We start from the raw sequence: 138,091 nt of genomic DNA on the forward strand, positions 1-138,091 counted from the left end.
GCAGGCAGCTCTTTGCCCTGAGGCCATTCCTACCCATGCCAGCTTGCTCACGGTTTTTTTTTTTTTTTGTTTCCCCAGACAGGAGGGAGAAGCTCAAAAATTGCAATAGAAATCCTGGCAAGGTTACATGGGAGAGGCAAGTTAATGTCAGCCAGTCATGGACTGCTGGGCCAGAAAGGGATGGGGCACACTGATGGTCAGCTCCTAGCACAACTCTATGCAAAGTGGGTATGAAGATCCTTGAGTGCTGGGATCCTTATGGAGGCAATTCTTCCCAGTGCCCAGACCCCTTCCCAGGCTGCAGGAAGCCTGGCAGTTCAGTACATCTTGGTATGGGGAACTGGAGCAAGAAGCTCAGGGCATCCCACTGCTGAGCAGCCTGGGGCGCCCAGGGCAGTCCAGTCCCGCAGATCCAGCCAGCACAAGCTCCTCTATGGGGAATTTCCTCTTCTTAGGGAGGAAACAGTTCCTATTTTGAGTCTTGCTGGAGCAAAGGACTTTGATTTTTTTTTCCCTCTTTTTTTCTTTTTTTTCTCCCAGATGAGTCAAAGTTGACTGTTCCTCTCCAGGGGAGATGTTGAGTGCAATCTGGGAGAGAGGAGGTGACAACCTCAGAGCTGCTGGGAGACTCCCCAAGGAAACAGCATTGCCACAAGCCAGAACCTTCCATTTGGGGGCTGTTTGCTCTCAGCGTTACCTCCACACAGGGAAAACACAGGCACTCTTCATCACCAGTACAGCATCCCCAGGCCATTCCTTCTGGCATCCCCAGGACTCTCCTCCAGCCACCACCTCACACTGCAACCTGTGTCCTCCCACCTGCATCCTGCTCTCTGTGCTTAAGCCAGACATGCCCACAACTTACAGCCTGTAAGCACTGTGCCTGGCAAGCCAGAAATGATGCTTACTGGGCACTCCCCCAGAATGGCAGCCTGGGCTTTGCCCCATTACTGTGGCAGAGCTGGGTTTCTCCTGGAGAACTGATCTTGCCTGGACTGATTTCAGGGTTCTTCCATGAGCAAGCACCTTGTCTGTCAATGCAGGAAGAAGGAGGAACATGTTATTTTTCTCATGTTAAATATAAACTGCTTTTCAAGAGCTCTCTCTGAAAGGGCTGTGGAAGGGAAGCAGGACTCCAGAGGAGTTTGCTTTTTCTTTGGCTGCTGGTCCCAGTTCGCACCAAGCGAGGCAGGCAGATATTGATTTGAACTGAACTGCAGTTTCTAGGGGAAAATGGGGAGAAAGGTCTGTGAGCAGAGCTCACTGAGGCACAGTGCACGTGGGCAGGCCATGCGAGGGGTGGGAAAGCTCAGGGCACCCATCCCAATTAGGTCCCCACCAGTCGTAGGAGGGCCATGGAGGGGCTGGAGCTGGCAGCCAAGGTATACCAGTGTGGGAGGACTCCTCCCTTGCATGAGCAATTCAGGCAACACAGCCAATCAAGGCATTTAGTAGAAGGCTTCAAGAGCTCTCTCAGCTCCTCTGGGCTTGGCAGAGTCAGAGGTGACTGGTGCTTCTGCAAGTCCCAGCCCTGCAGAAAGATGAGGGTTCCAGGCAGGATGTGCACTGGGAAGGTGCAGGGGGACCCAGTGATGCCGAAGGGGGATGCTGCTGGCCACTGTGAGCTGGTCTCCTCATGATCCCATAATGTAGGATATTGGTAGTGATGTGCCTGTTCAGGCTCTTTAGGACCTGTTCATGACTGTGAATTTCTCTCCTCCCATTCTAGTTGATCCTATCCACCTCCTCATCCTACTGTGGCAGGAAGCACTGTGGTTGGGGACAGAAATGCCTGCTGGAATCTGCTGTCTCCACTAAGCCTCAGCAAGTGCTCCCAATGCTGGTGTTGCAGGCTGTGGCAAGTAACAACTCCGTGTCCACCTCACCACCAGCTCTGTGAGTGTGTAGCCCTCCATCAACCCCCTCTCCCACCCTTTCCTCCCCTCCCAGAGCTCCTATTGGGTGCTCCTGCCCTTCAGGCAGCTGCTCCATCTCCTCCATTGTTGCAGATGCTCCTCACCCCAGCTCCAGTAAGTCCCTCTGAAGCTACGGGGGACCAGACATGCCCCTGACAACTGGGATGTGGTTTCTTGTGGCTGCAGAGCTCTACCCTGGTGGTGTATAAGCACGACTGTGCAGCGGGAAGGGAAATGAGTGCCATTTCCCACAGCCAGCCAAGAGACAGAGACTCAAGGGTAAGCCTTAGGGATGAGGCATGCAAGAAGCATCTGCCTCGTCCCCTTTCCCATGAAATGTTTCTCTCAGTCCTTCCTCTGATGTGTGCTGAAATATTGATTTTCCCTTGGAGTGGATGAGTCATGGAGAAGCTGGGAGGGAGAGGGGGCTGCTAAGACACTCCAGGTGCCCATATCTGGTAGAGAGGCTGCACAGGAGGGAGTAGGCACTGCCCACGGGTGCAGGCAGAGAGCAGGAAGGATGCATGTGTCCCAGGGGTCTGGGCTAGCTCTCTCCCTGACGACAATACACTGGGGTCCCTGGACCTGGAATAGGAAGGGGGGGTCACTTCTCTGGTCCCCCTCCTCCTTCCCTGGGGAGGAGGTTACAGTGTGTAAGGGCTGGGTGAGCTCTCTGCTGTGCCTCTGCTGAATCAGCAGCTGTGTATCTTTTGGCTCCAGAGCAAATGCTCTCACTTCCCCTTTTCTTGTGTTCATCATTCAGCTCTTTTATTGCTGATATCCAGCTTGGGAATGGGCCAGGCCATCACACAGTGATTCCACCAGATGGATGATGTGGACGGGGCTGGGGTCACCTACGCACTCAGCTCTATGTGCAGGGGTCTGGGCTCTGCAGTGGCAGGAGCTGTGTGATATGGTGTGAGGAGCCACAGACAGGAGTCTGTCCTGTCCCAGATGAGGTAGACACAGTGGTCTCCTGGTTTCAGCATATCTCCCTGCTGAACTGCAGCAATCCATGCTGCCCCATCTTCCTTTTATCCATAGGAGGGATGCAGGTGAGCTCCAGAAATTGGAGCATTCTTGCCACTCTTCCAGTCACCCCTGTATACTTCCTTCTTCCCTCTGCAGCCCCTCACTAATGCATCCACCATATCTGGCTGCCACACTCTCATTCTCCAATCACCCCAACCTGGCCTAGCTCATCCCACGCCTACATGGGCGGGTAACGTGCTCCCCACTCGGCCAAGTTCTTGTGCTTGCCAACTTTCCTTGTTGGGGGAATATCTGGATTTCCAATTATTCCCACTCCCTGCCTGAGCTCCTTGGGTCCTTCCCAACCGCCCACCTTCATGGCTATGCATGCTGCACCTCCGGAAAGGAGGGATGCCTTTTGTGGCCTCAGATGTTGTCACATCCTCCTTTGCCAGATCTTTGCTGGAGACAATGAATGGTGCTGCCCTTTGCAGTGAACATCCCTCCTGGACCATTTCCTACACTACTCTCCTGGTGGATCCGGGGCATGAGCAGACACGGACTTCTTAGCCAAAGCAACAGATGTGGTAGAGAGATAAAAAACTGACTGGTGTCAGTGGTCCTGAGTGCTCACACACAGGGGCTGCAGCTGTGAGAAGGTGGCTTTAACATGGACAAATGGCACATCAAAGCAGGAAGGCCAGTTATGGCTACCACTTGGGGATTGCCTGCTGGTGTTTTTCTCCTCCCTCTGCTTGCTGCAGCCTTTGTTTCTCTACAGGGACACTTGTCAAATATTATCCTTTGCCTCTTGTCCCTTATTGCTGTCCTGGCCCCAATCCTATGGCTTCCATTGCTCCTCAGCTTTCTCACTAAGTCTCCTGTGGAAAAGCATGGTGGCAGCAGGACTAAGGCCATTCCTGCCCATATCCTAGCTGCAAGTCACAGGAGCATCCCAAGGCAACTGTGCACAAGCAGTGGTGGTGGTGACAGTTCAGTGTCCTCTGGCACCCCTGCCACTCCTGCAGCACACAGTTTGCAGCTCCTCAGGCTTCCTGGCAGCCTGCAGAGAGCACAGGGGCAGACACCATGCCAAAGCTGCTTCAGGAGGATGATGTAGATGAAGGCCATACATGCCAGCCCTGAAACCACTGCCAGGGTCATGCCTGGGCCATGATGGCCAGGGTTTCCAACCCCTCCTCTCTGCCCAAAAGAGGGAAAAACAGGCCAGTCGTCCCACAGGGTTGCCAGGGTGACATGTTTTTGGCCGCCGTGCTGTCCCAGCCACTGAGCTGGCAAGGGCCGTGTGAAGCTGGGGAGCTGGGGCAGTCCTTCTGTCTCCACAATAGGGTGCCCCTGCCCAGGGCCACCCAGCAGCATGGGACCACCAGCTGCGGGATACAGCTGGAAGAGAGCGGGTGGAAGCCAGGCACTGGGGTGGGGAGACAGTGGGACCCTGGAGGAGCCATGCAGAGACGAAAAACATTAAGGCTTTGCTGGAGCTTGAAGCCTACGGGGCAGGAGGGCCTTTCCGGCCAGGGTTTGGGAAGCTGCGGTTGTGAGCTACAGAGCACTGCTGGTTTCCATTTGGTTGACTTTCGAAAGAGCTGCCTCCCAACAGCAGGCCGTTTGTTTCCTTGGGAAAAGATGAGCTTCATTATGTGTCCTTCGTGGCTCTTGAACTTTAAAGCACAGTGGGAGGAAGTTTTATGATGGGAAACTGCCCTGGTGTCAGCCAGGCACTTTACATAGAGGTCTGCTGGGGGGAGACAGCCCCACGGCAGTCGGGCCGGTACTGGGGCAGAGACCCACTTGCAGGGAAAGCAGGAGAACTGGAAAAAAGGTGATGCACTTGAACTTTCCCTGTGTACCTCCCTAGCAAACAAGCACAGCAGGAGCTGGAAGAGCATAGCCAGGCCAGGCAGAGCCCAAAGGTGCAGCAAGGAGGAAGTCTGGGCTGTAAAGCAGCTCCACATTCACCTGCACCTCGTACTTGCACTGCCCAGTGATAACATCTCTGCTTTTGGTGGAGCACCAGCTGAGTCAGTGTGTGGGAAGGTCCAGGCAGGTGGTCAGGATAGCCCCAGCCAGATTTGCACCTCCTAGCCCCTGCTGATAATGGTGGGAAGGGTCACTGCCATGTTTTCCTGCTGAGCTAGAGCAATGCCCAGAGCAGGGCCCTGGAGCTGCCCATGGCCTCTCCACAGGAGTGTTTACCACCCACTCCCATCAAACCTATTAAAAGCCAGCTTGCTTTGAAGAGACCAACACTATCAAGGTGCATGATTTGTGGTTTTCAAGGAGATTTTTTCAAACACAGTTCTTGCCCTGGGACTATCCTCCCACTTGCTCCACACTCTCCAGGCCCAGCACCATCGTGGCTCCTCCTGCAGCCCATCCATCCCTCCAAAAACGCTGCATGAAATGGCAGCTCAGGTACCTGGGCAAGGCACATCAGCGTCTACCTGAAGGAAAGGAATCCAGCTGCGGGAGAAGAAAAGGGCAGTAAATCACTCAGCATCCAGCCAGCAGAGCATAAATTTAACAGTCCTGACCGTGTGAAATCATTCTGCACCCAAACAAAAGGCAGCTTCGGTGTCTATTCATCTCCCCTAGACTGGGGTCGTGCTGAGGGGCTGCCTGCCTTTGGCTCTTGTGGTGACAGTACATTCAAAAGATTTATTGCTAAAAGAAGGATAGCGATGGCATGCACCTCTGCGAGCATGGAGCCAAGCAGCTGGATGTCATGGTTTATACTGCTGGATCCAAACCCTGGATCAGACTAAACACCGCCTCTGCCATCATCAATGAATCACTTCTAGATCCTCAGGAAGTTTGCAGGGCTTGAATTTCAGAAGCTTGCTGCCGCGGGGCACTAAAATGCTGTGGAAGACAAAGCAAGGTGTGGCAGGTTTCGTGGGGATTATCCTGCCCTCCGCTGGGCTGGGTCTGGAGGAAGATGAAAGCTGGGGTAAGGGGAGGGGGTGAAAGTGGGCAGCAGCACCAGTTTTAACTCCTGTCCCTGCATGGGAAAGGTAAGGTGAGGTATGTGTCTGGCACCCCAGCCCTCTGGTATGGGCTGTCTTGGGGACACCCAGGACCCCAATCCTGCCAGGCTGGGCTAGGTTAGAATCACAGAATTGTAGAATGGTTTGGGTTGGAATGGGATTAAAGATCATCTAGTTCAAACCTCTCTGCCATAGGCAGGGACACCTTCCACTACAGCAGGTTACTCAAAGCCCTGTCCAACTCATCCTTGCACACTTCCAGGGACCTCCACACCCGGGGAGGGGGCATGTCGTTCATTGCAGGGACAGAGCAGCAGCAGAAGCTTATGGGGTTTTCAAGCCCCACATGCAGGAGTGAGGGGTCGCTGGGGTACAGAAAAGCCGGGAGATGATGGCATGGGGTGCCCGGATGGGAGCTCCCTTTCCTGCTGGGCGCCCCCTTTCTTGCTGGCTGAGACGGGGAAGAGGGAACGACCTCAACTCGCCGATTCACCCGTTCCTAGCCTGCGAGCTCACGGGCCTGGTAGAGCAGGCGATGCCGGGGCAGGTCCAGGCTTACAGTGCCCTTTCGGGGCGCGGGTGTTTCCCGACGCCCCGGGGAGAGGCAGGATGCTCCTCGGAGAGGGCAGTTGGTCCACGTCCCCTGCACACTGGCTGCACTGGGGCTGACGGAGAGCCTGGACGCCCCGAGGGGTGTCCCCGACTCCCCCGCTGTTGCCCAGTGTCAGATGAAGCCCCGGTGACCGGGAGTTGGGAGGGGGCTGAGGCCCGGCCCCGGCTCGCTCGCTTCGCAGCCGGCCCGGGGCGGGCCGCCCCTCCCTCCCCTGCCTCCTTCCCCTCCCCGCCCCCCGGGCCGAGCCGAGCCGAGCAGTGCCGAATCGAGCCGAGCACCGCCGAGCCGCGCCGATCCGATCCGAGCCGCCGGCACCGAGCGGGCACCATGCGCTCAGGGTGAGGGACCGGGCGGGGGTCTGTCGGGCGCACCGGGACCCCGGAGCCGCCGGAGCTGGGGGCACCGGTATGCCTTGAGAAGGACACCAGTACCATGGGGACCCCAGAGCCACCGGCGCTGGGGTTCACCGAGGCTCCGGTGTACTAGTATGCCGTGGGAGGCACCCTGGGGGCGCCGGTACTGCGAGGACCCTCGGAGCCACCTCGGCTGGGGTTCACCGAAGGCTCTAGTGTCACTAAGGCTGGGGTCACTGGTATGCCGTGAGAGGGACCCCGGGGACCCCGGCACCGGTAGCGTGGGGCCCCAGAGCTCCCTGGGCTGGGGTTCAACGAGGCACCGGTGTGCTGGTATCACCGGGGCTGGGGGGCACCGGTAGCGTGGGAACGTCCCGGGGACCACCGGTTCTGGCGGGGCTGCTTGGCGGGGGGCTGTCAGGAGCCGACGGGACGTGGGTAACCTCTTGCTCTCTTCTTCCCTTCCCGCAGGTGCCCCCCGCGGTGGCTGCTTCTCGGGCTCTTTGTCCTGCTGGTCCCCGCCGCTTCCCAGGAGCCCGGTAACGTGCGCGGGATGCTCGGGAGAGGGAGCGTATCCCTGCCGCTGTGCCCGAGGTCTTGCACCCACTCCCTGTCCTGAAGCCTCTGTCCCCCGGGATGTGGTGTGAACAAACCCTGCTCCCCTGTGTGCACAGAGCTTTCAGTCTTTCCTTGGCCAAATGCTGCGCCCAGTCTGTGGTCCCCAAAGAGAAGGGTGATGAGGGGCATTTCGCTCCACACACCCCTTCAACTGCTGCATCCCTTGCTGCCGCTGAGATTGGCAGGGTTGGGGTTCTGTGTGCCCCATATCAACAGGGCACCGGGGAAGGATGCTGGGGGAATGCTGTGCTGGGCAGCTCCTGGGAGAGATGCCTGGCTGCAGCATGCTCGAAGGCTTTACTGGGGTGAGAGTGGTTTGTCTGGTCTGTTCTGGTTGTGGGACAAATGGGATGGCGTTGCCTTAAGTGGTCATGCTCCATGTATTAGGGGTTTCTATTGCGCCTGCAGAAGTCCTCCCTGTGACTGCAAGCCTGTGGGAGCAGCATGAGCGGTAGGAAGCCTCGAGTGTGGGCCCTGGGGATGCAACACCTCCCATGCCGCTCGCTGGCTTTCTCTTGCCTTCGGGGCTCTGCGAAACAGCCCTCTCATCTGCTCATCTTGCTGTGCCCCAGGAGAGGGGAATTCAGCACTGACTCAGCTTTCCAGCCTGTCTTTACCCACGGGGCGCACGAGCCGGTTCTCCCACTGCCAGAGCGTATGAGTTGCCTCTTCCTGGTGAACTTTACCTCCACGCCGGGGAAGCTTCCGCCTGGCTGCCAGACCGGTTGAAAACCCTCCTCCACTTGCAGCCAGCTCTGGATGTGTGCCCAACGTGAGGCAGCTGAGAAAGCCATGGCTAACACAGGATACCCCCAGCCCAACTTGCAGCCCAGCAGCCCCCTTTACAAAAGCAGCTGAACTTCAAGCTGTAAACCAAAACTAGACAAGGCTGGCTTTTCTATGGGGATGCTGTTCTGCTTGTCCTATGCTTGTGCTGAGTGTTGTCAGCTTGCCAGCACATTACGAGGCATGGCTCATGCCCCCCTCTGTCTGGGTGAGATGTGTTGTTAAGTGGCTGCCCCAGGTACAGGCGAGCTGGAAATCGGACAGGCACCGAGCCATGGAATCGATGGATTATTTACTGGAGCGAGGCTTTGTGTCATCTAGGAACAGCTCGGGCATGGATGTGTGGAAGCTGGCTCTGCTGGTCGTTGGGTTATGTCACAGAGGGCAAGAGAGTGGCCTGGGCAGCTGGGATGCATGGCATGACTAGAGTGTCTGGGAACAATTGGAGAAGTTCTTGAAGTGCCCCAGACTGAGTTTGTGACACTGCTTTCTGTGGCGTGGGTGCCTCCCCAGGCACCGTGGGAACAAAGCTCCCCTTGGAAGTCTCCAGAGATGGGTGCATCATTCCCATGTGAAATCCTGAATTCACTATTTTAGGTCCCTGGAGACCATCCAGCATGGCTGAACTGAGCTGGAGGGCCAGGAGCTGGTTTAATAGTGATTACTCAGAAGTACTTGTGCCTTTCCCACCCTCTCTCCGCTGGCATCTTGGCTCCTGTCATGGCATTGGACACTCAGGGCTGGTTGAGACCCTTTGCTGAGCTGAAGCTGCATCCCCTGTGGCTTTGAGCAGCCATGCTGGGGGACCCTAAAGGGCTTTCACGTGGTGTACAGAGGGGTTAAATGCCAGGGGAGCACCACTGGCACAGTCACCAGTGGCAGGGCAGGGAGGTGCCCGTTTCACCCAGCTGACTTGGCTGTCTCCCAAAGGCAGGCTGTGAAGCGGGTTTCAAAAGAATCTGCAAGAGGGTTGGGTGGTTTTTTTTAGCCTTTCTTTTTCTTTTCTCTCTTTTTTTTTTTTTTTTTCTTCCTTTGGTTCAACGTTCAAGGACTGCAGGGCCTGTTCTGCCAGCCTTCCTTTGTGATGGCTCCTGGGGAATGTTTGCTCTGAAGGCCGTCGTGGCATGGAGATAACCTTTCTGTTTATCTGCCTGCCTTGCAGATTTGGGGGCTTAGCTGCTCAGAGCTGGTCTTACCTGTAATCACTGGATCTCTGGGATTTCTCAGTAGGGGATGGGGATGCTGTAGTAATGCTGCCATGGGCCCAGTCCTGAAAGCATGGGGTGGAAACATAGCACACTGCAGGGCTGTTGGTGTCCCCCATGCAAGGAGCTGGGTTGGATGCTGGGAAAATCCACATTCTCAGGAAAGAGGACAGCTGTGGAACAGGTTCCTGGAGATGGGGCATCCTCACACTTAGTGGTTTACAAAGCTGACTGGGGTTCCCCAGTCTTGTGGTGGGTATGGCTACATGAGAGAGCCTGACTTCATTCATTTTGTCCTGGAGGGAGTTTGTAAGCATTGATTTGGGACTGGGATAGACATTGAAGTCTTGGCTGGTGATGAGGAGGATGCAGGCAGCAGCTGGGAAGCTGAGCTGCCTCCTCCCACTGGTAAGTATAGCAGGTGCAGGAGCCAGGAGCTTGATTTTTATTCCCATCCTCAATAATTAGTTGGTCTCAGTGTCTGGTGGGTCTCAATGGCTAGGATGCCTTGCAAACGTGTACCTTCACAAATGAAACAGGTCCTGTGCAAAATGTTTTACAGGTTGTGACATAACTGCTTTGGCATCAACGCCTGGGAATTTCTGACAGGTGGATCAGAGCTTTTGCAAACAGTATTTTAAGAATTTATTCTAAAGGCTAGGAGAAGGGCTGTGGGAAATTGGCCAAGGGATGGACCCATCAGCATGGGTTCACCTTGGGGAGAGTTGGTGTCTGTCAGCTCCTGCAGCATCATTTGGCTCTTGAGGCTCCTGGGCTGGAGCAACAGGGAGAGTACGCTGTGCTTGAGAGGCTCTGCAGGCGCTTCATTTCCTTATCAAGTGGCAGGACTTCTGTTTGCAAAACCTTATCTGGGCTGCTGCTCTCTGCTGTGGGAGCTGGTGGGGAGGGGAGCCACCTCAAGCTGCCAGCAGCTGGAAGGAGCCAAGCCTGCAGATATCTCTCTGTGGCACTGCTGGATGCTCCTAGGGCTCCTGGTCCATCCCCTGGGTGATGCATCCCACCCCTCCTGCCCATCCCGAGGAGGAGGCAGCAGAGATGAAGTGGCCTTGTTCATATGGCACTTTGGGGCTGAAAACTTATTTTGAAAAGTGACTGAGTAGTCCTGTAGAGTGGCTGAGCTCCCAGGCAGGATTGTTTTTTTACTTCCACTGATGCAAGTGACCTTTTCAAGCCCCAACCTAATTTTCTTGGTGGTTCTGCAGATCTCATACTTGGATTTGGTCCATCCTCAGCATCCGTCTCCCAGAGCTCTGACTTGATTTTAGGTTTTCATGAGAGGATAGGGAACAGCCCAGATCTCTCCTGGCCCTGTGTGTCCATCGATGCCTGGGAGCTCCCTCTCCACTGGATATGTCCCTAGGAGAATGGAGAGCTGAACTGCTTCTCCCTGTGGCTGCTGAAAGATCCTGCGTGCACACTACGAGGTCCCGAAGAAGCAGGGTCTCTACTCTGAATAGCAGCTTCATTGTGACATTGCCTCTTATTTCTTTTTAACCTGCAGCTGGAATTAACCTCTTCTTACAAAGGTTATGTTGGTATAATTTGGGTGCTGTTACACAGAAGGCCTTGAGCACTTGGAGAAGCCAGAGGATCACGTTTTGCAATCCTGTTTCAAGCATTACCGCATGGCTTAAAAAAAACCCCAGGCGGATAACTATGCTGCTGGGAAAGAGCCTCTTCTGTAGTGGGGGGATGTCAGCACTTCTTTTGAAGGAGGCAGGAATGTGTGGAGCAGGGAGTGGGCACAGGGGGCGAGGACTGATCCAAAGCTGCATCCACCACAAGGACCTGGGTGCTCAGATGCTGTGGCCACCACTGTTTGCAAACTATCCACCTTGACAGTGCAGGGATATCTGGTAGAACTGAGGTGTGTCCTTGGTCCTTTGACATAGTGAGGGAGAGCTCAAACCAGCTTGTACCGTAGGATGCCACTGTTGTGTCCTCCAGCACATCTGACTCTTGTCGCAGTGGCTTTGGGAGGAGACTCCCAGGCACATGGGACAACCTGGTCTTCTACGCAAGGCCACAGTATCTCACCCTCATGCATCTGCAGTCTTACTAATTCACCTGCTCCTGCTTTATCATATAATAACAGAAAGTTTTGAGTTGGAAGAGTCCTTTGAAGATCACCTACTCCAACCCACCTCCCCACCCCCCAAACCCGCAGTGAGCAGGGGCATCTTCCACTAAGTCAGGTTATTCAGAGTTCTAGCCAACCTAGTGATGGGGCATCCACAAACTCTTTGGGCAACTTGTTCCTGTGTTTCACCACCCTATTCTTAAAAGAAAAAAAAAGTTCTTTTTTATGTCCAATGTCAACAGACCATCTTTATTTAAAAATATTGCCCCTAGTCCTGTCATTGCAGGCCCTGGTAAAAAGCCCCTCTCCAGCTTTTTTCTGAGTCCCCTTTATATATTGGAAGGCCACAGTGAGGCCTCTCCAGAGCCTTGTCTTCTCCAGGCTGAACAACCCCAACTCTCTCAGCCTGCCCTCACAGCAGAAGTGCTCCAGCCCTCTGATGGTTTTTGTGGCCTTCTCTGGACCTGCTCCAACAAGTCTATGTCTTTCTTTTACTAAGGACCACAGAGCTGGATGCAGTACTCTCTGTAGTGTCTCAGGAGAGCAAAGAGGAGGGGCAGAATCCTCTCCCTTAACAGGCTGGTCATACTTTCTACCTGCCACCACTCTGGTTTGTGGTTTAGGTTATCACACCATGGACATACCCACTTCACTCCAGGCACTACCTACAGGATAGGGATCAGGATGGGGATCACATTGCTCAGCCATGTGGGAAGCCCCATGGTCCATGCTTGTGTGTCTCCTTCCTGCACTGGAGTCCTCATGTTTCTCACATGGGCTCCTTCCTGCTGCCTGGGGGCTCCCTGGTGTTCCGTGGTGGTAATAGGCAAACATCCATTATAACCAGCTTGATGGTCCAAGCAGCTCTCCTGTTCAGTAAGGTAGGCACAGCCAGGAGAGATATACCAGGGATGTGGGGTCAAGGAGGGGTACTTGAACTGTGCCTGGAGAGCAGAGGGAGAAGATCCTCCATCTGCAGGCAACCTCCTCATGTTATTCCAGGTAATGCTTCTCTGCCTTAAGTGATGCTCTGAGCTTGGCACTGCTTTGCAGAGGGTGACATTCCTGAGAGAACGCAGAGGGAAGGAGAGCTGGAAGGGCTGCTGCAGGGATGGAGCAATGCATCTGCTCATAGGCTGGGGGGGCATGCTGCTGCACTGCTTTACCAATGAGGGCTTGCCTACACCTTGGTGCTCCTATTGCTATTGGATGTGTGCAGTACTGGCTTTCTCTGCTGCACCAGTCTGGTCTGTGGCCATTGTTAGGATGATGCTGTAAGCCCTGGAATGACAATCTCAGTATGCTGTGCCTCTTCCAAACTCTGATAATTTAGCAAGAACAGAATTAATTCTGGCAGCTCAGCAGAGTTCAAAGTGCTAAAGGAGACATCTGGGATTAAGTGTCAGATGTATATCAGCAGCCTAGAGGTATGGGATTAATAAAACCTTTTAGCAATCTTCTAGTGTAGCTGATGACATCTGAGGAAGCGTTGGAGATGAATCCTTTCCAGGAGCATCCTGCACATCTCTCAGGCTCTGTGTGCAGCCTGGAGGCAGCATCTTCTGCAATGGATGGCAGAGACTAGTGCTGGCCTCCACCTCACCCCACAACTCCCATCTCTGCTCTGCCATCTGTAGTGTGCTCTCACCAGCTCTCTTGTCCTCCAGCCCTGTTCTTCATCCCTTGGGTACCAATGTGTGTGAAGCAGTGGTGCTGCTGCCTTCTGGACAGATGTGTCAGTGCTCAGAGGAGCACTGATAGGTGGAATGTGGTGGAGATAAACCTGCAACAGAGTTGGCTGGTACAAAATCCCCTTGAATATTGGGGAGTGGGAGAAAGTCCGTGATTTTGTGGATGGAGGGAGGTATGTTGTGGCAGCACATGTGTGGTTTTTGGCTTTTAATGTGGGACTTGATTACCCTAGAGAGCTTGCTGCCAAAGATTAATTGAAGCAAGGATTGTAAAATGGTTTGGACATTTGTACAGCCAACAGGGACTTGCAACATTGCCTTCATGTGGCTTTGGAGGCACTGGAAGAAATGTGAGACTAGAGGCTGCAGGCATGGGGAGCGCTGGGGTGGGCCTGAGGGCAAAAATGGGTTGTGTTGGGTGGGAGTGACCAAAGACCCTCTGGGGTATGTACCAACTCGGTGGCACAGCTGGTGGGTTACCTGCGTGGTGCCAGGCACAGTTGGCAGATCTGCCCACATAATTGGATGTCTTAGAGTCATTTTCTGTTTCTTGTCTTGATTTCTTTCCCCATCCAATGTGTGCAAGAGCAGACCAGAGACCCCCTCAATGGCCTTGGGGCATGAGTGCAGTTAATAAACCCTTTGGGGGTGAAGGAATGGTTCCTACAAGCCAAAGGTGGGATGGCTTTTGACTCCTAGCAAGTGTTGGGGGATGGAGGGGAAGCAGGACCTCTCCCCCATTTTATCCTGGGGTTGCTGCAGGGGGTGCCCTAGGGACAAGACTCTGGAGACTTGCTAAGCTCCTGGCTCTGACCATTTGGCAGGAGCATCCCCGGTGTTGAGGACTTTCTCATCAAGAAACATCTGGACCGGAACGTTCTGTGCCTGTTGGTTTTCAGTTGAAAAGGTTACTTTTGTGGAATTTTTATTGCTTTTTTTGGCATCGCCTCCCAGCTGTTTTCTAAGATGGAAATTGGTCATTAGTGGATTTTATTGCATTTTTATTTTATTCCCAAGCTCAATTTGCTGACTTCCTCCTCCCACGGGACTGAAAGATATGGCTCTGACCCTGTCCCCAGGTTGTGGGAGGCTGCTTGATCAGCCTAGGGTGGGAATAGCAGCTGGGGCACCTCAAGCCTGCAGCTCACCAGCCCAGCATCACCATCCCCATGCTCTTCCCACAATCTTTACTGGCATAAATCTCTGTCAGTTTGATGGTCCCTGAAGTTATCTCTGATTTTAGAGTTCATAATCATTCACCTGCCTTCTCCGCAGTAAACATTTCAGTCAAACACATTCAGTCTTTTCCACCCTCCTTGTTAGTCTGTAACTTAAAATTGAGTTGGAGATTGTTGACTTTTGGATAAACAACACATTTTTGATAACCCCAGATAAACTGACACCGTTTACTGGCTGCACTCATGCAGTGGGTGGTGGCCCAGGTCCCGTCCAGTTCCCTTCCAGCTCAGCAGTGTTCCCAGCTGAGGCAGTGCAGTGCTGGGGAGTGTCTCCAAGGGAGACCGGTCAAGCAGGTGCCCGAGGCTTCAGCCCTTGCTCCTGCTGGCAGGTCCCAGGCCACCACTGCAGCTGCTGGTGCCAGGTCAGGGGTTCCATGTTTGTTCTGGTTTATTGTAATTTATTAAATGGATGGCAGTGCAGCACGGGGAAGGCAAGGGGATGCTGAAAGCCAGAGGATTCTTCTCTCAATGCTGATGTGGGATCTGTGCCTCTGGTGAGATGAGTGGTGCATGTTCTCTTGTCCTGCTGTGCCTGCCAGCAGCAGGATTAACAGGGTCCCCAAGGAAGGGGTGATGTGAATCCCTCCTCTAAGCACCTGTGGGCCAAGTTGGAGGAGTGATGCGCTTAAGTCAGAGTAGCAAGACATTCTTCAGTGAGTGAAAGGACATCTTGTCTTCCTCTTAACCAGCTCCCCAGGGTGGGAGGGCATCTTTTTTGGCTTGGCCCTTCCCTTCTGTCCTTAAAATGCTCTCCAGTGGGGCTGGGACCTTCATCTTCAGGAAACCTTATCCCCTGTCAGGTGTGGATGGAGATCAGCCGTGGTGGTGAGCACTGCTGTGGCTAGCTTAGTTTTGGGAGTGTCATGCAGTCATCTCCTCACTCCTTCCTGGGGAGACTGCCTTGGATCTTTGCCCTACTCCCAACATTGTTCCCAGGGAAGGAATGACCACAGCCATTGTCCCTCCCTCCTTGCTTTTGGACAGGGGGCTGTGCTGCAGCAAGGAGATGGGCTGGCCCTGACCCAGGACATACATGAGGGTGTGGAGCCTCGGGACACCTCATGTTACCCTTTTGCTGATTCCAGCATCTCCCCAGCCAGGCTCTGAAGCAGGAGAAGGGCTTATAGCCTCCATGTGCCAGGACTGTAAACCTTCCCCCAGTGCTGGTTATCACGTGCCCATCATTAATAACCACTTGTCTTGCTCATGAGGTGAATTTGCGCTCCTCTGCTGAGCACCAGGGCGTTCTCCCTGGGGGGGATGCATGCTGGAGCCAGGAGCTCCTGTGCTTTGTAAGGAGATTACATCCTGCTGTGTCATGAATGGGGGTTCCCTCCCTAGAGCCCTAATATGCAGTGCATGGTATGGCATTGCTTTCCTGGTAGATGCCAGTAGCAGTGAGGCTGCTGGAGGGGACTTAATCTGGTGCAGGCACAGTCCTGAGGGCTCAGCTCTCTGCAGCCTTACCATGGGAGATAGGACCCTTTGCAAGGATGTCCTGCACATCTCTCCATACACAGCCTGGAGGCAGCATCTTCTGCAATGAAGATGGGAGGTCAGTGCTGGACTCTGCTTCACCCCATTGCTCCATCTGTACTCTGCACCTTCATTAGCTGCTCTCACTGCCTTTCCTGACCTCCAGCCGGACTGGAGGTACCAACGTCCCCCAGAGTCTGTGTAGCAATGATGCAGCTGCCTTCTAGGCAGGTGTGCCTCATCTTGCTGAGAACTGGTGCTTGGAGGAAGCACTGATGGGTGGGAGGGGACATGGAAGAGAAGTGCAGTGATTTTGGCTGTTACTGAATCCCTCTGAATATCAGAGACGGGAGAAAGTCCCTGGCTTTGCAGATGGAGGAAGGTGTGTTGCAATAGCACATGTGTGTTCTTTGACTTTTAATGGAGGACTTGATTAAGCAGTTGTTATTTCTGGAGCTGCACCGGGGACCCCTGCACCTGGGGCTTGCTGTTAAATCTCCTTGTGGGGACAAGACCAATGCTTCAGCCAGCAAGGGTGTCCTTAGGGTGCCGTGAAGCCAGGCCTGGCTCCTCAGGAGCAAGTGCTACAGCCCTGCTTCACCTGTAAGCCTGGGAAGCAGTGTTCATGGGGCAGATGGGTGAGCTGTCCCCATCCTGTCACTACAGTCAGGCTGGCATCTTGCTTGCCAAAGCTGCTGCAGGCCAGGCTGAGGATTTGCTCTCTGACTGGCTTTTTGCAGGAATGGCTTGCATCAGGTGGTGCCCCTGGGGTAGGGGACAATGGCACCGTCAGGGCCATCAGCTGTTCTCCTCTAGGTGACCAATCTCAGGTTTCCTCAGGATGGGTGGCAAAAGGGAAAGCTGGGGTAGAGTTGGCAGCAGGAGGAGAAATATTGCCCAGAGGGAGGTTTCTAACCTCCTTCTACCAGGTAACCAGGGCACTACCTGATAAAAATATGTGCTGTTCTATTTTAACAAGCTATCACATCTTTTTGCTGGGGAGATGGAGGCATCAGGTCATGAAGATGTGGAGGATATGGGACAGTTCTGCCACCCACTACAGCATGTGGTACCTGCTGGGCTGGACTGGGCTGGGCTCTCCTCTCCATTGCATTACTCAGTAGGGCAGGAGGCAGAAGATGTTTGGTGCTGGCTTATGCTGTGGCTACTTGATGGCTTGAGTGAGGATGTCATTTACCAAGGTCAGTGTTTGATTTCACAAGGACTTCCCCAGAATTCAGTGGAAGATTATGGTAGCTGTGGTGTGGTCCCCTCTCAGCTAGAATGTAGGCAGGTGATGGTCCTGATTCTCTCTGTGTCTGATTCAGCATTGGACTTCAGGGGTAGAGACATTGCTCACTGCCAAGTCGCTCCACAGTGCCCAAGGAGACTCCTAATGGCATCCTGTTAAGGCTTAGATGCAACCCTGGGTCCAGCTGGCCACCAACTGTTGCTGACATTGGTTGCTCCTTCCCCACATTCTGCTTCTTGGGTTCATCCGAAAGAGTTAACAAAGCCATTTGAGAGGGGCCCCCAGAGGCAACTGCTGAAGGTAATAATCTTCTTTCGGCTCTTTTTTCTTTTCCCTTGCTAATTGCAGGGTTGACATCGTCCCCTCTCATGAAAGGCTCTTTTGTCAGCTGCATTACTGGGCAAAGCCCAGGCTTGGCAGCAGGTTGCAGGACCTGGGTCCATCTCCTGCACATCCCTCTTCAGCAGCAGGTAGTGAAATAGCTCTTTCAGCGACAGTGATGTCCCTCCTTCCCTGGCTCCCACCTGCAAAAAAACCCTACAGAAACTTCAGCTTTCATCCCAGGGCGCCTGGTTCCACCTCGGGAGCGGAGGGAAAGGTCAGGCCGTCTAGACGCTAATCCGCCGGGTGTTGTGTTTCTGCACCCCCGGGTGTCTTAGCAACAGGATTAATGCAGCGGTGTAAAACGGACATTGGCTGCGGCCTGCTCCGGCCCGGGCTGCCTCTCCTCATGGCTGGGCAGGGCTCTAGGGGCAGCCCTGGCCCTACTCCCTGCGCCTGCCTCCGGCTCCGCCCGCAGCTCCTGATGGTTAGCTTTGGTCCAGCAGTGGGGAAATTTTGGAGATGGGTGATTAAAGAGGCTTAGGGATGTTTCTTCTGGCCTGCATTCAACCAGGAATGGGTGGATTGATGGTGAAGCATAGAATCATTTAGGTTGGAAAAGATGTTTAAGATGATCGAGTCCAACTGTTAATGCAGCACTGCCAAGTCCACCAATAAACAATGTCCCTCAGCACCACATCTACATGTCTTTTACATCCCTATGGGGATGGTGACCCCACCACTTCCCTGGACAACATATTCCAGGGCTTGACAACCATTTCAGGGAACAAATTTTGCCTAATGTCCATCCTAAATCTCCCTTGGCTCAGTTTGATGCTGTTTCCTCTTGTCCTATTGCTTGTTACTTGGGAGAGAAGGTCAATGTCCACCTCAATCCTACCTCCTTTTGGGTAGTTGTAGAGAGCAAGAAGGTCTCCTCTGAGCCTCATTTTGTCCAGCCTAAACAACCTCAGTTCCCTCAGCTGCTCCTAATAAGACCTGTACTCTAGAACCTTCACCAGCTGTGTTGCCTTTCTTTGGACTCAGTCCAGCACCTCAATGTCCTTCTTGTAGAGGAAGCCTGAAAACTACCCACTGTTCACGGTGCGACCTCACTAGTACCTAGACCAACACCAAGCCTGGCTTAGGAGGCTCACTGAGGTGGGAGGCTCCATGGCCAGGTGTAGCCTGCCTGGTGGCACCAGCCCCACTGCAGCTGTACAAGGTCCTTGCAACAGCCTGTTTCACCCTAAATCTGACTCTCATGGTGGCAGTGGGTCTCCCAGTACATCTTTTGTATGCTAGCACTTGGGTCTTCCAGTACACCCCCAAAGCTCTGGCTGTGTGAACAGTTGCTGTGCAGGGATTGCTGTTAAGCTGCTGGCTGTTCCTCTCTGGCCTCAGGCTGCTGCTGCTGCTGCTGTGGTTTGAACTGCTGCACCACAGTTGCACAAACACCAGTAAAAAACCGTTTGCTTGGGTGGGGAGCAGAAACGTTTCCCATTTCATTTTGCTGTTTAATCTTTCTATCATGCTGTTGCTGTTCAATCTCTTGATGACCCTGCTTTGCTTCCAAGTGTTGCTGGTGACACTTCACTGCCCCTGTGAGGGTTTCAGGGGTGAAGCCAGTGGCAGCATTGGCACCCAAACATCCATCCAATGGTAGGGTGGTGGGTACCGCAGGATGTTGGTGTGAGTACCATGCTGACAGAGCCAGCAATCAGAGCCCCTTGCGTGTGTGGCACAGAGGCACAGGGCAGCTGCCTGCTGATAACATTGTCCCTTTTCAATCTTTTAAGCCCATCCTCTGCTTTCCCTGAAGCCCTTTCTGGACTTTGTCCTGCCCTCCTCCTCTTGCCAAGGGGTGGCTGAGCATTTCCCCCATGAGCCATGCAAGCCTTTGTCTCCTCCTTGCTATTCTCCCCATCCTGCTGTGCTCCAGTATCCCCCAAAAGGGGGTGCAGCACAATCCTCTCTCACCAAATTGATTTAATTACAAAATCTGGGTTTAACTTTTGCACTACAGCCGTGTCACCACTGGCCAGTCAAGCAATGCAGCCAAGGTCAGTTGGGTACTGGCACAACCCTGGGAGCTCCTCCAGGCTCCAGCATCCTTACAAGTGGGGTGCTGGTTTGGTGGTGAGGCTCATCCCTGAAGGTGCTGGAGCCTCCATGCTCCAGCTGCTGGCTTTCTGCCTTGCAAGTGGCTACATGCTTTAATTAGGCAAGGAGCTGGCAGGGCTCCAGGGCTGGGGGAAGCGGGGTGTTCGTGCTCCTCAGAGCCTGACTGGGTGCTGTGGGGACACGCTGAAGCCTGTCTGGAGTCCTGTAGTGTAGCTCCTCCTGCCTATGTGTTTTGGTTGTTTTTTTTCTTCTGTGACTGGGCCGGGTTAAGTGGAGTTCTATCTCTTGGGTGCTTGAGGCAGCAAGAAATAAAAACCCACCCTAGCAAAACAGACCAGTGACACTGCAAGGAAGGAAAGATGTTACTCTGCCGATTTATAGGGCTTGCTTTATCATTACAGGTCACTGCTAGAATTTGTGGAATTGGCCTTGCTGCAGGAAAAACTGGTTTCCAGCTTTCCTATTAGGAAGAAACTTCTGTGACCATGTAATTAAAACGCAGAAGACAAGAAACCTAAAAAACAATCCCAGTGCAGCCGGATCCTTTGGTGATGGCATGGGTCCTCTGTCTCATTCTGTTCTTGGCTGTGCTGCCTGCAGTCTGTAGAAAGCTTCTATTCCTCTTTTTCTGGTATTTCTGGCCAGGAAAAAAAAAAAAAATCTACCTTTTGACCATGGGAATGTTTTATTCCATTTTGAGGCATTTTCCAGTATTTTTTATCACCTTATCTGAGCTAGTGCTGATTCATGGTGGTCTGGGGACCTTTGGGACCATGACCCCCTCAACCTGTAAAGAACTTATGGGTCCAACTCATCCCCATCACAAGCCGTGGGCAATGGCGCATCCGCTGCTGCAAGGGGCTCATCTCTGGGGATGTATGGATGCTTTTGAGGAGAGAAGGAAAACCGTGCCTCCATGGGGTTAATTTCCTACCTCTCCCCCCCCGCCCAGTTTCCCCTTTGCTGCCAGGCTGAGAAAGGATACACCACATGGACTGAGGCATTTGGGAGCTGAATAATTTTTCTCCTAGGATGACAATGGATACCCCTCACTTAGGTATCCGCTTTTTCTGCTCAAAATCGGCAGCTAACTTTTAAAGGCATAGCCTAAAACTGCCACAGGGGTTAAAGACCTGCTGCTGTTTGGGACACCTTGAACCCCAGGCATGGTCATTGGGAGCAAAACCATCCAAATGGCTTCTTTTTTTCATAGGGGTGACTAAAAGGAAGTCCCCAAATGACGTACCCAGTATGGCTCGGACCCAGTATGGCTCGCCCAGCCTTTCCAGCCCGCCCCCCCTTTGAACCCTCTGGTATGTGAATTTTTGCTGGTGTCAGAGGGTCGGCGGCAGCAAAATCCCTCCCGGTTAAAGGGTGGGAATACCAGTGTATGCAGCTTGGGACAATTACCAGTTGTCAGCAAAACAATAGTGGCATTGTAGGGCAGAAGCAAAGGGAAAGGGCCCCCTTCTTGATCGTAATGTTACTTTTCTATTTACGTTGCCATAGTCTTTGCTGTGAAACGGCCCTATTCTCTCTAATCCTCCTCTTCAGGCATGCCTGCTGGGTTTTTTGTGTGGTTTGGGGTTGGGTTTTTTAACCCTTATTGTCCCGGAAAACGGCTTGCAGGGACCCATCTCCATGGCGTTGTGCTGCATAATTGTCTTCAGCCAGTGGCACCGTGCCCTTGGGCTAGCCGGCTTTGCTTTGAGATGCCAATGCCAAGGATGGTACCGTGGCGTCGTGGTTCAGGAGGTGCCAAGTCTGCTCCTCAGTCTCCTTTTGTATGCAAGCAGGAACCCAGTCTGCACCCATCCTTGTTCTTGCCATCATCACATTATAGATAGTAAACTCCAGTGCATGAAGTTATTTATTGAAGTCCTATTTTGCTTTGAAACCAAAGCAAACCTACTTTGCTTTGATTTGTTGAAAAGGGGAATAACTGGCTTTTGATCCCCAGCTTGCTTGTGCTGAGAATAAGATCTCTTGTCTGGCACGTTCAGTTGCTGGTTGGAGAGGGATGATGTGTTTTCTGGCCTCCTCCAGATCCTGTTGGGTTTCCCCAGCACTGAAGGAAGCTAAGATACCTTTTTCCCACTTGCACGAAGTGGCAAAGTAGCCACTGACAGCATCGACCTGTTTGACTCCGGTTTGGGTCAAGTGGTGCTTAGACTTTCTCAAAAGATCTAAAATTTTCTGCTTAAATACTTTCTGTGACAGTGGAGGCCTGGACTGTTATCCTGGTAGGGAGTAGGGGAATTCAGCCTTGGCTGACATCAAGTCGTCATTGCTCAACTTAATTTCAAAGCGTACAACGGATTTGTTTTTTCTTTAGCACTGGGATGCGTGCAGCTCAGTAAGTTCAAGGGCCGGGCGACTTTCCCTGTTTAAGTGGCCCCTAGTCCAGGCTGCTTACAAAGTCATTAAATATCTTTGACCTCAGCATCTACCCACAAAAGGCCTGCTGGACGTCTCACCAGCTTGTATCTCCTCACCTCAGGGGACTGAAAGCTGTGTCGAGGTCTTGTCGTGCAGTGAGATGCCAAAGCAGGATGGCCAGGCTCAGCTGCCCGGTGCAGGGTGAACTTTGGAAAGAGCAGGGAAACGATGCCAAAGTCAGCAGCACAGGAAAACTATTGTCTGAGGAGTGCAGAGAGGTGGAAGGACCACGGAGCGGACAAGGAGTCTTATTACGAGCACAGCTGGAGGCTTCGAGAGGCTCCAAGCTAAACACAGTCCCCTGCACGGCAGGAGGGCAGCGCTGACAAGATCGAGGCTGGCTGGATGAGCAGGAGGTTGCAGCTGAATTCCAAAACAAAAGCCCCTCCCCAGTCCCTCTTTTCCTTTCCATTCCCGAGCAAAATAGCGTTTCTTGTCACCTGGCCCTGTGGCAACCGCACAAGCTTGCATTTTGTTTGCTGTGAGCTGTGCTGAGGATGAGGTTAATGAACTGCTGGGTGGTTTCTCCTGCTGTAAAGCTGCGGAGAGGCTCTATAAATCATCCACAAGCTATGGCCATTGCCTCTTGCAGCAGCATGAAGCAGCTAGCACCCAGCAGCCCCGGCCCGTGGTGAATGCAGGACAGAAGCTGTAGCGTGGGATGAATGCTGTTCTGCTCCATCATAGCTTCAGGTACTGCTTCATTTGGCAACTCTTCCGCTTTTTGTATGGTGAATCGTTTGGGTTTTTAAAAAACTCTGTGCTGGCATTTTTCTTTGCACTGAAGTCCTGAAAAACAGCTGGTAATGGGTGACTCCCAGCTTTTGCCCTGCAGCCTGTGCTGCTGGTGCAGGGTTACCCTCCAGCAGTGTTGCTTGACGCTGGCAGTTTAACATCCTAGCATGGTGCAGTGCACAAACATGGTCAAGGGGTGAGCAGGGTGTTCCATGGACCCTTTCCTCACTCCCCTTGGTGCCCAGCCCTCTCCATGGCTGGGAATATGCTCGTGCGAGTCATGTCCTAATGTCTTGGGCTTCTTTGGCTTCTCTGTTGCATCATGGTGAAAAACTTCATTCAAGCTTTGGGGGAGTGTACTCCACCTGGGTAGCTCGTCCTCCACGTTGCTTTGTGCAAATGAGCAGGCTGTGGTGGCATCAAGTCAGCTTGTAAACTCCTCATCCCAGTGCTGACCTCATCCTGCCACCACATCAGTCCCAGAGCACAGCAGCCCCTGTCTGTGATACCAGATCCATTGGTCTCTCTGTATTTCTAGATAAATAAGTGCCTGGGAATAGGGATGTGCTCCCCAGCCACAAACCTGTTCAGTCCCTCGCAGAGCAGGGAACCGACCTCCCTCTCTGATAACCAGGGTAGCTCCCATGCCTGCCCAGACTGTGATTGTGGATGCTGCTAGAGTCCCCTCAGCTGCGTGCTGGGGTAGGAATGCCAGGAACGTGATTGAAATTCGGGGCTTCCCAGGAGTGTGGCTCCCAGGCTGAGTGAAGACCTTGATGGGGGGTGAGAGGGAGGGGTGAGCCTTCCCCCTCCAAGGAGCAATTAGTCTACAAGGTAATTTAGTAAAGTGGCAGAGGGTGAGTGAGGGGGTCACATTCCTTCCCTTGCCTCCCTTCGCCTTATCTCCAGGCTGTCGGCTAGCTCCAGAGGGAGGCAAGTGATGGGAAGCAGAGCTGGTGGCCACTGTGGAGGCAGGAGGAGGCTGAGGGGCACCAGTGATGGTCTACAGGTCACACCAGCTCACCTTGCATTTTGAAGACTTCCTTGTGCTTTTAAAGACCTCCCTAGGGTTTGTGACCAGAGGCTGGTGACCCCTTTCCACCTGCGGTGGCCAGGGCACCTTGCAGGGTGGCCAAAGTCACCCCAGCCCCAATTCCCTGCTCCAGCTGCCAGATAAAGCAGGCACTGCTTTGTCCTGCCTATGTGGATGGGAAAAAGGGGGAAGAGCAGCATCTCTTAGCTGTTTCTTCTCCAGCTAGGGTTTCACAGTCTTTGCTGGGGGATAATGAGTTACAAGGCAAACTTTAGATACCTTTGGTGAGACCTGTCCCTTGACATGCCATTTCCCAAAGGCTCGACCCCCATGGGTATTTTTAGCTACTCTTGGAAGGAAGGCTGTTTGCTTTGTGCTTTGCTTGCCCTGCCTGCTGCTGTTGCCTGCATAATTTCCCACGAGAGCTGACAAAAATGCTCTTTCCATGAGCAGGATGGGTGCCCTGGTGTAGTGGGTACCTCTTGTCTCTGCTCAGTTTGGCAGCAGGAGGAGGATGCAGGTAGTATCGAGGGTCTGGTCACGGCCACTCTTCTTGCCCCATGGTTTATTTGGTGGCTTCTCAAGGCAGTCGTGACATTTTCACAGTTTATCTTATCGAGGAATTTGCTGGGAGGATGTTTCTGGCTCTCCATGAGTAAATGTTTAGGAATGCCGCAGTCCTGGGGGCTTGGTGGTGTTGTGCAGCCCAGGGGTGAGGGAAATGCTGGCCTGGAGGCAGGTCCCAGCAAACTGACACCTGCACATTTTGGGGGCTGTGATAGCTGCCATCACTCGTGCTGGCTCAGCCTCTGTACATCTTTGTCCGCAGCCCTTGCCTTCCCTTCTCTCTGGCTGAGTGCCCATCTGTGAGCTGGGTCCCACTGTCTCTCCCCAGGGGCTGTCTCCACAAGGGAGGTCAGCAGCTTGGGATGTGGCAATACCCTCAGCATGCATCTTGACAAGGGCCTTTTAGCTGTTGTTTGGGCTTTTAGATGAAGAACAGATTAAAATCCCAAACATTGATAGGATTTATAGACATCATCTGCTGCTCATGGTTACTGAATTTTTCTGCTCGGTCCAAGAATGCTCCTGCCCCCAGCAGTTGGTGTTAAGGTTTCCTCCTTTCTTCCCCAGCAGCATCCATGGAAGAGGGGGCATACAGATGGGGCATCAGCAGCAGTCCCAAGCACTTGCTCTGCTGTCATTTTGTGCCCTTTGGAGGTGGATGCTTTATTGGGCACCCTATGAGAGACCAGAGCACTTGCCCAGTGAGAACACAATGAAGGAACTGGGCTTGTTCAGCCTGAAAGAGAAACAGCTTCAGAGGTGGGGAGAAACCAACAGCCTCCCAGTACCTATGGGAGTTTAGCAAGAAGATGGAGTCAGGCCCTTCACAGCAGAGAATATGAGGCAACAGGCATGAGTGGAAATGAGTGGCTCAGACTGGATGTAAGGAAAAACTTAATTCCCCATGAGGACAGTTGAGGACTGCACAAAGCACAATCTCCAGTCTTCAAGATTTTCAAGACTCAACTGAATAAAGCCCTCAGCAAGCTGGTCTGAGCTCAGGAGTCACCCTGCTTTGAGCAAGAGGTTGAACTAGAGGCCTCCTGAGGTCCCTTCCAGCCTGAATGATCCTATGAGCCTGTTTGGTTATTCAGGAATGAGGTTCCTTACAACGGATCCATACAAACTACGCTGCAACATCAAACCAATTTCAACTAATGCTGTGATTAGGAATTTTCCATGTAATAGGCTTCGAAACATATATTAGGCTTGAGAGAGAGCTGCCTGAGCTGAGAGAATGGTGGTGAAGAATGAATACCTCTAGATGTGGGATAATGGGGCTGGGGACATTTTTAGTGGGCCAAAAGCAGGAGGCCGATTTGCAGCTGTCCTGCCTTCTTTGCAGGCTGGTCTCAGCAAACAAAATGGATTAAAATATCCTGATAATGAGCACATATGTTAATTAAAGTCCTTAACTGCTAAGGGAGGCTTCCTGGGAGTAGTACCATGGGGATACTATGACCTCCATCCCTGCCTGGCTCCAAGGGTGCATGGCTGAGCAGGAGTACTCTGGGGGTGTCTTTCTCTCTTTGGCTCTGGCAGTGGGATCTGCTGTCAGCATGAAAGCCCTATCTGCAGCTGTGCTTGATCTTGTTGGGCTTAAGGCTTCTCACTCAGAACATCTCAGATGCAGAATCTCCCACCAGTTTGCAGAGACCTTCCCTGAGAGATGAGCAGAAGGAGGAAGGAAGCCACGGGTGACAAAGCCCTGCCTTCCCCCTCCCAGCTGCACCCTGCAAAACCTGGTGCTGCTGTCTGTCTCTGATTGGGCCTTGGTGACTCCTTGGTGATAAAAGGGTCCTCAGTGTAATGAGGATGGGTCATCATCCCTGATGGGTTGCAGTGAAGTGATTCTTCTGAGGATACTTTTGCACTTTGCTCAGCCTGAGGCTCCCTCTGCTGTTCATCTGCCTTTCTGTCCGCCCATCTGTCCGCCTGTCTGTCCATCTGCCTGTCTGGGGTGCAGCCTTGGCCAGTCTGAGCTGGGCTGGGGCAGAATCCCTGTCACCTCCCAAAACGCTATGGGGAGAGCAATCTGGAGCTGCCCCTGCAAGATCACAGGACATGGGTTGGGGCCTGGGAAGCTGGTGGGTTCATAGCTAGCTAGATTTGCTGTCCCTGGCCACCACTGCTTTCCCCAGCATAGAGACATGTGCCCAAGTCACTTGAAATCTGCTTGCTCAGCCCCATTTTGGCCCCAAAGAGTAAAATCATTACTCTTTAACTACTGATGGCATGCTGCAAATCTGAAACCTGGGTGACAGGCTTTTGGTTTTTCCCCCCTCCCTTTTTTCCCCCCTCCCTTTTTTCCCCCCTCCCTTTTTTCCCCCCTCCCTTTTTTCCCCCCTCCCTTTTTTCCCCCCTCCCTTTTTTCCCCCCTCCCTTTTTTCCCCCCTCCCTTTTTTCCCCCCTCCCTTTTTTCCCCCCTCCCTTTTTTCCCCCCTCCCTTCTTTTCTTACCTTCTTTTTTTTCCTCCTCCTTTGTTTTTTTTCCCCTTTACTGCTTTCCCTTTTCCTTTGGCACAGGACTGAGCCCACAGTGATCAAAGTGGCCTTGTCCCCCTCTTCCAGAGGGACCAGGCTGCAGCAGCCAGTGCTGGATAGTGGTGGGAAGACAGTCAGTCTGTCCAGGAGGGAATTGGGATCACATTGAGGGGCCAATTTTGCTTTTAAGGAAGTGCAAAGTCACAATGAGCTTCCTGCAGCATCCCCGGGGAGCACGCAAAGTGCTCTTTGGGAGTCTTTAGCCTAGAGGAGGCTAAAACAAGGGGTTTCTCCTGCTCTGCCAGCAAGACAGCTGCTGTGGCTTCTCATTGGGGAAATACTTCTCCAAAACATTTCAATGGCTGGTACATTCTGCATCCCTGCCTGGCTGCTTGGGTAGTGTCAGAGCTGGGGACCTTGGGTTGGGATGCTCTAGTTCCACCTATGACACCAGGCCACCTTTCAGGCCCTTATTTTGGAAATCCCACTGCCAGAAGAGCATCAGCAGTGCAGCTGTGGGACACAGATGCTATAACTTGGGGGGTGCCTGAGCCCTGGCTGCCTCCCTGGAGTTGTGCAGCGAAATGAAATGAAGCCGTAATGAGGGCTGGCAGTGGCATACCTGCATGTGAGGAGGTCCCACAAGATTACTACTTTGCTTAAAGCTGCCTAATTCCACCAGAAGGGAGAGATGGGATTTTTTCCGGCTGGGCATCATGTCTGCACACGCTTGGGGCACCCCAGCATGGTGCTGCCGCCAAAACCTTCCTGGCTGAGATGAAGCAGCTCATTGAGGCTCCTCGTGATGCTCCTCCCTGCCTCCAGGAGCTGCCCTGGGTATGCTGCTTGGCTCCAGGGTGTTTGGATTGTATCCTTGCTGCAGGCTGTCATTCCCCACCTCCCCTTATCTCCTTACAGTTTGGCTGTGTGAACACTGAGCTTTTCCATCTGTCCTGCCCACCAGTCGGAGAGGAGCAGTCACTGGCATCCCTCTCGGGCTTGCTGAGTACATGGGGAGGTCTACACCCTGCCAGGATGCTGCACCCTTGCCCCAGGGGAGCAGAGCTGGGTGCAGTGGGGTCCCGTCCAAACACGCCAGGGCAGATTGGCAGATTGGCTCCTTTCCTCAGGTTGATGGTTCATCAGGTTCATGAGCTTCGGGGGGGCTGTATGGAAACTCTGACATATGGACAAAAACACGTCCCACATTCGATTAGTCGTGGGCTGTTCCATAACATTCACCCCTAACAACATCAGTCATGGGGCAGCCTATTAGCAGCAGCAGCCTTGCCGTGCCAGCCAGCGTTTGAAGGGGAAAACTCACTCGTTTCACTTAAAAAGTAGTGTGGGAAATGTTCTGTAAAGTGGAGCAGACATCTGAGTGTTCCTTTCAGTGCTTTTCCTGAATATATTTAAACACCACCATCAGAAGAGTTGCCTCCCTTTCTGCTCCACGTTGCCAGACCATGTTACCACAGGCCGTGGCTTTCCTGGGCCTGCAGAGTCCCAGTGAGTGGGAGCCAAAATCGTCAGCTCTTCATCAATGTCCTTTCTCAGGGGCACTTTTTTAACCATGAAAGTGACCTGCCCAGTGTCATAGCAAGAGCAGTGTAGTGGTGCAGGCCGTGGCTCTGCTCCATTGCTGTAGAGGACCATGACTGGTTGGTCCCCATGAACAGGGGTCATCACTTCCAGAGCAGGGCAGTGCTGATGTAGGAAAATGGACCAGATAGGTGGATTTGGGGGATTATTTTAAGGTCAGGCAAAGAGCAACTGAATTTTTTGGGGCATGGGAGAGTGCCAGCTGCCTGGGAGGCATTGTCATCCTGAGCGTCAAGCTTGCATTTGCTCAGACCTCCTGGCTTTAAGATGTTGCTGATAGGTGATGTTCCTGGCAGAGAGAATTGTGAGCATTCCCCTCACCATCCTGTGACAGCATCTGGGGGTGCCTGGCCCTGTAATTGAGCTGTGAAAGCGGCTTAAAAACACTTGACTTTGGGGACTTGTGTTTCTGGATGGTGGAAATGTTTTCAGGGATTTTTTTCCCCTTCTTCATTCTGCCTTGCTCTGAGGTTATAACCTTTCCCCCAAGACCTGCAGTGTGGGGCGAATTGTATGTCCCATTTAAACTGAACATCCATACGGACCCTAACCGTGTGTGTCCCCACCCTGTCTGGCTCTCGACACTGGTAATTTAACCAGAGCCACTGAGCAGGGAGAGAGGATTCAGGATTTTCTGGGCAGGAAGCAGTTAAAATGCTGTCAGCAGCAGCTGGGACGGGGAACAGGGTGCATCCGAAGGCTGGCTGGGCTCCCAGAGGTTTTGAGGGGCTCAGGTGGGTCACCAGCCTGGCGGCTGGGTCCTTGGGGGGCTGTGCCGGGTGCAAGAGAGGCTGGCGCTCAGGAGAGGAGGGTTTGTCAGGGCCACTCCTCCCACTCCGCTCCAGTTTGAAGGGTCGTGTGCTCGAGCCTGGGAGGAGAGAGCAATGTGAGTGCTCCGGGAGTCTGACCGGGGCAAAACTCCTGTCTCTTCCCTGCTTTCCTTCTTCTGGCCTCTGCATTTGGCTCTCCGAAGCAACAGGGCTCGTTTTCCCTTCCTCATGGCCCCACTTCACTTCGGCTTTTTGCTCCTGCTGGCTTGCTGCTTCTCCTCTGAAGCACAATTCCTGGACTGGATTTGGGGCAGTGTGAAGACCACGAAAAGCCCAGCAGCACCTGGTGAGAGAACCACGGTGCTGGAATCGCTCTCCTCTGCGGCAGCTCCTGCCCCCAGTGTGTCCCCAGGAATGTTGGGTGGTGAAATGATGGGAGAAGTCACCACCCCACAGTACCAGGAGCCGGATACTGCTACAGCAGCACCTGCAAGCAAGGAGACCACAACTGAAAATGCCACACAGTGGGACAGGAATGCCACGAGGCTGGTGGAGAGCATGTCATGGCCCAGCATCACTCCTCCCCACAGCATGTCACCTGCCCCTGGCCAGGATGCAGCCAGCAGCTCCACTGAGAACCCACAACTCCTGGAGGCAGAGACCACCAAGGACCCACAGCTCCTGGGGTCAGGGACCGCTGAGGACCTGCAGCTCCTGGGGACAGGGACCACCAAGGACTCACAGCTCCTGGGGTCAGGGACCACTGAGGACCTGCAGCTCCTGGGGACAGGGACTACCAAGGACCCACAGCTCCTGGGGTCAGGGACCATTGAGGACCTGCAGCTCCTGGGGACAGGGGCTGCTAAGGACTTGGAGATCCTGGGGACAGGGACCACCGAGGACCCACAGCTTCTGGGGACAGGGACCACCAAGGACCCACAGCTCCTGGGGACAGGGACCACAAAGGACCCTCAGCTTGAGGAGTTGGGGACCACTAAGGACCCACAGCTCCTGGGGATGAAGAACACCGAGGACCTGCAGCTCCTGGGGACGGGGACCCCCGTGGTGATGGGGACAGAGGTGTCCTTGCAGAGACCAGCGGGTCCCCGGCCAGGTAGTGCCCCTTTTCCTTTTTCACCAGGTGGCAGGTCCCGTGAGCAGGTGGTGCCACCCTGGGACCCCATGGCGCAGCTGCCCCGACATCGCCACGGAGCATTTCCCAACCGGCCAAAGCTGTGGCATGGCACTGGCCGCCCAGGGCTGGTGGTGGCTGGCACAAATGGGAGTCGGAGCTCTCCTTTGCCTGACAGGAGGGCAGATAATGGTGTGGATCCTCCTCTTGCTGATAACTCCAGGCCTCTCAAATTTGATTTACTAACCGCTGCTGCGCAACTCTACGGTGGTGGTGGCACAGGGCTCCCATCCTATCCTGGACTGTTGCCACCAGCCGGCCGTTGCCTTCCCGTCCTGACCCGCCTGCCCTTCTGCAGCGTGCTGGGCACCGACCATTTCAGATTACCAAATTACCTCCACCACAGCAGCGAGGTGGAAATTCAGGCAGCTTTGCATGAGTGGGAGGGGCTGCTTGAATCGCGGTGCCATCGCTACGTGGAGTGGTTTCTCTGCTTGCTCCTGCTCCCTGGGTGTAGTGCTGTGGTCCCCATAACCCCCCCACCATGCCAGGGCTTCTGTGAGGCCGTCAGAGACCTGTGTTGGATGCACTTGGCTGGTGGGCACCTGCCTCTGCCTTGTGATGCTCTCCCCAAGGAGGACGATGGGCATTCTTGTGTCTTTATTAATGCTTCTGCAGGTAATGTGGCTGGGTGATGTCCATGTGTTTGTGTGTGTGTCTCCCCCTTTCCCTCCTAAACTCCTCCAGGTTTTTAGGTGCAGAAGAATGCTTATGCTTTGTCCCCATGGGATGTTCCTTAGTCTAGCATTGCTTTCCATCCAGCCTTGGCTTCTTCTGCAAGGCTCCCTCCACAAGGCTGAGCATCACCATTCCCTCCTTGCGCTGTTTCATCTCTTAAAAGACAAAATTCACTGGTGGCCAGGACAAGAGATGCTCCCCAAACACCTTGTGCTGGCATTCAGGGACAGTTTGCAGGTGCTAGAGTGCACAGCAAAGGGCTTTGGGGTGTCTGTGCCAGGAGCAGAGTGCTTGCAGAGCTGGCAGCTCCCTGCACTGACAAAGAAAGGACCAGGACTCTGCAGCTGCACAATGCTAGCAGCAAATGGGGACATGGCAATACCTTCAAGGTGACCCTTGGCTGCATCCACACACTCCCCTCTCCCAGAGTGGCTCTTTGCCTTGGGGTTAATGATTTACCCAACAGCTAATGTTTGATCCCCCCATGCTTGGCAGGTGGGAGAGGTTACTTCTCCAGCTTCATCATTAGGTGGTTATGACCTTTATGCATGTGAACTGGGGACTAAAATGTGCTTCTTCACCAGAGGCATGGAAGGAAGGGAGCAGGGGGGAAACTGGCTCTCAGAGAAATGCCCATTGGGGTGCAAGAACAAGAATGCAGTTTGAGATGAAAGCAGGAGTGGGAGCTCACTGCTGCCCTTGCTGAACGCTCTGAATGAGGCTGTGTTCCTGGCTGGCCCCCTCCACACTCAAGCGATGGCCTGGGGCTGCTGCCCAGGAGTGGCGATACACCCGCTGCTGTCAGAGGGGCAATTCACTGGGGGGCTGGCAGACAAGGGTCGCACACATGGTCCCCTCGGCATCAAAGCAGCTCTGTTCATGAGCCACCCCTGGGAAGGAGGGAAATGGAATCATGGGGATACTCTGGGGGAGGCACATGCTTCCGAATAGGCAGCATCAGGAATGGGTGGAGGACGTGGGCGCTGTGGTGCACCCCTGGGAATGACTTGAGATGCTCCTGTGTACCAAGGATCCCCTGCAACCGAGCTGGGATGATTTGCATGGGGCTACGCTGGCAGACCTGGCTTGGACCAGCCAGGAAGGTCATGGCAGAGCAGGAAGGTGGTTTGGAGCATTCCTGGAGCCTTTCTAATGGCAACAGGAGCAAATGACTGGGTCACTGCAGCCAGAGGCATCCCTGCAGCCATCCTGCGACAGCAGCCATCTAAAACCCGGAAACCTCTGGTTCTCTGTGCTCTGTGGTGGGTGCTGCTGGTTTGTTGTAGGGAGGAGCACGGTGCAGTATTTGGTCACTGCCCTTTGGAAAAAGCAGGCATGGTCTGAAAGGTTTGTGGTTGACAAGGGGCACTTGGCTTCTACAGAGAGCAGTTCTTTGAAGGGATCCCTCCTTGCCACCTCCCTACTCCCCAGGCCCTATCGAGCTTCACAGCCTTGGCCTCCACCTGCTGTACACTTTGCACAGGGGAAGGACATGTCCACATTTGCTTGTGGAAACACCAGCACCCAGCTCCCACCCCACACTTGGGGCTGAGTGGCATGTTTGAAGAGGAGTAGAGATCTCAAAGCTAACTGAAGCACCAAGGGGGAGTATGGCTGTAAATTGCATCATTAACAAAAGCCTCTTTCAGCCTGTTCTGTATCACCCCAAGCCCCAGGGGCAGAGAGTGCCTTGTCTGACTGCAGAAATTGCAATGCAGGCTCTTACACCCTGCAGACCCCCAGGAGAAAACTCTGGTTTCCTCTTCCCTTAAAGCTATTGTGAATTTGATTTCCTCCAGCCCAAGATAAGCTCCATCCCTGCATCCTGGCATTTGCAGTCAGCTTGGCTGCAGCCACCTGCTGCAAGGTGGCTGGGGATGATAGGGCTGTGGATGGGGCAGCAGCCGTGAGCTTGTGAGGTGCCTGAGAAGAGTGTGTCTCAATGGTGTGTGCCAGGCTTGGGCTTGCTGCAGATCCAAGGTATCCCTGCTTGCTTCCTCCATCGTTTCTGGTGTAGGGCTGCACACATCTGCGCATGAAAGGATTCTGGACTCAAAAGGATGCTGGACTCATGAGGATGCTGGATGCCAGGACCCGTAGGTCCCTGCATGAGGGGCAGAGGGACTGCACTGAGCCCTTCCCCTCTGAGTGGGCTGGGGGTGTCTCACGGGGAAGCCAGATCATGGTGCAGGGCAGATGAGGGAGTTAGAGCTCATACAGGACCAGGAGGGTGGTTTCCTCCCAGCCAGGTGGTCAGTTTTGGGATGCCAAGCTTGGGAGGGGCTGGGGGCTTGGGGGAGCAGGGTGGATACAGAGTAGTTTCAGAGCAGTAGGCTCAGGAGAGGATCAGAGGGTCCAGAAGAGGGAAAACTTGTCCCCACCTCTAATCAGTGACATTTTTAATGTCCCTGCTGCCAGGGTCCATGTCACTGGGCTGGCACTGGCATTGGGGCTCAGAAGCTGGGGGAGTCTGGGGATGCTCTGTGTGTGCAGGTACTCTCAGACTTCGAAAGAGACACTCAGGTTTTCATCTCCTCCCACCATCCCAAGAGGTGTGTTTTCCTCCCAGGCAGGGCAAGGCTGGGCTGCTTTCTTCTGTCTTTTTAAATTTTTTTCCCCTCTTCTTCTTACTTTTTTCAAGAGCTCTGAAGGACAATGCCTGGCTCCAGAGCAGGGTGGAGGTTCCTGGCAGGTCCTCCTGGGCTCAGCACACCTCTAATACTCCACCGTTGGTCATGTGAAACACCAGGGCTGGAGTTGGGGTCATCAATTGTCTCTGCTCCTGCTCCTGGCGTCAGATAGGGCTAAAATCAGCACCAAGCATCTGTTCCTGGTGCGGAGGTCTTGGCTGTTTCAGATCTGGGGTGGCTGGGATTCCTCCCTCCCAGGAAACGTGGAGTTAAAAAGCACCCAATGTGCTCGCTCCCACCAAGTTGGCACCCGCCCCAGCAGTTGACATAGGAGAGGAGGAATCCAGCTCCCGGTGTGTGGGCGATGAGGATGTGCCTGCTGCCAAAACAATGGGAGCTGGCGTACAGGGAGCCCTCTCGCCTCGGCCAGATGTTCAGCTGCGTCGGGTAGGAGAGCCCATCCCGAGCAGAACTTCCCCAAGTGCCTTTAGAAAAAGGAGTTGGAAGAGGAGGCAAGATCCAAATTGAGATCATCCTGGGAGGCTAACGGTGTCCGCTGGCTCGAGCCTCATTCCCATGGTGTTGCAAGAGGATGGCTCCAATTTATTTCCAGCTGGGGTGACCACGTGCATGTGTCAAATGATGAAGTGGGGTGTCACCATGACCCCGTAATGAGTATGGACGCAGCAGGCTGCCTCGCAGCTATCTGGTTTTTCAGCATCCCAGCGCTCCAGCTGCACTCCCTGCTGCCTGCACAGGCATGTTGCTACTATGGGCAGGATCCCTTTGGGTTTGTCCCATCTTAGGGATGTCCCAGCTATGGTTGGAGGGCTAGCAGCAGGGAATGGGTGGCATTTTGGGAGTGGGAGCATCTTGAGGAGCGTTGCTGCCTTGACCAACACAGCCTAAAGAAAAATCCCAGGGCCCAGGGAGGGCAAGCGGAGGATGTTGTTGAAGAGCAGCATATAGGAGAGGCATGGGCGGTAATGTCTTCCCAAGGCACCTTGTTGAGAGTGACCACCGTCACTGGGCCACTTGTGACCATCCCCTTTCCCTTCCTCTTTCAGAGAACCTGAGCACTGAGGTCAGCCTCCTGGAGCTGATTGGAGACCCTCCCCCAGAGGAAATCATCAAAATTTATGGCCCTGACAACAACCCTGGCTATGTCTTTGGCCCCAATGCCAACACAGGCCAAGTGGCCCGGTACCACTTGCCAAGCCCTTTCTTCCGGGACTTTTCCATCCTATTCCACATCCAGCCCACCACCCCACGAGCTGGCGTGCTCTTTGCTATCACAGACTCTTCACAGAGCATCATCTATGTGGGCATCAAGCTCTCAGAGCTGCGGGCAGGCAAGCAGCAGATCATCTTCTACTATACGGAACCAGGCTCACCAAGCTCGTATGTGGCAGCCACCTTCACTGTGCCTACCTTGCTCAACCAGTGGACACGTTTGGCCATCAGTGTGGAGGAGGATGAAGTCGTCCTCTACCTGGACTGCGAGGAGCATGAACGGTTCCGCTTTGAGCGCTCCCCAGATGAGATGGAGCTGGAAGAGGGCTCCGGGCTCTTTGTTGCTCAAGCTGGAGGAGCTGATCCAGATAAATACCAGGTAAGGCCTCAGGTCACCCCAAGAAGCGTCTCCAGGAAGTCTGGGTGAGGATAGACAGGATGCTTGCCTGTGCCTGTTGACCCAACCTCTTTGCCTAGAAGACAAACCAGTGGCTCCGTTCTCTGTGTGAGCCTGGGGAAGGAGACACTTGACATGAAAGGGGCTTGAGATGCTACCAACTTTATTGTCTAAAGCTCTAAAGGTGGGGGTGGTGGTAGATGGGCTGGCACTACAGCAGCCGCCATTGCCTGTGGCTTTTCTAGCAAACACATGGAGCCGCTTTGAATCTCTCCACGGCTAAAAATATCCAACTCCTTTGGTGGAGGAGCTGATTTGGCTGGCAAAACGTCTCTCTTAGCTGGAAAAAATGCCTGGGCCAGAGCATATCTTTGTTGGCTGACACTGGGCACTATCTACAGGAAGTCTTTGGAGAGTACGGAGAGAAGGTGATATCTCAGCCTATGATTTGAGCATAACTTCTGTTCTAGATAAGGTTTGTGGTAAGTGTGGGGAAAATGGCCAGTGGGCATGGAAAGCCCCTGCAGTGCTTGAGGAAAGTTCAGGATTGCACCACTGGGCTTTTTCTGGGCTGAGCATGGTTTGCCCAGCAACAGAAGCTCTGCTGAATGGAGTGATGCTTTTTCCAAGGACTTTGACAAAGCCTGTTTCTGAGCTTAAACATAATCTTGATGAGTGGTGCTGCCACAGTCCCAGTTAAATGGCTTCAGGCAGGGAAAACTCCCCCAGGAAGGGCTTAATGATTAATAGGCTAGAGACTGGTTTGCACTGGGATTCAAGTTGGTCCCTTGAGGTCTCAAGAGCAACTTTGTCTCTTGAAGAACAATTTTTTGCTCTTGAACATGCTGGGAGGGCTAAGTCATGGCCTCAGAGGAACTCCTCTCCCCAGGTGAAAAGGGTTTGGCACCGTTTGGAAGGCGAAGCAACAGCCCAGAGCAGAGCAAACTGCTCCTGCCTTGCTAGCAGGTGATGTTCCCGAGATTGCCAAACACCCAATCCCACTGCCCCGCCCCCAGTTTTCCTGCAGGGAATAGCTGGCCATGGACAGAAGGAGGCTGACTTGCCTTGGCTGGCCAGGAGGGGTGCAGGGAGCACAGGCTTGGATATCTCCTTGGCATCTGACTGCCTCGTGTTATTTCCATCTCTGACCAGCTCTGCCTCATGTTATCTGGAACTAACAGGGCATCAAGCTGATTAAAACCTGGCCCTCAGTCAAGCGGCAAGATGAGCTGCCTGCAGGCAGCTGGAGGGCTGCTGGTGGGGTTGCAGCTGGCATCTGTACCTCTTCCCAAGCTGCCTTTGTGTCAGTGGCATGAAATGTGGAGGGGTAAAGCCTCTGGGACAGCAGATACAGGTCTCTTCTCCCAGTTTCTTGGTCTCTTCTCCCAAGTAACAAGCAATAAGAAGAAACGGCCTCAAGTTGCACTAGGAGAGGTCTAAGTTGGACATTAGGAAGAATTTCTTCCTCTAAAGGATTATGAAGCCCTGACACAGGCTGCCCAGGGAAGTGGTGGAAGTTCCATCCCTGGAGGGATTAAAAAGTTGTGCAGATGTGGTGCTGAGGGACATGGTTTCGTGGTGACCTGGCAGTGCTGGGTTAATGCTTGCAGTAGATGATCTGAAAGGTCTTTTCCTATCTAAACTATGATTCTACGTCAAGGAGGTTACTGTAAAAGGAGTTTTAGCTGAGATCTGGCAGGAAGATTTGTCTGAAGCTGGGTGTGTGATAACACCTATGGAGTTGCTGCCCCTTTATTGGGGCAAACGGGCTGCATGGTGTCCTCATAACCAGCCCTCATGGGGATGCTCCAATGCAGGGCTGGAATGGGATTATTTCTGGTGTCTCCAGAAAGCCCCAGGACCAGGAAGGCCAGGCTGGAGTGTTGCATTTCTCAAAGATCAGCTGCTGGTGCTCAGTGGGGAGGAGAGGAATGAATTAGAGCTGGCTGTAACCAGGGTGAGCAGCTGGAAGAGGTCATAATCCATCTGGGGGGCATTTGATTGTGGAAGAGATTTATGTTTTTATTTTATATATATATATATATATATATATATGAATATGAAAATACAATGTTCCTAATATGGTATGCTTATTGCATATCTATAAAATAATATGTTTATAATGTATTCTTATTGTACTGTCACAGCCAGCCTGGCTGAACTGCAGCTGCCCCTGATTCTTATTTTCTTAAACCTCTCATGTTTGCTGGCACAGCTCTCTTTCCTGGACATGGTGTGCTGTGCTTTCAAGTGAGCCCAAATATTATTTTAGGTGCCTTGCCCAGAGAAGGGACACCAAGCAGGATGTATCTACCCTGTCAGAGTTTGCTTCCCATTGTGATCCCTGGCACCTCCCCGCTGGGACCAGAGGGGTGGTCAGCACCCCATGCTGGCAGCATCCTCATGTCCTGTCCCAGCAGTGAGGATGTGCTGGGTGATCCCACTCACTGTGAGAGCCATGAGGTTCAAGCTGGTACCCACACACTCTTCCTGGCTGAGATGGGGATGCTGCCCTCCTGCGCAGCAGTGATAGATCATCTGCAGGGTTCTGTCTGGAGGCAGCATCCTTAGGAAGAAATCTGTGGTGGTTTCTTGAATAAACAAGCGGCTTGGACACGCACAGTGCTTGCAAAACCCAAATAAATGGCAAGGAAGTGCAGATTAGCCTAAGAAATACAAAACTAGGATTGCAATGGGCTGGGACCTGCCAGCAGCCCTTGGGACTGGGGAGCCCTCCAGAGAGGGAAAACAAGGAGCACACCCACGAACTTCCCTGCAAAAGCATTGCTGGCTGGCTGGATTCTGGCCACTACTTCTGCTCAGCCTGCCTGGTGCCAGAGCTGGCATGTGGCTCTTCCTGTGGCTTGCTGAGCCATGCTGGTGATGCTGGGCACCAGCCTTGCAATGTTGAAGCCTTTCTGTGCTGGGTTGCGACTGGATGCTTGGGTGGACAGCACTCTGCATCAGGTGAAAGAGTATGGAGGGGCACTCAGCAACACACCATACTGCAGGGTGGCTTGCAGCGCCTGTCTGTCCGTGGCCTGCATCCGTCCACGGCATCCATCTATCTGTGGCAACCCTTCGTGTGGTTTTCTTCCAGGGGGTGATTGCTGATTTGAAGCTGCTGGGGGACCCACGGGCAGCTGAGCGCCAGTGTGAGGAAGAGGATGACGATGCTGAGGAGGTGAGCACTGGCTACCCAGGTGGGGTGGGCTAGAGGGCTGCTGCCCCATGCTCCCAGCTCACCCCTCACCCCTTCTTCCCTGGTGAACACAGGTCTCAGGTGATTTCGGCAGCGGGGCAGAAGGTGGACACCAACCCTTGGGGAAAGTTGGGGTGAGTTGGTGCCTGCAGATGTTGCAGTCAGCGGTGGGATCCCAAGGCTTTAGGGAGAGGAAGTCTGGGTGCCCTCTGTGGTCAAGGTCCCGGAATGTCTGTTGGGGTCCTGGCAGCTGTCCCTTTGGAGAAGGCACCATGAGGTGTATGGCACTGTGGTGTCCCCTTGTTGGCACAGGGTGTCCCGGGGCTGGTGGATGCTGTCCCTGTCACCTCTCCCCCTGTGGCGGTGGGCAGTGGACCTAGGACCAGTGGGGGCTCCCCACAGCAAGCTGAGAGGACCAGAGCAGAGGAGACACTACAGGGCTCCATGGGAGGTAATGCTGTCAGCTTTTCCCTTCCCTACCATGTTTGCTGGCTTCAGGGCACACCAGTGAGGGCATGATGGCTGTCCCCAGGCACAATCAAATCCCTTTTGCCTTCCCTCAGGCACTGGCCCCAAAGGTGAGAAAGGAGAAAAAGGTGAACGTGGCCTGAAAGGGGACTCGGGGACTGGTGGCATTGTGAGGACAGGCAGTGTCAAGGGCGAAAAGGTGGGTGAGAGAGTGGACCTTGAGAACTCAAGGAGGCTGGTGGTACGTCCATGTTTGTCACCCACTCCTCTTTGTTTCTGTCCTGCAGGGGGAGAAAGGAGAACTGGGCATTAAGGTGAGCACTGCTATTGGAGCAGGGCCAAACCCATGCCTGTGTGGGCTACCACTCCTGGGGGCATGCCACTTATGCTGGTTTCCTTCCTCTCCCCTCCCCAGGGCAGTGCCGGATTTGGCTACCCTGGTTCCAAGGGCCAGAAAGGTGAACCTGGTGATCCTGGACCCCCTGGGACCCTCTCACGGCACAGCGATGGCTCTGTGGTGGAGCAGGTCACCGGTCCTCCAGGGCCACCAGGAAGGGATGGAGCCCCTGGCAGGGATGGCGAGCCTGTGAGTCAAGCACCCCACCCATCAGGGATCCCCTCTCCCCTCTCCCCTGCCTGCTAGCACTCTGACCCCTCCACTCTCTGCCCTCCTTAGGGTGATCCCGGCGAGGATGGCAAACCTGTAAGTGTGGTGAGGGCTGCGGGGTGGGGGTTAGGTGGTGGCCACCCCATTGCCTTGCCACGTGCTGACACCCTACTGCTCTCTTTGCAGGGTGATATGGGGCCCCAGGGGTTCCCTGGGATGCCGGGGGAGCCTGGTTTGAAGGGAGAGAAGGTGAGTGCCAGTGGTGGTGGACAGTGCCAGTGCAGGGGCCTACACCACGCTGCCCCTCCTTTCTCTTGTCATCAACTTGGCTGCTCTCACAAACCATGCTCTTTTCGTTGTGCCAGGGTGACCCAGGCATGGGGCCAAGGGGACCCCCTGGACCTCCTGGACCCCCAGGACCACCAGGACCCTCCTTCAAGCATGACAAGCTGGTGGGTACCCCCTGAGAAAAAGTGATTTGGAGGGGACATAGAGTGTATCAAGCCACAAAGATCTGGGATGCTGCCACCAGCCCCCAGGCAGCATCCCCGCACCTCTAGGAACCCTGACCATTACTATTGATGCCTGACATCACTCTTGCACTTCCCCACCTAGACCTTCATCGACATGGAGGGTTCTGGCTTCACTGGCGAACTGGAGACCCTGCGGGTGAGTGTGGGTGAGTGCCTGTCCTGCAGGCAAGGAGTCAAGGCACACACTCAGCCATTGTCCTCTCCTTCTCTTCTAGGGTCCACGAGGACCACCGGGTCCCCCAGGACCACCAGGTGTGCCTGGTTTGCCAGGTGAGCCAGGACGATTTGGGATGAACCACACAGACCTGCCAGGACCACCAGGGCTGCCAGGCAGGGATGGGATCCCTGGACCACCGGGGCCAGTGGTAGGTATATGAGGTGGCCCAAGGGAAGTGATCCCAGGGTCACCCCATAGTGGTGGTGCTGTAAGTTCTTCCTGTGGCAGTGGGGGGCTTGATACCTGCCAGCCCCACAGAGCTTCCATGTGCTGGAGCCAGCTCCTGGGCATCTTGCAGGGTCTTCAGGGTCCTCCTGGAAGAGACGGAACACCTGGGCAGCCAGGGCCCAAAGGAGAGCGGGTGAGTGTCCCCTATCCCAAGTCCCACAGGAGCATGTCACAGCACCCCTGGACCACCTCTGGGAGGTCGCAGCTCCTTCCAGCCCAGGGCTGGGGAGCACCAACCTGATCTTGCCTGAGCAGCTTCATCACACCCTCTTCTCCTCCTCGCCAGGGTGACATGGGCGACCTTGGCCTCCCTGGTGCACCAGGACCCAAGGTACTGTGCTTAGAATGGGTTTCTTGCCAAAGAGTCCTATGTACATTGCAGACCAGATGCAGGAATGCTGCTTGGGGAGGCCACCTCACACCAAAGTGCTGAGGCAGATGGTGGTATTTTGAGTTCCTCCCAGAGTAGAGCCATGCTGCAGCTTGGTTCATGCAGCTGACAACCAGCCCCAGCATGCCTGCTAAGCTCCTACCACCTTGCTTGGCTTTGTTCTGAGTGCTGCCACCTCAAGAATCATAGTACATTTTGGGTAGGAAGGGACCTTTAAATGTCATCTAGTTCAACACCCATGCAGTGAGCAGGGACGTCTTCCAACTTGATCAGTTTGCTTAGAGCCCCATCCAACCCAACCTGGAACATTTCCAGAGATGGGGCATCTACCACCTCTGGGCAACCTGTTCCTGGGGAGTGGGCAGGAAAGCTGAGTGGAGTATTTTGAAGCATAGAAGAGGAGTTACTGGGATCTGGATGAATCCTAAGGATGCTCCTTGGGAATGCCCCATCCACCTCAGCCTGAGCTTGGGGCAAGAACCTCAAGAATTAAGTTTTCTTGGTGCTGCCAGCACCAAAGAGGGAGGTAGGGTGTCAGTGGGCATAAGGACCTATCCTGTTGCTCAGAGACCCTGTAGCAAAGCACAGTGGTGTCTGCAAGTGTCCCACATCAGCACTGAGCTCTGCTGCAGCATTGCTGCATGTGCAAAAGGAAAAAAAAAAACAAATGTGCATTTATGATTTTAGAGGAGCCTCTGGCGGCCACTGTGCACATTGCATTGGGAGCCAATGCCACCCGAGGACACCTGGGAGAAGGGATGCCCGAGGTGGGCAGTGCCCCTTCCTGGAAAGCCCCAGAGAGGGAAGCATCTCCATCCTGTTCCATGGGGCAGTTTGGGGATGTGGGAGAGGACACACTGCCTCCCGCCTGCAGTCTCCAGGAAGGGACTGTTGTCACCTGCTATCATCTGTCCCTTTGTTTTTCTTGTCTCCATCACAGGGCAGCAAGGGAGAAATGGGACCACCAGGAGCCCCAGGAGAAACTGGCTTAGCTGGTCTGCCTGGGCCCATTGGACCCCGTGGGCAGCCAGGGCCCCCAGGGCCCCCAGGACCTCCGGGACCAGGCTATGAGGCTGGATTTGTAAGTGACTACCCCTGTGATGGGGGAGGAAGATGAGCTGGAGCAGGGGCAGGTGTGACTGAGCTCCTTCTCTCTCCCCACCTAGAGTGACATGGAGGGATCTGGGCTACCATTCACCATCGGCTCGCCTGGACCACGCGGGCCTGAAGGACCACAGGTAACTCTACTCTTGTCCCTTCCCTCCCCTCCATCCTAGGCTTCCTGGGGCATGCCCTGCCATCATATCCCTTCCTGTCACCTAACGCTCATGGCCCACTTGTTGCTTGCAGGGAGTGCCAGGACTACCAGGGATGAAGGTGAGGAGCACTTTAAACACATTTTCAGTGCTGGAGCCTAGCTAGTTCCATTCTTGCAAGATGCCCATGGGCAGCTTGTGGGGATGCTCCTTCTCTGACACCTCTTTCTTTGCAGGGGGAGGTTGGCAGTCCCGGGCAGCCTGGCTTGCCTGGAATGAAGGTAGGAGTGCTGGGAGACTGGGATGGTTGATGTGTGAGCACTTGGATTTGTAGGGCACTGGGCAAGGCCCCTGTGCTCCCCAACCTAGGACTGGCAGAGGAGTGTTCCATCCTGCATCTTGCCCTTTTCCTCACCTCGTTGCAGGGAAACGCTGGTGTGCCTGGCGTGGATGGCCGCCCTGGCCTGGAGGGCTTCCCTGGCCCGCAGGTAGGAGCATCAGCTCTCCCTTTCCAGGAGCCCCCTCACTCCAGGCAGGGCACCTTTGATCACTGCAGGGCCAGTTGTAGCAGCTGAAATTCAGTCCCTCTAATGCCTTTGGCTGTTCCTGTGCTCTGAGACCCAGTTCACCGTGTGCCAGAAGTGCCCACACTACTTGTGACCCTGTCCCTATCAGCTTGCCACATGGCTCTCTGCCACCACCTCCTACCAAAAGTATCCCAAGCTGGCTTGCTGCCCAGACCTTGCAGGCAGAGGGGGGTGGCCTGAAAGATTTTGCCAATCTGCAGGCAGGAGGGGGGTCTCCACTTGTAAGCCAGGGTCTGGTTGTGCATAGTGCTAAGTGTAAAGCTCACCTGCCTGCTTCTCTTTCCAGGGACCCAAAGGTGATAGAGGCAGCCCTGGTGAGAAGGTAGGTGCCACTGGGCTGGGGACAGAGACCACCAGTGGTGGCCCTGGGGCTGATGACTTGTGTCTTCCAGGGTGAAAAAGGCCAAGATGGTGTGGGGCTACCCGGCCCCCCTGGTCCACCTGGTCCCCCTGGACAGGTCATCACTGTCTCCAGTGAAGATGTAAGTGCTGGTGCCCAACTTCACAACAGCTAGGAGAAGCTAAAACTGAGGGGGATGGGGAAAGGGGTCTGCCTAGCACCTATCATGTGTGGGGACTGAGGGAGAACTCTCCAGGGGCTCCGACCTCGTCAGAGAAAATACCCTAATGAAAAACTGCATTTTGTCTCTTTTTTCCAGAAATCTTTGGTGGCTTTACCTGGTCTAGAGGTGAGTATCCCCCCACCACTCCTGCCCACTCCTTAGCAGTGCCAGGAGAGTGCCTAACTGATTGGGAAGAGTGGGCTTGCTGTTACAAGCAATTCTGCTTCTCTCTACAGGGCAGACCAGGTCATGCTGGCTTTCCGGTGAGTTGGTGGCAGAGCTGGGGACCACAGTGGTGGCCCCAGTGAAAGCTCCATGCAGGCTTTGGTGAAACCTCTGATTGCTGCTCCTGCTGTGCTTTGCTGCAGCAGTGTCAGCATGATGGTGATGGTGGAAGGGGTTTGTGATCTGCCTTTGGTAGACCAGGGCTGATGTGGGCTCTGCTCCTCCCTGCAGGGCCCGATGGGACCAAAAGGAGATCGAGGGTCATCTGGACCCCAGGGTCCTCCAGGGTTGAAGGTAACTGCTCCAAGCCACCTTCTCCCCATGAAGTGGTCACACTCCTGGTCCCCCACCCTGTGTGGCCACCAGGTTCCAGTGGTGACACCACCCCTGGTACAGGAGGGAGCCTGGTCCTTCCCATCTCCCCTCACACCTCCTGCTCTCTTGCAGGGAGAGAAGGGGGAACCTGGTGTCATCATCAGTCCCGATGGGACTGTGGTCAGTGCAAAGGTGAAAGGAGAAAAGGTGGGTGCACTGCAGGAATGGGGGCATGTCTTCATGCAATGAATGTTGATAGTCCCAGTGATGGTGTCCTTTCCCTCTCTGCTGTCCACAGGGGGAGCCAGGGCTGCGGGGACCAATGGGACCCTCTGTAAGTCACCATCACCATCCTTCTTGTATCCCATGGGGCTCATCCAGGGCAGAGGGGAACAAGGGGTGTCCCTGCTCTGAGCACCCTTGCCTTCATCTTCTCTCCCATCCAGGGTCCCCAGGGACGAGCAGGGATGAAGGGAGAGATCGGCTTTCCAGGCAGACCCGTAAGACCTGGTCCTGGTTTGTTTGTGCCCTTGCCCAACACCTCCTCCACCACGTTCTCCCACCCTGTTTGCACATCTTGCACTTCCAGAACCCCAAACCCTATTGTGTCCCCAAGGGGCAGGGTGATTCTAGGTTGTCAAAGGCAGCACTGGGATGTCACCCTGGTGTTGGCAGGGGGATAGGGACAGGGCTTATCTGTGCTGTTCATCCACAGGGACGTCCTGGCATGAACGGGCTGAAGGGTGAGAAGGGTGACCCAGCAGATGTCAGCAGCATCCTGGGCTTGCGGGTGAGCACTGCTGCAGCAACCCCCAGCTGCTGGGCCCCAGAGCTGGGGGCACACCCCAAGAGTCTCACTGGGGACTGCAATCCCTTTAGCAAAGAGCACGTCTCCCCCTTTTAGAGACTGGCTGCCCTTGTGGTGCAGGACATGTCCCTGCTGTACCCTGATAGGGACTGTCCCTTTACAGGACTCTGACACATCTTCTCTTCCTGCACAGGGTCCCCCAGGACCTCCAGGGCCCCCAGGCCCCCCTGGGCCACCTGGCAGCATAGTTTATGACAACAGCAATGTAAGTAATGACAGGGTCATTGTGATGGGATTGCTAAGGGCTGGTGACTGACTCTCCCTAGTATCTCTTGCCTGGCTAGGGGATGCCCTGGTGGCATTTTGGCCAAGGCTGGCACTTGGGGATGTTATCAGCATCATACTAAGGGGAAGACCCCAAGGATGCTGCTGTTTCTGCATCCACTTCCTTTGCATCACTTCAGGCCTTCAGCGACTCTGGCCATCCTGCACTGCCAGCCTTCCCTGGTAAGGGGATGTCCCTTTTCCAGCTCCTTGGGGCATTTTGGGAACCTCTGGCAAGACCCTTTCTGTAAGAGCTGGGGCTGGGGTGCTGAAGAGCCAAGATGGCATTTTTCTGCTGTTTCCCACAGGTTTCCAACAGTTTTCAGGACAAAAAGGAGAGAAAGGTGATGCTGGAGCCCCAGGGCCTCCAGGTAGGTGACCTGAGCCTGCAGGCAGAGGTGGGCAGGGAGTGGCTCGTGCCCACCTGGCTCTCCTCCCCCCTCCTCTTTCTCTTTGTAGGCCACTTCCCCTACGACCTGAGTCACTTCAGTGCCAACCTGCGGGTAAGCGCTTTGCCTGCCAGCAGTGGCTCACAGGGCTGGTACCTGGCATAATTTGGGGTACTGGGCTGTGCAGCAGCCACATACCCTAAGGCTGTGCCATTCTGCAGGGTGACAAGGGTGATGCAGGTCCCAAGGGTGAGAAGGGTGAGCCAGGCAGCACATCCCTCTACAGTCCCAGCGTCCCTGGGCTACCAGGGCCTCCAGGGCCCCAGGGCTACCCCGGGCTGCCGGTGAGTACTCCACACTGCAGGGGATGAGCGGGACAGGAGGGAGCAGCATCCCTGTGTGCTTTGCTCTAGGAATGTTCTCTTGCACTGCCTAGGGCCCCAAGGGGGATAGTATTGTTGGGCCACCAGGGCCTCCTGGACCTCAGGGGCCCCCTGGTATTGGATATGAGGGACGACAGGGACCCCCAGGCCCTCCTGGCCCCCCAGGTCCACCCTCCTTTCCAGGTCCCCACAGACAAGGTGAGTAGCTGCCTCAGTGCATCCCTCCCTCATCCCTCTTCTCCATCACTTTTACACCCCTCAGTGCCAGCCCTGCATCCCTCCCTGAGCTGCAGCCCTCTCCATTTCACCTTTCTTCATTGCCCAGCTATCAGTATCCCTGGACCCCCTGGACCACCAGGACCCCCTGGACCACCAGGCACCAGTGAGATGTCTTTGGGGGTGAGTCAAGGCTCTGGGCAAGGGGTTGCCCGCGGGCTAGCCAGCCGAGCCCTGAGCCACCCCCGGGCTGTGCCCGCAGCTGCGTGCCCTGCCGACCTACCAGGCGATGCTGAGCGCTGCGCAGGAGCTGCCCGAGGGCAGCCTCGTCTTTCTGACCGACCGGCAGGAGCTCTACGTTCGCCTGCGCGGGGGCTTCCGACGAGTGCTGGTGAGTGGGGTGGGGCTGGAAGGGCACCCCACCTTGGCTTGCCATCACCTGGCTCTAGGGGAGTGCAGAATGTGTGGCCCTGGGGTTTTGGCGGTGTCTTCTGGCAATGCCTGGGGAGTCCCTGCTACCTGTGCATGAGGAAGAGCAGAGGGGGCAGCTGGGATCTGATGTGCCATGTCCTTGCAGCTGGAGGAGCACACTCTGATCCCCAGTTCAGCTTTGGTGAGTCCCCTGTTCCCCATTACCATCTCCATCTTCCATCTCTGTCCTTCATCCTCATCCATCTTCACCCCATCTCCAACCATCCCCCATCTCCACACATCCTCATTGCTATCTCCATCTCATCCCCAACCATCTCCATTTCCATATCCATCCTCATCCCTATCACCACCCAGAGCAGCATCGACCCTCATTCTGGCTCCCACTCCCTCCCCAGGACAACGAGGTGTATGACAAGCTGCCCAGTGTTCACTACGCCGGCCCCCAGCCCCCACTCCAGCCCCACGGACCCCTGCATCCTCTTCGCAATCACGTCCCCCCACCCACCGCCCGGCCCTGGCGGGGGGATGAGGTGGTAGCCAACCAGCACCACCTGCCTGAGCAACCCCTGCTCCACCACCAGCACGAGCTCCTCAACAGCTACTACATCCACCACCGGCCCGATCCGGCTCCTGTGGCTGCCCACGTGCACCAGGACTTCCAGCCTGCCGTGAGTGCCACCTGCTGACTGAGGGCTGGGGAGGATGAAGGTCAAAGCCTCGTCCCTCAAGATCTGTTGTTCTTTCTCGGCAGCTTCACCTGGTGGCCCTGAATGCCCCGCTGAGCGGCGGCATGCGTGGCATCCGAGGTGCTGATTTCCAGTGCTTCCAGCAAGCCCGGCAGGTCGGGCTGGCTGGCACCTTCCGCGCCTTCCTCTCCTCCCGCCTGCAGGACCTCTACAGCATTGTGCGCAGGGCCGACCGCGCTGCTGTGCCCATCGTCAACCTCCGGGTACGTTTGTGTCCCACACCCCCTTCTCAACAATCCTCTGAGGGATGCAGAGCATCCCAACCCCCCTATCCAACCCCATGACAGTAACAGTGGAGAATGCCCTCCCTGGAGGCTGCTGAGGCTCAGAGCTCCTTCGATGTTCCTGTGTCAGGTCAGGCTGACACTCCATTTTTAACCACCATCCCTATCAGGATGAAGTGCTCTTTGCTAACTGGGAAGCCCTTTTCACGGGCAGTGGTGCCCCACTGAGAGCTGGTGCCCGCATCCTCTCCTTTGATGGCCGAGATGTCCTGCGGGATGCTGGCTGGTGAGTGCGGGATCAAGTGATGGAGAGAGGGTCTGCACCTGGTGTCTGCAGCAGCAGCCCCACCACCTCTCTTCTTTCTAGGCCACAGAAGAGTGTCTGGCACGGCTCAGATGCCAAGGGCCGTCGCTTGCCCGAGAGCTACTGTGAGACATGGCGGACGGACAAGCATGCCACCACTGGCCAGGCTTCCTCACTGGCCTCTGGCAAGCTGCTGGAGCAGGTGGCCAGCAGCTGCCAGCAAAACTTCATCGTCCTCTGCATTGAGAACAGCTTCATGACTGCTGCCAAAAAATGACACCTTCCCATCCCCTGGGTATCCCACATCTCCCCGGGAGGGTCGGGCCAGCCTGCACCCTGGCATCCCTCGGGTCCTCAGCCCCCACCATGTGCCTGACCTCACCCTGCAGGATATCTTTCCTCACAGACCTGAAGCCAAAGAGTCTCACCATCACCCGTGCCCTGGGTCAGCAAGGGCTCGTGTCCCACCTGGGGCAGGGCAGCAGTGGGAAAGCTGCCTTGCTTCTCATCTTGCTCCTCTTCTCTTCTAACTCCTAATATTTAGCCACTTCAGCTTGGGTCCCCCATCTGCTCAGATGCTCTTCCCAGGGTGGCTGGGCAGGAGGATGCTGTGCAGGGAGATTTCAGCGCTGTCAGTGGTATGCCCTCCTGGAAAGCCTGTGGGAGTTCCTCTGACCTGACCCCACCCCCAGCCCCGCATTGTCCTCATCAGGACCTCAGGGTTGGACTCAGACCTTCACTGCTGGGGCTACAGGGCCTTCTTCATCCAAAACCCTGGCATCCCACCCAATCAAGGGACTGTCACATGGCAGCACCAGGGCTCCTTCCAGATGCTGTCCATCCTCCCCAGGTAAGGACCAGCCCATCCAGTCTCCCATCTTCAGCTTCACTTCCACCTCCCAGACAGCAGCTTGCAAGCGCTGTTGGGGGGGCGAGGAGGGTATGACTGGTCCCCTTCAGTCCCTCCGCACACCCTCGGGCCCCTCAGCCATGCCCCTACACCCTGGGTACAGCTACACCCAGGCCAGTGCAGGGACCAGGGCAGTGGGGTGGCCCTGACAAGGGGCCAGGTGTGCCCTTGGTGTGTGCATGTTAAGTACATGTGGTACCAAGGGCAGGCACTGCCGTCACCCTCCTTCCCCAGGCCACCTCTGCTGCACTCTAAGGGCCAAGGAGCAGCAAAGGTGGTTTGAATTGCTGTGGGCAAATCCAAGGTGCTAAGAAAGAAAAGAAAGAAAGGAAAAAAAGATAACTGTAACTAGCTTTTTATTATTGTATGGAAATTATTACCATAAAAGCTGTGCGAGTCACAAGGTCTCTATTTCTTACAGTCTACTGTATTTTTTGTAATTGATGCAATTTAAAGCTGTAGATCTTTTTATTATTTTGTGTGTGTGTGTGTGTGTGTTGGTTGTGTCCCATCAACCATTTTCTAAAGGCACTGAATAAAGAAATGTTATCCTCTTGTAGCCTGGCTCCGAGCAACGATGGGGAGCTGGTGACTGGGAGACACCCCAGGACCCATCCATACCCACGTGTGGCAGCTGGCGGTGGCAGCGGTGGGCATCCTGCCCCTGCTCTGCTTGTGTTTGTGGCTGGGGCAGGGGGGCACAACCCTGCCCCCATGGAGCAGAAAACGGGTCCCAGAAGGTTACATCCTCATTGGGCCAGCACTGAGAACTGATGATGGGACAGGAGCCTGAGCACATGTGACAGCAATGTTCACGTACAGAACAGAGACCCGGCCTCGGCAGTGACTGTGCCAGTGCTCAGGCTCACACAGCACCGGTCTCCAGGCTCCTCTCCTGTGCCTGCGTGTCGGCAGGGAGCGGACACGGCTCCTTGGACAAGGCCAGCTCTGCTGGCTGCTTGTGGTGTCTGTGCCGGATGCCCACGACAACGGCTGCCAGCAGGTAGGCCACTGCCAGCAGTGAGAAGTAGCCAAAATACACATAAAACTGCGAGGGACAGAGAGAGAACAACACTTGCAGCCCTCCCTTCATCCCACACCATTAGGGGATCACCTCCATCCCAGGTGCCCCTCATCCTTACCTGGGGATGCACGGACAAGCCCAAGCCCCTCTTGTCAGCCACGATGATGGTGATGATGGTCTTCAGCACAGTGGAGAAAAAAGTGTTGACCCCAAAGACCAGTGCACAGAGCTCTTTGGAGAGTGAAGTAGCAATCTGGAAACTGGGAGAGAAGGGGGCACCAGTGAACCCATGCCACCAGCCAGGCTGCTGGGGTGGGAGGTCTGCAGGGGCATCACGCACATGGCAATGGGCACCAGAAACTGGTAGGAGCCACGGAAGAGGACGTAGGCAGCATAGCACAGCCAGATGTTGCTGGTGGTGGTCATGAGCAAGAGCAGCCCCGCCTGGAAAGCTGTCACCACCCCGATCACCAGCTCCGACCATAGCGTCCAGCGGATCTTCACATAGCCAGCTGCGAAGGAGGCACCAGCCCCTGAAGAGGGGATGAAGGATGCTGTAAGCATCTCACCAGCATGGCAGCACCTTACATCCCCCAACCTAGTGATGGTCATCTTATCCCATCAGCATTACTAAACCACCCTTGCATTCCCCAAAATGCTGTAAGGACTGAAAATCCCAGGGAGGCAGATGAATGGGGATCTCCCTCTGCATCCAGTTCTGGGCCCCTCAATTTAAGAAAGACATCAAGACACTTGAACATGTCCAGAGAAGGGCAACAAGGCTGGTGAAAGGCCTTGAGCACAAGCCCTATGAGGAGAGGCTGAGGGAGCTGGGATTGTTTAGCCTGGAGAAGAGGAGGCTCAGGGGTGACCTCATTGCCCTCCACAACTACCTGAAAGGTGGTTGTAGCCAGGAAGGGGTTGGTCTCTTCTCCCAGGCAACCAGCACCAGAACAAGGGGACACAGTCTAAAGCTGTGCCAGGGGAAGTTTAGGCTTGAGGTGAGGAGAAAATTCTTCACCGAGAATCATTAGTCATTGGAATGGGTTGCCCAGGGAGGTGGTGGAGTCACCATCCCTGGAGGTGTTCAAGAGGGGATTGGACGTGGCACTTGGTGCCATGGTCCCGTCATGAGGTCTGTGGTGACAGGTTGGACTCAATGATCCTCGAGGTCTCTTCCAACCTTAGTGATACTGTGATACTGTGATCCTGGTATCCCTACCCATTCCTGGGGCCACAGCAGAATGGGGGTGTCTCCCCACATCCTTGGTGTCTCTCACCCAGGTGACCATACCCAGCAGTGTGGAGGCAGCATCCACTCCTCCATTGTACACCCGGCAGTTGTCCATGGCAGGGTAGATCTCGTTCCAGAGGATCTGCACGTAGTACAGCATCAAGTAGTAACCAGCTGAGTTGAAGACCCACCACAAAGACCAGAGACGGAGCTGGGGTTGCCTGATCAGAGTTCCCACTTCCCGCAGCATACAGCAGAGTGCTGCCTCTCGCCAGTCCCCTCTCCTGCTGCCACTGTCCCTCTCGGCCATCTTGTCCAGTTCATCAGGTGCAGCCCCATCTCCAGCCCCTTTGGGACGGTTGAAGAACAGGCTACGCCGGGGACGCTCAAGGAAGAGGGTGAGGATGAGGCCAAAGCTGACGAAGCCCAATGAAACATAGTTGAGGGTGAGGAAGGAGATGTCACCCAGGGTGACACAGAGCTGGCCCAGCATGGAGCTGGTGAAGACGCCTAGGAGAACAGAGGAGCGGGAGTAGCTGGCCATACGCTGATAGCGGGATGGGGTGACAAGGGAGAAGATGTAGGAGGAGTAGGCGATGCGGGCCGCCATGGTGACACCATAGAAGAACTCCATCAGCTGCATGGCCAGGATAGAGGTGCCAAACACCAGCAGCAGCCAGATGGAGATGTGGCTCAGGCTCTGCAGCACCAGCACCGGCTTGTAGCGCAGGTAGTCTGTCAGCAAGAAGATGGGCACCAGCACGGCCATGTAGGAGTAGGTCAGCACCGGCGTGATCACATTAGTCACCTGCCATGGGTGCAAGGAGGCACTGAGTATGGAACACAGCCCTGGGAGAGGCCCCTAGCCCAGAGGAGTGCAGTTTGGGTGGGTAGCAGCTGCTGGCCCCCCATCACAGCATGTCCTCAGGGAGGAATGTGGCCCACATCATGCTTGGCCAGGGGCCTGGCTGAGCCTTGGCCCCCTCCTGTGAAGGGAATGCAGCATTCCCACGGATGCAGCAGCCTGTTGGGACCAGGGCCAGCACCCCTTGGTCAGACGACAATGACATGTGACCCCTCCTTCTCTAACCCCATCACTGCCAGAAGCCTGGTGGTGCCCAGCACTGTGCCCCACACTGCACCATGACAATAGGGGAAGGTCTCCTATAGGATGGGATGGGGCGTCTTCCAGTCCAGCATCCTCCTGCCATCCCACTGACTGCCCAGGCCCTGGGTGAAGGCTAGACACTGCCCCCCCTGCCAAATCATTGGCAGCCTGGGCACAATGTCTCATGCCAGAGAACACTGACCCTGGGATTTAGGGGACAGAGTGACCTCACAGCCCAGCAAGATGTGCTGCCAGATGGACACATACCACACCACCTTCTCCCCACCAAAGAAAAGCACCACCATGCAGCACCACATGCTGCCTTGCCCGGGACACAGCATGCCTGCACCCCTCCATGCCCAGAACTCCATGCCAAGGGACTACAGAAGGATGTTCTGGCCAGCCCCAGGGTGGTGATTGTGTCCAGAAAAGGAGGCCCTGTGGGGAATAGGCCCCCTGTGGCTCACCTCGGCCGGCGTGAAGTTCTTGTCCCCCAGGAGATAGGGGGTGATGAAGCTCTCCCCAGGCCGGATCTGTGTCATGAAGCCATAGAAGCAGACGTAGAAGACTTGCAGTTTCCAGCGCTGGTCCGGCACTGTCTCTGATGCCCCCTTTTTGGCGTCATCGTCGCTCTTCGCCATGGCTGGGCTGTCCTGGGCTGCTCTGCAGAGGGCCGGCGGCGTTACCCCAGGCACTATCAGCTAGGCGGACTTTGCTGGGCCAGACAGCCCCTCTCTGACGGCAGGCAGTCTCCAGCGCATCGAAAGCCACGTTGCTGTAGTTTCTGAGGAGAAAGCAGCATTTGGCACTGGTTCAAATTCCTCCATAATCACAAGGCAAATAAATAAGCATTACCTTCTCCCCAGGACATGTTCTTACAAGAAGAAAAGCAGCTGCATGTCTTGCTGTGCAAAAGCCAGGGGGGTGCATTTCAGGCAGCATTTGTAAATCCCACATAAAAGAGCCTGGATGCACAAAGCACCTGGGTCTGTGGTCAGGCATCCTCAGCTTCCAACAACTCCTTCTTAAAGAGCTGGAAGGGTTTTACCCCCTCCATGAAGTGAGACTTCCCTCTGAGCCAAGTAACTCCACTGCAGACCTGGAGGAAGAGGGGCAAGATGCCCTGCTCCAGGGATGGGGAGACAGCAGGAGCTGCAGGCACCCCACTGGTTGTGAAAGCAAGTTAATGTGAACACAGGGCGCAGGGCTGCCCATGTTATACATTAGCTGAGCTGCAGACAAGTGGCTGCCCCTCAGCTCTCCCCCAGCCAGTCACAGTGTTCAGGTGGCATTGCCTAGGCTGGGGAGAACGCAAAATGCCATGAGGTTCACAGTCCAGAGAGGGATTAAATGCTCAGATCTTGAGGTTAGGCTGCAGGAAAGCTGGTCACATTGAAAAGGCCTGCTTAGCAGTCACGAGATGAGGGAGGGTGAGGGTAAGGGAGAAGTCCTGGCCTGGGTGTTCTCCCAGTGCTCCCCACTCCCCTGATAAGTCACCAACGCTGCTTTTCAAGCCATAAAAATCCACATGTGCCAATCCATGCTGTGGGAGCAAAGTCTAGACACCTGATTGTCCTTCCAATTGCAAACCAACTGAGTCATTCCCAGTCTGTGCCCCTTGCTGACATCCTGCATGGTGAGACTGCGGAGCTCACCTCTGAAGAGCCACAGGTAACAAGTGGCTAACAAGCAAATGAGACAGTGCCAGTGCTGGCAGGGGAAAGATAGCTGAGATTGAGACCAAAAGCAGCAGCAGGAAACAGGGTGCCCATGTGCCCCAAAGAGGACTCACTGGTCCAGTGGCACTCCCATGGGCATCCATCTCCAAAAGCCGTGTGGTCTAGAGCCTACAGCTGGGCAAACAGCCCCTACCTCTTAAACAGTCCACTGAAGAGCAGGGTAGGGATACAGTGCTCACTTACTGCCAGCCACCTATCACCCAGAGTGGGTGGCAGCTTGGGCAGTAGATGAAGCAGTGGAGTCCCCCCTCCCCCTCACTGTGCCAGAAAGGGCAAGGGGCAAGGACCAGGGGCTAAACTCCTCCCATTGCCTATCCCAGCACTGTGCTGTGCCTGTCCAGAAACCATTGCCTGGACTATGCCACCAGTGGCTGGACTATGCCCTGTGTCCCACTTATCCCTGAGCCAAGCAAACGGCATCTCCAGCAGCAGCTCCCTGCAGGGCAGCCTCTTACCACATGTGTCAGGATCCCAAACCTCCTCCAAGCCTGTTTTTGAGGTAGATGCTAGCCATTTTTTTTCATATCCACCCTGGATGGACACACTTGCTTGTCCCTGGCCCTAAGGAAACTGCCCAAGATGCAGCTCTATGCAGCTGTCTCGATGCCACCGTCCCCAGGAGCACCAGGCTCCTAACTCCCAGCTCATGTGTCCCCCACACACGCAGGGAACGTGAACCTGGTTATCGCCACGTTATCGTGGTGTGACCTTGACGAGGGATCACTGTCAGGCTGTGCGTTTGTCAGCCCAAGTCCACGGGCGATGCGGGCAGTCGAGCTCAGGCACAGCCACACCGGGAGCCACTGCCACCTCGACTGGAAGAGACAGGATAGCCTGGGATGGGATCGGGGGGCTGCTCTCTCCATAGCCACATGGTGGCACAGAAATGACACTGACAAAGCACGACAAGGAATTTTGTGGGGAGGCACCGAGCAGGCAAGGCATGGGGGGGTGCGAGTCCCTGGGTCGCTATCCGCACAAAGGAGGGAAGATCCCCAACGTACACCCTCGCCCACCATCTGGGCACCTATCTGCCTGCCCCTTCGGCACCCGAGAGACAGGCGCTGCAGCGTGGGTGGTTTGAGGGCACCCTCATCCCCGGCACCCCGGACCCCCGCGGCCCGGGCCGTACCTGGGGAGCGGCGAGCATGGGGCCGGCGGGCCGACCCCGCCTGGCTTCAGTCGGAAGGTCGTGGGCCTCCCCGCTACCCCGCAGCCGCCGGAGCCGGATCCGCAGCAAGCCGCGGAGCAGGAGGATAGGGGGGGCCCTCGGGAAATGTAGTCGTGCCCCACGTGCGTGGCGGCAGGGAGACTACAAGCTCCACAGTGCAGCGGGCGGGAGGAAGGGGAGGAGGCAGAGGAAAAGGAAGAAGCGAAAGGGAGGCGCTGTTACCCCCAGGGCAAGGAACAGCTGATCGCCTCTGGTTATGTGTCCGAGACGGGAGAGGACTGTTCCGCCCCCAAAGCATCGCCTCCGCATCCTGCCCGCTTAGCATCCGGTGGGGAAGGAAGGGCGAACACCCCCTTTTCTGGCTGCTCCCCGCTCACTGGCTGTGGCCTCTGGGCTGCGGGCGCCTCATCTCGTCCTGCTGGCTCAGCAGCACCCCCGGAGAGAGACTGCTCGCCGCCTTGGCTCCCCTTCCCAGTGATTTAACACCTCTCCTGCCTGCTCCGTGCTGTTTGGTTTTATTTATGATCCCCGTTATTCACAGGGGGGAAATTTTGTTCCAGCCGAGGTTGTGCTGCATCCCAGAGGGTCCTGGACGTGCCCCTGCCTGCTGGGCTCGCAGCAGAATTGCCAAAACCCTTCTCCCTGGCACAGGTCGGCAGCAGCCTCACCCCCACCCAAACCCATGTGCACTTATGCGGGGAGACCCAAACATCAGGACAAGGGGGACTGCACCAGTCCTGGAGGCAAGACCATCTTTAGAGGCAAACTAAGTGGAGGTGGAGGTCCTCGAGGATTGGGCCCTGGGACTGGTGCCCCCATCTCCCGGGAGATGACTCATCTTGTGAGGGCATCTTCTCTCCCCACCCTTTTCTCCTGCTTTCCCAGCGCTTTACTCTGCCAGAAGCAAATGCAATCTGACAGGGCTTGGCTACTCTGCTGAAATATTTATATGTTCTTGCCTGAAAGCGCAGCAGTGGGATCCTAGATGTCCAGGGATCATCACACCCACCCTCCCAGCGCTATGAAAAGTTCACACACCACAATCTAGGCTCTTCCCACCCAGGGGCCTCCTGCCCTATTGAGACCCCCAGCACCTACACAAAGATGCTCACCACCAAACCACCACAGTGGGGGCTGAACCATCATTTATTCCATTTGGGATTTTATTCTTTTCTTAGCCATAGAGCCATTGTGTGTTACATACATGAGGGACATTCCAGGTCCTTTCTTTAATGGCAGCATATTTGTTTCTCAAAGCAGTTTCATCCATGAGGAGAATATGAGGACAGATTTGGTGCTGTAGAAGGAGCTGGCTCATGTCCTTTCCCAGGCAGGTGTCGGTCCTGGGGGAGACGGCAAGACCATAGCAAACATGTCTGAAGGCTCCCCCTAACCACCATGTAACTCTCCCAGGCAGGGGCACAGCGCTTGAAGGGACCCTTCTCTCTGTTCCTTGGCAGTGGCAGGGTCAGTGTCCCATCTGCATGTGCAGCAAGACCTGGGCATTGGAGTACTCCAGGGTGTGGGCCTGGGTTGAATGCTGTGCACCCCAGGAAAACCAACACCCTGAGGCACTGGTGGGCCTTAATGACCTTGAATGGTCAGCCTGAGCAGCATCACCTGCTACTTCCCACCTCCACCCCAGTGTGCATCCCTTGGCAAGATGATGTTACCTGAACCACACATCACTGGTCAGATTTCTCCCAGCCTGGGATAGCAAGGACTGGGCTGGTAGATGTGTTTGTGTAGATGGCAGGGTGCTGACAGCACTGGGCACCTCAGCTTCCTGTCAAACAGCTCTCATCATGGGGGCAGACCCCCAGGGCTGAAGGCTGGCTTCCACTGGTGCCTGGCTGCTGGTGCTTCAGACTGGAACTGGGACTTGGCTTCAGCATGAAAAGATGGGGCTGGGGCAGAAGCTGGAGCAGAGCAGGAGCCAGGGCTAGGACAGGGGCTGGATGGGGACAGGGCAGGTTTAGGAGCAGGAACAGTAGCAGGGGCTGTAGGAGAGGAGGGGCAGGACAGGGACTGAGTAGGGACAAGGGCAGGAGCAGGGACTGGGTTGGGGCAGGAGCTGGGAAAGGGATTGGGGCAGGGGCAGAGCAGTTTCAGAGGGCAGAGCAGTTTTAGGGGCAGAACCAAGGTCTGATTCTGGCACTGGGGAAGGGGCAGGACAGGGAAGGGACAGAAACTAGGGCTGGGGCAGGGCTTGAACCAGGGCTGGAAATGGGCGTAGGAGTGCGGCCAGGAGTACGGGCTGAGGCAGGAGTAGGAGTTGGGGACATGGCAGGGGCAATGGCCGGAGTGGGAGACCGGCTGGGGACAGGCTTTGGAGCAGGGGCAAGAACAGAGGGTAGGGCCGGCCAGAGAACAGCTGGGGTAGGGGCGGGGCGGAGGGGCCGGGTAGAGCCGGGGGGTGGGCAGAGCCGGGGGCCGGGCGGGGCCGGGTAGGGCTGGGGGGGCCAGGCTGGGCGCACCCGCTCGGCTCCGCTGCCGACTCCCGGGGAGCGAGTCCCGCCGTGCCCCCCCCTCCCCCGGCCCCAAACTCCGCCGCTCCCCTCCTGGCAAGCCCTGCCTGCCCTTTCCCGGTCCCTCCCAGCTCCGCACAGCCTGGCCCTCCGTCCGTCCGTCCGGAGGCAGGTAGGGATTTGCCTTCCTTGGGGCGTTGTTTTCTGGGCGGGGGCGGGCTCGGGCTCGGGGAGGGAACCAGGACGGAGATGCCGTTGCCGGTGCTGGAGTGCCACCGCTCGCCCCGCTCCGTTCCTGGGACAGTAAGGAGTCCCCCACGTGGGGACCCGGGTGGGGTATGGGACATACACACAGCCTCCTAAGCGAAGATGCAGCTCCCGGTGCGGCACCACTCCAGGGACCAGCCTGCGAGTGGGAAGTGAGCACCTTCCAAACCCAGGGAGGCACCACAAAGCGGTGGGTTCCCCGTATCCCCGTCCCGGGAGCGGGAAGTGAGCAATCCCCAAACCCAGAGTGGCACCACGGAGCGGTAGGTCCCCCATATTCCCACCCCGAAAGGCTTCCCCCTACACCCTGCCACCTTCCCGGGTGTGCGTCACTGCGAAGCTGCCGAGAGTTTTCTGTCCCTGACTCCCAGCCCAGGATGCTGCTTGGCTCGGTAGGGGCTGTCCTCTAAGGAGATATGCTCCAAAATGCGGTCCTGGTGGGCCTGGCCCACAAGTGGGGGTCCCCAAGGGAGTTGGCTTGCCAAGTCCCCTGTTCACTACTGCAGGGGACAGATGATGGCAAGGACATTGCACTAAGAGCCCTCTTCACTGGGGTTTGGGTGGTGGCTTTTGGGTACACGCATCCTATGGAGGTCGTTTCTGAGCCTGAGCTCTGGGCATGCCATGCACTAAACACCCCCTGAGCAGCTCATTGATGCAGCCAGTCGGGGCAGGTGCAACCCCAGCCCCAGTGCTGGGGGGAGGAGGGGTAGTCTAGGCCTTGCTTCTGGACCACAGCTTCCCCCACAGCTGGGCAAATCATGCTTGGGAGCCCATTTCCCTGGCTGGGACCTTTCTGTCTTTCCTCCAAAACTGTGATGGTGCATCAGCATGTGTCTCAAGGGGTGCTAGGGTGCCCTGTGCTGGGGTTGCTCCCAGCTCCCCGTTGGAGCTCATCACATGGAGCTGGATTAAGAGGGCTAGATTTATTTGGGTATTGCTCCAGACAGCAAGCAGCATTTATTTCCCAGCAACGTCTTGTGAGTCCCCCCCAGAGTGAGGCCTGATGACCTGTCCTGGGGAGGGAGAAACCCATGCTGAGCTCCCCACAGCCCTGATGGCCACTCCACTGCAGAGCATCCCCACCCTAGTGCAAATGCTGCATGGCCCCCTGGGAACAGTGCAGAGCCCTGTGCTGCAGGGCGTCCTCACCTGGATTGTGGCATGGTGAGCTAGGGACAGATGAGGCAGCTCAGGGCTGTGATGCTCCAGGGTCTCCTACAGTGCTGGGGGTGTGGTGCAAAGCCTGGTACTGAGGCTGCATGGCATGCTGCAGATGTCCCAGGCTCTCCCAGCCTTGAGTCATGGATGGGGCATGTTCTACATCCTTGTGAGATGAGAAAGCACCTGCGCATCCTGACGGATGCAGTAGCAAGGGAATGGGTGGTCCTGGGTAGAAATGAACAGGACACTGCTTTGTGCCAAGGTCTTTGTGGGGCAGGGCAGTGGACAAAGTGTGCATAGCAGCATCTAGTGCAGACTGGATCCAGCTGTAAGCAAGCAGCATGGGGATGGATGGAGAGCCCTGTGAGAAGAGAAAAAGGCACCCAAAATCTCTCTTACCTATTCCATGCTTTCTAGGGCCATTTCCATAGCAGCCTCTGGTAGGATGCAAGTGGGAAACCTCTGTGTGATTTCATTTTAAATGATGGCCAGGGAGGTGTAGCTCTGCCCTGAAATTCAGGGCAGGCCCATGCAGGTGCCAAAACCACTGCCAGACCCTCCTGGGGAGGTGATGCCTGAGCCTCAGGTCTGTGGGGCTGCAGCTCCCACCCAGGTTATTGGGTATAAATGTAACCTCTGCCTCCTTTCCCTTCTCTTTGCAATGGCCCCAGGAGAGCATGGGCTTGTTTTGAGGCTACAGCTGGCTCTCACCCATCTGCTTGAAATGCCTGTACAGTGCACATGGGGTGCCTCACACAGGGCAGAGCCTGCTGGAAAGGCTGCTTCTCCACCCTGGTAATTGGGAGGAGAATTAACATCACTAAAATACAGCCAGCATTTTGCATGCTGTCCACTGGCTATCCTTCCCCACACTCCAAGTATGCTGGAGGACAGCGTTGGTGTCCCCAGGGTAGACCCTTTACTCCCAGTCCTTGTGCAGTAATACTTGGGGCAGGGATGGGGACATTCTTCATCTTTCTGCCCTGTCATGGCACATCAAAGCCAGTGGCCACTGACATGGCCCTCGGTTGAGGCTCTCACCTTTCCAAGCTGCTGGAATAGGTCCACTTTTTGTCAGAATTGCCTGCTGGGAAAACTCAAAGAAGAAAAGCTTCTTAAACACAGAAAGTTCCTTCTTTGAGTATCCTCAAGGGTACCGTCCCCAAGGATTTCTGTTGAAGAGGGAACACAGGGCTTACCAATGAACAGGTTCCCTCCATTTGGGGGAAAGCCCACCAAGACTCAGCACATCAGTTGGTGGGAGACCTTTACAGGAGCTGTGGGAGGTTGGTGACTTATCTAAATGGGACTGCAAACCCAAATCTTTCCTCTAAAAATGACAGAACAAAGCACTTTGCATTTTCCACCTTTCTTCCATTGCTTCTTTCCTTTGCTGAGTCAGAAACTCTGACTGTTTAGGCAGGCACAGAAGCGAAATACCATTTCCCAGTCAGGGCGGGGGTGGGGTGGGGAATGTGTTTCCAGCCCCTTTGGTGGGCACATATGGTGGGGAAACCCAGCATCAACTGGAGGAGGAAAAAGAGAGTCCACCTGCAAGGGCAACCAGCAGGCCTCTCCCAGGAAAGGATTTATTCTGAGGCTCCAGATCTGGTATCCAATTGCTGTCTGCTTTGGGTAAAAGCTTTTCTGGCTCTGTTTCAAGGGCAGCACCGGAGGATGACTCATGCATCCCTGCCACCAAGGAGTAAGACATCTTGTCCAGAGTTTTCTAGCCAAGGTGATGGTTTCCTGAAAATCCAAGTGTTCAGTCTTCTAGCCCCAGGGTTTGGAAAAAGCTGCTTCCCAGCAGTGCTAGGAGCTGCTTGTTTGTAGGGAATTGGGGTGCTGGCATTTCTGGCATGGGTGCTGGGTGATGCTGAAGTGCTTGTATAGACATCTTTGGGCACCTGCTATGGTGGGCACAGGGTGAACGACACGACTCTTGGCTCAGGCTGGGAAAGGGGCAGGATCTTTTCTTAAAAGCTACTCACTGGCAATTCCGCGATGCATTTGGAACGGAAGTGACCTGCTGCTGCGAGCGGAGGTAGCAAATGCTCTGCTTATTCCTGACATTAGGGGTTGAGCTGCTGCTCGTGGAAGGGTTTCTCATCTGGGATGTATTGCTTTGCTATGTGCATGTTTTGAAGCTCCCTGCAATGTGTTCATAGTGAGCACTGCATGAACATCAGTCTCAAGGAAACACTGAACCACAACCAGTGTGGGTCTCGTAGGGCTGCTAGAGGTCTCTGCCTGGACACCTTGAAATCTGCCTTGTGCAAACTCACCATGGTGTGGGCTCTGGTTCCTCTACAACATGGTTGCACTTCTCTGACTGCACTCACATTTGCTCCATCACTTTTGTGAGAATTTTTGGGGGGTTGCCACTGCCTTGCATTGCACCTGGATGTGTTGTTTGAAGGATGTATTGACTTTGGTGCAGCCTGACTCTCATCCCTTTTGTCTGTAGGGCAAGAGCCACCTGGCTGGCTGCACCATCCCCTTCTCAGTGCTTCCAGATGCACTTCCAAGTTGCGGTGTGCAGGGAACTGGCCTCGGGGTTAAGGAGGCAGGAATGGCTCTGACACAGGTCCAGGGCTGCCCAGGGGACTCCAGGCATGATGGTGGTGTTTCTCCTCAGCTGGTGGTGAGGCTGGGCCAGACCAGCTTCATGCTGCCAAGGGGTATTGTGCTCCATCCCCCTCATGCCCAGGTGATGTTAGGAAATAGGATGATCTATGGTCAGGTCCCTGCTGCCTATTGTCTCCCATAAAAATGGGGACTTTTGTTAATGGTAGTTGATGAGGCCATCTAGGTTTCAGTGACTGAAGTGAACATCTCCCTTTTGTGTGTTTTGGAAAAGTCCTGAGGAGAGCCCCTTCCAGTGTGCAAGTGAAAAACAGAAGGCTTAGAAAAAGTTTGGCTATTTCAAGGGGAAATTATTTCATGCCAGGCAGCTTAATCCATCTCTGGAGTGACCCTGCTTGGGGCAGGAGCTGGACCAGAGACCAGAGATACTCACAGCCTGACTTGCTCTGTGCCTCTGGTTTTCACAGTCTCAAACTGTGCCAGGGGAAGTTCAGGCTGGAGGTTAGGAGGAAGCTCTACACAGAGAGAGTGATTGCCCATTGGAATGGGCTGCCCAGGGAGGTGGTGGAGTCACCATCACTGGAGGTGTTCAGGAGGAGACTTGATAGGGTGCTTGGTTGCATGGTTTAGTTGATTAGGTGGTGTTGGATGATAGGTTGGGCACGATGATCTTGAAGGTCTCTTCCAACTTGGCCTATTCTATTCTATTCCTTCAAATATGGAAATAATTGAATCCTTAAAGGCCTCTATTTGGCTGATAACATGAAAGCAATGTTTTTGGGAGCTGTAGAGAAGAGGCCCAGGGTATCTGGAATGAAGCCCACCTCTGTGATGGTGCAGCTCCACGGACCAGGTGACATTCGCTGCTGTGGTTGCCCATGGCCACTGCATGAAATGCACCTTAGGAAGCTGCAAAGTCCAAACTCAGTGGGCAAAATCCATACATTTCTGACATCTCATTGCTTTGGGGAAGATTCTCCTGATTTGGCTATGTTGTATGCTTTTTGAAAGGGAAGGAGGGTGCCTTGGGGATGCCCAGGGTGGGCTTCCTGCATTTGTGCAGGGTAAGGGAGCTTGCAGGTACACAAGGCTCTTGTGGAGTTGATGGTGAGTGCATGGCAAGGTGCAGAGGATCAACCTTGTAGCATCACTGGAGTTTTTAGTGTCTGCTGAAAAATTCACCTAGGGAGTGCTCTTCAGACACCTTGCTGGTCTGGACACATCTGAGATTCAGCTTCTGGGGTATTTTGGACAGTGCATGACAAGAGATAGGTAAGTGGGAGACCTGAAGTTACAGCCTGGGTGGCTGTGGTTCCCAGGGACACAGACCAGTAGCTCACCCTCTCACTCCTGGGACCTTTCCTTGCATGCAAGCTCCGTGCAGGAGCTCAGCCTCCCCCGTCGAGCAGCAGAAGCCATGCTCATGCTTGTTACACCTCAGCCAGGGCCTCACTGGGCTCTGTCAGACAGCTATGCTCCTCCACCCAAAGGCCAGGGTGCAAACTGTGCCCAGATGCCACATGTCCCAGCCTGAATGGTCTCTGTCCTTGCCTTGAATTCTGGCCTCCTCCTTTCAATAGTTTCTGAGAGCTGACATGCCAGTTGTCACCACCTCTATCTGCTGCAGCTACAAAAAGCCCCCAGAGTTTTCTGAGCAGAACTGGCAATATCTGGTGAGACGTTTCTCCCTTTCAAGCATGCAGGAGTAGTTTTGCCAGCCCTTAAGGAACGGAAGAGCCACAGTGATAGAGGGTGGAAGAAACAAATCAACCTAGAATCATGGAGGATGGCACCAGATTTGCTGACCTCACTCTGGTTTGCCTCTAGAGCCAAAAATTTATTGGCATGAGGTGGGCTTGGCCATGGGTGATGTCCTGTGAAGCTGCTGGTGGAATCTACTGCTATGGCTTGGCTGTGGCACTTTGACATCAGCATGTTACATCACTCCTAATCCTTTTAATGATGCCTAGGTTTTGGTAAGGGCATGTTTGGCTCTCCAGATCCCATCCTAAGCACTAAACTAGCCCACTCCAATCAACCTAATCGCTCTCCTCCCTGTGGCTTCCACTGCAGATGGTCCGTCTCATCCCATGGCTGCTCCTAAGGCTTCCTAAGCTTGCAAAGGCCTTCTCATGTGCAGTGAAGCCTCAGCCTTTCATGGATGTGGAACACTTTGGAAGTTTTAAAAACTCATCAGGTGTGGTTTTCCCCAGGGAGACACCAGCTGCCATATCTCCCTGGGTAGGACATTTACCGCGTAGCTTACTGTGACCTAAGTGAAATGTCTCCTTGTGCCAAAACCAGGTTTCAGCTGACTACCCAAACCCTCAGTGCTGCCTCCTCCACCTTCAGGGATGCTGAGGACCCTCTGGACATGCTGGATGCTGCTGCCATTTGCCAGAAGAGGGAGGAAAAGGTGAAATGCCGAGCTTCCCCCCCCACCAACCAATTTGTCCTCTAGGAGATTAGTTCTCTTCCCTGGCTTATGGAGGGATTTGAGGCTGATCCATCTGCTTGAGCCCAGCAGGTCAGTGGGTGCTGGGGTGGAGCAGCCAGAGCCCAGATGCTACCTCACTCACAGGCATCCCAGGCAAAGCCACCACTGGGTTTGTGCCTTAGGTTGAGCATTTCTGGATATATCTGTTGGAAAGGAGCAAAAAATCCCGTGAAGATATGTGGGTGAAAATCTTGCTTGCAATGTGGTTCAGATTCAAGGGTGGTTTTTGATGGAGCTGGTGAAAACAGAGCAATGGCAAGTTTTTCAAGGCTGTTGTCAGCTGCTAGAAGGCCTTGAGAGTGCTCAAGCCCAGGATAGTCCAGAGGAGATGATTGCCCTGTAACCTGCTTGGACTTTGGGAAAGGAGGCAGGCCTGTGGGAAGAAAAGCGTGTCTATAGCATGTCTGTGCAGGCTTTCCCAGGTGGGTGCACAAAGTGCCTGCCAGGGCTTTGGGGCTAACTGGGGGGAGTTTGCTGGCTCACAAGTGCTTTTAGCCAATTTTCCAGAGCGGAAATCTGGGAGGTGATAGGGGGTTGTGGGGCTCTCCTTTCTCCTGCTCTGTCGCTCCCATCTCATCACCAGGCACTAGCTGAAGGTGGTGGGTAGCAAAGAGGCTAGAGGTAAGTTAGGGAAGAGCTGATGACAAATGGGCTTATAGAGGTTGGATTTATAGGGACTGACTGAACTAGGTTTGTGGAAGTGGCAGGGGGGGCTGCTGGGTGATGCTGAAGGCTTGGGCTTTGCTGAGTGTCATCCTGCTCTTAGGCTGAGAGGACTGTGGGACACAGAAACCTTTGATCATGCTTGAATCCTGGTTGAGAGCAGGTCTCGTGTGCTGCTGGACCCAAGGACATGTTCTCTTCTTGTTGCTGCCTTTTCGGCAGGCAAGGGGCTGTGTGGTACCCCACCAGAGTCCCCCAGGGATGCTGCTGGTGTGGCAGCTCTCAGAAAACACTGGTTTCTCTTCTAGCATGACAGAAAATCACAAAGAGGGCAGCTCTAGCCAGCAGAGATGAGATGCTGAGACACCAATGTCATCCCTGTCCAGCTCACCTGGAGCCCAGTGTGGGGACCAGTTTCAGCCCCCTGCCTCTGTTCTCCTTCCCTTGCCTTCTTGCCAGGAGTACCGATGGAGGCTGCCAGGTGTCAGCTTGGAAATCTTTTAACTTTACCTCATCTCCCCAAATGGACAATGTCTCTGCTCATTAGGTACCCACCCAGGGGGCAGATGTCAGCTCTGCTCATGGCTTTTCTCAGCTCATCTCTGCTGAGACTCTTGACGGCTTCGGAGCGCTCAGGTCCCATCATGTCATGCTGGCTCCTGCCTGCAGGGCTGCCCTCTCTGCCTGCCCAGCAGCCATGCCAACCCAGTGGCAGCTCACCTGCAACCTCTCCACCTTGGGCTCACCACCTCCCTGTCTTGAGGACTAGAATTTTGAAGGATGTTTTATTAAAAGGCTGGAAATAAGCTGGCACCAGTGGCACATGTGTTGGGGGGTGTGTGTGTGCAGAGCTGGAATCGGTTTTCCTTGCCCAGGCAGTGCCTGGGAGGAGAAGCCATCTCTGAAGTCTGCCCTTTGATGCTGATGCGTCCCGACAGCTTGTTCACTGGGACATTAAAATCATTGCCTCTATCTGCGCAAAACACCCAGTAAGGCGGATGATGGGAACACAGGTCAGGGGAGGATTGTTCTCTCCCCTGCACCATGAGCAGCAGCATCAAAACCCTCGAGCAGCAGAACAAAGCAGATCCCAGTGGCACAGGGGCTGCTGCACCCTGACTGGATGGGAGTGGGATCCCCTCCAACACAAAGGGGGCCAGCAGCCTTGGGGCGACAGTGCAGATGGAAGCATCTTGCTTATATTTCCATCTGTAACATGTACTATAGACCAGGGATTTAGTGACGGGGGGAGAACATCCACATCCCATCCCGTCCTGTCATCTGCTGCATCTCTCACAGCTGCACAGCATGTTTTCCCAAAGAGCGTGAGTTTTCCATAGGGATCACAGCAAAGCAACAGTAATCTGCAAGCTCTCTGTGCTTATTGCAGACCTTGGGCCTCACTCAGGTGCCCCATGGCCTCAAACACAGGGCCAAGCAATATGTCCTTAGAGCACTAAGAGCCAAGCCCTCAGAAGTGAAGGAAAGCTGAAGACCAGTTTGGCTGGCTGTGCTTACAAGAGGTGCAGGCTGGGTGCTGGAGCAGGTTTGTTTGTGTGTTTTGTTTGGGGTTTTTTTTGGGGTGGGAGTGGTATTTGGGAAGGCCTGCTAGTACCTGCGACAGTGGCACAGGGCAGTGTGCCTGGCTCCTGTGAGGGTTACTTCTGCATCTCCAACTGAAAGCAAGTGCAGAGATGGGGAGGGAGGCTCTGGGAAGGGCTGCTGAAAATCTACATTTGCCTGAGCAACCTTTGCTTTGAGGGGTGCTTTAAATTGGTTCCTGGTGTGATCTGTTGGTTTGGGCTGGCAGCAGGGCAGCATGTGAGCTGGGGTTCTCTGCAACCAGAGGCAACCCCTATGCCTGTGTGCTAGGTGGTCGTCACAGCTCCATGGGACCAGGCATGGGATCAGCTCACCTCTGAGCCTGGGAACAATCAGAGAGCCATACAGAGCTTGTTCACCTTTGCATTCTATTGCGTTCTCTTTGCAGAGACCATTTGGCCCCATCTCCTTGATTGCCCCTTTATTCACTCAAGACTAAATGTTGTGAAATTTTTGAGCCCTGTAGAGTGAACCTTAGTCCTTCAGTGCATGTAGGTGGCATTAAGCTGAGGGTGCTGGGGGTCTCTGTCAAATGAGTTGAAGATGCTGCAATGTCATAGCCTGCAAAGGCTGGCTTCTGGGGGCACTGGCCACATCAGTGCATTGGAAATCACTGAATCCTTAGGTGCTTTTATCTGGGAGCAAGAGGTATGATTTTGCTGGGATCTGGACACCTCTGCTGCTCTGTTGTTCACAAGTGTCTCCTTCAGCATCCTGAGTTACCAACACCTTGTGAGTATGGCTGACCACATTTGTTAATGGGACCTAGTCCATGCAAGCCAGTGGGTGGGCAGGGATGAAGCCATGCTCTGCGATGCCATGGATCAGGAGATACCAAGCTTTTGATGTGATGAGCTTGCTGGTCTCTTTCTCACAGCAACAGTACATTTTTCACTCAAGAGGAACAACCAGGAAAATAAAATGACTCCTCTGTTTCTACTGTCAGAGCAGACACGGGGTCTAGGGGTTTCTGCTGTGCTGGAGAGAGGATTTGGGAGACGATGGTAAGTACGATAGACTACCAGCAGACCAAAAAGTTTCTTGTCTGTAAGCTTATGATGCTGTCTTTTTAAAGACAGCTCTTGACTGCCTCACTTTGGTCACTGCCAAGCAAGATACCTGGGAACACAGCCAGCTGCTAGAGTCAGAGCCTCTTTGGTCATGGTGGTGTCACTGGGTGGCTGTGCCTGGCAGAGGTCTTCTGGAAACAGCCACACAGGAAGTGTTGGAGGATGCTTAAAGCAGCTATGGTCAATCCATGCTTTGCAGTACTGAGGTTTCTGCCTGGAAGAAGCTTGAGGCACACTCAACCCTGCTGGAACTGAGATTGCCCCTAACATGGCACCAGTCCTCAGAAATGCAGGTGTGTGCGTACCTGGAGGTGATCTGCACCTTAGTTGCAGAGAACGTGAGTTACATGGCTAGACAAGCATGCAGCTCCATGGTTTGACTGACCTGTTCCTGTACACCTTGGTGGCTACAAGACATAGAAATAGTAGACTTCAAGATTGGCTTACAGTTCTATCTGCACCAAACATTTCAAGGAAGAAGCTCTACTGGCAGCAGGAGTTTAGGTGCACGAGCGTGCTCATGGTGCGTGGTGCAAGACCACGGGGTTGTGCTTGGGATCTTGCCATGCAGCATGTTGATGTAACACAACAAGAAGCAGAGCTGCTAAGAGACAGACCAATATTTGATTAAGAAAACTGCTGACAGATTCTTTAATGATGCATTTCCTGAGTGCTAAGCCATGTCTTGGGGTAAACTCAGACCTATGACCTGCAACACAAATAAAAATGTCTTTCATCATGTATTCTCAGGCTACATTGCTGTGGGTCACTGCTCTGCAACCACAGGGTCAGCAGGGAGGCAGGATGGTCCTCTGGGGCTGAGATGGAGAGGCTTGTGCCTGCACTGATGAGAACAAGTGGGATTTCCTTGCAACCTCTCATCCTTCCAGCATCCTGAATCTTTGTCTGAGCCCTCTTGTCATAAGTATTTTGATTGAGCTGTTGCTGTGGTCAAGATTTTCCCTTCTTTTTCTCAGTATTGGAGTCAGTGACCAGAAGTTTGCGCTGACTGGCATGGAAAAACTACCAGGGATGCCTCTTCTTGCAACTGGTTTGCCCTTGTTCTTCCTCATTCCCTGGGTTGCCTTTGGCCATGGCAGCAGTTCTGAGAGGATGCTCTTGTGGGTTCTTGGGTGGAAGTCCTGACTGGGCACCCTGGGGTGCTGAGATGTTGTGCTGTCTTCCAGGTCCTCCACTACTGACCCCCAGCCCTCTGCCCCACGAGATTCCTGACGTGCTCCTGTTGTTTCTCCAACGGTGAGTTGCAGTTTGGATTTTCCATATTTTCCTTTTTTTTTTTTTACTATATCAATTTGTTTTACTTTTTTTGTTGCCTCTCTGTCTTTTGAGAATCCATGGGGAAGGACATTACCATTGTGACAGTTAGTGGGATTCAACATTTATTTTGCTTGTGTAGGCTCAGTGGAGAGAAGTGAAGCTCCTTAGAATCCACCCTGGGACACATCCTGCTTGCAGGTAACACCAGCTGGGGATGCAGTCGCTACCTTGGAGCACATAGATGCCATTCAGAGACACATGTAAAGCATTGTAGAGAAAAAACATTAATTCTGAGGGCAGTTGGGTGCTGAGAGTCTGTCAAATCTCTATCCTTGGAGGTTTTCAAGTCCCAAAGGGACAAAGCCCTGGGCAGCTTGTTCTGATCTTAGTGCTGATGCTGCTGTAAGCAGCAGGCGGGACCAAAGACTGATGGTCTCCTTCCCATGGCAGCAGCATGAGGCCCTCATGCTCAGGTTGCTGGGGGCAAGCAGAGTGGTTGCTGAGTCACCGGGGAGAGGAAGGTTTCCCTTACAACACACAAGTTGCCCCATTATGTCAAAAGCAGCACCAAGTCCAAGCAATGAGTGGGGCCTGCAGCTGATCCACCCTGCTGCCCAAAGAAGATTTTGGGTGATGGAGAGGTTTTTCTGCCCTCTGGCACTGAGGTTATTAACAACTTATGCTGCTTGATTGATTGTATCGATGGGTAGTGCATGCCCCAGTTAACTTATTGGGAGCAGCAGCAAAAATAAAGCAGTAAAAATAACCTAACACCCCTGTTGCTGGAACGTGCTGGATTGTTTCCATTGTGCTTTGATTTGTGGGTGAAACTAACCCCTGGTTCATGCCTGCCCCGTAGAGGTAGTTTCTGCAGCTGTACAGCTGGGCAGTGGTCATCTGGGGTCATGCCTTGGGGACCCTTTCCTCCACAGACTAGCTCTTCAGATGACTTTCTGTACTTTGAGTTGTAGAATCATTTTGGTTGGAAAAGATCTTAAAGATTGTCAAGTCCAGCACTGGGGCAGGACCTGCCCAAATATGCTCTGAACATGGAGGAAATCAGGCAGGATTCATAAACAGCCTGGAAGTGATGCTCCCAATCATTTTGTCCCCTCCAACCCATACCATGTTTTATTTGTCTCTGAAATTCACTTTTCCTGGATAGTAAGCAGTGGTTAGATGTCCTTTCTCTGTGCTGTGCCTAACCTCTGCTGTGTCCTGGTCTGCAGGCTTGTGCTGTGGACCACCAGTTTCCACCCTGCACTCAGCATGCCCTTTTCTGGTGGCACTGGACCCTCCAAGGAATCACTCTGGAGCTTGAGGCCAGCCTGCAGGGTAAGGTAAGTAGAGCTCAGTCAGTTTCCAAACTCTTGGAGGTCTTTGAAGCTGCACCACAACCTCTGTTAAAAACAGCTTCAAGGAAGACATGATTGGCCTCCACAAAGAGATGCCATTGCATCACATGGACCCAGCTCCGTGTGAGGGGCAATGCTGCAGCATGGACTAAAAATGGAGTGGATTTTGTTCCCTGCACAGTGCAATCCTGCAAACAGGCCATCCATGAGAGGTGTGCTTTGCTGCTGGGGCCTCTCTCTGCAGAGGGGCAGCTGAGATCATGCATTCATGCATCCTAGCCTGCCAACTCTGCCCTCATTGCACTCGGCCACCTGATTTCCGCCACATTGGTCACAGGGGTCCATTAAAACCAGTTACAGAGCTAATCTGGGAAGAGCACAGACTGGGTCATTTTCATCAGCCACTGTGCTTTTGTTACTAAAATTTATCTGCTTTAGCCTGGGGCCATCATGTTGTCCCAGGAATTGACTGTCACAAATGGACGATGGGGCAACATTTTCCATTAGCTGAAAGAAGGAAACACATCTCTGAATGAGAAGACAGCTCCACAAAGCAGAAATGCTGTAGTGACAGACAAATCCACCTCTCTTCTCTCCCTTTTCTTTTAAAAGTGTCACTAATCCCTGTTTTCTGCACATAAAGCCCTGAGAGAGACCAGCAACAAGACAGTGTGTTTTGGATAAGGGAATAGGAGGTTTCTCAGAGGAGCTACAGGTGGCCCAGTAAGATGCAGCATGGGTAGAACTTGCCCAAAACCCTGCAAAGAGGCTTGTATGTGGTCACTGGCAACGTGGTGGGTCTGGTTATGTCTGGTCTTGGAAGATGCATTGTCTGAGGTTTCTGCTGTCACTGTCTGCAGCTCCTCTCTGCTGTGGGTCTTGCAAATAGATCCATCTCTAGGGGGGGTTTGAGGGGCGGTGGAGGTCAGTGTTGTCTTTTCTGCTGGTAGCCTGGAGGCCGGGAGCTGAAGGAAGGATGCACTTTGGAGTGCATCCCTTGAGGCCCCTGCCTGTTCACCACTTGCTGGCATCTTGGGGTCTTGGGAAGGAGATCCACATCCCCAGGAAAACCAGGACATGTCCTTATTCAGCTGGGAAACAAGTATGCAAACTTCATAACCAAAATCTATCCAGCAAGTGCATTTTATTCTCTGGCTTTCATGAAGACACTTTTCCACAGTAAGTGGTTATTAAAGCATTATTTGGATGAACATCATAAAATTCCACAGCTCCCACTTCCCTCCAGGAAGGTCTCATTTATCTTCCTTCCCAAACTCCCTGTCCAACATCCCGTCCCTTCTCTCTAGCCTGTGCCCTGACTCCTCTTCCACATCTGCAAGCAGGAGAGGAGCCTAATGCCTGGTTCTATGCAAGCCAGCAACTTCTGGCTCAAAATGGAAAGCAAGGTGTGGTTTTAGTTTTGAATGCTAAGCCCTCTTCAAGGCTGTGTCTTGGACCTCTTGCATCGTGGGATTTTGTCCTTTGAACTCAAAGCTGATCCTGTCCATATAGTATCATGACTGTTCTATAGCAAAACTACAGGATTGAGGGACACCTGGAAAAGGACTCCATTATGGAGACCACTTGACACTGGGGAACTGGTGCTGCTCCATCTCACATCCAGGCAATGGGATGAGTAGTCACTGCTGAAGCTGGGGACTGAAGATGCTGTAGGGTTAGCAAGGTGCTCAGGTGGAAAGTGTCTGTGCCAGCAGGAGGAAAAGGCTCCAACACGAGGCTATAGGATGATGGTGGGAATGTGCCCATCCATGGCAAACGATTTCCTGGTTTGACCCTTCTGCTTAATCTGAACTTGAAGGTGAACAAGCAAAGCTAGCGGCATCGATCGGGGCTGTAGCTGATGAGCGCCATGCCCTGCGGAGAGCTTGGCCTCCAGCGTCAGGTCCCTTTCTCACCGTTTTTTTCCAGCCTCCCCTTCACGCCTTTCCAGAGCAATCAGTCATAGCCTGGCACCCCACACTGCTGACCTTGCTGGGGGCCAGAGGCACGCTGTATGGGCGCCTCCAGAGAGCTGCCCTGCTGTCTGATAGGCTTCTCCTGCCTGTGGCCTCCTCTCCGCTGCCTCTAAGCCTGGTGTCTGCCTTCTCAGGGGTGTGGGGAGACACATGCTAAAGGCAAAGGCATTGGTACTGGTAAAGCCCATACTGTGTGCCAGGAGACGTATCTCTTGTAGGTGATGAAGTTGACTGCTGAGCCATATGCTGCTGCTTCTCACTCAAGGGGTCTGATGGCTGAACAAGCAGTGATACATTAATGGTGTTTAATTTGGAGTTGGTTTGCAGAACGAGAAAAGGAACTTGAAGCATCTCTGTGCTGCTCATAAGTCTTTAGATAAGATGGCATACAAACTGGCAAATTGTATTTCTTTGACCCAGTGGGAAATAAAATATGACTAGAGGTTGGAAACCTAGAACTTGCCTTGGCTAATACATGGAAAGCTTGGTTTGGAGGGGGAGGAAAGATGATGCACCTTCCCTCAACATCTTCCGTGCTTTAGCCACAGATTTTCTGCAGCGGAAAATAACAAGCCATTTTAATCTAAGCATTGCTTGTTCTGATCTTTTAATCCAGCTTGCTTTCTATTGACAGAGCAGCCTAAAATTATTTCTCCGCCTGCCTCTCTATTATATAATTATTTGGAAGATTACTCAGGAGCCAGATTGAGCTGAACATCACTGGGGAAGGATGAGGGGGCTTGTGAACTGGGAGCTGCAAGGCTGGAAGGCGTGTTTGGGGGGGGCGCTGCTTCTCCCGCTTTGCATGCTGGCCATTGCAAAATGGGTGAGGGGGAAGCAGCAAGCTGAGTGCTTCTTGCTGTGCTTGCAGTTTGCATTTGAGTATGGGAAGTGCCTTTCTTGGCTTGTATTTGTTGGACTAAAATGTCCTATAGTCAGGCTGGTGGCTGGGGAAGTGTGACCTTCTAAGCCGGAGAAGATTTCAGGTGAAACCCTGCACTTTTGTCCACATTTTGGGGCATTTTATGGGCCACAAGGATGATCAGAAGGCTGTAGCACCTCTCCGATGGAGACAGACACAGAGAGTTGGGGCCGTTCAGTCTGGAGAAGAGAAGGCTCTGAGGAGACCTTATTGTGGCCTTCCAGTATCTGAAGGGCACCTACAAGAAAGCTGGGGAGGGACTTTTTAGGATGTCAGGGAGTGATAGGACTAGGGGGAATGGAGCAAAACTGGAAATGGGTGGATTCAGATTGGAAGTTAGGAAGAAGTTCTTCATCATGAGGGTGTTGAGACACTGGAACAGGTTGCCCAGGGAGGTGGTAGAAGCCCCATCCCTGGAGGTTTTTAAGGGCAGGCTGGATGTGGTTGTGAGCAACCTGATGTAGTGTGAGGAGTCCCTGCCCGTGGCAGGTTGGACTTGGATAATCCTTGAGGTCCCTTCCAACCCTGACAGTTCTGTGATTCTGTCTTTCTGCCTCAGATCACAGTGTGGTGAGACAGTCCAGCCTTGGGAGGGACTTGGAAATAAGGACTGTGTTCCTGATGCCTCCTGTCCCTGTGCAGAGCCATGTGAGGGAGAACAGCTGCAACAAAGGCTGAGTGCTGGGTCACAACATGGTGGTGATGCTAAGAAGGCATGGATACGGCTAGAGCTGTGCTTTTTTTATGCAAGTCCAAGCTCAGCTGGTTCTTCAAGGAGCCTTAGGTGTTACCCTTGAGGGTCCTTAAGAAGGACTTAAGCCCTTGCATGTTAGGATGGGTGGGGAAGTTGCTCTGCAGAAGTAACACCACTTAAATTCAAGGCTAGATGCCAGGGATAGATTCCTTTGGGGCTCTTCATTGGCAGGTATGTTGCTAACATGACAAGGTGGCACAGCCAAGGGATTTGTCAGGCAGAGACTCAGGTTGCCAGAAGTATGCAGCTTCTGACTGGTGCAACCCGTGAGTATGAGCTTTGATGAGGAAAACAAGAAGATGTCCAGGGCTCCAAAAATTCCTTTTTCCTTCTCCAAACCAGGTGCCCTGACAATGATGAGCCACTGACCTGTGTGTTACCATGGGAAGGTCAGGAGTTGCTTGGCTTATGGACCGTGACTGGCTAGAATGTAGTTGCTCAGAGCTGCTGCCTCCTGGGAAATACAGAGCTGGGGGAAGGAGGGATCCCTAGTACCAGTCAAAGTCAGACACTGAGAGCTGTGGCTTATCTTGCCTTGCTCCACACGGCGCTGGGGACAATTCCATCTCTGGAATTGTGCTGCATTTTAGATTCGGTGAGAGTCTGTGGGAGGACACTTTGAAATGCCCTTTGAGCCTGGTGTGGCCATGCGGTGGTGGGAACAGGCAATACTCACTCAGAGCATGCCACTCTTCCTCTACTGTGCTTGATCCTTCTTCCAAGAAAGCTGTTTCAGCATACCCTCTACCTCCAAAGCAGAAAATTTGTCATTTCTTGAAGCAGTTGGTTGCTGCAGTCACCGTGCATTAGCTGGGAGGGCAGCAGAGGACAGGATCAGCCTGCTAGGGGTCAGGAGCAACCTATGGCCACAAGATAGTCCTTTTTTTGGTGCTGAAGCAGTTGCAATGCATCCCCTTCCTCTGAGGCTCAAGGAGCCAGCCAGCTGAGTTCTGAGGTCTGTAGTCATGGCTCCAGACTAGTCCTTCCTTCCTTCCGCTGCTACTGTCTCTGAAATGGAAGGTTTAGCACAACCCACTGCCAGCAGCCAAATATTCGCTGCCTGTATGCCCTCCTCCCTCGTGGGGGCTCCATCCCCCGAGAGGGTAGGCAGGCATCTCTCTGCCAGTACCCTGGTAAAGCATCTCCAAATTTCCCCCTGCACATGGGCAGTGTTCTGGTGCTCGTCTCATACCCAAGCTCCTTTCTCCTTCATGTTGAAAGCGTTGGTTGGTTTGCCCTCATCGCCTCGAGGCAACCCAATTTGCTCAGTGGCCTTTTAAAGAAATAGCAATTTAAAAAAAATAAAACCCAAAGCCCATTGAAATGACAAGAGCATCAGCAGCGGGTGCATCCCCCTTTCCAGCAGACCAAGGGATTTGGGAGAAAATAGGTCACGTGTTCTTCATCCCGTGCCACGTGGTGGACTTCCCAGGGCCAATGAGGTTCGGAGTCCTCTGCGCTGTTCGGTGAAAAAAAAATCACTGGGATTTTTTTCCCCCCGTAGCATTTTTCATCCTTTCCAAACGTGAAAAGGCTGGCCATCTGTCCGGACCCCCCCACGCCAAACCGGCGCTAACGCGGCTCTTTGGCCAAGGTAAGAAGATTTAAAAGGTTCTCTTGGTGGAAAGACCACCTGCTGCGGTCAACTTTTCCTACTGATGAAAACTGAGGAAGAATCATGAAATGACTTGGGTCTGGGTCTCCAGGATGGGGTTAGAAGAGCTTTGGGTGCTTAAGGGCTGTCTTAAGTGAGCCTGTGATGGAGGAATTTTCAGTCTGTGTCGGAGGGGGGTGGGATTATGGGAGAAGTAGGTGCGCGAACGAGGGGATTACCTGAAATTAACGGCTGCTCAAGTCTCTCCTGTAAGATATTAGCAAATTGGGGGTTGCAACCTTGGGGTTTTTTGCAAATTATGTGGGTAAATCTGTTGTGCAGAATTGCTGCTCTCGGCCGTAGCGTGGGCTTTATTTTGGTGAGATTCAGTGGGTCTGTGTCTGGCTTTATTTTGGTGAGATTCAGTGGGTCTGTGTCTGGCTTTATTTTGGTGAGATTCAGTGGGTCTGTGTCTGGCTTTATTTTGGTGAGATTCAGTGGGTCTGTGTCTGGCTTTATTTTGGTGAGATTCAGTGGGTCTGTGTCTTGTGGCTAATGCCAAAGATTGTATCCTTGGGAAGGGACGTATCTGTCTCTGCGGTATCCACAATATTCAGCCATTCCAAATTAGTTTGATTTACACAGTACAGGCTTTGGACAGTGTTGTTTATGGATGCACTCATGTGGGAGTAGCAGATATCTAATTGCCTTAAAGAAATTGACATAGAAATAACATAGATCTTGATCACATCTTAGTCTGGCAACTTAAAACCCTTAACCCTGTTTGATTTCATTTTACCTTTCGGTTCTATTTATTCTTTTGGTTTTCTTCTTTTCCCTTGCACCATGGAAATTCGATTCGGAGAGAGGAATATCTTTTATTATGAAGCTCGCTTTGTTTTCTTTTCAGTTTGCCCTGAGATACCAATTTTACTCAAGGTGGTTAAATTGTTTGTGATACTGTCATATTCCTGTTGCATTTTCTTGGGTTAGACCATTGCTTTATAAGGAGAAAAGCAAAATATTAGTTGCAAAGGTTACGGAGGACTTCAATGCTGTTGAAATCAATCCCAGAAATATCATCTTCATCATATAAAGGGAAAATGTTTTCAGATGTATTTTTCTTGTAATCTGAGTTTTCTGGGATAATACAATTTTAATGGGAACCATATTAGAAAATCTTATTTTATTAGTCGGAAGTCACGTCTGGCGTAAAAATAAACCAGGAATGGTGGATCAAGGGCATTGTGTCTAAGTTTCCATAAAATGATTGACCTTTGTTTTGACAGATGCAAAGACAGATGCTAGCCTGCATTTTGGTACAGAAAACCAAACACTGAAAACCAGCGTTTTTCCTCATATCTGGGGGTTGGCTTTTAATTTAGAGTTCCAAAATAATTCAGTAATATTTTTGAAGCTTTTAATCTCAGACTTTCCCGCTTTTTATGGATTAATTTGTATAAACATATTTAGTATTCTCTAATGCAAAAGTATATTTGAAATTCTTTCTTCCTGAGAAATTACTAAAAAAATAGTTCTTTTAATCTTGCTGAATTAAGAGGACATTTCATTCTGAAGCAAGCCAATCATTTCAGAATGTGGGGAAAAGGCTGCTGATCAAGACCAAAAGGCAAAAAAACAACCCTTCTTTAAGTGGTTTCAACATTATTTTAACGCTCATATTGCAATAGGAGTGAATTCTGCCTTCAAAATGTAGTAGAGAAGCAGCAGGGTTTTAGTTTAGGTACAGGATCAGAAAATACAAATGCTGCCAGAATGGGTGCCATGCAGAGCAGACCGAGCAAGCCACCTCCGCAGTGGCCAGCACCCATTTGAGGTGGAAGCGGAGGGAACCTGAATGCTTTGCATAAGACAAGCACCTCCTTGCAGGGTGCCTTGCTGGGTATCTACCAATGATGCATTTACCTTTCCTGGTTTGGTGGTCCTAAGACAGCTTTTCTCAGGTGATGATTTTTTTTCATCCAAGTTGGACACCCACACGGGAGATGGGCGTTTGCTGTGCAGCAAGCAGAGTGGGCACCTTGCTGGCGGCACGCTGCTGGCCAAGGTGGCTCTCAGTGGCAGTGGGGCTCATGCCTAGCACACAGGGATGAACTCTCACCAGTGTGAGATCGCTTGCAACTCCAGTTGCAATCTATAGTGAAGGGACAAGTCTGCTTTTGGCGAAGCAGAGGATATGCTCCCAGCCGTGGAGCATACTGTGCAAGGTGGCACTTTGGGCATCAAGCGCCCTGTTCCCACGGTTTGGTGGTGGGAGGCAGCCTGCATGGCTTGAGTTTGCCAGACCTCTGCAGCTGCTTTTCGACCAGGTGAAACGGAAAGCAAATTTCAGTGCTTCCCCCATGGGTGAGGGCTGTCCCCATCCCTGTGGAGAGCATCTGTCCTGGTGCTGCAGCTGCACACACACATACCTGCTTTAATTCCTTTATTTTATACGGGCTTTGCTAAATGGGCTGGTAGTGGGCAGTGGGTACCAGCACAGGGCACCTCAGGGACACCAGACCTCCTCCAGACCACAGAGACTGCATCCACCAGAGCTGCCAGGTTACAATCCATGGCACAGGCAGGTCAGGGTGTCAGTGGTGCATCCCACCCTAGATTTCAGCAAAGACCTGCAGCCCAGCCAGAATGGGACCACTTCAGCAGCTGCGCCCTTGTAAACTTGGACAGGTTTGGGAACAAGGCTGGTCATGGCCCGTTGCCTTTCAGCCCTAATTGCCAGCTCAGCAAATTCACCAATTCCCTTATCATTGCATTTTGCTCAATGTTTAGATGCGAGGTTACAGAGAACCTACCACAAGGAGGGGAGAGGAGCAGGCGGTTCTCCTTGATTTTAATCGGGGTTGAGGTTTAGCTGAAGTGAAAACAGATCGGGAGTGACAGTTTTGGAGCCTGCTGTCAGGGTCTGAGTGCAGCACAGCGGCGATCCACCCCCAGCCACCAAGAGCCCCCGTCCTCCTTGCTGGCTAAACCCAGGAAGAGCCACCCCTGCCAAGCTCATACGGGGGCCGTTCAGCCTGGCTCTACCTCTGGCATGGCTTCCGGATGATTTTGTCACATGCCAGCCCTGCATCCTCCTTCCTTGTGGTGCTTTTAGCTGGGTCAGTGTCAAGCAGGACGCAGCTTTGTGGTGGCCACCAAGTGTGGACTCATTCCCTGCCTTCTCCATCCCCATGCAAATGGATGCTTGAAAAAGAATGAATGAGGTTAGTGCTGCATCCTAACTCATGTGCTCAGTCCTGATGAGCAATGCTGGCAGCTTCTTCAGGCAGGGAGACATCTCAAGGGTCTCTCTTCCTGTGTCTCCCATCAGCATCCCATTTTCAAACAGCATCTATAGCCAGGATAAAAGTCATGGTTTTAGGCTTGTGGAAGAGCACTGGATCCATCCCTAAGCCTGGAGGAGCTGAGATTTATGAGGCCAGGTCATGGTTCCCCATTGATGTCACCTGGTTTCCATGCATTTTGCGTGGAGAGGAACAGTCTGTCCCTTATGTCCCCAGCATGGTGGCAGGAGAGGGATAGGAAGACCTGCTTGTTCCCCCATCTCTGGATCAGAAGGGGCTAGGACCTGCGCCGGTTGCTTTGAGAAGTTCAGTCCCAACCCCCTGTCTCTCATGCTGCACAGGATGGCATTGGGCTGCCATTTACTTAAAAAAACCCCACCAAACAAAAAACCAACCCAAAAAACCCACCACAACAACAAAAAAACACTACCAGAAAATCATCAGCTAAATCTCTAGGGGGGGTTGTAGAGATTGAGTGCAGCCCCCTTGCCTGTCTTGACCTGGCACCTTCCATTTTCCCCTGTGTGCTCTGGGTCCATCTGTCTGTCCACTGGCTCCTGGACAGAACCTTCAGGGCAGCCCATGTGCTGTTAGCCTTGTCCCTGTTTCCAGGGATTAGGGAGAGGGAAATGGAGATGGGATGATCTGAGGCAGTAGATTGCTTTGCTCTCAGGATGAAGGGATTTATGGACTGCCCCCAGATCAGTAGATTGAAAATGGAGGGAAATTATTGGGATGATGCTCCCTGCAGGATTAAAGCTAGGACAGCCAGGAGGCTCTGTAGGAGGGGAGTGAGGGGGGTTGTGGATGAGGGGGCTGTGGGACACTGGCTGCTCTAAGCTGTGCAGGGATTTTTCTGGTTGCATCCTCATCTGTTTTGAAAGATGCACTGGATGCCTTCTCAGCTGCATCTCTCCACAATGCTTGAAAGTCTGTGCAGTATGATGGACCAAGGTGGAGAGACAAAAGAAGGGACAGGAGGCTGTGTTCTTGGTGGCTGGATCAAGAAATAGAGTGATGGTGGTGTTTGGTGTTGCAGCCATGCATGCATTGGTGCAGCAGCAGTGGAGAAACAGCGCAGGCAAGTCTTACGCTGGTCAAGTCCTTTCAGCTCTTTTAGGTGAAGACTGTGTTACCCCTTCAAGGTCATGTTAAAGCTGTGCAGTCTCTGGCACGACAGCAGGATAAATGAGCTCATTGTTTTCTGCTTTCCCAAGGCCTCAGAGCTGCTCTCCTTTCAGCTATCCCCACTTAGAAGGATGCCAAGAGTGTGCCTGGAGCAATTTGCAGAGCTGTGCCCTCTTGTTTCCAGGTTGCTGGAGGACAAGACACTTGTCCTCTGAGGTTCACAAAGCTCCCTGTGGTCTCTCCTCATTTATAAGCAGCCACTGTGGACCTATGACCACAAGCATCCTTTTTTTGGGTGTCCTTGGCCTTCATCTGAAAATGACATGGCACACAGTGGATGTTCTTTGGTTGTCTCATTCTTCAGTCTCTGGAAGAGTGTGATTCCAACACTGGCTGCCCTGGCATCCTTTGGGCAAGGCAGGTCCTTTGGAGCTGATGCATGACCCCAGCAGAGCCCCTGGGGGGTGGCTGTTGAGGCATTGCCTGGTGGGAAGTGATGTCTCCTGGTTCCTATACCTTAGCCTGTGACTAGGGGAAAAAAGGCCTCATTGGGTGCATCCCCAAAGCATGACTGCCCGGGGCATAGCTCAGTGTCAAGGTTGTAAGTGCAGTTGTCCAACAGAGATGAGCTTTATTTGCAAATGCACAAATGTTTGTAAGATGATGTCTGGCAGAATGGCATTGGCATCAACAGCACATGGCTGTGGGGAAGCTCTTTTCCAGCGCCTGACCTGGATCTTCCTCACTGCAATTTAAGACTCTCTCTCAAGACCACTGCCACTACTTCCTGTCCTGCAGAGCCTTGGTTCCTCTAGTCCTTCCCCACGGGCTGTATTTGGTCACCCCAGGGTTCTGGGGTTGCTCTCTGCTGGCTGGATCTCCTATGAAGACCCACCTTATCATTTTGAGTTTTCCTTCTGCAGATTCTGCAAGTTGAGTCATTGTTCCAAGCTGTTTTCAGGTGGATGAGGAGCTTTCCTTCTGTTTCTGTGCACTTAATTACAATTAGGCAAGCTTGGTATCTAGCTTTGCTGAAGTGCCTCTTATTTTCTCCCCTTTGCCAAACTCGCTTTGGCTTCTTGTTCTGCAAGAGCTTCCCCCAACTGGGTTGTCACCTGGCAGTTTAACAGGAGTACCATTGATAAATATTGTGAGGTGGGGTGGTTAGAGCGTTTTCCAGATATCTTCAAATGGTTTAATATGCCTTCATCTTCCCTGCCTCTTGCAGGACAATGCCACACATTAACAGCCTTATTACTGCTACCCCTGTACTACCAGCGAGGGCATTTCCCCACTCTGTGTAGGCTCAGCCCAAGGGGTGTTCATTGCTGGTGCTCACGGAAATGCTGGATGGGCTGCCCCAGCTCCCGTTTTGTCACACGAGTTTTTCCATTCTCTAGTGGCTCGGTCCAGCCACCCTTTGTGTCACTGCCAGTGGCATTTCCTGCGTCCCTCTGCATGTTAAGGGGTGCAGACGTGGAGGGTGGCACTGGATTAGTCATCTTCCCAGCCTCCGCAGTGCAAGGCGGTGCCATTTCAGCTAATTCCTGAAAGCTTTGAGATTTTTTTCCTGTCACTTGGATGCTGCAGCAGAATCCATCCTGCTCTGCAGTGCTGGGCCCCACAGCAGGGCCCAGGCTAGGGGTGCAATGCAGTGCTGCTGGCTCTGCCTGCTTGAGATGACCATGGACCTGGGTTGAGCAGAGTCTGAGCCAATCCCTGCTTCTGGCTAGTCCATCAGCAGGTCCTCTTGGGCCCTTGCCCCCAGGCTCTCCAAAATATTGTCTTGGGCATGGAGGGACAGTGAATATTTCAGGAAAAAGCCATAATAGATCCTCAATCTGCTGGCAGACCAAAACAGACAGAGTGACCTTCCTTATCCCAGGAAATGTTATTGTCTCAGCACACAGGGTCTTGAGTCCACCCAGCACTTACTAAAGGCTCAGAGAAAGGATGCTCCTGGTCACTGACTGAAGCCAACCAAAAGTGCAAAGAGCATTGGCTCTCATCACTTCATGAGGTGCAATTTCAAATGTACTTGAGCAGTTAGACATTAACTGAAAATACTATTTTTAGTAGTAAATTGCTCCAAAGGTGAGAGGATGTTCCAGCCACCAGGGTGAATTGGAAGTGGCTGAATTAAGGTGTATTTTTGCCACCCACCCGCTCACTAATTCACTCACTCACTCACTCACTCCAGCCTGCTCAAAGCAGCTTTAATTTCCTACAGAATTAAAGAAATTCAATGGAAACCCATTACCATTCCAAGCAAGGTTATCTCAGCTTGTCAAGGTAGTGGCTTAACAAGTTCAAGCCGTGATTTTGCTCGGGGTCCCACAATCAAAGAACCTCAGATGTTTTTCTGGCTTGCACAAGGGCATCTAATAGCCAGTCAGCTCCAACAACTCCAAATTTCCCTCGCTGTTGTGCGCCCAGCCTCTGCCTGCAAGGCAGCAGTGCTGCGTGAGAGTGAATGGGACTTCTGCATCCTATAGATCTCCACAGATGCACCTCTACCTAAATTTCCTCCCATACCCATTAATTAACATAAGCCTCCAAGTTTTGCTTCCTGCAGATGTATCAGGGCAAGAGGCAGGTACTAGCATCCCACTGTCCTGGTGCCTGGGATGAAACCACATTCAAGACCTTCCGCCTGGGGAATCGTCGGGGGAAAGCTGCAGCTTTGTTCTCCAGCCTTGACACAAAAGGTTGTGAGAATGGCACTGCCATTGCGACAAAAGGAGCCAGTGCCCTCAGACGGAGCTTGCTGTAGAGGCGGAAGAGGCTAACACCATCTGACGTGTGGGGCCTGATTCGGATTTCATGCCTGGTTGCACATTCCTGCACCAGCCATGCCAGGGCTGTGCTTCAGTGGGCAGCTGCTGCTCCTCTTGGTTAACTGCTGAGGTGCAGTAGGCTGCGATGAATGACACAGTGCTCAGAGGATGAGCAAGGTCTCTCACTGGACTTCCCTCTTGGGTTTTCCAATGTCCACAGGCTGGAGCCAGGGGTTTGTGCTACCCTTTGTTGTAGAAACTTGCCAGTTTGCCTGGCCTCTCCTGGAGATATGTGAAACCCCACAGAAAACCTACAGATGCAAGGTGGGTTCAGCAGAGGCAAACAAGGCTAGTAGGGTGTACACCAAAATCACGACACACAGCCTTATATCAGCTTGTGTGTGCACCAGATGAAAACAGCTGGGAATTTCCTGGAGGGGAGGGCAGTCTTACCACAGTTTTGGGCTGGTCTGAGAGTGGAGGTGTGCTGAGAGGGGGTGTGGCTGAGCCAGCTGTGATGTGACAGAGCTGGATCTGTGGGTCATCATACTAGTGGCTTCTGATTTCTAGCTAATACCAATATCTAGAACCAATATTTCTCTCTGGACAGCCCTAGAAAACCAGCCCTGCTCTCTAGAGGGCAAAGGATCTGGAGAGAAAGCCAGGCTGACATGAAGGGTGGTAGGAAATGATTGCGTAGGAAATAGTGAAGAGCTTGCCAGAGTTGCAGCCAGCAAAGAGGTTGGTGCAAGAAGCAGGAGTTAGAAGATCACCTGAGGCAAAATGGCAGCAAACAAGGCACCAGGAGAGGTTTCTCTGATGGCCCTGAGTTTGTGGGCAGAGGAGGCAGCAGAGTAGAGAAGGGATGGGAGGGAGCAGAGAGACCAGAGGAAGACACATTTGCATCCCTGCTGTAGTGAATGTGGTAATAGGCACAAAGGTGAGCAATAGTGAGTAGAGTCCTGTGGTGCACACAAGCAAGGAGGGGAAGATGGGTTATAGTTACTCTGTAGGAGCCAACAAGTGACATCCCGAGCCACTGATTGAGACATCTCACTCAGAGAAGAGCAGGGGAGGTGGAGCATGTGACTGAAACTGAAGCCTCCAGAGATTCCTCTGCTGTGAGTGTAAGGGCAGAGCCATTTTTCTTGTGAATATCCATGGCAGATGAGGCGCAGGGGCGTCCTGTTGGCTGATGTACCAAGGTAGCACAGAGTGTCCTTTTTTTTTTTTTTCTTTTTTAGTTAGAGATCTCTAAAATACCTCTTTAGAAGCTGGAGAGTAAGGAAAGGAGGGGTCAATCAAAATGACTGCTGTCTGTGGAAAATGGCAGCAGCTGGGAATGCCAGCATTTTGTGTCAGCTGTGTAGATGATGTTAATGTCCTCTCATGGCTTCTGACAGCTGAAGCCTGCTGGTGACCGATGCATTTCCATTGGGAAATGTGTGTAAGAGAATGCTTGACTTTGTTTTCTTTGCCATAGCATTTTTCTCTCATTCCACCCCCATCCTGACCTGGCCAGACTGTGTTGTCGTCATAATCCTGAGCTGGCTGTCTTGTGGTGCTTCCCAGCCGCTAAAACGCAATGCTGAAAATCGACGGATTAGGTCTTAATGGCAGGATCAAGCCACGGGGAGATGAGTGGGGAGAAAGCTCCTGCTTACGCAGGTGGACAAGCAGTGAACCTCAGGAAAGCAAGCAAGAAAGCATAAAAGGTCAGAAAAGCAGCTTCTTCCCTGGCTCCCCCTGCTTTTCTCTACATTTGCCACATCTTTCATTTTCCAAGGGTCAGAAAGCGCTGGTCTTAGTTTTGTGAAGAGGGTATTGAGAGGTCAGAGGTGTTTAAACATTTCTGTCCTCACGCTGGAAAATGTTGTCTTGAGCAATGGACTGTCTGGCCAAGATGTTAATCCCCAACATGAACGTCTGCCAACAACATTCGAAATCTGGACCATGCCATAGTGTGTTGTGGTGTGCTGAAGGATGTTGTGATTGTCTTTTAACACCTAGCTTTCTATTGATGGCAGCCTGGGAAGCTTGTTGGGTTTTTCTCAAGGTGGCGTTGCTGTTGAGCGACTGCCAAGCCCTGCCAAGGTACGGTCTCAGTGATGGTCCTTTGGGCAGATTCCTCTGCACCAGTGCAGGTAAAAGGCACCCTGCACTTTACCTTCACAGGTGGGCAAGAGCTCTTGGTCAACAGGGCTCCAAGGTATTGGAGTTTATCATCCTACACTGAGCAAATTTGTCAAGGACGTGATTTTCTGGAGGCCATGCAAGGGGCAAAGGGAGTGATGGAGACTTCTTTGAGTTTGCTCAGCAGTGCTTGCCAACTCTCCATCCAAACGTTGTAGGGAGGGAGAGGGTTCTGCCTGTGGAACATTTTTGCGCTGGGTTGTCCTCTCTGTTTGTTTTCAGGCAGCTTGAACAAAACATTGCTCTCTCCCCAAACAAATACCTAGATGAAGCAATGAAATTTGATCTCTGTAACACTGATGAGAATATTCCATGACAAGATCTAACAAATGAAGTCTACCTTGTGTGCCTGTCTTCTGGCAGGCCAGTCCTTCCCAGAGACACTAGGGTGGTTTCAGCGCCTCTGGAGTTTGGGTCTGAAGGCAGTAGCAATGCTTGTGGCAAAGCAAGAGGAACAGGTTTGGGATAAAACTCACTTAAGAGAGCCTCAACCACCTTCTATAAAATACAGGCTGCTGCTGCCATGTCCCAGGGTGGCAGGGGCTGTCTCAGGGGAGCTGACCCCACTATTGGCAGCAGATGCCTTGGCTCTCTGATGAGCATGTGCAGAGGAGGTGCAGGCAGCATTTGCTGGAGCTGTGCTGCAGGACTCATTCACGCGTGGCTAATGTGCCTGGGGAGCCCCAGTGTATGCATGGGATGAGGGAGAAGAGGAGGAGGAGGTGGAGGGGGACTGTCTCCAGCAAGCACGGAGCCTATGATGTCTTCTGGCCCTTGCAGAGATACCAGCACTGCCCGAGCTCAGACAAGCCCTCTGCTGTCACCCATCTGGAGGATGGGTATCTCAGCATCCACTTTTCCAGCTCCTATTTGGAAACCAGGCTGGAGAACAAAGTCCAGCACAGAGCTCAGGCTCCCTCCCCCTGTTCTGCCTCATGTAACATCTTCCTTCTGGGAGATAAGTGGCAGGTTGGACTTGATGATCTTTGAGGTCTTTTCCAACCTTATTGATTCTATGATTCTATTTAATACACAGTGTTCAGAATTACCCTAATTGGAAGGCTTAGCTCAAACTTTAGGGGATTGTTGGTACTTGTGAGGTATCAGCGAGTGTAGCCACAAGAATGCCAGTTCAGGCAACAGCTCCAGCTCCTGAGGAGCTGGAAAGGGGAATAGTCAGAATGTCTGTGTTTGTGCACAGGGAAGAGAAGTCTTTCTGCTGTTCTAGGTTTCCATTTTCCTTCCTTTTCTTCTTCTTCTGGTACCTTAGCTGCTTTTTTGGGTTTAGAGAATTCTTGATAGATATAGAAGAATTCCCAGAAATTAATGTATTTCATCTCAAAACCAAGGGAAAAGGAAGAAGTGGATTGCTTCAAGTACTGATGATGTCTCCTTCAAACACTACCCCAAAGTACAGTGCATTTAAAAGGTCTACTTATTCTGCAATGGGATCATCCTTTGGAATCCAGCTGTTTTGAGGCGTATAAGTGCTGGACACTGTGCTCCCTACCCTGAAGAGCTGCTCTTGCTGTGGTCCAAAGACATGTGGCTGCTCCCCATGGTGGCTGTGTGTGGGAGGATGCTGCTATGGTCCTCTGCCTGCAGTTTCCCAGGCTTGGTGCTCGACAGAGCCTCATTTGCCTCTCTGTGCAACTTCCATTTTGTGGCCAGACTCTGCACTTGTCTCCCAGTGCTGCGTCTTTGACCTCATCAGGGCTGCACCTGCTTTGTACGGAGTTGGAGTTGAGCTCTGGATCTACTCTATCCATTGAACTGGATGTAATGGTGTCCTCAGGGCTTTCAAGTAGGTGGACAAAGAAGCCATTTCAAAGCTGCTGTGAACTAGGCAGAATATGACAGTGAAGAGGAAGGGTCCAAAATGGGTCTCTCTCTCTCCAGGCAGGGAGTGCTCTGAAATGTTCAAAATGGCGTTTTGGGGGGAATAATTTTTCCCAGCTCTTTGTCCATGAAGAATGAAGGCTATGGAAGGAGGCACATGCCCAGAGTAAATGGCTTGGCTCTATTGTTCCAATCATTTCCATTGAGCTTATGAATCCCCATATAAAAGACTTACCTTTCACTAGTATGATTAAGAAAAGGCCAATGTAGCTTTCCTGCTCACTGGAGCATGAAGCATGTTTAATTTAATAATGCTGATAAATCTTAAAGCCAGAAGCATTTGGCTAACACATGACCCACTTTTTCAATCAATTGGAAACATTTACATAACGGCCTGATGCAGGGTTCCTCCTGTGACGGATGTGGAGCAGGGGATGGCATTCACCCCTGTGATAAGCAGTGACACTGTAGGACATTCGGTGAAAGCAAAGTGGCCAATTAGGCCAGTTCTTAATGGGCAAGTTGTGACTGCCAGCTTGCCCATTAGAAGATAAGATGGCATCCTCCTCAAGGAAGATGGTATCCATCCTCAAGGATGTGCCTGGATTTAAAGCACCTCAGCCAGACAGCTGTGCTTTGAGGTCCGTCACCTCAGTGGCAAAGCCAATACTGCTCCAGGGCCCCACCCTTGCCTGCTGTCTCCCGGCTGTGGGCCTGGCACACTGGGCTATAGCTGCCCAGGCCACTGTGGTTGTGCAGCTTGCAGAAGAAAGCTCTTGGGGTGGTGTATCAGGCAGGGTGGCTTGATGAATACTGCTTCTGCAAGTCCTGAAAGCTACTGCCTGTGGATACACCTTGGCCATCAGCTCTAACCAGCCTCTACCTTCCTTTGGCTGTCCTGCCAGAGGATACTCATCAGCCAGGAAGGGGAACTGAGCCCGTGTTGGCAGGCACCAACCTCATAGATGGCTTTGTTTCTTTCCCTGTATCAGGGATAGATTGCTTCTGGGGCAAGACATCCCTGGGGAAGAGTCCCCCTGTGCAATGGGGATACCTCTGTGGTGCAGACACTTTGTCTCCTGGCACATCAGGGTCACTAACAATGCTGACATTTGCAAATCAGCCCATTCAACCTTTTCAGCATTGCCTCCCATGCATGGAAGTCAGCCCAAGGTTAACCAACACAACCAGTTACTCATTTTCTTTTATCGTTCACCTGGAATGGGTTCTGTCTTGGAAGAGAAAGTTCCTCACCTTGAATGCTGTGCTATACTGTCTCAGACCCATTACTCTGTTCCTCAACATTGTCAGCTTCCTCAGAAATACTCTTCTCCTCCCTGCCCTTAACAGTGCCATTCAGCTTGGCATCTCCAACACATTTAATTTCTCACCCTTCTTGTAAGGATTTTACTTTTTTTTCCCATTTGTAACCTCCAGCAGCCTCAACATCAGCATTTGCAAGTAGGTTGGAAGCAACCTCATTCCCAGTGAGCTGGTCTCCTGTTAGCTTATTGGGAACACCATCTTCCCCTGACCACACAGGTTTTATCCATTTTGGGTTTCTTAATAACTTCATGGAAGAAATTTTACATCAACCCCGTCTCCCAGCCATGATTTATGCATTTCTGCATGTTTATTCATCCCAACTGTCTCTTTGTATAAATAAAACTGAGACTTGAGAACTGGTTTACTGGTTTATGGCCCATTTTTTTGGTAAGTCCTCTCTGAGCAAAGGAAAATGCCAGATGCTCCTGACCAAGAGGAAGAATCTCCCATCTGATATATACTGAGGAATGAAATAACATAGGGTGAAATTGCTACAAGTCTCAGCACTGCATGTAGAAGGATGCTGGCACCTCTTTCTGAGGCAGGATGGGTGTCCCCATGCAGTAGACTGCAGAGACATTTCGTATGCTGGGTCCTCACACAGAGATGTGATGAAGGAGGCATCAGGAAAGATTTGTTGCCATTCTGTGATTTTTCTTTTTCTAGCCTTCAAAATATCAATGGTGTTCTTCCCTCTAGAGGGCAGAGGAGGAAAGAGAGAGAGTGGTAAAGGAAAACATGACATGCAGAGCATGAATGGCTGGAAATGGCGTAGTCCCAAGATGCAGTGACGCAGTGCCCAGCTGGGGTGGTTAAAGGTCAAGATGGAAAGGCAGATATGTAGCAATCAGGACACCAGCTCCATCCTTCCCTCTCTGTGCTCCTGGGGTCAGACAGTCATTGCCTGGTTACTGAAAAACTGGCTTTTGACTTTCTAAGTGTCCATTCACACTTGAAATGGTGACTTCTGGTTTGCAGTTTAAGTGGCCAGAGTGTTTTAAAGTCCCACTTCAACTGCAGTCTTCGGCCAAGCTGCTCTGCCAGCTCCCTCCTCCTATGTCCAAATGCCTGCCTGGGCACACTTGTTTTTTGGCTCATGCAGATGTGGGCCAGCCATCTGGCTGTGCCACCTCAGACACTTGATGCAATGGCTTTTGCATGAAGCTGGCGGCAGAGCTACAGGCTATTCCCAGGCTTGCACTCATTGAAGTCCTTGCTGCAAGCAGCAGCCCCATCTGCACCCATGAAGCTACTCAGCCCATGGCATCTCCTGGCAGCTTCTCCAGCCATGGCTTTCCCACACCCTGCTGCTTTGCAGGATCCATTCCATGTTGAGGAACCTGCTTGTTTTGTGAAGAAACCTTTTTCCCTCTGTGTTCCCAGGTGATACGGCTCTGCTGCTGTCTCCTTCTGTGCCGGGGCTGCCATCCCAGCTAACGCACGTCTCCTGTCCCCTGCTAGGAAATGGAGTCCAAGGTTTCCGAAGGTGGCCTGAACGTCACCCTCACCATCCGGCTGCTGATGCATGGCAAGGTAAAGGGCTCCCTGTGACAGGGTTTCCTTGCAGCTTTCTCTCCTGCCTCTGCTCCAGTTGTGCCCAGGTTCAGCCAGCTCAAGATGTCAGTCTCCAAAGCTCTGGGCTGCTGGAGCAGGAGTCCTCCTGCTGTAGGGGAGGGTGTATGGTGGTATGATGCTCCTGGCCCCTCTCATGTCTGCCCCCTGCCCTGTCTTTCTCCCAGAGACAATGTGCATCAGGTGTTTGCTTCACTATAGGGTTGGTTGGGCTGGGTTGTCATTACGTTTTGTAATGTCAGTTCCTTTATATTTGCATTTTTTCTTTGTAGGAAGTTGGAAGCATCATTGGAAAGGTAAGGATGTCTTCTAAAAGTGTATTTAACACTGCTGTCTGCATGATTTGCTGCCTGTGTTATGGTAGATGCCAGTCGCCTCTTCCCTGTAATGTCCCTTAAATGTTTGGTATGCATGAGCTTGTCGCTGGGTTAATGAGACAGAAATGAAGGGACACCTACAGAAGAACCAAAGACCATTCCCCTAAAAAACTCACCACTACCAAACTTATCTAGTGCTGTCTCCAGCTACTTCATTGTGGTGACAAAGAGTTGTCCTGCAAACCCCATGTAATTATGTGGCACTTCCCTCTGATGCCACAGGACACCATTTGGCTTATGCAGAAAAGTTTCAGGAGGTCCTTTACTCCCTGGTGCTTTGCCACAGTGGTTTGAAAAGTCCTGGCTATATAGGACTGGATTTTTCATGGTTTTAAAAGGGAGGTTTATGGTGATGAAGATTTGAAGCATTAACACCTTCCCCTTATACACCTGTGCTTTATTTTTCCATGAGCCTGTTCATCCTTGGAAAGATTCATTTGTGCCTCTTTTATGTCTGGATATAAAGATATGACATCTCTCTATAGATACTGGATTAGAAACTGCTCTTTGAAGCCACTCCAAAGTGACAGCTTTTCTCAGCATCAGACCAGTTTCTGAGCTTTTTCCATGCAGTTTTTTCCCCTAATGGTAACACAGAAAGGGAGGTGGAGGCTGCAGTTGTGCATTGGTAGCTGCTTTGTCTATCCTGTTGTATATACCTGGGGAACAGAGCTGTGATAACTGACACCCTCTGTTCTTCATCTGATCATTGTGTGGAAATGGAGGGCCAGGCATCGCAGAACTGCCTAAACATTTGTCTATGTGTTACCACATTTTAGAAAGATGAATGTTTGGAAAGGTTATTTTGAAGGTGGAAGTCTTGAATTTTTAGTCGTAGCTTATGTTTGTGCTTCTTCTTTCAGAAAGGAGAGACCGTGAAGAAGATGCGTGAGGAGGTGAGCAATGCTGCCCTGTAGGATTTGAAGGAGGAGGGGAAAGGAGTGGAAAGGGCCCTCGGGCTGTCCTGCCCAGCAGTGTGTACCACAATAGCCAGAGCTACACATTGCCCTGCACAATATGTGCAGTAACTCCCAGAGTCAGGGCATGCAAGCCAGCTGTCCCCAGAGCTGTTTTCTTGCTCCATGGTCAAACTCCAGTCATATTTAATGGGAATTTTCCAGAGCCAAGAATTTGTTCTTAAGGAAACATGGACATTTAGTCTCTTGTAAGATGCTTTAATTTGTCCAAGGTCTTTGTGACTGTAGCTACCAAGGAGTTATCAGGCAATATTCTTCTTTTTACAAACAATGACCCCATGAGCTTGGCCTCGCCTTGATCATGTGGGTCTGCATTGCAGTAAGAGACCCAAAGTGTCACTGTGGGGTTCAGAGCAGCACCCACAGCGATGAGGGTGGAATTCAAGCAGGGGGGTAGGGAGCACCCAGGTCAGGAGCTCCTACCCGTGGCAGCAAGCCCATGAGACTAACGACTGCCTTCATGCAGCATGCATGCATAGCTCTCCTCTTGGTATGGCTGCAGGGGATTGATTAACGACCCTCTCTTCTTACTGGCTGGCAATACTTATTAAGGTAGCACAGGTGACTCTTATCTCATCTACCGGAGTTGCTTGTTAAGCCACTGCAGGTGGTTCCCATTTCATCTCTCCTTGCAGTTTCTCATCTTCAATCATGCAGTCTGGGGGACACAGTCCCCCACACCAAAGGGGATTCTTGGAAACCCTTTCCAAGGGTTAGTGTAAGGTGGCACTGGAAACACCATGGAGGGCAGGGATGGAAGTTTTTAAGGTTAGATGGTCAAGGCGCTGTCACAGAAGGTGATGAGTAACCAGGCTCGGGTAGGACCTGACCCAGAGGAAGGGCTGCACCTCTGGTGCATACCCATTGGTTGCTTGGCTGTGGCTATTCCAGGGCTACTCTTCTCTTTCCAGAGCGGAGCAAGGATCAACATCTCGGAGGGGAACTGCCCTGAGCGAATTGTGACCATCACCGGCCCCACTGATGCCATCTTCAAGGCTTTTGCCATGATCGCCTACAAATTTGAGGAGGTGAGCAATGTGAGTCCTTTCCCCCAAGGAGGCCTGAGTAAAAGATCTATATCCAGACCCCTGGGTGGCTCAGCAGCCAAGCAGAGCTCCAGCATGCCCACTACCAGGGCCAGATGTGCACTGAGCTTCAGTGAATTCTCACAGAGGTCTTGCATATACTTAAGTACAGGATGCAGCTGCAGACAGAGACCAGCCACAGTCTGGGGGACATGACCACTATTCTCTGGCCCAGGGCACTTGAGCTGGCCTGGATGGCAGGTCTCTGGTCAAGTACCAAGGGCTAATGCCTTGCACTCTTCCTTCCCAAGGACATAACCAACTCAATGAGCAACAGCACTGCTACCAGCAAGCCTCCAGTGACACTGAGACTGGTTGTGCCAGCCAGTCAGTGTGGCTCGCTGATTGGCAAAGGAGGGTCCAAGATCAAGGAAATCAGGGAGGTAAGTCAGACTTGATTTCTTTGTGGCATATAATCACAGCTCCTCAGGGCTGGTCTGCACCCAAGGGGGAGCTGCCTTGGAAAGGGGGATTTGTGTGCTGCTAGCATCATGTACCAGGTTGCTTCCCAGGATAGTGCTGCTGATGTAGGAGCAGCATCTCATGGGACCTTGCCAGCAGAAGCAGGCAGGTCACCACATCTGAGCTCACACAGGGCAGTGCAGCTCAGGGGAGGCGCGTGGCTGCAAGGAAAGGCATTCATCTGTGGGATTTCTCCTCCTTTCTCTTTCTGTCTCCAGTCAACAGGTGCTCAGGTTCAAGTGGCGGGGGACATGCTGCCCAACTCCACGGAGCGGGCGGTGACAATCTCGGGGACACCCGATGCAATTATCCAGTGTGTCAAACAGATCTGTGTGGTGATGCTGGAGGTACAGTCTGTAACAAAGGGGGTAAAGTATATAGGAAAAAAAAACAAACCAGCTGGCACCACAACAGTGCTGGGAGCTGTGAAGCGTGTCTCTCGTACCCTTCACCACGCGTTGTCGGACCACTCTCATGTCCTGGTATCTCTGTCTGAAACCCACCCAGTGTATTTTCCCCACCACTGTCCATTGTTTCTAGAATCCTGCACTGCAAACCTGCCTGGTCGGGTGCCTCGGAGGAGATGATTTGTGTTATAGCACAAGGCGGCTCTGGGAGAGAGGGCTGCCAGAGATGGCCAGGCAGGCTGGGACAGCCATAGACTGGTGTTCCAGCAGTGCCAAGGGTGCTGTGGGAAGGCAACTGTGGCTGCAGCCACTCCACCAAATGCCTGGCTTCCTCTGCATGAGGCTTGTGGTGCCCCATGAGGCCCATGGCTGAAGAGGAGGCTAGTGCATCCCCTGCACTAGGGGAGCCTGGACTAGGGGCAGAGCCAGGCTCCAGTGAGGCACAGCAGGAAAGGTAGCAAGTAAGACTAGTGGACAGTAGGGCCCAGAAGGTGCACAGATGTGTGCCCAGGGTACTGTTTTGTGGGACAAATGCTGACAAGCAGAGCTTGAAGATCTCTGCAATGGAAAGATGCTGCTGCCAGGCATGGCCACAACCATGCGCCTCATATCCACATCTGCTACCTCAATGAAAGAAGCTCCAGGAGGAAACCCCTCAGGACACAGACAGTGACACCCTGTGTTCCTGGTCTCTCCCAGAGGCAGACAAACATGGACCAATGTCAGGCCCCTCTACCTGGCTGCACAGCCCACACACTGATGCCCTTTCATAGCAGGCAGGAGCCTGTTTGCTGCTGCAAAAGCTTCAGATGAGAACAGCAAGGCTTGGTGGAGGTGAAGCAAAACCAACTATAAGCAACTTGCAGGCTTGTTACAAAATCTTCCATGTCTGCTGTTCTCACCAACCAAAGTATGGGTTACTGCTCCACTGTATGCCTCAGCAAGGGAAAAGGGAAAACCTCATAAGCAGTCTGATGCTCCTTATAACCTTTCAGTCTTAAATTATCTTACCACAGAAATCTTTGCTCATCCCCTCCAAGATCTGTAGCTCAATGAAAGAAAAAGCAGGCTTGTGATTATAGGGGGTGTGCTTTGATCATACAGCTTTCCTGCAGACCTGTTGGGAAGATCTGGATATGCCACTTGGCTGCAAGCAGGCATCTAGAACAAAGTACAGGAAAAATGAAGATTTTTCCATGAGAGAGCATAATTTATATTGCCTATCACTACATAGCAGTAACTGGGTCATTTGACTTGGGGTAGAACCAGGAGGCTTTTATCTGAAATCTCTCCAGATACCTAGAAACCTCCATAATGTCTTCTACGTCCTGTTAGTTATGTTCAAGTGAAAATCATCAGAGATAACTTGTGTGAGAAGACCTTGTGCACAGCATGGTGGATTGCATCGCTACGTCTTGATGTGCATCACTATAGCTTCTGCTTGGACCTACCTTGGTTCTGGTCAGGTGACAGCAGGGCTGCCCTGGGTCATGCTGCCACAGGAGGAAGACTGGGAGTACACAGGGGTTGATACCCCTGTTGCTGGCGTCTGTCTGTCTGTTCTCTTGGACTGCTACCACCATACAGCTCTAGGATAGTATCTCTGGAAATGATATTGCTACCTGAGAGGGGTTTCCAGCCTAATGATCACTGCCACTTGTCCCACAAGGGTGTGGGTGGTCTTGGCCACTTTGCAGCATCAGTTGCCCAGCCATTCATGTCTGATTGTGGATGGTAATAGACGAAACCAAGTCCTGAAAGTGACCTTGTACTGGCAGTGAGGAAGATGAAGGTGATCAAAGAGCTTAAGCGTTGTGCCAGGTTGCTCAGATGGACAGCTCATTCCTTCTGATGCCTGTGTTCACAATACCAAGCCACAGCTTGTGGCGCTTGATGGGGCTGGTGTGACCTGTGGCTGGCTGTCAACATGCAAGAGCTCTCAGGCTGCAAAGAAAGCCGTGACATGAAGAAGCGCATGGCATCCAGGGATGAAAAATCTGGTCCATGGATGTACCTCCCTATCTTGCTGCAGATTGAGGGTCTCCTTTGAGTGTTTCGAGGATGCTGCATTCCAGCTTCACGCTTAAGTCTAAACCAGGCAACACAGTTTGTGGAGAGCAGCATGAAGGCAAGGGAGGCAGCAGAAGTCCAGGAAGGGATTTACGAGCCCATCCCTTGACAGGGGATCTCCTGTAGCGCAGGTTGTCCTCATTGTCCATTGAACACCAATTTCCCCCATGTCCTCGTGTCCCGAAGCGCGGTCTGCCCGGTGTGGGTGTTGCTGGCAGCGGCCCCGGGGGCCGCGCTCTCTCGGGTGCTTTCTAACGCTCTTTTTGCCGCCCTTCCAGGAAAGCTGTTCTAATGTTCTCTCTCCCTCTCCTTATCCCTTTTCCTAGTCCCCACCAAAAGGTGCCACCATTCCCTACCGCCCAAAGCCCGCCTCCACCCCTGTCATTTTTGCAGGTGGTCAGGTAAGAGCCGACCCGCTTGCAGCCTCCACTGCCAACCTCAGCCTTTTACTGCAGCACCAGCCGCTGCCCGTTAGTGCACTCAGGTTTCTTGCCTTCTGACTTGCATGGTGTCATCCCATCCGTTGTGTGCCACAGCGGCTGTTCTGAAAGCTCTTTGCAGGACTGCTGGCAGTTTGCAAGCCTGGGCCAGACAGCTTAGTTTCTGTGATGGCTGCTGGAGGATAAGGAAAGGGCCAGCCCAGGGAATCAGCATGTTAGCTCTGTCAGGCACCTGTGCATCAAGAAAACGCTGGGGTTTGTGTCATTAGATCCAGATTCAGTATTTTCCAACAGTCACCAGTGTGAAGGAGAAAATGAGAAAAGTTTCATGGGATGAAAGGCTGTGACTGTGCTCTGCTAGTAGTTGCAAGCATTTATTTTCTGGCATCTTCAGTCCAATTAAAATTAACCTTGCACAGTTGTAATTGATCCAGTATAGGAAGGGCTCATGCTAGCCATGCCAGGATCATGCTGAACTGCTGTTCAGGGCAGCCTCGGTAAAAAGGTCATCCCCATCACTGGTCCTCAGCCATTTTGGGGTGCTGCTTCCCCAGAAAATGCCATAAGTTCTGCTGCCAAGCTGGGACTCAGCTCTGCCTACATGGCATTGCCTTCAGAGACAGTGTGCAGTGATCGCTCTGCAGGCTTGCAGCCACGATATGGTGTTTCTAGCAATCCTTGGGAGGCGATGGCAGATTTATTCCTTTGCAGGGTAACCAATGCATGCATATGTTGTGGGAGCTGGAAGTTTCTCTGCAAACAAAAATCTGTTCCCACAGCATGAGACAACAGGGGCCTTTGAGCAGGCAACTGCTTTTGAGGATCTGCCTGTAGATGCCACTGTGCTAAGATTCACCAGTATCTATGAGGTGAGATACTTTTCCAGGAGCTCCAGCAGCCAGGTAAATCCATCACATGCCACCCACAGCAGCTGCACAGGAGTTATTTCATTTCTCCACAACCATAATAAATAGTAGAGGACAAACTAAGGATGGGAGCAAAGCCCAAAGCACAGACTATTTCAGGCAGTGAGCTGAATTAGTATTTCTTAGTCATCAGCAGCATCAGGAGGAGCTCGTTGTTTGGTCTGAGCAGCTGTCCTGGGAAAGAGCTTTGAGTCCAGCTGCTTGGTGAACTTATCTTCTCAAAAGGGAGAGTAAGATAGAGGCAGCATTTCTCCTGCTGGCAAATGGTTGGTGTCTTGCATGGAAGTGATGCTGTGGGAAGAAATGATGGCAAACCCCTTGGCTCTGAGCATAGTGTAGCATGGAGTGGGTGGGCAGAGGACAGCAGATGACAGTCAGTGGTGCTGTGAGGTGCTAGGACTTGCAGGATCTTCGAAGTCAGAGGGACATAGTGGCCAATGGCAGGTGCCAAACGGATCAGCTCCGTTGTCTGTTTGCAAAGTCAGCCTCTGCAGAAAGTCGTGGGTCACACAGGCAGGTGCTGTCAGGGTTGGGTTGCATCCATCTGTCCAAGACACCTTCCTGCCTGTATTAAGCTTTTCCCCATCCATTGTTCTAATAAAAAACCCCATTGAATTAAATTGCCAGGAAACAGCAAAATCTTTAGAGCAACCTCTGCCACGTCCCCAATAGATACATCAATCCCCATTGTGCTGGGATGCTGGCAGGTACCAGGTCTGCTGTTTTGCGGGGGGCTTTGGCCTCCTTCCTTCTACAGGATTTTGGGGGTTTTCCTCACACAAAGCACTTTGCTGTTTGCAAATTATATGGTAAATTTGCAGGAGGTTGAGGGTTGGTTTGTGAGGTTTTTTTCTGCTTGACTATCTTTACTCTCCCTTTTTAAAGTGTTATCCATATCTTTTGCCATTTCTTCAGAATCATCTGAATTATGTGTCAACCAGGGAGATACGTTTTGCTAGCTGATCAAGTCCTGACTATTGGACTCTCTAGTGTCTGGCTCTACCCACAGTGGTGCTCGTGTTCAGGTTATTTACAAAAGAGAAGGGGTCACTATGAAAGATGGGAAAAGCACTAAACAATTTGCCTGACAGACATCTGCATGAATTTGTTAATTCTAGCTGGTGAAAGGCATTGCAGCACAGGCAGCCTGTCCTGAGCCCTCTTGGTGCTTGCTGAGACATCAGCACCAGCTGGCTTTCTGCACGGCAATGCCTTTCCCCCCAGCAGAGCACTGGAACACACTGGGTAGATATAAAGCACGTTGAGTTGTGCGTCTGAGAAAGACTCACTGCACTAGCTTGCTTTCTAGGGTCACATTTAGGTGTAAAGGGTAGTGGTGATGTTCCTGTGCAGCCGCTACACAGATAATTCTGGTTTGATGTGTATCTGTTGTAGAGCGAAGCCCAATCACAACAATTCCTACTCTGTGCTGTTCTGGAACCTTTAAAGAGCTGTTTAATTCCTTTTGGAGTAGCCAAATTGAGCCTAAGCCCTTGCTGTTAGGTAGCTCAGCAAGCCCCAGGTTTGATCAGAGGGGTGCATCTCCCTCCTACCTCAAGGACTTGCTGCCCCAGGACATTTAATATGGCACAAGGTGGCTTTTCCACTGGGCTAGCCAGGCACGTGTGCAGGCAATTGAATGCTGCATGGAAAGTGCTTCCCTCATGCCATCTAGTCTTAAAATTAAGCTGGTTAAGTCAAAATTTCACAGAGCAAGGGGAGAGATGTGTCACTGGCATAATACTCAGCTCCTCATGCTTGGTTATTTGGGGGTAGCACAGGGTCCCAGGTAGAGTGTAGTGGGGAATAAGCTCCTCTTTAGCTCTTGCATTCACAGAACTTATATCAAGTTAGGCAGAAAGGAGCAAACCCCAAGACAGCGCTCCTTGCAGAGAGGCACGTGGCTTTGCTGTCATCTCCTGCCAGTCCTAATTACATCTGTTTTTCCTTTTGCAGGCCTATACAATTCAGGGACAATACGCTATTCCACACCCGGATGTGAGTTTTACCCTAATTTTTCTTATACCCTTTTATGTCACCTGCATGCTACTGTTAATTCATATAATATTAATATTAGACAATAATATTAATAGCATATTTTCAAATCAACTGGCCGTGTGTAGTATCTGTAATACCTTGAACAGTCTTTTAACCTGTTAGCACTAAACTTTATTAATTCTGAGGACTTGGCCTGATGCTAAATTCTTTGCATTGTTCAGTGCTATCCCTTTGTTCTGAGACAAACCATACTGTATGCATTTTGTGCCTCAAAATGATCAAAACATGCAAAGAAAGGGGGGCAGGGGGAAAGAAGAACAAATAAAGAAAGGATTTCCTTGCTATTTCCCCTTTGTCCTTAAAATCTTGGTAAGCCAAGGGCTAATGTAGGTGCTGAGTACCTTGTTGGGGTGGGGAGAAGCCAGAGCTCCAGTGGTGCATGGTTTCTTGCTTGAAGCCTGGGCAGGGGGATGTGCCTGGCTGACTCAGAAGCAGGCACTGAGGTTGGGCAAAACACCTCCTGTGTCCCCCCCCAAACGGATGGAAAGGACAGCCACCCGCCATGCTGCTGGACCTCACCTTGCCGAGGGCTCTTGCAGGAGCTGCACTCCAAACCGAAGCGGTCGCCCTGGGTTTGACAGCTATCTTGATGGCTTTGGTTCACTGTCGCCTGGAGCAGGGGCATCACAGGCACAGTGCCTGCTTCATCTCATGCTCCTTGGTGTGGATACAGGCGCTGCTCAGGCTTGAGGCACCAAAGGTTTTTACTGATGCTTGGATCCCCCTGCTCCTGCCAGGCTTCTGAGCCTAAGGTGGGTCAGAGAGCCGCAGCATGTTTATGGGGGGAGGGACAGGTAAAGAGCATCTGCAGACGTGTGTGCATAAAAGTACCAACAGAAATAGAAAATGAGTCTATTAAAAACCAAACCAAACCATTCTCTGTGAAATACAGCAGTGAAGTACTGCAAGGCCAGCAGCTTCTTGCTGGCAGCAGGCAGCTGCTTGGCTTCTTGGGCTGTCCTCGCTGACATGTGCCATGAAGCTCTTGGAAGAAGCTGAGATTTTCTAACTGTGCTTCAGAGGGGATAAAATACCCACTGAGTCCTGCTGCAGAGACTCCTTCTTGCTGGCGCTCCTGCAAGTCAGGGATCTGTAGTGGGGGCTGAGCACAAAGTACTGCTCTGGGGATGTGACTTAATTGTAAGTAGTGTGATCTCAGTGGAAAGACTTCTCCAGCCATCCCATATGACATAGGTCAGTGTTCCTGTTTCTGATGGGTGCATTGAGTGTTAAATTGTGGAATTGCTTTTTGCATAATTGGGAACGAGGCAAGGGTGTCTGATAGCATGGATGCATATTCCCCATGGGCAGGGTTAGGAGCTGTAGGCTGGATCTTGATCTTAGGAGTAGTGATTTCACTCAATATATTGGTGGCTTTGGCTTTCCATATGACACCAGTATGCATGCAGTTTAAACAGCCTGATGTGATGGTTGCTTAGAAATATTCCTGATTGCATGTGCTTCACTTTTGCTTCCTAAGTGGAATATGAATAAACACACCTGACTGTTCAGCGAGGATAGATCAAGTTCTTCTTTGTCCCAGTTTTCCTTTTCAAGCAGTGACAATAGCTTAAATTGTTCTCCTTGTTGTCATACTCCCCTGATTGGCAGGAATGAAATACATTTAAAATATTTGCTGGTTGTGCTCTGCCTTACTTCCAGCAGACATGCTGAGACCTGGATAAAGTTGTTTGTACAGGAGCCACATTCTCTACCCTTAATCCCATAGCCCTCTCACAAGATTTGGTCATTTTAAATACTGCTTGGTGCAGAATCAAGTCTTGAACATGATTTTAGGGCATTGCCTATGCTCTCACAAGGGTGTCTGAGTTCAGTGGATGCCTTTTGCAGACCTGTGTCTGCAAAGGGAACAGAATTTCAAATACCAGACCTAAAATGCAAGCTCCTGTCTTGATTTTCTTTCCTCGGAATAACTCTAAAGTCAGCAAGAGTTTTTGGTTCATGAAAGGCTTCATCATTGTTTGGGTATTTGTAAAACATTTGGGATGTGATGTGTAGCTATCTACATTCATATCTGAAATTTGTGGTGGAAGATGAAAGGACAGTCATGGTAGCTGGGAGTCAGGGGCACTTGGGAGTGAAATAAATGTTGAGAGCAGTAAAGCTCCCAAACCAGGGCATGACTCTTGAGAATGCATCAGTCTGGCAAGCCAAGGAGATGTAACCAGGCATTGCTGTGGGTACCTAGTGATGCTCAGCATGATTGTATGTTGGTCTCAGTGCTGCTGTCTTGTCCCTCCCAGCAGTGCCAGTGGGGAGCTCCCATCTGGCCTGTGGGGAAATCCAGAGTTTGCTCACAAGTTTTTACTTTCAGCATTTTTCCAGGAAATGGAAGAGGAGATGTTTCATGCACCACGAGTGTTCACGTAGCAGCTTTCACTTTAGCTCCTAAGTGTAGCCGTCCTCTCCTCTTGCAAGCTTTTTCATTGCTGTTATTATAGGTGCTTGCTAAATACCACTGTCCAAGCTGCATCTTTAAAATGTGCTAGATAACTATTAGAAAGTGTTTTGATGTTTCCCTTGTCAGGGCACGGTCAAAGCCCAAGGGGCTCTGCCTCTCCCTGATGCTGGGACTGGTTGTAATGATGAGCTCTGCAAACAGGATAGAATTTGGTAGAAAATTGGATAGTTCTTGAGTTGAAAAACAGTGGCTGCTGATGTCCCTGCTGCCTGCAGGAGCCACAGCATGCTCAGTCCTACCCAGAGCTGCCTGTTTTGGCAGGGACCTGTCATAGTGTGTCTTTGGCTTGTTTCTGTATTGCACAGGGAGAGATGTGCTTGTGTCTCTTCTTGTGAAACATTGAGACCTCTTACCCAAGCCAGCAGAGGCTGGAGGTCCTCATGCCTCTGCCAGGCGCTATTCCCTCAGGCCCCTCTCCAGGGACTCTCCTCTCCCCACTGCCTCCCTCCAGTTTCTCCCCCAGTGTGCTCAGCCCTCAGGTCTGCTCTCTCCAGTGCTTCCTCCTCATTGCTGTCAGCCAGACCTCCCCACACTCTCCCCCCAGCCCTGCTGCAGGAGCAAGGAGGTTTTTGAGTATTGTTTTACCCCAAATCAAGCAAACCATAACTCTTGCCTCTCCCTTGTTGTGGAGGAGATGGGTGCAACTAGCAGTTAACATTTAGTAGATGATGCGATCCTGGCAACCCCCTGCGCACCTGTGAAAGTGCCAAGAGGGAGATGATAAAGATCCTCCCTCTGGCTCGCTGCTAAGCTTCAGCCCAGTTTGTTTTCTTTTCTTTTCTTTTCTTTTTTTTCTTTCTTTTTTTTTTTTCTTTCATTTATTTTCTTTTCTTTTTTCTTTCTTTTTTTATTTTTTACTTTGGAACAGTGAAACAGAGCACAAAATGTATTCCGAACAAACTCCTCACTTATGCAACCACATCCTGACGGGGCATGGCAAGCTACCTGGCACAACAAGGGATAGAAGGATCTGAAATACCTACTGGTCACGGCTGAAGCCCATATTTTGCCACACTGCTAAGAGGCTTCCATTCTTAACGAGCTGACATTAAGAGCTGCAGTTTGTCCATCTCCCAGAGGCATTTCCTGCCCGAGGCACAGCATTTGCTGCAAGGGTAAACAGTCATAATGCGGCTCCAGCAGCACAAAGAGGGTCTTCTGGGATGCTGGCACATGATGGCCACCAACCTGGCAGTGCCTATGAGGCAGCTCCTCTGTTATAATGCTATCCTGAAGCAAGCAGCAGCCTCTGGTCACAAGTTGCAAAGCCCAGGAGGATAAAGCAGTGGCTGTAAACACCACAGGCAGCAGCTCTGCCACTGCTGCAGCAGCTGCCCCTGCGCTGAAGTGGCTGCTTGCTCATGGTGAAGGAGCTGAACCATTTAATGGGGTGGAATCTAAGAATGGGCTTCTTGCTGGTATCGTACTTCAGACCCTGACCAAGCACTTCTGCAAAAGATTTGGGCTTTATTGCATTTTACCCAGGCCAAGTCCTTCTGCTAATGGTTTTGCCATGTCTCACCATGGCTTCCTGGTTTGTTTTTTTCTTTTCTTTTCTTTTGTTTTCTTTTTTTTTTTTTTCCTTCCATTATAATTTCATTCTTGATTTTCAGTGTGACTTGTTGTACTCTATGACAATAACCTTCTTAGCTCTAATGTCCCTCCTACCCCTCTAGCAGTTGACCAAGCTCCACCAGTTGGCTATGCAGCAAACCCCCTTTACTCCCCTTGGACAGACCACCCCCGCTTTCCCTGGTACGTACCCACATGCCCTTTCTAGATATCCTTCTCTTCTTACCTGTAGAGTTTCTCTCTGTCTTTCTAAACTCGTGCTGTTTAATGGAAGCAAGCAGGGCAAGTAAAACTGAAGTTGCAGTGTCCACAGGGAAAAGTTGACAGGGAGACAGGACAAATATTTGGGAGCTGTAGTCATAACGGGTGAACTTTCAGCCATGAATTGTGCACGCCTGGGACTGCTCCTGCAAAGCCACGCTTACCTGGCTCCCAGTTTTTCTGGCTTTCCCAGCAGAAGCAATCAGTGGCTTTCTCCTGCCAGAGGAGGTGGCACGGTAGCATCCCCTGCCATGTGCTGATCCGGAGCCCAGTGGGACCTCCCTGCTTTCCCAAGGGGAACAGCTCTGCACCAGCCAAGGATGCTCTGAGCAGCTGTGGGGAGTGATGCCAAGCTGGGCTGAATGGCAGCTCAGCCCCAAGGAGAGTGCTGGGAAGGAGCTGTGGCCATGGGGAGCCACATTAGTGGGAGGACAGCCACACATGGTGTGCCTCTGCAGCCTTGTCCCCAAGGCTGGAATGGCAGAGAATGCATTTCACAGTGAGCCTGGGAAGCAGATAGAGTGCAGGGAATGGAGATATTTACAGTACCTTTGATTACTTGGTGGTCAAAGTGCCGGTTGGAAATGCTTTCTCTGACAGTATGTTCATCATATTTTGAGCTTCCTAGATGAAGTGACATTGCTTATCTCCTTGAAGGCAAAAGCATTAAACCTGTTTCTTCTTTGCTCTTCAGGAGAAAAGCTGCCCTTACATTCCTCCGAAGAAGCTCAAAATCTGATGGGCCAATCATCAGGTAAAACACCAAGCTACAGGGAAATAAGCAGGCTTCTGCTGACATCTATTTCTTAAATAGGACTGTGCCATTGTTGTCCTCCTAGTTAATTGTGATATTTGTTGAGAAGATGGCAGGTCTTATTGGTGGGCAGGGAGAGATCAGGCAGCACCATGCCTGCCATTCTCTTTTGTACAGCATGTCGAAAGAAAAACGCCTGGAGTTCATTGCCTAGGTTTTTGATGTCTGTGTGTAACTGCCATCTGTGTAACGGAAAAGGCGCCAGAGCCATCTCCCTTTCATTTAATTTTGCATAAACCTTGCTCAGAATCAGTAGAGAAATGCCTGTGGGAGCAGAAACATCATACAATTTTAGCCATCTCTAAGCCATTCAGAGTGAGCTGCATTTTTAGTGGGCCAGGACCCTGAGGAGCCAAAGCATGGCTGCAGTCTTGGAGCTATTTTCCTGTCAAATGTCACACACAGTCATCCATATGTGCCAAACGTGCTTATCTTTTTTAATCTACTGTTGCTTAAAGGACTACCCTGAGGTCTGGAGGCTCATAGGTGATGCAAGCCAGACCTCGCCTGGGCATACCTGGGGCACACATTTGCTCCGCAGCCAGCCAGGACACATCATGTACATGCCTCGAAAGAGTGTAGGGACATCACCTAACTAGGAAATCAAACATAGCCTGCAAAAATAGACTCCACGAGACTAAAGCAGATATAGATTTCATGATACCAACCTGTGCAGCCTTGTTTTCTATGTGTCCTGCTTTGCCCTTTGCAATCACCCAGGGCACTAATCCTGTCCTGACCCATCACATTACAATCGTGGGGACTGCATGTACATATCAGAGAAGGAGAATCTGGTATGCTAAAATAGACAGTCTGCAGGCAATGGAGAAGGACATGGCCAGTCATCAATGGTCATTGTGATATAGGGGTGATGCAGTACTGTGGCACCCCATGCCCCAGAGGCTTTCAGCACACCTGTGCTATCTGAGCACAGAGCAGAGAGCCCTATCTATGAGTCTGAGAAGCCTAGTTTGCATTTTCAAAGATCCCTGGGTGTCTTAGCACTGCTCTGAGCCCATCCTCAGTGCTCTGATCTCTTCAGAAGCCCATACTCAACATACTCAAGCAGCTGCTGAGCTGAGCTCTGTAATACACAGCAAGGAGAACAGGACTCCTGCACCCTGAGGGACATGTCTTAGTGTTAGGTGCAGTGCATCTGTCCCTAAACTGTGAGGAAGCTTGGTGTGAAAGACAGTGCGTCTGCTGCAGTACAGCATGCTATGAAGTCAGTGCTAAGTATTGCCTACTGTGTAAAACCTGGGCAGGGTCTGTGTTGTGCAAGCCTTTGACGTTAGTACACCTGGCAGTGGTGATGGAGGGCACAGGGCTGCTGAATGGAGGATTTATATTCCCATTTGCATTGCCCCTCTATTATGTGCTCCCAAATGAAAAAGGTGGCAAAGAGACCTCTTGCAAGTGGATGCCTATGTAATGTACCCAGGCACTGAGTCTCTGCAAGCGAAGTGCAGCTGAGGAGCTTGCTTTGGGGAAAGTGCAGGAATCATGCATGAGCACATCAAAGATACCTGATAATCCCCTTCCCAGGGGTGAGGCTGAGATGGGGTTGCAACATAAGGCTTCATGATTTCAGTATTTTAAAAACTTTGCTTTGACTGTGCCAGGACCCAGAGAGACATCAGTTCAGGCCTGCTGGTTTTGGGGCAGCAAAACTGGATGGGAGCTCCTTTTCCACAATGCAAAGGGCCTAGATGGAATGCAGACCAGCAAAGCTTGGCCGTTGTTGGGAGGAGTTGCTTAGTGTGGTTAAGGCAGCGACACAGTGCCAGTGCTGTGTGAAGAAACCCTGCTGGAATGGGTGACTAGGAATTTGGAGCTGCTGTCCTGTATTGTACCAGCCCAGCACTTCCAGTTTCTTTCTGCTGTTTTTTCTCTGCACCCTCTTACTCTCTGCAAATGTCTTGGACTTCTGCACACACTGCTCTTAAAAGCCTTCCGCAGTACTTCATATCATATGAATGTGGAGTTTTTGAAGCTACTGCAAATTCATGTTAGCCACTAGACAGCTGCTGTCTTGCAGATTTGACATAGGATATCCCTGCTTCAGCATTGGGGTGATTTAATATTGAAACCTATGGGAGAGACAGGCTGCAACCTAGCTGCTGTCCTCTCAGCTCTGGAGCTGCACATACAGGGTAGTCTGCTGGTTACAGCCTTTCCTGTTGTGGAGGAGAGTGCCCTCCTGGGCCCAGGAGAGCTGGAAAGAATAATTTTTTTAACTAGACCATGCTTTTCCCAAGAAAGATTGGACCAGATGATCCTTGAGATCGCTTCCAACCTGGTATTCTATGATTATACTGCTGCCTTCACCCCTTGCCAAGTAATTTTCTATGGAGGAAAGCTCTAAATCTTGATACTGTTTGGCATGCTTTCCCTTGGTAGTAAGAATGCCCATCAGTCCCAGGTCCAGCAAACATGCATATCTTAGCAGCCTGGCTTAAATTCAACATGCAAGCCTGCAGGGCTGTAACTTGCAGAGTGCTTTGCAGATTGCCCTGTTCCAGCACTGAAGGATCCCTCAGGGAAACAGGTTTTGGGATACCTAGCTGTTGAAACCAAGCAGCTCTATGCTGCTGTGTCCAGAGACGACTGGGGGGAGCATGGGCAACCTTCCTGCTGGCAGGCTGGCTGCTTTTAGTGTTGGGTTTCCCAGCCATCAGGCTGGCTGCTGCAGTGTGGAGGAAAGCTTTGTGGGATGCTGCTTTGCCCACCTGTCTCTGGCAATGATGCAACTTTGCATGATAATGCACCCTCCTCTGAAGCCATTCCTAGTGGCAGGATGGAGGGTGGGAGTGAGGCGCTCGTGGGGTAGCATCTGTGATGCCAGCTTGAGGGATGCAGAGGAAGGTGACACTCAGCTGCAGTAGATCCAGGTAGCAACTGTCTTCCTCCTCCTTGTACCAGAGTGTGTGATCCCTTCCCCTCCCAGCCCTGGAGCAGGACGCAACCTTTGCAGTGTTGACTGTTGCGGGAAAGCAGTGGAGCTCCACCGTGCTACCTCTGCAAGCTGTAACCATTTTCCCTTGCATATGCCCAGGTTTGGATGCCAGTCCCCCGGCCAGTACTCATGAACTCACCATTCCCAATGATGTAAGTAAATCCAAGTGCTTCCTCAGCATGTGTGTGTATGTATGTACACACAGATATATATATATATACACACACACACGCATGTATATATGTATATGTGTGTGTGTATAGATATGGATATAAGCTGTAGGCATATGACTGTCAAATATGTTTAGAGATGCCCCTTCCCCAGGTTCATCCAGTGCCATGTGCAGTCTGCTGGAGATCAGCCTGCAGCATCAAGTACTGGTTGAACTATACCCCATTGGTAGCTTTCCTAGGACAATCCTTCTTAATTCTCCTTTTCCCTTTCCAAGTGAACTCGCTGCTGCTGAAACACGCCCAGTTGACAGCACTGGGAAGGGGAGAGAGCTCCTGAGCCAGCCCTCATTAAACCATAATTGCTTCATCTTGCCCTGGCTCAAGCACAGCTACTGGGGGTTTGGGGAGGAGGTAAATAAATAGTGTTTCTAATGCCACAGTGTCACATAAGCTTTTGAAGGATGGTGCCTCTCATCTCAGTATCTGTGGATGCCATCTTTTGGGTCTTGTAGATGGAGGCATTGTGGTAAAGTGGATGTTGGACTGGGATATTTACTGGGAAGAGGCTGGAGTCACACTGGGCCTGTGGTCATGCGGTGCAAGGAGGGTGCTTGCAGATGCTCAGGTGGGAGGATGTGGGATGGAGAACCCCACACATCTGGCATGTAGAGCCAAGTCTCACTTGTTTCTGGGCTGGCCCACTGGTTTCCATGGGTTGATAACCAGTGGGGACTCAAATGAGGATCAGGGCAAGCAGGGGAATGAATTCCAGTTGCTGTCTCCATCTCCATCACCTATGAACACCTTTAGCCCATCCTCCTCAGGAGTTTCTGGATTGGGTCTGGCAGTGGTTGCTACTTCTTCCTGCTGTTCACCAACACATGTCAGCACAAGAGAAGGATAGCAAGACTGGCTGCAACTGCCCGGCATCTGCAATCCTTTGGGACACTTGCAAGGCTTCCTTCTACTCAAGAGACACAGCAGAGAAACTGTTGATGAGTATCTGCTGCCTGAAACCCTCAGAGATGCTTTACTCTGGGGCCAGCCACCATGGGAGAGCTCTGTGGAGGAGCCTGTGGGAGATGGTGACAGGGCTCATCCTAGGTCTGCTTCTGTCTGCCCAGCAAAGGCCCCCTCCAGGAGGCTGCAGGGAGCTCTGCAAGCCCTCCTGAGGTTGTACCAGCCACGCCTAACAAGCATAGAAGACCATAGCCCAGGTAGTAATGTAGCCATCTTCAGGAATATCAAGTAACCCCTTGCAAAAGTGCCTACGTGGGAAGAGAGGATGCCAAGGGACTTCCTGCAAGACCCAGGAGCACTCAGAGCATTCATACACCAGAAGCTCAGCTCTCATCAAACCTGTGCAGCATTAAATGTCATCACCTGCCTCTTTCTACCTGCTGAAAAATGCCTCATTAGCTCTGCCTCCTGTTGCTTTGAAGACTGTTAAATTCTTACTGCAGCTTTCCTGAGAAACAGAGGACAAGTTTGGGTTTCTTAAAGCAGTGGGACTAGGGGTGTACTTTAGTGGTGTAGAGTCAGCTTGTAGTGCTGCAGAGAAAGGAGAGTTGAAGGAAAGCTGATAATTGAAACCATCTTGACACTCCTGTCAGGTGGTGTTCAGGGATACTTGGATGTTGCAGAACTTCTCTTTAAATAGGTGTGGTTTCTCAAGTCTTCCCAGCAGGTTCTCTAACTCAAGGGATATTAATTTGCTGAAGCATCTCCAAGTTCTTTTTGTGCCATGAAGATGAGGATGGGTGGCTACTAGAATGAACATCACACTGCAGCCCCTGAGACAGTTGATGCCTTTCCAGTGCTGCAAAGAGGTGTATATTTAGGTCCAATATGGAACCAGTCACTGAGGTAGCCCCATGATATGACAAAAGAACCAGTGAACATTTGGAGGAGCCATTGTCCTCACTTCTACAGTGACAGAAATCCAGCAGCTGCCAAGATGAATGTCCCACATACAAAGCTCTAAAGTGTGACCTTGTAAAAGAGCTCAAATGCTGATGGCCAAGAGAGGCAGAAAGGCGTACCTCACGACTGCATTGGTAAAGCTGCACGGCTCAGTCTGCGTAACCAAGCTGCCAAGTGCTTGAGGAAACCATAGTTTGATGTGCAAATGAGCTACAGCAAACATGAAGACCATTGAGAAAATTCAAGCCCTCGAGGACCACTGAGGAAATTCAAAGGGCAGGCAACTGAGGAAATTCAAGCCTCCATCTGGCTCCATTTCTTTCACAAAAGTGTGAAGGACACGTTTTTAAGCAGGATTCTCATCTTCTGCTGATGCCACAGCCATATGGTGCTCCCTTGTCAACAGCCTGCATGCTGGTGAGACCTTGCCTTGCACCAGAATTGCTGAAGAGGGTAACAAAGGCAATGAGGGTATCCCAGAAGGGCAGAAGAAGTGTGGGATGGAATGAGCAATGTGAAGCTATCAATGGTGTGTGTCTGCGCCAGCCGATGAGTGGGCTCCGGGGTTTGGGCTTTCCCTGGGGAAGGCAGTAGGCTTATTTTCTTCTAGTTACACATCCTAGAAAACCACCTTCAGGATCACTGTCAATGGCAAGGGGATGAGGGCGCAGCAGTCTGAAACATGACTTATTCCCATCCTTACAAAACACTGACCGGTTATTAGACCATGACATTGATTATTACCAAAATGAGGCCAGTGTAACACCTCGCCTTTCTTGAAGCCCTCCAAGATGCTGGGCATTGTGTGCAGATAATTGACACTTGCCCCCCCTCCGAGGACCAGAGCAGGGCAGGCTGCTGGACGTGTTCTGGGAGGACCTTGCTCATATGCAGGTGGGATTCACCCCCGGGCTGTCCCTCTTTTGTTTTCATGAGCATTAAGGTCACTCGCACCCCAGGGCAGAGGGAGGAAGGCTTCTGGCTGGCACCGTGCAGTTGTGCTCATGTCCCACCGGTGACTGCCAGGGCTGCCACTTCTCAGACGTTCCCTCCATGCTTTTTTTCTAGCTAATAGGCTGCATAATCGGACGCCAAGGGACCAAAATCAATGAAATTCGGCAGATGTCGGGAGCGCAGATCAAAATCGCCAACGCCACGGAAGGGTCATCAGAGCGCCAAATTACCATCACAGGAACCCCTGCAAACATCAGCCTTGCGCAGTACCTCATCAACGCCAGGTGAGACCCCCCCTGCCGACCTCTGCCACCTCCTGCCACCGCTGAACCCATCCTGCCAGTGTCGTGGGCCAGGAAGGGCTTCCTGAGGCCGGCTAGGAAGGATGGTGGCTCGCTGAGACCTCTGAGTGGCAACCAGACATCACCAGCGGGACCTCTACCCCCAGCTGGCACTTTGGCTGGGGACCGGGAGCTGCTTTGCTGCCAGTGGAGCGGCCGTGGGTTGCTCCGGTCACCTGCCCACCCACCACCCTCGCTCAAGGATATTGCTGGTGGGTTGGCAAAATCACTGCTGTCATTCCCTGCAGACGAGGCAGGGGACAGGGACGGGGACGGAACTGAGCCAGTGGTGGGGAGGCGTCACTTGGGACCTGCTGGCTGGGATCCCTGCATCACTTGCTGTCATCTCAGAGCTTTTTCTACGTGCTTCCAGGCCTCCCAAAGGCTGCCATAGAATCATAAAATGGTAGGTGTTGGAAGGGACCTCTGGAAATCATCTAGTCCTCCATCCAGTGAAAATAATCAGTCCAATAAACAAGATGGGAACAGCCTGATTGCTTCCTTTTCATGCTAAAAAGCTTGGCACAGCAGGACTTTGCAGGGGCCAAAGGTTCCCAGTGCTGCCTCTGGCTGGCGGCAACACTGCCTGTGCTATGGGGCCTGAGGGTCTGGCAAGGGACTGCAAGGGGAGTTTAAAGGGGAAGCGTAACAGAAGAGAGAGAGGGCCTGGGGACCAGTCCTGCTGATGGTAAGCTGTTTCCAGGGTGTTCATGCAAACCTGTTTGCCTGCGTCTATGGGCTTGTGGATGGGGAGCTTAAGCGGAGACAGGGTCGTTCACCGACTTTGAGCCCAACTGGCATGGCTGTGTAAGCCAAGGCCATCCACCTGTCTGTGCCCTCTGCCACAGGCAGAGTTGGTGCTGTGCCAACCAGCCGTCAGCCCAGGATGCACGTGTCTACAGGAGGCTGCTGGCAGGGTCCTGAGGACAAGGGGCTGTTGGCAGCAACTCTGACATTCAATGGGGTGTGAGCTAGGAGCACCGGTGAGGTCTGTAAGTGCTTTCTCCTCCTTGCACCCAACCCACCTCAGCCTCGACCTGCAACAGATGTCCACCATCCCATCCTGCCCTGCTGTCCTGCTGCCCACACCCATGGCACCTTTCCAGCCGCTCACGAGAGGGATGGGGCTGACCCCATGCCCATGGGCGCGGCCAAGTGACTTTTCCCCCAGCTCCTTGCCAATCCCCCTAACCTCCTGAGACAAGAGAAAGAAAAGAAAAACGAGCAGCTCTTCATTACTGGGAAGGGCTGACTGAACTGCAGCCTTTGCTGTGGCACAAGCAGCAATGACCTGGTGAGGGGCAGGATGGGGCATAGTTCAGCCTCTCCATAGTTTCAAAAAACCAGAGCCAAATGAAAAAGCCAGGGGATCTGGGACAGCTGCCTGTTCTCCACGGAAAGAATGCTGGTAGAAGCAAAACCGTGCATTGGGATGTCTCCTGCCAGAACCTCTGGTGGGTGGCATCTCTGCCATAGCACAATGCCAGAGATGGGCTTTACCTGGCAACAGTAAGAAGAGGAGAAGGCAGCTGGCCCTTGAGATGGCTCTATGCCACGGCTCCCTGTGCCCTTGGGGACACCGAAGCCCCGTGCACTCATGCCACCCAGTGATGCTCTGCCACCCACTTGAGTGGGGGATAGGCAAGAGGAGGAGCGCTGCCCCGCAGGGTCTTCGTTTTCTTTTCTGCTCCGGTTATTAAGTGCTTGTTTTTGTCTCCCCCCTGTCCCTCTCTCTGCCCCTGTCTATTCTAGGCTGACGTCTGAGGTCACTGGAATGGGCGCACTCTAATTTCCACCCACCATCCTCCACTCCGCACCACCTGACCCTCTCCAGCCACCGGCACTCCACCCAGCCTGTACTGCCTGTACATTTACCGTCTTCCCTTTGCCTCCACAGATACTCTTTTCTTTACTAACAAATATATCTATCTATCTATCTATATATATCCCTATGAATACACATGCATATGCCCACACTGGAACGTTTCTTTAAGAGCTCCTTACTGTGCTCCTGAGGCTGCTCCCGAACTCTTTGGTTATGGTCCTTGTTTTCTGCGTACGGTATTAATGCTTCGTCTGCTTTTCTGGGGGGTGGGGAGGGGGGTTGTTTTTTTTTCCCTCTGCTGGTGAGACTTCAGAAGATGATGGGGTCTCTAGTGTCAGTCTAGTGTAGCTACTTACACGTTTGAGTTGACGTTGGCAGTACTTGCTGTAGCCTATGGACTAGTGATGCCACCCAGAGCTGTGCCTGATTCAGAGTATTTACTTTTCTCCCCCTTCTTCCTTTGGTGCTCCCGCTTCCTTTGCTTTGCTTGACCTGGCTCACCTTTGCAACCTCACTTCCCTGCCCTCAGGATAAGGTGTAGATTTCACCCCATGTTATTTGCTAAGAACATGCAGGAGCCAAGACAACGCACGAGTCCACCTGCAGACTTCTCTCTTTACAGCATGGCAGGGTCCAGACAAGCCATTTTTCATACTAAACATAGGGTATCACACACACACACACACTCACAAATGGCTCTCTTTTTTTAACTAATGAGCAACTGGAAGTGGGAAGAATTCAGCGGTAGGGGACTCACACCCCCCAGGGGCCTTTGAAAGCACTCTTTTTACAATTCCCCACATGCAAACCCTTTGGATGATAGCTCAGGAAGCTCTGTGAGCTGGCTGTGTTTGTCATTGTTTGTGTTCAATAAATGTCTGTGCAGCTCTGCTACTGATGGGCTCCGACTGTTCTTCTCCCGGGTCGCTCCACCATCTCTGGAACCATCATTCCCTCTGCATCCTTCCACATTTTTTTAGCTATTTGGAGGGAAGGTGGGTGTTGTTTACATACCCTTCATCATCACCATCATTATTTTTTTATCTTATTTAAAGAGCGTCCCCATAAGCAATGCACTTCCTGAGTGATTCTGGGCTTTCTGGTATTTGGCTTGCATAATGCTTTAGTTTTCCTTAGGATTAATTTACAACAAACATCTCTCACTGCTCCCTTGTCTGGACAAATCTGCCATGTCTGTGTCCCACACCCTTCCCCAAGACTCTCTGTGCCCTGTCCTGCCTTCTACTTCCAGGCTTTACTTCTCTCTCCTACCTCTCAAACAGGGAAACAAATATATTTTCCATCCATTAACTGCCTACTGTACAAAATGTTTGGTACACATTTTTCCTGTATTGCAAACAAGGAGATTGTGGTACCCCATGTCCCCAGGGGGCTAACGCAGCCGCACGATATGTTTTTGCTCCATACTATATGGGAAATATATTGTTTTTCCAGGTGAGCCCAAAGACTCCATGGCTTTCCCCCCTTTTCCTCCTCCAGTGCAGGCACACACTGCTGGCAGCTCCCCTCCCTTCTCCTGCTGGGATGTTGGACCACTTCTCCTGTCGCTGGTGCTGACTGTTCAGCGCTCATGTGGGGGCTCTGGTGGGGACCCTAGGTAATACCACTGCATGAGTGGAGCCAAGGATGGCCAGGGGTTTTTGGGCTGCAGCCCCAGCACAGGGGCTAGTTCAGCTGCTTGGCAGCTGGCAGGGATGGTAACGCAGCTCTGAGAGGGCAAAGGGAACGAGTTTGCTTGAGTAAGACTGCAGCTGTCTGCTACCTGCATCTATCAGTCAGCATCCGCACCTCCTCTCTGAGGTCCATTCCCTCAGTCTGGGAACCTACTGGTGACAAAGCTCCAGAAAGGTGGAGGTTGCTGCCAGCCTCTGCTGCTAAGCATCAATGATTTGCTCAACCTAGGTGTTGTAAAACCCATGTATGTCCAGCTCTTGGGAGCATTTTAAGCCTGTGCATTTAAAGATGTTTCCAGCTTCCTCATATGATGCTTTGCTGCCTGTTCCAAACCACTTTCTTCTGCTCTCCCTGGAAGTTTGGATTCAGCTGTGCCTTTCAACTGGTCCAGTAGCCAAACCTGCTCAAGATCATCCCTTTATTTCTCTTCCAGGGAAGTACAGGTTCTGTGGGCTGTGCTACAGGGGCTCAGGTAGAGCAAACAATCTCTCCTGGCAGCAGCCCCATCTTGTATTTGTGATGATACTGGGGGAAGGAGGAAACCAAGGCACCAAATGTTGCCTTCCCTAAGTTGCCAACTGGCCAGAGTAAGAGCAGTCAGGCATGGGCAACTGACACTCCTCATCCTCTCATGTTGCTCATGCTGGTTTAGCCCAAGTATTTTTTTCCTGGTGAAAGAACAAAGTATGTGTGAGACCCAGCCGGAAAATAATCACCCATCAGTGTGCGAGAGCCACCCTGGATGGTGAGCCAAGGCATGTGCCTGACATCCCACTGCCACCACCCTCCAAGCAAAGGGATGGCAGCTGTTGGCTGGGGGTGATTCACCCCTTGGAAACAGATGGTACGTGGAGAGCACCAGCCCCTCCCACTGTGGCTCAACTCTCCTTTGGGGCTCTAGGATAGGCCAGAGCATGAGTAGGTCTTGCAGGTGATGGAGGCACATGCAAAGCAATCAAAGTGCACACACTGGGAGTATGATAAGAACAAAATGACAAGGAATGTGTTAAACTCTGCTTTAATTTTCTTGGTATGGCTCAAAAGGATACTTACTGTTTTCTTTGGAAGGAGCCTCAATGTTTTGTTTTTTCTTGTGATATGTCTTGGCTTTGCATTTTGTTTGACCTTGAACTGCTCCAGCGATGCATCTACGGCCATGCCACTGGAAAAAACTTTAATACTGGGTGAATGTCCCATTTAATCAATAGAATAGCTTTAGTGCATTGTATTTCCCTCTCAAAGGCAATGCATTTTATCCAGACAGAATGATTCAACATTTCTGGAAGTAACCAACTTGGTATTATTCAAACTCTGGGAATGCATTGTTTTGTGGGAAATTATTACCTTGGCAGAAAAGTATCGGTCCAGTGCCTCCCTCTGCCCTTTGAGCACGGTGGCTCTCCAGAGAGGGGCCAGCTGACGTCTGGGCTTGGCCCCTTGGGCCTCATCTGAAGGTCTCTGCTCCTCCTCTCATACCCTTCTCAGGTCATGCTCCCAAAATTGTTTGGAGTATTGTCATATGCATTTTTTTTTTTCCTAGACTGTATTTACAAATCTAGTAGATAATGAGGTTGAGAAAAAAAGATTATTTGCCCTAAGGGAAAGTGACTTTCACTAGGAAGGCTCTTTAGATTTAATACTCTCTTTTAGTTGTAATTCATTTTTTAAAATGCATTCATGCTAGTCACTTTTAATTATGCTAATTTCAAGCTTATAGTCCATTAGCAAGGGTAATTCCACCCCTCCAGTGCCAGCAGAGATAGGTTTTCTGGGGAATTGCTCTGTGCAGTGAGAGGAATGAATCCTTAACCTCGGTTTCTTCTCGGCCACAGGGCCTGGTGCAAACCCTTTTAGATACCTTTGTAGTGCCATTTGCATAAGAGGAGAGCCCAGCAGCTGGTCTCCCTGAATCTTGCCTGGCTGCCATCTCCAGTGCCAAGGGGGTGCTCTGGTCCTCAGCCCTGCCTTCCCCCTCCCCTGCCCCGACTGGTCACTAGGTGTCCCCCTTGACCAGCTCTTTGTATCAGTCCTGCAGCAGGAACGTGGGCAGTGTTTGGATGTTGGGTTCTTCCAGGCTCTACTCTGCCCATTTGCAGAAGATCTGTCATGCTGCTGGACATGAGAAGGGAACGGGTATTTGTGTACCCCCTAAAAGGGTGACCAGCAGTGACATCCACCTAGCAGATGGCTGGCTCTGTGTCCCACTGCAGGAAGGATTCTATCTGTTCTGGGGCCTTCATGGAGACAGCATTAGCCTGTCTGAGCAACCACACATGGTTAGCAGCTACCTTGGCCATGGGTGTCTCCATGCTCTCTGGTTATACTGGTTGCAGCAAGGGACAAGGTTGGCAGCACAAGCCTCTGCCTTACACTGCCCCAAGCCCACTCAGTCTCCCTGGCCTGGCATTTTGCAACAGAAAGACAAGGTTTTGCCAAAGCGGACCTGAGGGTCTCCATCCCTCACTGTCCCCAGGAATGTCAGTGTGTGCAGTCAGGGAGTGCTGTGCCTTGGAGGGAGCATCTGCAGCCAGTGCAAGCACAGAGCTCGGGGTGGTATGACTTCCAGAAAGGTTACAGTCCCAGTACAGTTCCCCTGCTCCCATGCTGGATATTGTGGGGAACCCACTAGGACTCTGACGAGGGTGTTATTTTTGCTTTCCCTTCAAAAACAATGCAGCTGCAGGTCTTAATCTGCTGTGCTACGCATTGAGCCCCAGACCTCCATCCAAAGGGTAACGTGGCAGTGATTTTAGGAAGTACTGAATGTACCAGATGTGCAACTCCTTCAGCTCCAGATGTGCAGCCCCCCTTTCTCCCACTCTGCCTCGGCACAGTCATCCTGCATAATGGAACAAGAGACACTGGATTGCTCAGAAAGCATCCCGCAGACTAAATCTAGCCAAGTGCAAAACCAGACTGCCTCTGGATTCCCACACCAGTGTTTAGGCAGTTTAACCACAAGGATGTCTCTTCCCAGAAATGATGCTTGTGCTGGCTCCTCATATGGGGAACAGAACTAGCTAGGATATGAGCAAGATAAAAATGGAGTGGCAGGAGAAGGCTTTGTTTCTGAGCCCCATGCTGAACTGCAGCCTATCTCTGATTTAAAATGTGTGTGCTGTTTCTAGAAGGAACTGCTTTGATCTTGAAAGGGATATCCAGGGTATGCATGAGGACTTGAGTATTTGAAGCACTCCTTGAGTGCTGTATTCTGGTTCCCTACAGGCAATGTCTCAGTGGCGTTATTTGTTCCTAGAAGAAAGCCTGGGTCTAAGAGAATTTGTGTTCAGACCAGAAAGTTCATGAGCACTGCTTAGCTCTGGAGCCTCTCTGGATTTACATGCTTCAGATAAGACTCCTGGGCATGAGATGCTCTGGAGAAGCATGGGCATGCCAGCACAATAGAAACAGGCCAACAGCCAGCTGGCAACATAGCCAAGCACAAAGAGGTTGGGGAGAGTGGGCTGGAGGGATGGAGCAGCATTACTGCTGAATTCAGGGTTGCACACATGGCTTAGGGTCAAACCACAATGGAAATCCACCAGGATTTCCCAGTGCAAAGGAGAGAAAGACAGCCTCGTGATGTGTTCACTCAAAAGCTCTCATTTAGTGGTGTGGGTTTTTTTTTGTGGGGATCTTCAGGGAAGAGCTCCCACATAGACATTACAATGATGAAACCCCAGGCTGTGTTTTTCCCAAGGGATGTTACTGTGTGCTATTTAGCACACAGCTGTGCTCCCAAATCTCTTGTGGGCTGCAGAGGAACAGTGCACTGCTTCTCACTGCCTATAAAAAACTAGATAAAGATGCAAACCTTAAGTAGATTTTGCCTCCAATCATTTCAGGTTGAAATGCAATGATTTCAACAAGTGCAGGATGGTGCAGCATATTGTGGATAGTAATGTGGATTGAAAACTGGCTGAAAGACAGAGCTCAGAGGGTTGTGGTCAGTGGCAGAGAGTCTAGCTGGAGGTCTGTGATAAGTGGTGTTCCCTAGGGTTCAGTACTGGGTCCAGTCCTGTTAAATATACTTATAAACTACCTGGATGAAGAAATAGAATGTACACTCAGCAAGTTTGTTGATGACACAAAACTGGAAGGGGTGGCTGACACACCAGAAGGCTGTGCTGCCATCCAGCATGGTCTGGGCAGGCTGGAGAATTGGGCAGAGAGTAACCTTATGAAATTCAACAAGTGTAGTGTACTGCACCTAGGGAGGAATAACCCCCATGTATCAATCAGCACTGGTTACTGTACTGCAAATCAGTTCTATAGAAAAAGACCTGGGAGTCCTGGTGGAGAACAGAATGATCCGAAGCCAGGAATGTGCCCTTGTGGCCAGGAAGGCCAATGGCATCCTGGCGTACCTCAAGAAGAGTGTAGCCCACAGGGCCAGAACCTCAAGAGAGGTTTCCCTCTCCCTCTACTCTGCCCTGGTGAGGCCACATCTAGAGTAGTGTGTCCAGTTCTGTGCTCCCCAGTTCAAGGACAGGGAACTGCTTGAGAGGGTACAGCAAATGGCTATGAAGATGATTAGGGGAGTAGAACAACTCTCTTATGAAGAAAGACTGAAGGTTTTGGGGGCTTTTTAGCCTAGAGGAGAGAAGACTGGGGCAGGGTGGGGGCCTCTTCTCAATGCTTATATATACTTAAAGGGGTGGGTGTCAGGAGGATGGGTCTGGTTACTTTTTTCATTGGTGCCCAGTGACAGGATAAGAAATAACAGGTACAAACTTGAACATAGGAACTTTTATATAAACATGAGGAGGAACTTCTTTACTGTGAGGGTGGTAGAGCACTGGAACAATCTTCCCAGAAAGGCTGTGAAGTCTCACTCTCTGGAGTAATTCAATATCCGTCTGGACAAATTCATGTGCAGCCTCCTCTAGGCGAACCTCCTCTGGCAGGTGTGTTGGACTAGATGATCTCCAGAGGTCCCTTCCAACCTCTATCATTCTGTGATTCTGTAATTCTTGAGGGGTCATTTGGACTGAAAAAATATTTGCTCATGTGCATGTAGTTGTGTACCTGGGATGCAAGCTTCAGGCTGTGACCTGGGGCAGCCAGGAGCTGTGTGATCATGGCTCCTTATTAGCCAGAACACAGAGAGAGGGTTTGCTTTTTTAAATTCCACACACACCCCTTAGCACAGAGCCAAGCACAAAACCCACCCACAGGCTTTTTGCTATCCATAGGGAGAGAGTGGGTGGGGGTGTGCACTCTTCCCCAGTGCTCTAGTGGCTCCTGCCTATCAGCCCCAGACCCTCAATGCACTCACCCTTGCCCATCAAGCCTGTGCTGATGTGGGACAGCAGCACAAGCTCACATCAGTCACCATCCTTGCAGATGTACCTGCAGGTTAGTGAGAGGCCAGCAGAGAGAAGAAGGGAAATGGGCAGGAGAGATGGGCAGCCCAGGGACAGCCCACAGTACATGGTGTAGGGTCAAGGCATTTTCCCTGCACAAAGCTTGTGGCCTCAACATGTTTGGTTGGCTCCTCTGGAGTTCCCGAGAAGACACTCTCAGCATCCAGTGAAAGCCCACAAGGTAAAGTCAGGACAAACACCTTGGCTCACTCTGCAGCTCAGGGTGTTCATGTAGGATGTATTCAAGTGAAAGCTTCAGTGGCAAAGGGAAGTCTGTTTGTGCAGCAGAGCTCAGCCAGGCATGGCTTATCCAGGCTTGGTCTTCAAGGTGTGGGTGATTCCAGCAACCTGGTAGAGAGCTGCACAGGGCTATGTATCTGCAAAACCAAACCCATGGCTGGGCCTGGGAGGGAGAGGTACCAGTGCTGGAGCCTCAAATTAGCCCTGACTGTTTCCCTTCGTTGACCCTCTAGCTCTCCAGACCCTGATCCTCATGGGAGAAATACCTTCGCCGCCTGACTGGAGCACCGCCACCAACATGGGGCCACTGGCTGATGCTTGAGTCCTACCTGAAGACACCACCAGCTTCCCATGAGCTTCTCCCTCACCTCCGTGGCACCCTCTGGGCCAGCTGCCTGAAGCCCCCTGCCCATGGCTGCACAGACCCCGCTCCCTTGGCTGTGGCACAGTGCAGCAGCGGGACAGAGAGGCTCGAGCAGCAGCTTGCAGGAGGACAGCAGCTTGCAGCCAGCGTGCAGCAGTATCTGCTTCTGCAAGCAAGCATTTCCCCATTGCCCCACTCTGCGCTTCCTTATCATCCCCTCACTCCCTGCTGCTTTGCAATGTATTTCGTGGCTTATTTGTGTAAATGCAATAAAGCTTTTGTTGCTTGAGGTGCTCTCCATGGTTAGTGGAAGGAGGTTGAGGTGACAACAAAAAGCCTGTCTCCCCTGGATGGACACACTGCTTAGCTGGTAGATCCATGGTGTGAGCAGTGCAGCATCCACACTGAGGGGGAGTGGGATGCTGTGGGGTGGCTCAAAGGTGCAAAAGCTTTTGTAATCCCTGGAAGGGTTAATAGGAAAACTCAGCCCATGACGCCTGCCTGCAAAGCAAACCACGACCAGCTGGAAAAAAGGCCTCAGAGTGCTGGCTCTGCTCAGCATCAGGAAATGATCCTGCTCATGAGTGGGGCTGCCAGAAGGGGAAGGGAAGTGGGGGAGGGGAAGGAGGGAGGGGAGGGGGCGCTGTAAAGAAAATCCAGAGCTTTTCCTAAAGGTGGAAGTGGCCAGGATTCATATCTATGAAGAGACGTGCTCATAGCAAGCGTGAGTCACTGCCGGCCCCCCGGTGGGAGCAGCCCGCAGCAGAGGCAGGCAACAATTCAGTCTGGGCTGCCCCACTCTGTCCCACACAGCAACAGCTCTCACACTGCCATGCCACCTCCCTAGGCGGCCCCAGTGCTAATTTGGGCCATACTGGGGCATGAGTCTTCTCCAGGATGCTTCATTTCTCACTCAAGAGGCAATGCCAGAGAGATGCCCCTCCCTGCCATGCAACCATGCCCTTGGGTAAACCCACCCTCAAGCAGCAGCTATCACCTTGTGATGATAAGAAATGGACCTGCGTGCTTCACCCCCAGCTCTGCATGTTAGAGGGGTCTCCATCCCCAGCTGGTCCAGCCCCAGGACTGATGCGTATCCAAGCAGCCAGACGAAGCCAGCACTGCCTGCCCAAACCATGGGGAAATGAAGGCATAAATGCCCATTGCAACCTTTTTCTCCACTTGGAGTTGTATTTTCCACATTGCACATCACCCATGCTCCCATTTGGCCATGTGCAGATGCAGCAGCAAGGCAGGCAGGCAGGCAGCCCCTCTGGGTTCCAGCACTTGGCCAAGCCCAAGTGTTACTTCTGCTTTTCACCCCTGCTAAACCTCCAGAGAGCACTAGCCTCAAATCTGTATGAGTGCTGGTGCTTGCCCCAAGTGCCTCTGAGTGGGAAGCCTACCCCGGGCTGGGGTCTAACCTCATGGCCCATCTGAGTGGTCCTGTATAGAGGTGTCAGTCTGTGGCACCATCTGGGGCCATCTTAGTCAGCTTGTAGTCAGAATTCTGGGCCCACAGACAAAATCCATGCTTGTTCCTACCCCTCGCAAGTACTGATCTGTACCCCCTGACCATCCTCAGGTAAAATAGCCACTCTTGCCAGCTTGCAGCAAGCCAGAATGTTTCACAGTAAAAAGCAGCTGGCACTGTTGTTAAAGGCACACTGTTATCTTGCCTGAAATGGGAATTTGCCCAGAAAAAAAATACTTTTCTCCTGCTCTGCTTCACACATCTCTGCATTTTGTATGAGATGACATAGCAAAGACAATGCTTGCTGAGGATGCACACCGCAGCCTGTATTGGCTGTCATGGTGTGTTGTCCAGGGTGCCAGCAACCAGCCTGGCTCAGTTCCTAGCTCAGACCTGGAACTCACTTTTCAGTCAAAACCAGGTTTTCTGGATTTCTCCTGCTCCAGCAGCTGGTCATATGCTTTGGCTTAGAGACAGACCTCTGTCCAAACTCTTGTTCCATTCCTCAGATTACTGGCACCATGGAGATGTTTGCAGAGCTGCACGTCACCAGCTAAGACTTGTGCTTGAGGAAACACGGACTAGGCTGGCTTGAGGCTCTTTTCACACTTCCTTGCAAGCCACAGGCCAGCTCTGAGCACTTCACATAGCCATACACTCTTGCACAGTGCTGGAAGACAGCGCCATAGACAGCCTGAGCAGAAACAGCCCCAAGAAAGGAGCTGCTCAGGCTGTGAGTGCAAACACCTAGGGCTCAGCCCTAAATACTGCTGCCCACGCACAGGGCTTGAATCCCTGCACCTGCTGGAGGGGCGGGGTGTGGAAGGACATCAGCCACTTAGCCACTAATGTTCTTCACCTGCATGCTCTGGCTTTTCCTCTCTGTGAAGGCATTATGGGATGCATATGCCCCCTATCCCTTTCCATTTCTTCCAGCCTCCTGCTGCAGGGCAGCTTGTTGCAGCACTCAGTGGCTTTCTCCTGGGAGGATATGTTTGGAGATTTGAAAAGTTTGTTTACCTTTGGCTGTTCCTCAAAAAAAAAACAAAAAACAAAAAAAAAAAAGTGAGGGAGAAACGCTTATCTTTATGACCTGCTGGGATTTCCCTTGCTGCTGCTTGTGCTGTGGGCCTCTGGTATGCTGTCTCCTCTTTAACCCCTGCTTCTGTTCCAGAGTGGAGCCGCCCAGCCTCTTCTTGTGTGCCCTGTGTGCCAACCTCTTTGTTAGTCTGATGATCTTTTAAGAGGTGGCTGCTCCTTTCCCAGGTAGGCTGTGTGTCTTGAGGACCAAGGGCATTCCCCTAAAGAGTGCTCTTCCTCCTCAGTAGTGCCCCAGAAGGGGAGTTGTCCTCCCTGCTTCTCCTCCAGCTGTTGGCTCCGCTATGGCTAAGCATAGAGCAGAGGAAATAGGTCTGAGGACAGCAAAATGTCTGGGTGGTTTACATTTGCTCCTCATTGTCTGCAAAACATCTGAGGAGGATGCTTGGCAATGCTCAGAGTGGGCTGGGAAGGCATCCTTCCAGAAAGGGTAGCTGACTTCTTTTATACTTCTAGGAAAAGACTACAGACTGGATCTGGCTCTTGTCTAGAGAGCCTTGCTGCATCCTAGGACTGCTCTCCAAAGGCAGAAGCTGGGATGGCTACTGGAGTGGTAAAAATAATGAGTATTACTGGCATGTGCTGGAAAACTGGGAAGAGAAACGATCTGAGAAAGAGCTAACAGGGTCCTCAGGGAGTTTGCCAGGCATGTGCAAGCTCCTAGACTGGGGTGGATCATCCTCCTGGAAAAGCACGGAAGGAGTCAGTGCAGTCACTGTGCCATGAAGCCAGCTGAGGTAGGTTACCTTGAAGGTATAGGATCATAGAATCAACAAGGTTGGAAAAGACCAACAAGCACGATAGGCCTCTGTACTTCCTAGGGTATTGAGGCTGTCTGCCTTCACCAAGGGAAAATGAAAGTGTGTTCAGGGGAGTGAAGGGCACTTGAGAGTAGTGGAAAACAAACTGAAAGCAATTAGGGGTGGTCTTTTGGCTGTCCAGAATAGATGGGTTGCGCTATAGCAGTACTGCAGCTTGAAAGGCAAGGCAAGCTGCCGAAAGACAAGTGAGGAGTGAAAGAAGTATGGCACCATATAGGCATTAGTCATTATTGCTGTGTCACTTCAGGAGAGGACAGGGCATGCCACCAGCCTCATGTCACCCCTTCAACCACAGCTTGCCGGGACTAGTCCTGGGTGCTGTTGTGTACCAAGCTATGGAGTATCTGCACAGATGAGGAGAGGATGTCTTAGAAGGGGTGCTGTAATCCGTGGCAGAAGAAAGGTAAGTTTTCTACCCAAGTAGCTCATCTTTTTGCAGCTTAGTGATGAAGGTTAGCCCAGCTTCTGCAAATCACAGGGCAGGGAAGCCCTGTGCTACCCCCGCGTTATGGGGCTGGGTGAGAGCTGGCACTTTTGGTCCCACTTATTGGAGCCAGGGCTGTGTCTGGAGGCCACCTTGCAGTTCCTCAAGTGCCTGCTGCCTGCCTTCCCCAGAAAGATGCACCCAGCCTGGTGAGCATGCTCTGCTCCCTGGGAATCACCCAAGTGACGTGTTTTACTGCAGAAAAATGGAAAATATTCTCCGCCCAACTGCCAGAGGGGTTAGAACATATTTTTCCACTAGGTTTTCATGCTGTGCATGCTGGATGTGCTCCACGAGAGACTGCGTGGGAGAGGTGGGTGCTTCATCCCCTGTTCCAGCAGCAGTGTCCCCAGGTCTGGGGGTGTCATGCCCAAGGGTACTGATAGTACCATGCAGGCTGGCTGGGGTAAGCATAGTTGCCTGCCAGGAGCTAGTAAGTAATGACTCTTGGCCACCAACACTTCCTACAATTTCTTCTCAAGCTTTGTTAGACAATCAGCCCCTCTCTCCAATTTTTGTTTTCTCCAAGAAGAGGACACTGCAGATGTTGCTGATCTTCCTGTTTGGGGCCTGTTTTATCCCCCAAACCATGATACTCCCAACCTCAAAAAGCATACGCTTTGGGCTGTTTCCATTTTCTGAGTGAAAAGTCTAACTTTTCCCTAGAGAAAGCAGGGGCGGGGGGTGGAGTGGGAAGAGGCCCAGAAGTGAGTTTTTCTTTGTTCATATTCAAGCCTCCATGGTGGGACTTTTGTCCCCAGGAGATTGTGGGGATGCCCTTCCCAGTATCCCAAGTGCCTGACATCCTGGTATCCTGCAGCACCCTCATAAGGAAGGCATCCCTTATGAGAGCTGGGGGCGGGGGGGGCAGAAAAAGGAGTCAAAAAACATTATCTTCTCTCCTCTATCTCCCACGTCACATCCCCAACCTCCCCTCTCGTTAGACTCTCTCATCTTTCTTAAGAAGCCAAGCCAAGTGTTCCCACAGACCCAGACAGCTATTAGAGAAATATTATTACCAGATGGTTTGTTTTTTCCACAGGATCAGAGGCCAGCATGAGGTAACGAGGAAATTGTTAACCCACCCCAGCCTGCATGTGGGGCTGTGGCTTTGCTGGTGAATCTGTGCCGTGTCCTGGCTTTCCCAGCATACAAGGGGTCTGCAGGATGGGAAGATATAGGGGCACTTGCACCCTGTGCATGCTGGACCAGGGAGGTGGTTGGAAACCCCAGCCTCCAACCAGTGACAGCCCCATTGGGGTAGCTTGGGAAGGCTTTGATGGTGAAGGGAAGAGAGTGTGCTCTAACAGTTCTGGAAGAGAAGAAAAGGTCCCCGCAGGCCAGCTGGAACTGGTAGGAGCAAAGCACAGGTGGCGAAGTTCTGGACAGTGGAGTTGGCGCCAGGTCAGATGATCTGGTAGCTCAGGTGGAGGAGGAGCGCCATGTCCTGGCTGTCCTGCCTCGTGCAGGGAGGATGCAAGCACCAGGCAAAGGAAAGGTGTCACTTAGGGTAGGCATGATGAGGGGTTTGGAAGGTGCTGCATGGCACCTGCTGGCTCTTCCACTGGGTATTTTTGCAGATGGGGTGGATGAGTGTGAGGCCCTCCTGCTGGTACTGCTGAGGCCATTCTGTGCCCGTGGTAGGATGCTCACAAGGTACCACCTATTTGTGCCGAGAGAGCAGCTGCTGTTGTGCTGGGAGATGTGATGCTTTCCTGCTCAGAGCAGTTTCTCTGCTGACGCCTCCTGCAGAGATCCTCCATGGAAAGCTAAATTATAATATGCAGAAAAACCACAAGCCACAGTCTTTGCAGAAGGGTTTGTGGTTGACACAGCACAAAGCTTGGACCATGGCTGTTCCCTTTGGGCAGGTCTGAGCATGGACATGGAGTGGCCAGTGGAGATGAGTCTGAGTCACAAGCAAGCTGGGTTGTGCACCTTGAGGGGCTGGCATCCTACAGCCAGCCTGGGGACGTGCAGCATGTGCTAATCAGAGCACACAAACCTCTCCTAGCAAACTGCTTTCACCATTTCAAACATTCAGCTAGTCTTGAGCACTCATGTCCCTAGGAGTGGGGGATGGTGGCACAGCCAGCTGGTAGGGCTCTGGTATGCTTCATGTGGTTGCAAGCAGAGGAACTTCAGTGCTCGTTAATTGTGCTGTCTCCCAGGGCTGTGAGAAGATGAAGTAGTTGTAGAAGATGGAGCTGGAAACCTGGCAGCTGGTCCTTCCCTGCTTTCCAAAGCACCCTTTGGTTATGAGTGTGCTGGAGGGTTTCCTCCTGGCTCTTCCCAGAGGATTTAATTTCAGCTCATTTCCATGTTTCCTATGGAAGGAGCTTTTTCTATTTCTAAGCAGACTTCATTAAAGGGCAGTGTGAAAGAGTTAACAGCAGAAAGGTGAAGCAAACTCAGTCTTTTCTCAATCTTTCAGAGGACAAAAAGCAAAACTTTTTATACCAAGCATTTTGGTCTTTTTTTCTGCACCCCTTTTGTCCAGAACTGGATTAAAAGTTTATTGTTTACTGTGCAATGCAGTGCTGTGGGATGGGACATCCCCCAGGGCATTCAGGCACCAGGGAGGGGCTGCGGAGGGATGCTGTTAGATGGAGGGGTTCCTGTGCTCATGGGGGACCTGGTGAGACAGAACCATTGGGCTCAGCTTCCCTGGCCTCGTCTGAAGAAGGAAAAGATGACATCCTTCATAGGCATGTGTGCTTAGACTTTGGTCATGCTGCTAGGTCCAGTGCCTGCAGCACTCTTGGGGACAGCCTGCAAACTGCTGTCCAGCTGTCAGCTGTTTCTGTGAAGCTGGCTCACATTTTTCTAAGGGAATGACCATTCAGGGCCCCAAGGACACTGCTGGCTACTGTCCCTAGTTTAGCACTGAGGACCTGGAAAGGGGAACGTTTTTAAATGCTTTTTAAGCTAGACACAGATCTGACCCCATAGTCTGGCCCAACAGCAGAGAGGTTGTGCCTGGGTGCCAGATAACAGCCCCTGGGGCTGATGCCTGGTTACTGGGCAGGGAGCAGGGTCTCTGGCAAGGTCAGGGGAACTCTGCCTTTCTGGCTTCCCATGCTAGGGTGCATGGGGTCTGATGGGCTGCAGCTGCATGGAGCCGTATATGGTCAGCAGGCAACTTGCACAAGCCATACCATTACCATTAAGTCTTTGCTGGCGCAGCCAGCTGGCCTCCAGCTTGCAAGGCTCTGCAGAGCAGCACATCTGTCCCCACAATGGATGTGCTTTTCCTTTCTTGTATGGGGTGGTGGTGATGCATTGGCTGTTCTGTTGTTCAAGGTAATTCTCTGGGAGTGAAGGTGAGAGAAGAAGAGGTAAAGGAAAAAATAAATGTCTGGTGTGCAGGTTTGCAAGATGCTGCTGATGAACTGATGTATGAAGACAGGTCCCTTCCCAGCATCCCCTTCCTGGGAGCCTCTGGCTGGTTTTCAAAATCCTAGGTGAGCTCCACTGTGGGACCCCCAAGGAGGCATGCTGAAGAGCCAAATCATATCTTATCTCCTGTGAACAGCCAAGCAGCAGGATTTGTTCCTGGACACAGTTGCTTTCTTGCAAAGCATCTTTTGTACGTTTGAGATGCCTTGAAAATTTGACTTTTGGCACCTTCATCTCCTGGTGCCACCAGCATAACTCTGCAAACCTCACCCACCTCTGGGTTTGGGTGATTATTTGCACCAGCCAGGTTCATGCTGGTACTGAATGTTTTGGGCTGGGTGAAAAATGTTTTCTTCAGCACAACACTTGGCCCTTTAGGGGCTGAGGTGTCTCTTCCTGCCCCCAAACACACACGGGGGGTGGTGGGGTGGTTTCCACATTTTAGTGTCACTCTCCCATGCTGGCCAGCCCTCTTTTGAGGAGGAGCCCTGTTGGTCTCAGTCAAAGCACATGACACCCTGATGCTCTCCAAAGGACTAGAGAAGCTGTGGGGACAGGGTGCAGCAGTCTTGCCCCTGTTTGAGACCATCACTTTCTCTGTTTTCCTTTGTTCTAATATCAGTTTGCACAGCTACACCTCAATTTGTAGCATGAGAAAAAGTGCCTGTCCTGCTGTTGAGTTTATGAGGTTTCAGTGCAGCAGTCTGCATTTTTTTCCACTGACTTTGGATTTTGTTTATGCTAAGAGTCAGCATTTGATGCATCCACCTCAACAGTGTGGACAGGTTCCTTCACTGATGTAATTTGTAATTAGTGGAGCTACAGCTTTTTTTATTATTACTATTTGTCTCAACTTGAGAGAACTTCCTACAGCCAAGCTTAGGACATTCACTCCTGATTGTTCACACAAAGATGCTGCCAGGGCAGTTGTGTTTGAAGGCTAGGGTGATGGAGGTGGCAGCCAACTTTGCGTGGGCCCATGAAGTAGTGTAGCAGGTTTCCTAGTGAGGAGTTTGGAGCACAAGCCCTATGAGGAGCAGCTGAGGGAGCTGGGGTTGTTTATCCTGGGGAAGAAGAGGCTCAGGGGGGAGCTTATTGCCGTCTACAACTACCTGAAGGGTGGTTGTAGCCAGGTTGGGGTCGGTCTCTTCTCCCAGGCAAGCAGCAACAGAGCAAGAGGACACAGTCTCAAGCTGTACCAGCAGAGGTTTAGGCTGGATATTAGGAAGAAATTCTTCACAGAAAGAGTGATTGGCCATTTGAATGGGCTGCCCAGGGAGGTGGTGGAGTCACCATCACTGGAGGTGTTTAAAAAGAGACTGGATGAAGCACTTGGTGCCATGGTTTAGTTGATTAGATGGTGTTGGGTAAAAGGCTGGACTCGATGATCTCAAAAATCTTTTCCAGCCTGGTTAATTCTGTGTTCCTGCTGCCTTCATGGAACCAACTTTTGTGTGAACCATTTGTGCTGTTGGCTATTTGTCCTTTGGAGCCATCCAGGACAATCCATCAGTTTGCTTTTTAATGGCAGCTTTTGATCCCCTCCTGTGCTTTTGGGATCAAGTTAAGAGCTGCAGCAGGATCAGCCCACAGGCATTTCACCTCTCGCCTCAATAGCAATTAATGCTCCCACTGTGATGAAAGGTTTGGCTGTACCCACCTCTGGATCTGAGTTCAGGAACATGGGACTTGTCTCCAGTGCTGGCCAGGGAGAGTGGATGGTCTACAACACTGTAGGGGTTCTTGCTTTAGGGTTCATATTCCCACTGGTGCAGGTCCTTAGGCTTTCATGACAACTTTCTGGATGGTAAGATGCTCATCTCTAGGCACGCCTAAGGGCTTGTGCTCCTATTTCTACCTCCTGGGCTTGAAAGCTTAGATCCCATCCCCACTCCCTGCCCTGAGCATGGCTTGGAGTAGTTTTCCCAGTTTGAGGGTGTCCCTGCAGATTTTTTTCCTCAGCTTGCCCCTTAGGTTACTGACTCAGTTGAGTAGAAAACCCTGAAAGTCAGAGAGGGAGATGCTCCTCCAAAAATATGGTGTCTCCATGTTGCCTCCATGCCTGGACATCTGTGAGACAGCTCCAGATCTGCCCTGTGGTGATTTCCCTGGTTAGCAAGATACTACAGGTCAGGTCTCGTGCAGGTGGGGTTGTGATGGGAATGCTTGTTCCCTGACCCTCCTTTATTGGCCCTGGAGTCTGGAGGGTGCAGCCTGGCTGGTGCCCCAAGCACGCTGCCCAGAAGAGCAGGCTGACCCCTAAGAATAATGCTGATTCGGGGCACTAACCATGTCAGGGCTCCCTGTGTGAGGCTTGCAGACATCCCAAGTATTGGTGGCCAGGATGCTATGACAGGTAGAGCAACATCCAGAAAAGGGGTAAGGAGAAATGCCTCATTTATTTCTGACTCACAGCTGACAGCCCCTGATCCCTCCCTCCCTCCATCCTCAGGCTGGAAAAGTCTCCTCCTCATCCTTACCCTCCTGCCTGCTCTTCCTCCCACAGAAACCAAGGGGAAAGCAGTAAAAAAAAAAATCTTCAGCAACTCCTACCTCTGGACCGTGGTCTCTCTCGGCAGCTAGGTTCTCCTTCTCGGCTTTTTTTTTTTTCGCTTCGATCCAGCTCAATGGTAATCTGAACCAAGCAAGATGAGGCCGCGACACTTTCTATTCACTTCGGTGATCCTGGCTGCCTTCCTGGCGGGGGGCTCTTGGGCTCAGCGCCCAGAAATCACCACCCGGGTCGCAAACGCAGAAGGTAAGCCCAGGCTGCTTCCCAGGGTGTTTTTCCTCCCGGGAGCAGCAGAGAACTCCGGCTGAGGTTTCCCTCCCGAGGGCGGGGGGGCCGCTTCTGCTGCCGCACAGCTGCAGCTCGGTCAGGACGTTCGGGGGAAGAGTTGTGTTTGCTGAGGACAGCAAAGTGGGGTTAGAGCAGAGCTGCACGACTTGTCCACTTTTAATGCTTTTTGGCTCTTTCTGCTGTCTTGTCAGGTGTTATCAGTACCGCAGAGGGAACGCGGGAGTGGGGGTTGACAGCTGAGATGAGTTTAGCTTTCTGAAATACTTTGGGAGTTTGACACTGGCTGTTAAAGGGCTTTGTTTGTTTGTTTGTTTTGCTCTCCTCTGCAGTGATTTTCATGTCAGGATGTGTCAGAAAATGATTAGCTTCTCATGATGCTAATTGCTACCGTGTCTTGGGTTTATGGATTTTAATTTTAAGTGGTTGCTGCAGGTTCTTGATACTTTGTATAGTAAGTAGTAGTGGTCTTGCAAAGGTGTCCTTTGAATATAGATGGAAGAAAACATGCAGGCAGCTGTGAAATACCACGAGGTGATACTGTCTGAATATGTGCTTAATGACCTGGCTTACTTTTGATGCCAAACCAGACATGAGCAACCTCAGCTCTGTGAGCTCTCATATGTCCCATATGGGGTCAGGATGTGAAAGCGGTGCCCTTAGCACAGACCATGGGAGCCTCCTAGGAAGGCTGCTGGGCTGCTGGTGGGTGGCAAGGGGAGTCTGGGCTGGGAGGGCAATGCAGCAGGGCTGCCTGCTGACTCTGGCTTTTCCACTTTTTCCCAGACTGCCCTGTGGACCTGTTCTTTGTCCTGGACACCTCAGAGAGTGTTGCCCTGAGGGTGAAGCCCTTTGGTGACCTAGTTGCTCAGGTGAAAGATTTCACCAACAGATTTATTGACAAGCTGACAAACAGGTACATGTCCTCAGGCTTTACACAGGTTGCTTTAGGGTGCCAGGTGGGATGCTGAGCTCACTTTGCCTGCCTGCCCACCCGCGGAGGAAGAGGAGGGAAAGCAGGATGCCGGGAAGGGGGCTGAGGGTGTCTCCTCCCTCTCATGGACTGCAGCCGCCCCCTTTTCGCTCTGTCCCTGCCCAGGGCAGCAATGTGTCAGCAGGGCTGCCTGCACCCGCCCTCAGAAAAGGGCTTCTCGGCCCCACCACCTCCAGATGGCTTGGCTGGCTTGGTGGTTGTTCAGTAGTGTCAAAGTGATGCTCACCCCTGTGCCACTGGCTGCTCAGGCTCAAAACAACCCCTGTCCTTGGCAAGCAGCAGGGCACCATCAACGTTAAATCCAGCACTCTGCAGAGCAACCTGCATTCCCCAAGACAGTCTGTATCACTGAACCCAGCTTTGGGAACCTCTGTGGAGTGCTCTTTATCCACCTCACTGCCCAGCCCCTTATCTGCCCTTTCCCCACACATCCATGCTGCTACCAACCCAGGTCTGGGCCTGGCTTTCCCAGGGTGGGAGCACCCAGGGGACCAGATCCTGGAGGAGGAAGACGTTGGGAAGAGCTGGAAGTAAAGGCCATGGCTCACCTGCTTGCAGGAAGTCCAGGGATGCAGGGGAATGCCAGGTGTCCTGAAGACACCTGGTCCCAGTCCTAGAGACAATGGGACATGTGTGCTAGTGCCCAAAGGGGCACCGTGGGGATATTGCGGTGCTGCGCAAGCTGGAGAGGTAAGGCCCCTATCTCAAGACAGGTGGGAGGTGGTTAGCAGATCATCTACCCATTGTCCAGGCAGCAGAGCTACTTTACAATGCATTGAGTGACCAGGATCCTCATCAGTGCAGCATTACTGTCTCCTAAGAAAGGCAATAGGCTCCGTCCAGAGCCCCTGCTGCATGCAGACAGACAGATGGACCTTCTGAGCCCACCCTAAACACCTCTGTGCTCACCCTGTCACACTCTACCAGCTCTGGAGACATCTCCCTGCAAGCTACCACTCTGTACACAGTGCATGCCAGGCACCTACAACGTGCAGCATGGTTGGCTTCGCTGATGGCAAAGCAGCCAACAGTGGGGGGGTGGGGGAGCATTAGGCAATGCTTGAGAGAGAAGATGAGCTTGGGGAACTAAGGGAGATGTGCAACCCCATCCCTTTGGGACTGGCCCCAGCATCCTGAAAAGAGGAGCTGTGTTGCCCCTGTCCCAGAATGTCACAGGTACAGGTTCTATCATCACATAGGACAGAACTTCAAGACACACTCATCCCTCTCCAAGTGAGAGCATCTGTCAGAGAGAGGAATCCTCCTTTCATTTAAACACATCTGCCAGTGGAAAACTCACTACCATCCTGGGTGGAGTGTATTGCTGGTTACCTGCCTCACACATAAACACTTGGCTGTCTACCTCAGCACCTCCAGCTCAGCTCCAGCCACTGTAGCCTGATACCTCTTCAGGAAGGCTCTCTGCCAAACTCTCTGACCCTCGTGGACACCCAGCAGCTGCACTTCTTTGCCTTCCCACCTGCTGGAAAAACCACCCTGCTCCCAAGGCTGGGTTTTGCAAGTGAAGCACACCCCAGCCTTGCAGGAGAGCTGGGAGCCCTAGCAAAGCCCTGCAATGCTTGGCAGGACATTTACATTTGATGTGGCAGGCTGGTGCACGTGAGGTGGATGAAGGTCCTGAAGGTGCATGTCCTGGTGTGTCCTTGCAGGTACTACCGCTGTGACCGCAACCTGGTGTGGAATGCTGGGGCACTGCACTATAGTGACGAGGTTGTGCTCATCAAGAGCCTCACCGCCATGCCCCGAGGCCGGGACGAGCTGAAGAACCGTGTCTCAGCTGTGAACTACATTGGGAAGGGCACCTACACTGACTGTGCCATAAAGAGAGGCATTGAGGAGCTGCTCATCAGGTAAGGCAGATGGGCTGGCATGGGTCGAGGAGGTGATACTGGTGGTGGAGGCTGCAGTGGAGTTTGGGAGCTTCTTGGTTCAAGCATCCCTGTGCACTGTGCAGAGCTGCTGTGGGGGTGGGAGAGGAGGTCATCTGGGCACAAAATGACTGTGAAGGTGGCAAACTGCTAGTGCTCCAGTTTTACTGGACAAGGCATGCCGTGACCATACTGTGGGACACTGCCTAAGGTGAGTGTCCAGAGGTGCCCAAGAAACTCCTTTCCAGCTAAATTGGTTAAATCCTTGCAATGTTAATTCCTGCATTTAAACCTTTTACAGTGGCTCCCATCACAAGGAGAATAAATACCTGATTGTGGTGACGGATGGACACCCCTTGGAAGGTTATAAGGAGCCCTGTGGAGGACTGGATGATGCCGCCAATGAAGCCAAACATCTGGGGATCAAAGTGTTCTCCGTTGCCATCTCCCCTAACCACCTGGTAGGTGGGAACCATGCAGTAAGGCTACCTGCAGGGGTCCAAAGTGAAACCACAAGAACCTCAGCATGGAAAGGAAGACTCTGAGTGGCCCAGAAACCCTCCTTCCTCTGAGGATGAAAGTCCCCAGGGTGTTCTCTTGGGACAGATCCTGCACAGATGCCTGGAGATCTCACTCTGCCCTCTCCACCCCCAACCCTAGGACCAGCGGCTCAACATCATTGCCACAGACCATGCCTACCGCCGCAACTTCACTGCCACCAGCCTGAAGCCAACCCGGGAGCTTGACGTGGAGGAAACCATCAACACCATCATTGACATGATTGTGAGTGCCACCTGCCCCCTCCTCAGATCACCCTCTTCCCAGGCTCCCCTGTCCCTTTCAAACCCCCTCTCTCTGCTTTCTTGTTTTGCAGAAACTTAACACGGAGCAATCGGTAAGTGTCTCCTGGAGCCCCGCTCCGCCCTGATCCTGTGCCTGAGCCCATCACCTATGGGTCACCCACAGCCAAACAGGGACATGGTGGCACAGCTCTGCCCTGCAGTCATCCCCTGCCTGGCTCTTGCCATCCTGGGGAGCTTCCCCCAAGCAGGGTGTTCTCTGACCCTGGTGCTGTCTGCTGCCTTTAATGATGTGTTCTCCTTCTCTCCGGACAGTGCTGCTCTTTTGAGTGCCAGGTGAGTTGGACTTTTGAGACTGTGTCCCCTTCCCCACATATCCATGGCCTGAGGCTGTGTCTATTTGGCTGGTCTAACTCATACCTCTCTCCCACAGCCTCCCCGAGGGCTGCCTGGACCTCCTGGTGACCCAGGCAATGAGGTGAGGCAGCAGCTGTGGCAATGCTGCAGGATGAGAATGGTGGGAGAGGGCTCACTGGGGATGCTCACTGATGGAGCATGGATCCTCAGCATCTCACCACTATGCCATAGGGAGATGGCTGAGAACTCACCACCCTGCTCCCATGCACCCAGTGCCATCCACTTCCCATACCCCTGGAACATTGCCACTACCACCCTCCTTACGCTTGTTTCAGCAGATCATTGTTCTGTTCCTGGGCATGATGGGCTAACTTTATTTCTGTCCTGTATTGCAGGGAGAAAGAGGCAAGCCAGGTCTTCCCGGCCAGAAGGGAGAAGCTGGAGACCCAGTAAGTAAGGACTGTCCCTGATGACTCTGCAGAGGGGCTATTTTTTGGCCACCTCTGGTCAGACCTCATGGGCACATCCTCACCAACTCTTCTGCATTACCTTGTTTCCATGGGTTCATGGCCAGCTGCACCCCTCTGCTGTGCTGCTGAGCAGTGTCTCCTGGTGGGCAGTGGAGTGGCAGCCTCCTCTGTCACTACAAGGCTTCCTTGTTTTTCACCCAAAATAGCCTTTCGTCCTGGAGGACATGTCTCTGACTCATGTATGCCAGCCCAGGGGTGGACTCTGGGCTCCCTCCCACGTCCTCTGACATGACAAGCACAGCAGTGTTACAGGGGAACCTTTGGTAAATAATAAGCTTATAGCAGGAGGAAACTATTTCCCTCCTCCTCCCCTAATTTTCACTAGGTACACTTATTTCTGGGAGGTGTATTTCTCCACACATGTGAGTGTGCAGTTACTCAGTTTGTGCATTTCCAGTCAGGAAGCCCCATGTCAGGCACACACAGAGTTTTCCTTTTTGAGTGTTTTCTGCCCTTCCCTGTCATCCTGGATGATATGTCCCCAGGCACCAACTTTCCCTCTCCCCTAGGAAAGGCTGGAGATGATGGAGGTGAAGGCAGGTGCCCTATGCCTTCCACGATCATCCTGCGCTCCCAGACCAGATTAATGAGGAGCATGGTTAGGGAGAGCCTCCTGAGGGAGGATGTAGTGGCTAGGGTCCCGAGCCCATATCTAAAGCCTGGAGAAAAGCTGCCTTATGGCTATGGTGGGGACACTACCTACCTCTGTAACACCATGTTTCTGTCCTCTAGGGCAGGCCAGGGGACATGGGACCTGTTGGCTACCAAGGAATGAAGGTATGTGGGTCTGCAGGGTCAGTCACAAGCATGCTTCCTAGATGTCTTTGTGCTGCAAGTGTTCTAACTCATTTTTCTCTCTCTTTCATTTCTAGGGCGACAAAGGAAGTCGGGGAGATAAGGTGAGGACAGCAGGCAGCTTGCAGGGAGATCTGTGCGTCCACCTGCTTGGTTATCCTGAGCTGCCTCTGCAGCTGCATGGTGTTGGGGTCTGTGCATCTGTCCCTCCTGCCAGCAGTGCTTGTGCCAGGAGCAGGCATCTGACAGGATCAGCCAGTTTGCAGCTGACACAGCCTTGTGGATCAGGCAAGCACCATGCAGTGGGCACAGCTAGGCAGAATGGAAGAAACTAATGCCTGGACTCTCAGACTGAGCTGTCATGGGTCCACAGAGTGATGGCAGATGGATCTCTATGGGAGCCTAACATCTCTCTCCTTCCCTTGACAGGGCTCGAGAGGAGCCAAAGGAGCCAAGGTCAGTCTCTGATTTTGCACCATTTATTCTTTCTGGTTGATGCCTGGGGGCAGAAGGGTCTTTGAAAATCACTTCTTCATAGTCCCTGCTCTTCCTTTCAGGGTGAGAAAGGCAGGCGTGGAATTGACGGCATTGATGGCATGAAGGTAAATCTCCACTCCAAGGTCCTCAATTAGGTCTGGGCTTACTAAGGACCATGGCTTTTGCCCAGACACCCTGCTAAAACCATTGTGTGCTGTCAGAATGAAAGCAGTGTCCCACGTGGGGCAGTGGAGGCCCCTTCCTTCAGGGCCACTCACCTGCCAGCTGGGGCCAGGGTTGGGATGTCCCTTCCAGCATTGTGGGATTATGGTGAGGTCTTCCCACAGGCACACTCACTGAGACCCCTGCTTTTGTCTGACAGGGTGAAGCTGGATACCCAGGGTTACCTGGCTGCAAAGGCTCACCTGGATTTGACGTATGTATCCTCTGGGTTCTCCTTGCTTATGAATGTATCCACACAGCAGGTCTGCCACTATGGTGTGTGGAAACAGGGAGCTCTTCAAGAAGTAGAGCTGTGGGAGGGAGTTGCTGCACTTGGAAATTTCCCTCTAGACAGGTAGTGCTCATCCTTAAGCAAGGCACCTTAGGGCTGTCCTGGGGCAGTCTGGAAGCCACCTTCTGCTGCACGGGGCTGCCTGGAAGGCAGCACACTGGGGGAGCATTTGCTCAGCACAGGGAACTTGACAAGGAAGACCTCAGTGCCAGATAGACAAGCCAAGGAGTTACCAATATCATCATGCTGTGACCAGCCACCCAGAAAATGTTAGAGGTTTTGGAGGGCTCCAGTTTCTCTGCCTTTTTCCATGTTCTCAGGATGACATGTCAGTGGTGGCACCAGCATCACTGCAGTCCAGCCACAGCAGCACAGCAACCAACTTCTCTGCCATTTTCCTCTGAGCTGCAGAAGCACCCTGAGATTTTAACAGTGTTTCAGCAGCATGGCCACAGCACTGCTTGCATGGTGCAACAGTACGTCAGTCCTGTGTGACACACTCCCTGTGTCACTCCTGAGAACATGTCTGTCCTGCTGGGGAGCTGCAGGCCATGATGCTGGGATGTTTGGTCCATGCCCAATTTCCTGCAGACTGATACCTTGGTTTGATATTCAGTGATGCTGCCTTTATTTTCAACAGGGAGCTCAAGGCCCACCTGGACCAAAGGGAGATCCTGGTGCTTATGGACCCAAGGGAGGAAAGGTGAGCCTCTATGCCCAGCCTTGTGTGGAAGGAAGACTGCTGGAACCCCTCTCCTGTAAGCAGGAGAGGTGGCAACCAGCTCATCACTGGCCTCTTTGCACTGCTTGTGGTCAAGCCTATGCTTGGGGATGCTGCCTATGACCCACTGTAAAATCTGGCTGGTGTAACTCCCACTATGCCCAAGGTTAGAAAGTGCCTATAAGCTTGACATAAGCAGCCCTGAGATATTGTGTGGCTACTATGAAAAGGTGGCTCACAGTGGGCAGATGGAGTGTGGAGGGTGGATCTGCTGGGGATGGGGAGCTGTGTGGGAAGAAACTACAGGCCAGAAAGGGGCTTGGGGATCACTGGAGCTCCTGATGGACTCTGCTCTGAAATCTACTGCTGGACACTGGATACAGTCTTGAGAGTGCTTTGTGTCCTTATGAAGGGGGAGCCTGGGGATGATGGAAAACCTGGTCGACAAGGGATTCCTGGCAGCCCTGGAGAGAAGGTGTGTTACACCCTCATGTGTGACCATCCTCTGCCCTCTGTGAGAGGGTGAGGTCCCCTGCACCATCCTTGGCTTTGAAGCAGAGCTTGGTCTAAGCTCTGCAAGCACACAGGGTTTTACTCCAAAACCTGCTAACTTGTCTCGTTGCACCCATGTGGCTTGCTCACCCAGGGCATGCCTGGAAACCGGGGCGAGCCTGGACCAGCAGGAGAGACGGGCGATGAGGTGAGGTCTCTGCCCATGCCCATGATGTCCCCTGTTCATGCTTGCTGGCCATCTCCACCACTTGACTACCACTGTCGTTTCTCCACAGGGTGCTCCAGGTGCAGATGGTCCTCCTGGAGAACGGGTGAGTGCACTGCTGCCAGGCACTATGCCAGCAGGGCATGGGCAGGGGCTGGTAGCCTCCAGAGGAGGAGAAGTGCTGGGGGTGAGCCCACTCAGAGGTGAGCAATGAGGGAGGGCTTTGCTGCTACTAGGTCCAGGTCTTGACTTTGTGTTCCCACCATCTTCTTGCAGGGCAGCAATGGAGAAAGAGGTCCCCCGGGCTCGCCAGGTGACCGTGGGCCAAGAGGAGAGCCGGTAACTGCACCTGTGGAGCGATTCTCAGCATGTGCTTGAGAATGGGGCTTGCTTGGCAGCCAAGGAATAGAAATAGCTGCCTGGTGGCTAACTCAGCCAGCCTGCAGGCCAGCAGGCAAACACAGTGCCTTTACCTGCCAGACTGTGAGTGACCTGCCATTGTCCCCCGGCAATAGCCCCTTTATGCTGGCAGCTTATCACCAAACAGCCCAAGCCCAGAGGAGAGCTTGCCCAGCAAGCCAAGAGCAGATGGAGAGTAGTAAGTCCTTGCCTGGTGGCCGCAAAAACAGTTGATGGAGAGTGAAAAGGCAAGGCATTCTCCTCTAGGTGCTGGGAGGCTATGTGAGATAGTGGTGGCTCAGGAAGGAAGGCACAAGTGCCATCAGTGGCAGGTCAGCATGCATGGGTGCAGGAGGGAGAATGTTTCCCTCCCCTTTCAGGTGGGAGTGACTAGAAAAGTATTTTTCCAGCCTGCTGGGAGTGAGTCACCAAGTTTGAGCATGGGAGGGACAGCCAGGAGCCCTTGGCAGGCCAGGACAAACATGTGGCAAGTGGCAGAAGTGCCACACATGTTGGGGAGGGACAAGAGGTGGTGCTACGAAGGGTGGGGCTTCAGGAGCCAGAGTGTCCAGCAGCATCCTGGTGGCTGCCTGTGTTCTGGCAGTGCTGGGTGGCCCCACCACACCAGTCTTCCCATGTCCCCACAGTGAGGACAGCTGGTGGCCACCACTAGATCACAG

The 138,091-nt window shown here is 52.4% G+C and overlaps 4 protein-coding genes across 35 annotated transcripts in view; 3 read left to right on the forward strand and 1 right to left on the reverse strand.

Annotated features, from left to right (window-relative positions):
* Positions 1-6,757: 6,757 nt before the first annotated feature.
* Positions 6,758-49,320, forward strand: COL18A1 (collagen type XVIII alpha 1 chain). Of its 3 annotated transcripts, XM_068138164.1 has the most exons (43): positions 6,758-6,847; positions 7,334-7,401; positions 34,871-35,415; positions 38,534-38,617; positions 38,710-38,769; positions 38,948-39,086; positions 39,199-39,302; positions 39,391-39,417; positions 39,519-39,689; positions 39,780-39,806; positions 39,897-39,959; positions 40,076-40,162; positions 40,326-40,379; positions 40,459-40,608; positions 40,759-40,821; positions 40,975-41,019; positions 42,020-42,160; positions 42,246-42,317; positions 42,430-42,456; positions 42,572-42,616; positions 42,761-42,823; positions 43,209-43,244; positions 43,315-43,404; positions 43,582-43,611; positions 43,722-43,748; positions 43,942-44,004; positions 44,158-44,232; positions 44,324-44,359; positions 44,472-44,525; positions 44,741-44,815; positions 45,027-45,098; positions 45,298-45,340; positions 45,466-45,528; positions 45,617-45,660; positions 45,768-45,890; positions 45,983-46,127; positions 46,255-46,328; positions 46,408-46,536; positions 46,723-46,758; positions 46,973-47,245; positions 47,329-47,526; positions 47,718-47,833; positions 47,915-49,320. In XM_068138164.1, exons 1-43 carry the CDS (start codon positions 6,837-6,839, stop codon positions 48,126-48,128), a joined length of 4,062 nt encoding a protein of 1,353 aa, XP_067994265.1. In that variant the 5' UTR covers positions 6,758-6,836; the 3' UTR covers positions 48,129-49,320. The 3 variants fall into 3 exon arrangements, with proteins under 3 accessions (XP_067994265.1, XP_067994266.1, XP_067994264.1); XM_068138165.1 differs by lacking the exons at positions 6,758-6,847; positions 7,334-7,401 and adding an exon at positions 22,744-22,806; XM_068138163.1 differs by lacking the exons at positions 6,758-6,847; positions 7,334-7,401 and adding an exon at positions 29,422-31,113.
* Positions 49,101-55,171, reverse strand: SLC19A1 (solute carrier family 19 member 1). 2 transcript variants are annotated; one of them, XM_068138166.1, is made up of 6 exons: positions 54,999-55,171; positions 52,595-52,911; positions 51,080-51,827; positions 50,126-50,318; positions 49,904-50,045; positions 49,101-49,809 (listed from the first exon to the last, which is right to left on the reverse strand). In XM_068138166.1, the coding sequence occupies exons 2-6, from the start codon at positions 52,766-52,768 to the stop codon at positions 49,627-49,629; spliced, it is 1,440 nt and encodes a 479-aa protein (XP_067994267.1). In that variant the 5' UTR covers positions 52,769-52,911; positions 54,999-55,171; the 3' UTR covers positions 49,101-49,626. The 2 variants fall into 2 exon arrangements, with proteins under 2 accessions (XP_067994267.1, XP_067994268.1); XM_068138167.1 differs by lacking the exon at positions 54,999-55,171 and adding an exon at positions 53,110-53,259.
* Positions 55,172-57,535: 2,364 nt separating this feature from the next.
* PCBP3 (poly(rC) binding protein 3) lies at positions 57,536-119,433 on the forward strand. Of its 29 annotated transcripts, none has more exons than XM_068138173.1 (18): positions 57,597-57,677; positions 63,827-63,938; positions 68,542-68,611; positions 68,772-68,830; positions 69,862-69,967; positions 89,266-89,337; positions 89,649-89,672; positions 90,617-90,649; positions 91,642-91,758; positions 92,067-92,198; positions 92,496-92,624; positions 95,081-95,224; positions 98,077-98,118; positions 102,337-102,415; positions 103,188-103,247; positions 106,363-106,415; positions 109,428-109,597; positions 111,407-112,373. In XM_068138173.1, the coding sequence occupies exons 5-18, from the start codon at positions 69,902-69,904 to the stop codon at positions 111,441-111,443; spliced, it is 1,158 nt and encodes a 385-aa protein (XP_067994274.1). In that variant the 5' UTR covers positions 57,597-57,677; positions 63,827-63,938; positions 68,542-68,611; positions 68,772-68,830; positions 69,862-69,901; the 3' UTR covers positions 111,444-112,373. The 29 variants fall into 29 exon arrangements, with proteins under 29 accessions (XP_067994299.1, XP_067994294.1, XP_067994295.1 ...); XM_068138174.1 differs by having other exon boundaries at positions 102,340-102,415; XM_068138184.1 differs by having other exon boundaries at positions 95,081-95,155.
* A 9,433-nt stretch (positions 119,434-128,866) lies between these two features.
* The window catches only part of COL6A1 (collagen type VI alpha 1 chain), a 26,445-nt gene continuing 17,220 nt past the window's right edge, over positions 128,867-138,091 (forward strand). The window contains exons 1-19 of the mRNA XM_068138200.1: positions 128,867-129,178; positions 130,004-130,133; positions 131,882-132,082; positions 132,402-132,561; positions 132,761-132,883; positions 132,975-132,995; positions 133,216-133,236; positions 133,334-133,378; positions 133,653-133,706; positions 134,520-134,564; positions 134,660-134,686; positions 135,012-135,038; positions 135,140-135,184; positions 135,442-135,495; positions 136,214-136,276; positions 136,707-136,769; positions 136,941-136,994; positions 137,083-137,118; positions 137,289-137,351. Coding sequence (XP_067994301.1) covers positions 129,070-129,178; positions 130,004-130,133; positions 131,882-132,082; positions 132,402-132,561; positions 132,761-132,883; positions 132,975-132,995; positions 133,216-133,236; positions 133,334-133,378; positions 133,653-133,706; positions 134,520-134,564; positions 134,660-134,686; positions 135,012-135,038; positions 135,140-135,184; positions 135,442-135,495; positions 136,214-136,276; positions 136,707-136,769; positions 136,941-136,994; positions 137,083-137,118; positions 137,289-137,351 — 1,341 coding nt within the window. The 5' untranslated portion in view covers positions 128,867-129,069. The remainder of the gene's footprint in view (positions 129,179-130,003; positions 130,134-131,881; positions 132,083-132,401; positions 132,562-132,760; positions 132,884-132,974; positions 132,996-133,215; positions 133,237-133,333; positions 133,379-133,652; positions 133,707-134,519; positions 134,565-134,659; positions 134,687-135,011; positions 135,039-135,139; positions 135,185-135,441; positions 135,496-136,213; positions 136,277-136,706; positions 136,770-136,940; positions 136,995-137,082; positions 137,119-137,288; positions 137,352-138,091) is intronic.

Source organism: Melanerpes formicivorus, unplaced genomic scaffold, assembly GCF_026170545.1.
Source record: "Melanerpes formicivorus ecotype bairdi unplaced genomic scaffold, bMelFor1.0.p_v2 SCAF_5, whole genome shotgun sequence".
Taxonomy (NCBI): Eukaryota; Metazoa; Chordata; class Aves; order Piciformes; family Picidae; genus Melanerpes; species Melanerpes formicivorus.

Excerpts from the sequence above, each read along its gene's own strand:
- COL18A1 (XM_068138163.1), top strand. The coding sequence starts at position 29,532 with ATGGCCCCACTTCACTTCGGCTTTTTGCTCCTGCTGGCTTGCTGCTTC. Across the intron at positions 42,457-42,571 it reads CAGGACTACCAGGGATGAAG|GGGGAGGTTGGCAGTCCCGG; the intron begins GTGAGGAGCACT and ends CTTTCTTTGCAG. Across the intron at positions 44,233-44,323 it reads CAAAGGTGAAAGGAGAAAAG|GGGGAGCCAGGGCTGCGGGG; the intron begins GTGGGTGCACTG and ends TGCTGTCCACAG.
- SLC19A1 (XM_068138166.1), bottom strand. The coding sequence starts at position 52,768 with ATGGCGAAGAGCGACGATGACGCCAAAAAGGGGGCATCAGAGACAGTG. Across the intron at positions 51,828-52,594 it reads AGAACTTCACGCCGGCCGAG|GTGACTAATGTGATCACGCC; the intron begins GTGAGCCACAGG and ends CACCCATGGCAG. Across the intron at positions 50,319-51,079 it reads TGCTGCCTCCACACTGCTGG|GGGCTGGTGCCTCCTTCGCA; the intron begins GTATGGTCACCT and ends TCCCCTCTTCAG.
- PCBP3 (XM_068138198.1), top strand. The coding sequence starts at position 69,902 with ATGCCCTTTTCTGGTGGCACTGGACCCTCCAAGGAATCACTCTGGAGC. Across the intron at positions 102,416-103,187 it reads GACCACCCCCGCTTTCCCTG|GAGAAAAGCTGCCCTTACAT; the intron begins GTACGTACCCAC and ends TTTGCTCTTCAG. Across the intron at positions 106,416-109,427 it reads AACTCACCATTCCCAATGAT|CTAATAGGCTGCATAATCGG; the intron begins GTAAGTAAATCC and ends CTTTTTTTCTAG.